General features: G+C 34.1%; 15 protein-coding genes and 1 long non-coding RNA gene across 28 annotated transcripts; 5 read left to right on the top strand and 11 right to left on the bottom strand.

Moving 5' to 3' along the window:
- The first annotated feature begins 2,805 nt into the window (after positions 1-2,805).
- Positions 2,806-5,532, top strand: LOC7471123 (protein trichome birefringence-like 4). Its single transcript, XM_002311366.4, has 5 exons — positions 2,806-3,399; positions 3,508-3,700; positions 4,251-4,444; positions 4,592-4,750; positions 4,906-5,532. Exons 1-5 carry the CDS (start codon positions 2,870-2,872, stop codon positions 5,240-5,242), a joined length of 1,413 nt encoding a protein of 470 aa, XP_002311402.3. The 5' UTR covers positions 2,806-2,869; the 3' UTR covers positions 5,243-5,532.
- A 791-nt stretch (positions 5,533-6,323) lies between these two features.
- On the bottom strand, positions 6,324-11,413 carry LOC7483896 (uncharacterized). Its single transcript, XM_002312308.4, has 6 exons — positions 11,191-11,413; positions 10,395-10,578; positions 10,229-10,287; positions 8,316-10,124; positions 7,427-7,577; positions 6,324-7,306 (listed from the first exon to the last, which is right to left on the bottom strand). Exons 2-6 carry the CDS (start codon positions 10,510-10,512, stop codon positions 6,639-6,641), a joined length of 2,805 nt encoding a protein of 934 aa, XP_002312344.4. The 5' UTR covers positions 10,513-10,578; positions 11,191-11,413; the 3' UTR covers positions 6,324-6,638.
- Positions 11,414-16,692: 5,279 nt separating this feature from the next.
- LOC7485918 (protein FAR1-RELATED SEQUENCE 11) lies at positions 16,693-20,550 on the top strand. Of its 5 annotated transcripts, none has more exons than XM_024607589.2 (4): positions 16,693-17,022; positions 17,676-18,646; positions 19,055-19,498; positions 19,574-20,550. In XM_024607589.2, exons 1-4 carry the CDS (start codon positions 16,980-16,982, stop codon positions 20,387-20,389), a joined length of 2,274 nt encoding a protein of 757 aa, XP_024463357.2. In that variant the 5' UTR covers positions 16,693-16,979; the 3' UTR covers positions 20,390-20,550. The 5 variants fall into 5 exon arrangements, with proteins under 5 accessions (XP_024463357.2, XP_024463356.2, XP_024463359.2 ...); XM_024607588.2 differs by having other exon boundaries at positions 17,643-18,646; XM_024607591.2 differs by having other exon boundaries at positions 16,694-17,022; positions 17,653-18,646.
- A 940-nt stretch (positions 20,551-21,490) lies between these two features.
- LOC18101482 (uncharacterized) lies at positions 21,491-22,469 on the bottom strand. The gene is made up of 2 exons (XR_002983448.2): positions 22,083-22,469; positions 21,491-21,909 (listed from the first exon to the last, which is right to left on the bottom strand). It is a non-coding gene; the product is annotated as an uncharacterized LOC18101482 (long non-coding RNA).
- Positions 22,470-23,073: 604 nt separating this feature from the next.
- LOC7483897 (uncharacterized) lies at positions 23,074-24,407 on the top strand. The gene is made up of 3 exons (XM_024607594.2): positions 23,074-23,439; positions 23,525-23,778; positions 23,874-24,407. Exons 1-3 carry the CDS (start codon positions 23,281-23,283, stop codon positions 24,262-24,264), a joined length of 804 nt encoding a protein of 267 aa, XP_024463362.1. The 5' UTR covers positions 23,074-23,280; the 3' UTR covers positions 24,265-24,407.
- Positions 24,408-27,108: 2,701 nt separating this feature from the next.
- On the top strand, positions 27,109-28,293 carry LOC127904864 (uncharacterized). The gene is made up of 3 exons (XM_052449882.1): positions 27,109-27,527; positions 27,640-27,734; positions 27,857-28,293. The coding sequence occupies exons 1-3, from the start codon at positions 27,194-27,196 to the stop codon at positions 28,139-28,141; spliced, it is 714 nt and encodes a 237-aa protein (XP_052305842.1). The 5' UTR covers positions 27,109-27,193; the 3' UTR covers positions 28,142-28,293.
- Positions 28,294-32,684: 4,391 nt separating this feature from the next.
- LOC18109460 (uncharacterized) lies at positions 32,685-33,173 on the bottom strand. Its single transcript, XM_006387679.3, has one exon. The coding sequence runs from the start codon at positions 33,088-33,090 to the stop codon at positions 32,836-32,838; it is 255 nt and encodes an 84-aa protein (XP_006387741.1). The 5' UTR covers positions 33,091-33,173; the 3' UTR covers positions 32,685-32,835.
- Positions 33,174-39,584: 6,411 nt separating this feature from the next.
- Positions 39,585-43,675, bottom strand: LOC112326161 (uncharacterized). Of its 4 annotated transcripts, none has more exons than XM_052449879.1 (5): positions 43,377-43,672; positions 41,414-43,186; positions 40,789-40,902; positions 40,535-40,684; positions 39,585-40,149 (listed from the first exon to the last, which is right to left on the bottom strand). In XM_052449879.1, the coding sequence occupies exons 2-5, from the start codon at positions 43,088-43,090 to the stop codon at positions 40,003-40,005; spliced, it is 2,088 nt and encodes a 695-aa protein (XP_052305839.1). In that variant the 5' UTR covers positions 43,091-43,186; positions 43,377-43,672; the 3' UTR covers positions 39,585-40,002. The 4 variants fall into 4 exon arrangements, with proteins under 4 accessions (XP_052305839.1, XP_052305840.1, XP_052305838.1 ...); XM_052449880.1 differs by having other exon boundaries at positions 41,414-43,098; XM_052449878.1 differs by having other exon boundaries at positions 41,414-43,103; positions 43,377-43,671.
- An 8,160-nt stretch (positions 43,676-51,835) lies between these two features.
- LOC127903887 (ACT domain-containing protein ACR4-like) lies at positions 51,836-55,599 on the bottom strand. 5 transcript variants are annotated; one of them, XM_052449884.1, is made up of 8 exons: positions 55,043-55,599; positions 54,470-54,542; positions 54,292-54,337; positions 54,081-54,195; positions 53,896-53,963; positions 53,195-53,785; positions 52,990-53,094; positions 51,836-52,473 (listed from the first exon to the last, which is right to left on the bottom strand). In XM_052449884.1, exons 2-8 carry the CDS (start codon positions 54,532-54,534, stop codon positions 52,132-52,134), a joined length of 1,332 nt encoding a protein of 443 aa, XP_052305844.1. In that variant the 5' UTR covers positions 54,535-54,542; positions 55,043-55,599; the 3' UTR covers positions 51,836-52,131. The 5 variants fall into 5 exon arrangements, with proteins under 5 accessions (XP_052305844.1, XP_052305845.1, XP_052305846.1 ...); XM_052449885.1 differs by having other exon boundaries at positions 55,213-55,599; XM_052449886.1 differs by having other exon boundaries at positions 55,395-55,599.
- Positions 55,600-60,268: 4,669 nt separating this feature from the next.
- On the bottom strand, positions 60,269-74,519 carry LOC7471121 (uncharacterized). The gene is made up of 33 exons (XM_024607552.2): positions 74,264-74,519; positions 74,131-74,192; positions 73,935-74,027; positions 73,688-73,859; positions 73,376-73,491; positions 72,380-72,466; positions 72,163-72,279; positions 72,010-72,073; positions 71,749-71,891; positions 70,064-70,111; positions 69,920-69,988; positions 69,323-69,398; positions 67,992-68,122; positions 66,806-66,865; positions 66,626-66,695; positions 66,461-66,525; positions 66,323-66,384; positions 66,116-66,239; positions 65,982-66,039; positions 65,779-65,891; positions 65,067-65,144; positions 64,907-64,969; positions 64,664-64,759; positions 64,459-64,568; positions 63,647-63,836; positions 63,227-63,341; positions 62,317-62,426; positions 62,158-62,235; positions 61,444-61,506; positions 61,218-61,349; positions 60,977-61,033; positions 60,759-60,839; positions 60,269-60,653 (listed from the first exon to the last, which is right to left on the bottom strand). The coding sequence occupies exons 1-33, from the start codon at positions 74,385-74,387 to the stop codon at positions 60,603-60,605; spliced, it is 3,078 nt and encodes a 1,025-aa protein (XP_024463320.2). The 5' UTR covers positions 74,388-74,519; the 3' UTR covers positions 60,269-60,602.
- Positions 74,520-75,591: 1,072 nt separating this feature from the next.
- On the bottom strand, positions 75,592-77,470 carry LOC7485921 (uncharacterized). The gene is made up of 2 exons (XM_002312312.4): positions 76,972-77,470; positions 75,592-76,713 (listed from the first exon to the last, which is right to left on the bottom strand). The coding sequence occupies exons 1-2, from the start codon at positions 77,292-77,294 to the stop codon at positions 75,858-75,860; spliced, it is 1,179 nt and encodes a 392-aa protein (XP_002312348.3). The 5' UTR covers positions 77,295-77,470; the 3' UTR covers positions 75,592-75,857.
- Positions 77,471-79,626: 2,156 nt separating this feature from the next.
- Positions 79,627-81,202, bottom strand: LOC127904861 (uncharacterized). The gene is made up of 2 exons (XM_052449875.1): positions 80,792-81,202; positions 79,627-80,625 (listed from the first exon to the last, which is right to left on the bottom strand). Exons 1-2 carry the CDS (start codon positions 81,145-81,147, stop codon positions 79,776-79,778), a joined length of 1,206 nt encoding a protein of 401 aa, XP_052305835.1. The 5' UTR covers positions 81,148-81,202; the 3' UTR covers positions 79,627-79,775.
- A 4,365-nt stretch (positions 81,203-85,567) lies between these two features.
- On the bottom strand, positions 85,568-87,551 carry LOC127904863 (uncharacterized). Its single transcript, XM_052449877.1, has 2 exons — positions 87,099-87,551; positions 85,568-86,888 (listed from the first exon to the last, which is right to left on the bottom strand). Exon 2 carries the CDS (start codon positions 86,849-86,851, stop codon positions 85,688-85,690), a length of 1,164 nt encoding a protein of 387 aa, XP_052305837.1. The 5' UTR covers positions 86,852-86,888; positions 87,099-87,551; the 3' UTR covers positions 85,568-85,687.
- A 7,048-nt stretch (positions 87,552-94,599) lies between these two features.
- Positions 94,600-97,295, top strand: LOC127904860 (uncharacterized). The gene is made up of 8 exons (XM_052449874.1): positions 94,600-95,103; positions 95,405-95,485; positions 95,587-95,646; positions 96,138-96,181; positions 96,370-96,412; positions 96,518-96,589; positions 96,673-96,774; positions 96,860-97,295. The coding sequence occupies exons 1-8, from the start codon at positions 94,705-94,707 to the stop codon at positions 96,977-96,979; spliced, it is 921 nt and encodes a 306-aa protein (XP_052305834.1). The 5' UTR covers positions 94,600-94,704; the 3' UTR covers positions 96,980-97,295.
- A 3,079-nt stretch (positions 97,296-100,374) lies between these two features.
- On the bottom strand, positions 100,375-107,282 carry LOC7485925 (choline/ethanolaminephosphotransferase 1). 2 transcript variants are annotated; one of them, XM_002312316.4, is made up of 20 exons: positions 107,094-107,282; positions 106,731-106,891; positions 106,589-106,598; positions 106,423-106,473; positions 106,262-106,339; positions 106,096-106,171; positions 105,978-106,000; positions 105,802-105,902; positions 105,490-105,584; positions 105,282-105,350; positions 104,210-104,279; positions 103,676-103,739; positions 103,553-103,593; positions 103,368-103,452; positions 102,325-102,387; positions 101,757-101,815; positions 101,596-101,648; positions 101,313-101,385; positions 100,678-100,719; positions 100,375-100,539 (listed from the first exon to the last, which is right to left on the bottom strand). In XM_002312316.4, exons 2-19 carry the CDS (start codon positions 106,865-106,867, stop codon positions 100,698-100,700), a joined length of 1,170 nt encoding a protein of 389 aa, XP_002312352.2. In that variant the 5' UTR covers positions 106,868-106,891; positions 107,094-107,282; the 3' UTR covers positions 100,375-100,539; positions 100,678-100,697. The 2 variants fall into 2 exon arrangements, with proteins under 2 accessions (XP_002312352.2, XP_024463591.1); XM_024607823.2 differs by lacking the exons at positions 106,589-106,598; positions 107,094-107,282 and having other exon boundaries at positions 106,731-106,878.
- An 8,467-nt stretch (positions 107,283-115,749) lies between these two features.
- Positions 115,750-119,621, bottom strand: LOC127904862 (protein STRICTOSIDINE SYNTHASE-LIKE 10-like). The gene is made up of 3 exons (XM_052449876.1): positions 119,287-119,621; positions 116,597-116,866; positions 115,750-116,473 (listed from the first exon to the last, which is right to left on the bottom strand). Exons 1-3 carry the CDS (start codon positions 119,556-119,558, stop codon positions 115,942-115,944), a joined length of 1,074 nt encoding a protein of 357 aa, XP_052305836.1. The 5' UTR covers positions 119,559-119,621; the 3' UTR covers positions 115,750-115,941.
- Between the last annotated feature and the right edge of the window lie 6,255 nt (positions 119,622-125,876).

The following is a 125,876-nucleotide window of genomic DNA, read 5'->3' as shown; positions in this document are numbered from 1 at the left end:
CCTCCACAAAGTCATAATCTGATATTGTGTCACCCCAAGGTAATTTGATGTGTCCGAGCACCTTCAATTTGAAGAAAACAATGCATTCAAGACTGCAAACCAGATTCTGCTCGGAGTTGGCTTCATGTTCGGCGGGCATGCTTTATTGCTTTGATATCTGTGACGGTGGCGTCTGCTATCTGTGATTGGAGATTTATTGCTTTCAGTTGAGATGGTCTAAGAGATCCAGGAGACAGGATCGTTGTTTTCGCTAGCTTTATGTAATAAAGAGATGTTGAAGTTAACGCCCACCTTTTGGCACTTTGAAAGAAAATAATAAGTTTATCTGTCCTGATATATATATAAATAAGTAAGAGAGTAATGATAAGTAGTTACAAATAGATTTTGCTACTTCACATTCAGCTCCGTGATAATACCCGCAGAATTGACTCTTCTGTATGCATTGACAATTGAGATAACCAATGCCTAGAAAGATAAAAATCTCCCATGTTGCTCCTCAAAATTTGAGATTCTAAATCATATTAGAAATACCCCGACCTTTATGATTTTAATTAATTAAGATAGTTTTTTTTTTAATTGTGGTAGTGGCTATTTTTTAATTTGTTTTTACTTAAAAATATATTAAAATAATATCTTTTTATTTTTTAAAATTTATTTTTGATATTAACAATAAAAAGAATAAACAAATATTAAAAATAATAACTTAAAGGGAAAAAAATAATTTTTTTTTGAAAGAGCATGTTTTACCACAAAAACAAACATTATCTTAATGTGTTTGGATTTTTAGTGGTGATGTTTTTCAATCATATTAGTTTTTTATTTAAAAATATATTAAAATAATTTTTTATGTATTTTTTTAATTTTTATTATTAAAATATTTAAAAATATTTTTTTAAACTAAAACATGAAAGTAGAAACAGAAGCAAAACATCATCTAAATTAGTGGTTAGATTTTTTTTTTTTCCCTGAAAATTGTTAGTTATTTTTCCTTATAAAGAAAAGTAAACCGTTGATTCTAAAATAAATTGTTCAAATTCACTTCCAATGACGGTATCATGTTACTCCGAACTTGAGAGGGTCAAATCCCTAGAAAATCATCATTATTCAACAATCCAATGACGGGTGATTTCCCACTTACGGTGGGTGATTCTTGGAGATTTTTTTCACGGAGCGAGCATGATTGCTGATGATAGCTATGATTTAGTGCTTTATTTTTTGGATTTAAAAGTATTTTTTAAAAAATAATTTTTTTATATTTTTATTTTATATATATATATATATATATATATATATATATATACCATTTTGATATGTTGATGTTAAAAATAATTTTTTTTAAATAAAAAATATATATTTTGATTTATTTTCGAGCAAAAAATATTTTGAAAAACAATCGCTAGTATACTTTCCAACACTACTATATTAATTAAAGTGTTTCAAACACTTTAACGTTAATTAATAACATATGTACTTTTTAGTGGAAAAAATTTCATGTTCAAGTAGTTTTTTTTAATAAAAACATGTTTTTTGGTTTATTAAATAAAAAATAATGAGAATTGAAAAACATATTCATACAAACTTTAATGATTTGTATAAAAGAGGATAAAAATGTACCTTAATATCATAAAATATATATTTTATTCTCTTTGAAAATCAATAACCAGATTTTTAAAAAAAATAAATTTACATATTAGATTAATATATAATTATTCATAAAGTAATTGTTGATATTACAATAATAAACTCTAATTTTATTAAAAACTATGGCAAAATTAGATAATTATTTAATTATTATTTTAATAATTTTATTTAAAGATAAGTTATTCTGATTTTTTTAATAAAATAAAGGAAAACAAAGTTAACAACTATTTAACAAAAATAACCTAAAATAGCGTGTGTTTGGTCAGAATAGGCTCATTCACATCTAAAAAACCCAAGCGCATGTATGCCTAGCTTTTTTAAAATGGATAAATGACACATGTTATTTACTTGAGTAAATAATATGTAATCTTCTAATTTATCTGTAATAGCTGAAAAGTCAAGACCTAAGTTTTTGCATCTTAGAAAACTTAAATTTAACTTGTTTGAAATTAAAAACACCTCAAATTAGCCTAAAAAGTTTTATAAAGCAATTTCCAACCTTAAATCATCAAAATATTATTTAATGAGCTCAAAAACCATAAATTAAATCCATTCAAAATACAAGTTAAGGGTACTAATTTATATTTTTTGACATATTTAAAGAATAAAACCACTATTATAAAACTCCTCTCATTAATATAAAACTTTTTGGTGGCTATAGTTTTTGGTGGCTATAGTGTAGCCAACTAAATGCCTTTTATCTTTTTTTTCTAGTGTGTTTTTTTTCTCCATTGAAATGTAAAAAATTAAAATTTAGATTTAAAACACAACAATTTAAAATAATAGCAGGAAAAATAAGAATTTTAGGGATCAAATTGAAGTTTTTTGTGCTCTTTGAATAATAATAAAAATGTATTTAGTTGTATAAAACCATAATAAATAAAATACTGTAGGGAAAAAATTAAAAAAAAAAAAGAGTAAGTTTAATAACTATCAATTACATCATAGAGCACAATCCACAATGCAGTTGTTTATAGTTGTATTTTAGTTTCTTTTTAAATTAATTTTATTTGAATGAGCTTTTCATATAATCATAAAAAGCATAAAATTGGATATAAAGAGCAACCCCAACGAGCCCCTTAGAAAAAGTACAAACTACCCTTCCCGCCAAATCTTTTTTCTGTTACACACAATCGGTAAAAATGCACAGAAACAACTAAAATCAACCATGATATAAACAAACCGGACGGGGACTCCCTCCCTTCAACTCTTTCTCGTTAACACTTCCATGGCACCTTTCAAGAACCTTTTCACCACTTCCATTAACATCTCAAGAACCCTATCTTTCCCTTTACCAAGATCAAGAACCCACCGTTTAGCCATTGCCCTTCTCCTTCTTTCGTTATTCTTCTTCTCCTCTACATCACTAACCAACCAATTGCCGTCTTTTTTAACTGCATCTTCTCTTGCTTCTAGCATTCTTTTTGCAGCAAACTATATTTCTCCATTCTCTTCAATCACATCTTCAAGAGCATGTTTAGTCTCTGACTCAACCGATAACTGCACACTCTCTTCTGTTACTGCAATGGAGAGAACTCGCATGAATCCAAGAAAAGAAGAAGAAATTGATGATGTTATTGCAGGCCTTAGTTCTTGCGATATATTTAATGGGAATTGGGTTCTTGATGATTCTGATCCTATTTACCAACCTGGGTCTTGCCCTTTTTTAGATGATGCCTTCAACTGTTTCAATAACGGAAGGCCTGACTTGGACTATCTTCGATATCGATGGAAACCTCATGGATGCCACATTCCAAGGTCTAAAGACAGATTCACTTGGTTTCTTTTAATTTTCACATGAGTTGTGCTTTTCTGTATGTGAGGATTCTTTCTCTGTTATTATTGTGGGTTTGTTGGATTGTGCAGGTTTGATGGGAGACAGATGTTGCGAATGTTGAGAGGGAAGAGAATGGTGTTTGTGGGGGACTCGTTGAATAGGAATATGTGGCAATCTTTGGTATGTGCATTGAGAGAATCAGTGGAGAATAAGAGCAGAATCTTTGAAATTGAGGGTCGGCGAGAGTTCAGGGCTAGAGGCTTCTACTCTTTCAACTTCGTAGTGAGTTAAAGAAAATCTAGTTTTGTTAATTCTATCAGTTAATTGCTGTTGGTTGTACTACTATCATTCATGTCCCTTCAGTCCTGTTAGGTTCTCCATGCATTGCTCACAATGGCTCCTGTAATTAATTCATCCATTTCTGATTGCCAGAGACCTCCTCTATGCACAATCTCTTTTGTTAGTGATTAAGGTAACACATCTGAATAATGGGGTTTATCATTAGCACACGGTAATCAGGTCATTACAGGATCTACTAGTAAGCAAATCTATCTCTAAGTGTTTATTATAACTGGAAATGTCAGCACACTTCATTGGAACCGTGTCCAAATCTGCATGTTCTGGTGGGTTAATTTAAGATGCAAAGCCTGCAATATTGCATCTGCAAAACCATGGGCTTATCCTCACCACTACTCTTTACTCTGGCTTACAATCATCAAACCACAAATCCCTCCTACTGTGTTTTTCGACTTCTATAAAATGCTGTAGAAAGTCGAAAGAAGTTTTGAAGTTGCAGAGTTAAACATCTGACTGTGCTCTTCCTATGATGCAGGATCATAATTGCTCAATAGACTTTGTAAAATCGCCATTCCTTGTTCAAGAATGGCGAAGCTCAGACAGGCGTGGAAATCGAAGAGAAAGACTCAGGCTTGACATGATCCAAACCCCTTCTTTCAATTACCATGATGCTGATATAATCATCTTCAACACCGGTCACTGGTGGACGCACCAGAAAACATACAGAGGGTAAGCTCTCCATTAATTTCAAGATTTCGCATGATTTATAAGCAAATTCCTAACCCTAAACCCTCTATATTCATCATAATAATCAACATTTTATTACCTTTACCATTGAAAATTAATATGCTAATATCTTGTCATTTTTTATTCCAGCAAAAATTACTTCCAAGAAGGCAGGAAAGTCTATAACAGGCTAGAAGTAAATGAAGCTTATAAGAAAGCTTTATGGACATGGGCAAAATGGGTTGATTCTAACATCAACAGAAGCCATACCAGGGTCTTCTTCGGTGGATACTCAGCTTCTCACTTCAGGTAAACAAGAAAATACAACTGCAAATTATTCCTGCTACCACCCTTGGTTTCACAAATCTTGTACATTAGTTGATCAAGTGATCTTACATGGTAACACTGCTAATTCTGATTTTTCCATATCAGGCTTATCGAATTTTCTTTTTGTGGCATGGCAGGAAAGGGAAATGGGATTCAGGTGGGCATTGTCATGAAGAGAGGCAGCCTGTAACAAACGACACTCTACTTAAACCATATCCATTGATGATGAAGATTCTCGAATCTGTTATATCAGAGATGAAGACGCCAGTTTTTTACCTCAACATTACCAGAATGACAGGGTACAGAAAAGATGGGCATCCTTCGGTTTACCGGAAACCTAATGTCCATCAAAGAATTCCTGGGATTATCCAAGATTGCAGCCATTGGTGTCTTCCCGGTGTTCCAGACTCCTGGAATGAGCTTTTCTACGCCACTTACCTTTTATCACATCATGCTTTGTCAAGCAACCACTAGACCGACACTTGTGGTAGTTCATGTTGTCCAACTGATAAATAGTGTAAAAATTCAAATGTCTTGCACAATCTTGTAGCAGTTAAACCGTGACCCTTGTAGATAGATAAGATGAAATGCGAAAGAAAGCTTGAAGTTGATTGTTTTTAAGCTTTACTTTCTCGAACTTGTTTAAAAAAAACATTATTCCTTTATTAGACAACAGGTGTGAACACCAACACAACAGTAAAGACTTTAGAGTGTGTTCACTGTCCGACTAGAATCCCACCAAATGGAAGGCATTGGTCTGGGATAATAATCGACTGTCCTTTCCATCCTGCTCTATAGGCATTGAAGATTTAAATCCTACCATTTATTGCATATCATTTTCAGTTATCAGAAGGAGCAACGCATTAAACGTTCTAAGGGTTTTTAACCTTCGCTCTCAAAGTATTTGATAAGAAAAATGATTGTGCATGATCTCTAAACAATCGAGTATTACATAGGTTCGAGAAGGAAACTTGTATATTTGCTTGTGCTTGATTTGAGGGAGCCTGAGAGTGCGTGGGTTAATAATCTATGAGTTTGCAAGGTACAAAACGCTGGTTACTAACATCACGGCCATGGCGAGGCAGTCCCCTGAGAATTTGGGTCATCTGTGTCATGAAGATTGGCATGGGGAATGTTTTATGACCTATTATGCTGGCTGCAAGTTGCAAAGGAAGGGCAGAGATGGCCACATGGTTTCACACTTTTTAATGTCATTTGGATGCTTTACTTTTCATTATAATTAATTTAATGATAATTAATGTGATTGGATTTTCATCTCTTACATGTATAAGTCCATAACAAATCTTTTGAAGCAAAGATGAAGAATTATTTGGTTTGCAATGAAGCCATGTTAGCTGGTTTGTTTTTTCTTATCCATAAATGCTTCAACATCTCTTGAGTTTTCTCAAGGATTAGCAAGTACCCGCTTTATACCTCCACAGAACGAGCGTTTCCTGAGATACGCATTTCATTGATAAAATACGAAACTAGATGCTTAATTAGAAGACTTTAGAAAGTTCATGCACTTGTTTTGTAGCAGAAAAACTTCATAGACTGATCAGTGGAATAAGAGAATTGGTTTTATAAAATGGAGCTCAAGTGATGGTCTCAGTTGAACCAGAGTTCACATTTTATGTATTATAGTCTGAACATTCATAAGCTGGCTCCTCCAATCCTCGATCTACAAGTTATGAACACTCTCATCGATTCACAAGCCAATAAATGAAGCAAATAATTAAGAATCTTATGAACATCCCAAGAAAAACACACTTGGGGATCTCCCTTGTACACTTCTAACGAAGCACAAGCACAGCCACCATACAATTTCCCCAATCTCTCTGCACTGAATATTATCTCCCTGCTATTGGCATCAAAACCGCAAGATATCAGCAACAACTTCATTAACCAATGAATTAAATATTTGGCTTTCAAACTCCACTCCAAGTGCATATGCATCTACTTCAAAGTCCAGCCACCTTCCATACTGACTGCTCATGTCCTTTTCTACAAGTTCATCCACCATACAATCCCCCATCCTGCTCCATTCAGAGATCTCCTTGTACATATCTTCAGCTAGCCATTCCTTTCTTCTCACCATTGTTGTCCCTTTCACCCATGCTTTGTATCCACCACCAACATATCGTCTGCATCTCAAATCCAAGCATTCGCTTGCACAATCAAATAATACTTTCCGCTCTAGCCTAGCATCAACATCATCACTTTCAAGCATAATTTTTTTCCTTTCCAGCTGATGGAAGAGATGAGGGTTTATGATCTCGGAAGCCCGACCTAATGCCAAGTCCTGAAACATCGATTCGATATTGCATAGTATCTTCTCCACATATTGTACTTCCCACTTTTTTGATCTCACAAGGCCTGTCACAGCTAACATGATTGAATGTTTTCTAGCCACCGTTCCAGTTGATGTTGAAGAAGCAGAATCTGATAACTCCATGTCAGCATCTACAAAATGAACCCTCTTTGTAGAGCTCAAACTAAGAACTTCCTGGGTTTGAATGGATGAACAATGCTTGTTCCCTGAAATTATATTGCAATCATTTTAGCCTTGTTGGCATCAACTGGTACCCTTATGAAATTCTGAACGACTAAAAAATAAAAGTACATGTAATTAAAGATTGAGAAATGCACTGCCCTTACCTTCTGTGCTGCAACTATCCATACTGTCCAAAGAGCTGCTACTTTCAGTTGAAAAAGAATGTTCAAGAACAGAGACTGGACTAGGACGTCTACAATCAAGCAGCTGTCTGGAATCATTTGATTTGCTGCTACAGTCCATCTCATCAACTCCCTGATATGCAAAAGTTGCATCAACTACCCGCACATGAAATAGTGCTAATGTTGGCAATATTAACCTTTGAAACTACGTTTACCAACCAGATTAATAACGAGAAGAGGGGGGCTCCACAAAATCTAAAATGCTAACTTCGCGGCATGAGTGACTCCTATGTTAACTTTTTATAAGAAGGTTACATGACCCCCTAATAATGCACTGTGAGTTACTGAAATACAGTTTTGGTCTTTTATAAGTTAAAAAACACGCAATAAATGCAGAATGATAAACCATAAGCATGAATTTGGAACTGAGCTCCTCTCCAGACTGAAAATGGAAAGCATAAGAAGCCAGCAAAAGAGAAATACATAGCATGAGAAAGGAAAACAGAAATATGTGAAATTCGAATCACATAAGCAGTACTATGAAATGAACACCAGGCTGGCCCTAGTAAAGATAGCTAGACATCCGACACCTTATCACGGTCTTACACGTTACATGCCACACAAGGAGGATTGAGGTAAACTAGCTGGCTCTTGGCACACACTACTTCAAGAAAGCAATATCTGTAGAATTTTCTCATTTTGAGATTCATAGCAGCGGCATTTAAAATACGCACCTAAAACCATTTTTATCATATACTGAAAACTAAACAAAATTTCTTGTGCCTAGCAAGATATCTTCATTAAACTTTTACACACACACATAACTGGTAATGTTGGACTTTCTTTTTATAGGAAATTCAGAAATGTGCACCTGAAAAGTTTGTTTCAATCTGAGAGCTGCAGGATCAGTGAAGAATAAGGCCGAGGGAGAATCATAGCAGCTATCTGATTTATCTATGCACGAGAAACTTTGATCCTTGTTATCATGTAACCTTGGTGCAGCGCCGCCTGAACTAAAAGTGGATATAGAACTAGAGGACTCGACACCTTTAGTCAATTCCCTTAACTTTTGTTCCAAAAGAGAACTCAAAGCATCCCCTCCAATCACATTATATCCCACTGAAGATAGCTTCATACTATCTGTGTCAAGCAACAATCTCTTGCTACAATTATCCATACAAGAACCACTATTTTTCTGTACAGCCTGAGTAGGTGTTTCTGAACCAGGCATAGACCGTGTCAAGGGGGCTGTGAATGTAAACGAGACAACATCCATGCCTTTCCTTTTGCTTTCTTCTGCCCAACTAAAGGGCCTGTCAATAACTGGAGTAGGTTCAACAGCCTTCCGATTTCTGTCAATCAGCTTGTTATCAACAACCTGGTTTTTCTCAACATGCAAATTTCCATCAATTGATCGCTTCTTCCTGGGATTATTCGCCATACTATAGTTAGAATTCCCCTTCTCGCCTTCTCTCAAATCCAAGTCCAGCTTCCTAGATCCATTTTTGGAGCCAAAAGGCTTACCAGAAGTTTTGTGCCTCACAGGAGGATTCCCAGACAGAACTCTTTTACCCTGCAGTTTGGAAACCAAGGGCTTTGAAGGCAATTTGTCTTTATCCATTATGCAATTTTGTTTCTGGTTATTCTGCCTAAGCACACCAGATGTATTCTGTACTGGAGATCTTTTTTGCAAACTCTTTTGGACATTAGGTTGGCACTTGAAGGACTGGCTTGATGAAACCTCTCTCAGTTCTTTCTGGCCTACACAGCCTTGACGGCTACTTGAATTCAAACCTTCTCTTCTCTGAACATTGACCTTTGCTTGGATTGCAAGTGAGATAGACTTTCCCTTAGTCTTTGAGCTAGAAGAACCTTCATCAGTCTCAGAAAAAGCCCTGCAAGATGTATCATCTGATCCATTCCAGCTTTTGTTCAAAGACTGCCCCTTTAGATGCTTGGCAGCATTTGACTCAACTGGTCTTCGAGAAGTTTCTGCAAGTCTCAAAGTTTTATGAGAAACTTCCACTTTCTCTTTTGGTTCTCGAGTTCTCAAGGCTGCTGAAGAGGACCCAGCCAGAGGCATTTTCTGAGCAACCTCCAGTTTTTCTTTAAGATCCCGAACTTTCAGTGGTACTGAAGAAGACCCAACAGCAGGCATTTTGGGTTTGGCTGCTGCTTGGGGACCCGGCTCAATAATTTTTGCAGCTGCTTCCATTATGTGAGCAGCAGTTTTGTTCGGAATGAAACCAGGACTCTTGATTGGAGATAAAAGTTTATGGTGGGTAATTGGAATCGATTTGGCCGACTTAGGAGGCAGGATTTCAGTTTGAAACTTTTCAATAGGCCTGCTCAGGACCTTATGAGACTTAGACTCCTCGAAGTTTCTAGGAGGGCGATCCTCCTTGTCAAGCAGATTTCCTGAGTATGCGATTTGATGATCCTGGTAGTAATCAAAATTTCTACTGCCACGAGAAGCATCTCGAAGAGATTGAGTGTCAAAAGAAGGTGTAGAATTGGGCTCTGATAAATTAGATGTTGGCATGGAGTCCAATCCCATGAGCCTGGCTACTACCCCAGGGGCCCTAGCTCCATATCCATCATCATCAGTTACCGATGAAGCACAGCTATAATCACTGCCCCCTCTAATACCCGACTCTGCTCCATTTTCATCATCATCCATCTGCAAATGTAATTACAACTATTAGATACATCATCATCTCAAAAAATCGAATAGCAAGATAAACAACAAAAGATTAACAAATGGCCTTTAAGTCCAAAGCCCACCAGATGAAGCCGAGTCATTGGCAAGCTCCCATCACTTCTCTTTCCTTGTTTTGAACGTTCTACAAAGAGTCAGATGAAGCCGAGTCATTGGCAAATCCATAACCAACCATAGAAGAGACTAATCTATACATGAAGATGTAGGATGTAAGGAAAGAGAAACTTATACCTGGTAAATCTGACTTGCTTGAAAACAACTTTTTCCTAGATTTTGCAGTCCAATCAAACAACTGAAAAAAACCACCCACGTATCCTCCACTTTTAGAACCTTCTTTCTCAATTCCCATTTTCTTAATACAAAAAGATCAATCCCTCTTCAGCATCTATAAGTGGAAAAAAATAGAAGGCTACACCTGCAATTTGATGAGATTGAAACATGGTTTAATCCCCAACTAAATTGCATTCCTTAATGCTTTCCACGAATAATTTACACTTTCATATGGACACTTCAAATCATAGGAAAAAGTAAAACTCATTAAACAAGTGAGAAATAAAATTAAGATTAAGGAAGCTCATTCATATAGCAATAAAATTACTAAATCTTAAAACTAAAATTCATATTTGGTTATAATTATCCATAACAGTCCATTTATATAAACCTATGTTTCTGAACTAAGACCCAGATATTTCAAGCAAATGGTACACTGTTCTAGCTTAGATTCAAATTTCAATGAGCTGCAATTTTCTCAGCAAAAACATATCATCGTATCAAAGATTAGGACTTTCAGCTAAATAAATAGAACCCACGAAACACTTTCACTGGTTATGTTCAACACATAGTCTATAATCTCCTAATTCAATCTAATTATAACAAAAGATGCTATAAAGATTAAGACTTTAGATTAACCAAACAAAACCCAGAGATTATTTTCACTTATTATCTTAAAAAATATTCCTGACCCAATCCAATTATATCTAAAAGGGTCTCCAGAGTTTGAAACTTGAAAAAAAAAAAAAAACTTTACATGAAAGCAACGAGGGAGTGATGATGTATATCAGCTAAAAGTCCTTGCACCCTTCTGTTCCCTTCTTCAAAAGCAAGTAAATCTCCTGAGAGTGTAGGGTTTCAGTGAGAGAGAGAAGTCACGAATGATTTTGCAGAGATTAATGGGAGACTGGGAGAGTGAAAGGTTGTGTCTTTCTCATCGGTGGTGTGTGTAGTTCAAATGCAATAAATGGACAGAGAACTTCAATAGCATTAGCTTATGTTATTTTTTTTATAAAAAAAAAAAACAATAATTATTATTATTATTATTGCTGTTGTTATTATTTGAATGGTTAAAAAAATAAAAAAGAAAGTTATAACGTCTCTTTTTTTCGGGGAGGGAGTGATTTCAAATTTCTAAACGGGCAACTCAGTTTGAGTGACTCATCATTTGAAGGCTATGATAAAGTTATAACCAGATGTACAGGATAAGTAAAGTATTCCAGTGATCAATAGAGAAGTGGCTCCTTAAAACACGTGCCATTCGGGGAATATTGGTGTAGAGAAAAAGTATGCACTGAGAGGGGACGCCAACAAGGTTTCGAAAAGTCAAGTACTGGAAGACGGATCTGCAATAGGGGGCTCCAGATCCATCAAGGGGGGGTGAATTATCGTATGTTGCTCGTATATTTACCTCGTGACATTTTTTTGAGGGATGTGTCGGTTCACATGTTGGTTTATTTTCTGTATTGCCATTTCGGATACAATGAAAGAGATAATTATTTTCCAATATTTGTTCATAACTAGAGTTTGTCCGTTTCTTGTTGAGGTGGAAAGATTTAATATTTGTTTTTTTCTTTTGAACATGAAATGAAGTTCGAAATCTCCTTCCTTGAACGTGAAAAAAAAAAGTAGAGATATCGGCCGAATATTTAAAATTCAAAACGAGAAATACTTAATCTTGCTATTATAAAATTTTCACAGGTGTTTAAACTGATTGAATTGATTTATAAAACCTGTAGTGGATGTTTTCAGATCAAATTATTATTTTATGAGGTTTATTTGTATTTATATTTAAGGTTAAAATCACGTTGTATTTTATGATTTAACATGAATACTTAATTATTAAATTTTTATATATTTTTAAAAAATTAATTAAAGATAAATAAGAAATTGTTCTCGATCAATCTATGAATAACAAAAATTTTCAAACCCAAAATAATTTTGTGGATTAGGCTATGAGACTGTTGGCTCATGAGTTTGAGTTTGAATTTAGTTAATAGAAAATGTTTTCTACTATTGAGTCGTTCTTATTTGAACGGTAATTTATTTTTAATCCCTAAAATATCTTAGTACATGAATATTAATTATATGACAAGAATAAATGTATTCATGAACATGTTTCATGAATTATGAGTAATTCATGGATTATGAACATTCATTCATTTTTTATTAATATTCACGAGTAATTAATAAATATTCATAAATTATGAATATTCATGAATAATGAATATTAATATCTGGTTTATAAGTCCTATAAACATGTGTCTTGAATTAGTGAATTGTTGCTGGTTTTTCTTAGACTTGTTTTCTACTCTTTCTCTATATCATAAAGCTTAGATTTGGTATTTGTAAAGAGATATTAAGTATAATTTATTTGAGTTTGTTTGTCTTTTTTATGAATGCAATTGAACAAGGTGATGTTGTTAGAATTTTAAAAAACTTATAAATTAAGTTTTTTTACACTAAGTCATGAGCAATAAAGTCTAAACGATAAATAATTAATAATCAAATACAACAATAAAATGTGATCAATTTTAAAGTGATTTAACAGGTAAGTACCCATATTATTTTTAATTTAAATATATATATTTTATTTTGTTAGTATGTATGTAAAGACTTTGATCTAAAATCAAATAAAAGTTTGAATGTATTCAGATTTATAGATTTTTATATTTTTCATATGTTTACGTGATTATAAACTAAAGATATATTTTTTAATTGTTGAGTTTTTGGACAACACAAACCACACACAAACGAAAGGAATGTTAAAATGAGCATGAAACTATGCGGGAGGATTAATAATATTAACAAGTTCAGGCTCGAGTATGAGAGCAAATAAAGAGTAAAGATAGCGGGATTGCAAGATTAACGTGCCTAATTACCCATCAACACTTTCAGTAGTTAATGGTAAGTTTTTTTTTTTTTTTTTTTAACTGAACAAATCGACAAGCACGTGTGCCCACTGTATTATGAAATTACTGTTATTTAGTTGGTGCTCGTAGCCATTACTCATCATGCCAAACGAAAAAAAGAGAGGGTATTTTGCGCTGTTTTTTTTTTTTTTTTTTATCAATTTATAGAGGTCTTGAGATTGTTGATTAAAATTCAATTTTTTAATTTAATTATATATATATATATTTTTTATTTTTTTAGAATTATTTTGATTTGCTGATTTTAAAAATAAAAAAAATATTTTAATATATTAAAAAAAACACTTTAAAAAACAAAATCTATCGTACCTCTAAACACTGTCCAAATTTACTCTTAGCATCTTAAGTAAAAAAAAGACAGACATACGAGTTTAAGAGGATGAATAAAAACTATTACGAGAATGTTTTGGAGTGTTGTAGCGGTTGTTTTTTAAAGTATTTTTCATTTGAAAATATTTTTTTTTTCCAAAGCAAAACTGATTGGAAAAACAAAGTGTCGGCCTTTTCTCTGTAATTTGAATCCATCTTGTCTCAACTGTGAACTAGATTTATTTTTACGTTTTTATCAATTTAAAAACCCAGCACCCAAAAAAATAAAATCTTTGGTGCTAACCACTACCCCCATGTCAACTGCGGTGCTTGTTTCAGAATCAGCTGCAACAAATGTGCTTCCCAGCCGTGGGCCAACAATCTATTCCTTAATCAGCGGGAACGAGTTAGCACAGCGTCGATGTAATTTCCTTGACGGTAGCTTGTGAAAAAGGAGCACATTCATCCGGATCCTTACATAACTAGGGAGCTTCATTGAAGACGTGGCTCTCTTCTATTGCATTTCCATGATATTTATGGCGCAAATGGTATTAATCTAAACTGTTGCATACTAAATAATTTTTTATTTAAAAATATATTAAAATAATATATATTTTTAAAATTTATTTCTAATATCAACAAATTAAAACAAAAAAATAATATATATATACACATCCAAAAACACTTTGAAACGCTGAGACAAACACCCCTGATTTGGGGCTGCACAGTAACTGTTTGGAATAAAGCAAAACAATGAAATTTTTTCCAGTCACGACGTTCAATAAACGAAAATATGTCTGGGACTGGTCCCATGTATTAGTGATTAAAACAAGCAAAAGCAGCTATTTATCAAGACCAAAGTCGTCTGATAATCTAAATTCGGCTGTTGATTTGAGAAATTGCATCTACACGGCTCATGTGCGTTGACTGAGGTTTGACCCTTCCTTGCTGCGATAGTCTACATTAAAAAATGACACAAGGGTTTATTATTATTGAATCATTCAGAACAATTCCGATATTAAACTAGATTTTAGATTTTACGCATGCACGATACTGCGGGGTAATTTTCAAAGCTTTTACGATAATTAAAATAAATGTTTGCGAAAATTTTAATCTTGAAAGAGTAAATGTATTTTCTTAAGTTGAAGTCCTCATTCCTTGTTTATATATATTTTTTATCTTGACCAGAAATATCTTTTATTCATACAGACATTTTCTTAATAAAAATCAATTTTATAAAAAATATAAATAGCTTAGATTAAGGAGTGGAAAAAAACATTTTTGAAAGCAAAACTACCCTTTTTTTATTGCTTTATTTTTTTAACAAAACATTTTTTACTAATTGAATATTTTTTTAAACAAAAACTTATCATAATTAAAAACAAGTCTCAAACAAAAATAAAATATAAAATTACATCTTCATAATTTTTTATGAGGTTGTATGAAAAAAAAAGAATAATTAATCTATAAGAACTATATAAAAATATAACAATAAAAACATTTAATTCTCGTTAAACATTTTTTTGTCTCCGAAGAGAAAAGCCCACAACATGATATTTTTTTTAAAAAAACCCAAGTATGTATTTTGTATTATGAAACAAAGTATTTTTTAAAAGAGTTTTTCATTTAAAAATATATTAAAATAATTTTTTTCAGTTTTTATTTTTATTTTTTATATTAATATATCAAAATCATTAGAAAATACTAAAAAACATCAATTTAATATTTTTAAATCAAATATATTTTTAAATAATTTCAAATACAGTTTTAATGCAAAAACAATATGTACCCAAGAAAAATGAACATTTTTTGAGACTATTAATTTACATCTTGTCGATAAAGTCAGACCATCCAATTTGGGTGACACATTAAATCAGTTGGCTTTCAAATTGTATGTAAATATTTTTATCCTTTGCAGCAGGGCTTTTTTGAGATTGGTTTTTAAAATATCTTTTTTATTGAAAATATATTAAAATAATATTTTATTATTATTTTTAAAATTTACCTTTAATATTAGCATGTAAAAACAAAAACAAATTTGAATTAAAAAAAATTTAAAGTTTTTTTAAAAATACAGCTGTATTGTAAAAACAAACACAGATTCCGTCACGTTAACGCGCATAATTACAGTTTCCCCACGCTTGGTCATGGGCTATTTCGCTTGGAAGGTTGCGATTTTAAAGTTTCCCAAGGTCTGTGTTGTTGTCACCAATCAGATACCAAGTTTCTTTGGACTATTATTTCCTACATCAAGACTATAATACCCATGACTCCGTGGACCACCCATGTTCGGACTATATTCATGGAAATTTCTTTTTTTTTTTTTTCTTTTTTCTTGAGATTATATAACTTCAGCTGTGTTTTACAAGTGGTCAATGGAGGTTAAAATTTATCCCTAAGAGAAATTATCAAGGACGGATAATAGTTACCATTAAATTAATCACTAAATTACTTTTTAACATTTTATTATTTAAATTTCCCTCCTTATACCAAACACAACTTAGAAGTAAGGAATCTAATTTATTTTGAAAAACAAATCAAAGAAAAAGGAAATATCTATACCCACGCAAGCAGGCATCCCCAATCCATAAGGGTAATATTGGTAAATACCTATTTCATTACTTCCATTTTTTCCAGGTACATACTTCCAAAATCTTAAGCCGTATAGATCAAGTTTCCAATTATCAATTGCGTATTCTTCTTTAAGCTGAGATCGTGTTTAGAATTATAATAAATATTTTTATTTTGAAATATATTAAAATAATTTTTTTAATATCAACATATCAAAATAATAAATGAAACAATTCGGTAAGTTGGTTGGCCATCGATCCATTGTTATCAATCCAAAAAAAAAAAATAATAATAATGGATATATACTTTTCATTAATTTTACAAAAGAGGGAGCGAAAAAGGCTAAACAGACCCATAATACTTTATTTGGGTGGCCATCGATCCATTGTTATCAATTCAAATACCGGCTCGCCCGTGGATCTAACGAATTCCAACATTTGAAGCCCAAACACTTCAATCATGGTCCAGTCTAACGTACGCCACCCACCTGGGTTATGAAAAGCGAAACCCACAGGTCAAAAACACAGTGCAAGCCTCTGATTGCTTGAGTTGATTTCTTGCGCAAATCTCAGCAAACGAGGGAGGGCCCTACCAATCCCTACCCTACATGACAAAATCAAAACCCAAACGTTTCGATCCAACGGCCAGAAATCATGATGTGGCGTTGGACAATACCATGTATCATCACGGCGCACAATAGCAATCTCCCCTGTGAATAGTTATCGTTCTCCATGGGATGCGCTCTGCTCCCCTTCCGTTTAATCACCCGCCACTTTCAGGTACCTTTGCCTTTCTTTTGAATTCCAGGTTCGTTATTGACCGTTAAAATACTACTAAATCCAAACCCCGGTATGTATACACATCTACTTTTATTTGATTTCTGTACATCACAGTATTGTTTTTTTTACTTGCTTTATTTAATTAATCAAGGCGGGTTGGCTGTGATTTTATTGAGGACTTTTGGAGAAACGTTTTTGCTGGGATCGAATATGAATTTTTGAATGTTATGAGATTCATCCATAATTCTGAGCTCTAAAAAAGGGCTTTGATCTATTTTAACTGTCGTTCTTTTCCACTTTTGTCTTCAAGGAATAGCAATGTCTCATAAAAACTATGTGCCCGCATTTGTATCAGTGCTTATGCATTAATTGTTTGTAGATAGGCTATGATGCGCTAATGAATGCACTTACTAGGAAATATTGCAGTGGAACCAACAAGGGTTCGTGAAAATATGAAATCTAAACAGCTTAATTTGACGAGTGATATAATGTGAACTGCCTGCCGTTGCGAATTCTGGGTTGTGTGAAATCTTAGTTAAAATGTAAAAAGAAAAAAAGATAATAAGTGCGAGTTGTTTCATATGTCTAATTAAGTGGCTGGATTTTAAGTTTACCAACAGTTGCTCGCAGGTCTGATTGTAAAAATTGGTTAGGAATGTCAGAGGGAACAAATATGGTGATGGGGTCTTCTGAGGATGGGACAGATATATCTCAAGATGACAAGGGCACCACGGAAGAAACACCTGAAGACGCGATATTGTTACGACAGACTTCAGTAAACCTTGTCCCTTTCATTGGCCAAAGGTTTGCATCCCAAGATGCTGCTTATGAATTTTATTGCAGTTTTGCAAAGCAATGTGGCTTTTCAATCAGGCGTCACCGTACTCGTGGAAAGGATGGAGTTGGTCGAGGAGTCACGAGAAGGGATTTCACCTGCCATCGTGGTGGCTATCCACAGATGAAACTATCTGAAGATGGAAAGATGCAAAGGAATCGCAAGTCAACACGTTGTGGCTGCCAAGCATTTATGCGTATTGTGAAGCGGGCAGATTTTGATGTCCCTGAATGGCGTGTTACGGGCTTTAGCAATATCCACAACCATGAAATGTTCAAATTGAATGAAGCGCACCTCCTTCCTGCCTCTTGTACCATGTCTCCAGATGACAAGAGTCGCATTTGCATTTTTGCAAAAGCTGGAATGTCGGTGCGACAGATGTTACGATTAATGGAGCTAGAGAAAGGTGTGAAGCTGGGATGCTTGCCATATACAGAAATAGATGTGAGAAACCTACTACTGTCTTTCAGAAATGTTAATCAAGACAATGATGCGATTGATCTTATTGCAATGTGCAAGAAACTGAAAGATGAAGATCACAACTTCAAATATGATTTCAAAATTGATTGCAACAACAGGCTAGAGCATATTGCATGGTCTTATGCTTCATCTGTTCGATTATACGAGGCATTCGGTGATGCAGTGGTTTTTGACACAACCCACCATTTGGATGCCTATGACATGTGGTTAGGCATTTGGGTTGGAGTAGATAATCATGGGATGACTTGTTTTTTCAGTTGTGTACTTCTGCGTGAAGAAAATATGGAATCTTTTTCTTGGGCATTGAAGGTATGTATCTGTTGATCTGAGGATGGCCATTTTTTTTTATAGCCCAGTTACTAGCTTGTCACATGAGAGCCAAGTGGATATCTCAGAATCATAAGCTTTTTCATCTTGGCTTACCTTCCAATGTAGAGCTTACTTTTGACTGAGATGCCAAATAAAGCTTTAAAGACAAGAGAAAGAATTCTCATGTGATTTTTTTTAGGAATGTCTGTTCCAACTCCCATTGCATTTTGATGCATTACCTATTAGATTTTGATGAGATCCTCTGTGGGCTATATTCATGATCAATTACAGATGACTCTGCCATCATGCTGTCCTTATAATCACGGTGTTCTTTCCGCCCTTTCTCTCATGAAGTTCTGATTGTTTCTTGGTTTTTAGCTGTACCTAATATTCCTGATGTTTATGTAGGCATTTGTGAACTTCATGAATGGAAAGGCTCCCCAAACCATAATAACTGACCAGAACATGTGGTTGAAAGAGGCTATTGCTATTGAAATGCCTGACACTAAACATGCCTTTTGCATATGGCACATCATTTCAAAGTTCTCAGATTGGTTTTCTATACTGCTTGGATCATGTTATGATGACTGGAAAGCTGAGTTTCTCCGACTCTACAATCTGGAATCCGTACAAGATTTTGAGGAAGGATGGAGTGAAATGGTTGAGAAATATGAGCTTCATGCAAATAAGCACATAACTAGTTTATATGCATTTCGTTCATTTTGGGCATTATCATTTTTGAGGAATTACTTCTTTGGAGGAACGATGGATGTATGTCAGTCTGGCTCAATTACTGCTTTCATTCAGCGATTTTTGAGTGCACAGTCTCGGCTAGATTATTTTGTAGATGAAGTGAGTACATTATCTTCTGTTTCCTTTCCTTTTATTAATTTCAATAGCCTAACTTGTCTATTATCGCCTTTGCAGCTGGCTGATATTGTTGATTTCAAGCCAGAGTTAACACAAAAGCTTCATAAAGTTTACCTGAAAACAGGTTCACCCATTGAATCACATGCAGCTTCTGTTCTTACTCCATATGCCTTTGGTAAATTCCAGGAAGAGCTCGTGTTAGCTCCACAGTATGCATCTTTTCCAGTAGATGAGTATTGTTTTCAAGTCAGACACCATACTCAGATTAGTGGTGGCTGCAAAGTCATTTGGGATTCTTGTCAAGGGAATATCAGCTGTAGCTGCAGTTGGTTTGAATATTCAGGCATCCTCTGCAGACATGTTCTTCGTGTTCTGTCAACCAATAACTGTTTCCAAATACCAGACAACTATCTACCCACTCGATGGCAGTGTGTTAGTTCATCTTCCACTTCAAGGATGCATTCTGAGAAAATCCAGTTACTGGAATCCATGGCTTCTACACTTATGGCAGAATCGGTTGAAACAGAGGAACGCCTTGATGTTGCTTGCGAGCAAATTTCCATGGTATTATCACATATTAGGGACCTTCCTACACAGACACACGGTGAAAGTGCATACAACTGCCCACCAGACTCCCTGATTTTACCAGAGGTAGAAGATTCTGGTGGAATAGGTAACTTTACTATTGAGAATCCTGATGATGCAATCACTCTAGCAAAGCTAAAAGATAGACAGCCCAGAGTTGGAGTTGATATTTCTAGAAAAAGAAGGCATCATTCTGGTCCTTGCTGTGGGCATTTTGGACATGATGCAACAGATTGTCCAATGACGAGAAGAGATCAAATGAATGGCACTACTCTAGGATACTTGTAGATTAGGATACTGGAGATGGTAGTTTTGGTAGAAACAATCAGATCACAGTTGTTGGTGTTCGTTTCTAAAAACAGTTCATCATTTATTCTTCCAAATTTTACATTGCAAAAATTGATTTCTCTCTCGTGAAAATATCTATGCATTGTTGAAGGGTTTTTACATTCGTTGAAGATGTAGCATGTCCACAGCCACATCTCATGATTAGTCAAGCCTGCGAAAGAATTCCATTTCTTTATCTTAAAATCATGGCATTCTTAAGCAAGTTGAGTATGTGCTAGAGTGAATTCCTACAAGACGGGTTATAAAATATTTGGATCTCCCCATTTCTAAAAGCCCCATCTATGAAAAAAGGCTTCTATTTTTATCCCTTCTGATTCGATTTTGAGGTATTTTCTGATCATTGTTTTATTCTCAAACTTCACAACCAAATGAAACTTTATTCGCTGGAAAATTAGGAAATCAAATGTCTCTGGGTTCAGAATACTTGAGCACAGGTATGGATCTACGAACTTGATTATTTGGACAGGAGAAGCTTTTATGTTTCATTTGTTGAGAATATTTTTAATAAGAAGTCATGTTCCTTCAAATCCATTGCCTAACTTGCATCCCCGTTTATTCGTCTAATTATTGCAGATGCCTTGCATGCTGCTTTCATTTTGTTTTTTGATGATTCACTTTCTTGGTTGATCGTTGCTATTATTTTCATCGACAGTGTTAACATCATAAATTTGACCTTGTTTCCCTATTCCCTTTGTTGCTTATGTTGGTAAAGTTGGTTACATCTGAACAGTTAAATATGCAAATACAGGTTTACTCGATGAGCCACAGGGGAACCAAAATCTTGCTTTCCCATATGCTTTACGTACTTGCATAATTTTACAACAATTGAACATCAAATTTTGCACCAATTGGTTTTTTTTATTTCACACTGCAAGCCATGCTGGTGATAATATACCCGTAGTAAAACTTTCTTTTGGTAAGAGCAAGTTAGATGCCTTTCCGAACTCCTTAAAGTTTCATGTATTTAGAGTGATTTGATCTTGTTCTTATTGTGATAATTACCTTTGTTATTTTTTTTTTACTGTACACCACAACACCTGCTTTACACATGTTTGAGATCTTATGATATTATACGTTGTGTTTTTCTTTTCTACACATCACCGTACAATCTAGTGCTTCTGCATCCCTACAGTAGATATTTCTACAATCTAAACAGTACAGTACATATATATACCTTAGTCGGACGAATCATCAGCCAAAGAAACCTTGCTTAGCCTGCTCGGCAACATGTTAGCACCATTGTTCTTGATTTTTCTTCCCTTGGTGCGATAATTCCTCGATCCAAAAAGTGCTCTCTGTGCAAGTACTTTCTCAAAATTAGAGTTGCTTGTGCTAGGCGTTTTGTTTGGAAGAATAGCTTGTTTGTTGCTGGTGGAAGCATTGAGATCACCACCAACATTGGCTTTCTCAGAAGACATCTCCTCCAGGATGCAGACTTGAAATGGAGGAGGACTGTGGGACTGATTAGGCAATCAAGATTGGTGAGTGTTTTCAAGTTTTATACATGAATTGATGATATATAAAAAAACAATCCATGGGAAGCTACTAAAGGAATATGTTGGAAATAAGTGGAGTGCGAGGGAGAAGCCATATTTGCGGGGTGCAGAAAGAATCTCCAATTAAAAATTCTTACCCATGGAATAAGTCTCCTTTATCTTCCGAGTTACGCAAATGAAGATGCACCAAGGCAATTATCCAGCCGTTGTTTCTTGGCTCTGAAAGTTCTCAGAGAGTACTGACGAGGTGCTCTTTTAACATGCACTTCATAGTTGATTGTTGAAAAGATATTTTGTTGAACAATCGTGAAGGGCCATTCAATTTCTGCCGTTTGTGAGCAAATGAAAACAACATAAAGGGGAACACCATGGGAAGTGCATACGTTGACAAGTTGAGTGTGATTAAGCACCATCTTTTTATGAAAGGAATTTGAATCAAAAGAAAACGTGCAGATTCCACTTCGAGTCAATTATACAATCCTTTTGACTCACCGGTTTCTGGTGATTTCAGAATCACTGGACTCTTCCCCGTTTTACTGGTCCAGGGGTCGGACCAAGGCTAGTACTCTAACCAAATTATAAGGCCGAAACAGCCATCCAAATTTCTCTACATACCGTCTTCTGTCATCTGTTCCTTCCACTTCTGTGGTTTTTTCCAGCCAGCAAGATACTTCTTCTACTTTGATGTTTACAATAAGAAACCTTTATTGGACCGAGATTGATCAACAGGCTTGCCTTTAAGTAAAGTCTTGAGCTCAAAGAATCTGATGGGATGCCTATCTTTATAGTAATGAACTGTACAATATGCCAGCATCATTTTGCATCTGATATGTTCCTTGAGGACTACTCCTTCCGTTCGAACTAAAAAACCTCATTTGTTAAGATTAGATTTTCTGATCATTGGATTGAAGTGAATGCTAACGCCGTTCGAAACTTTTCGACGCTGGAAATGTTTCACACCGGCTCTGGATGAGCTGCATAAATAAATCAACAGAACACCGAAATCCACCTTGAGCCAAAGGTCTAGAAAAGAAGAGCGGATAAATGCACGTTGGGCTAAAGAAGACTCAAAGGGGAGAATTAGCAAACGCCCTTATTTTTATCGAGCAGAATTTAATTAGCTTTGAAGCAAAATCTTTTAGAGCCAAATATTCTTGTGTGAATACTTAACACTAAAGGCCAGAACCTGAGAATCTTTGGCCTTTAAGCAACCTTTGCTCCAAGCTATTCTGCATTCTACTGTCCTCTTTATGAAATGAATTTTGAAAATGTAGTTCTTATTTTCTTCTTCATCCTCTTGAACCTGCATGAATTGCAATCATCTTGGAATCAACCATGCCAAAAACAAGAGCAGTCACACATGCCGATATTGCACCAAGTCCTGGAAGTACGGATTTGGGTAGCAACACAGCTGCCTTCCTCGTGGTTTTTACCATAGCTTGTGGCCTATTTTGCTTCATTCTTTGCCTTATAGCTGAAGCCACTCGTTCCCAGGTAACCCTTAATGAAGATATCTTTGCACTGCACATTCCTTGAGAGCGATATTTGACATTTAACCTCATGGGGCATGGTTTTGTAGGTGACATGGGTGAACTCTGATAGTAAAGAAATTGATGACGATTCTCAATGTATATATACTGGGAGTGGCAGGACACCATTTTTGTGTTCTGCTATTGCATTTGTAGTACTGGCAGTTGCCATGGTGGTGGAACATATGTACATGTTAATTGCAGTGAGCAAAGCACCGCCTCAGGCTCTAGTTGCTTGGGACGCTAATTCTGCTTGTGCCAAGAGCATCACAAGGCAGGCAGGATTTTTCTTTGTTACAACCTGGTATGATCAGCCAATTTTGCTTCAAGTTTTGCAATTATCAGTCATCTTAACTCTTGCTAATTATGTCAACCATTGATGAACACGATTTTTAACAGGATATGCTTTGCTGTTGGAGAAATCTTGTTGTTAATTGGGCTAGGTGTGGAATCAGGGCATCTGAAGAATTGGTCCAGACCAAGGCCGAACTGCCTCATCATTAAAGAAGGCTTGTTCTCTGTTGCAGGAATCTTTGCATTGTTAACAGTCTTCTTTGCTTCTGGATTATACTTGACAGCATTGCGTGCACAAAGAATGTCCCAAGAGCACGAAAACACTCGGCGAGAAATACTCGAGGCCTCTGCCCTCTACGCGTCTCCGCCAAGGTCACCTCAACATCACATGATCACCGCCATTGCCAGAGAAAATCCAGTCGCCAGAGAGAATCAGACTCAAGAACCATCGTTCACATATCCACCAGCTTTCACCAAGCAGTTACACTTGGTGTAAAGCAAGAAAAGGATATGTAAGTTGGTGCTCTTGTCTGCTTAGCAAAGCCATAGGCAGAATTTAGAGGATCTATGGTGGCAAGTAATCACGAGGAAATGTATACATGTGCATGCGGGAAATTATGATTGGTATGATTCTGTAAATATGCTCTCCTAAAATTTTACAGGATATTAACCTCATAAGTGTTACGTGTTGTTTTAAGGAAAAAATATGGAAAGAAAATTGCAGTCATATATCTATCAGAGACCATATCAAACAAAATTATAACGATAAAAAACATATAACACAAACAAATTGAGTTCTTATTAATTTAAATAAGTTATATGATAATAAATAAATAAATTATTTTTTCATGAATGCGGACAATATATCCAGGGCTCAATTCAAAAAAAGATATTAACTATTGATGTGCAAAAGAGAATATCCTTGTAGATTAGAGGGGGGGGGATTCAATCATTGAAAAGCAAAAAAGCAATAGAAATACATAATAATATTGTATATAATTCATAAACTAAATGAGATAAGATAACAAAAATTAAATAACGAGCAGCAGCACGAGACAGGAAGTAAAAAAAAGAAATAAATAAATCAGATCGATAAAAATGAAAGAGTAAAAAAAATTGATGTTTCTTTAATATTTTTATTAATTTTAATGTGTTGATATTAAAATAAAAATAAAAAAATTTAAATTTTTTTAATATATTTTTAAATGAAAGAAATTTCTTTTAAAAATCTTCTAAGAAAAAAGGATTGATGACAGTTTTCTTGGACAGCGACAATCAACCATCTTATTTGGGGATCTAAAGAATACTAGACGTTGACCTTTTGTACCAATGAACATTTATATTATAAATTATTTGGGCTAAGGGATACTGGCCCATGGTGCCCTCCTAAACCACGGGCCTTCTCCAGCGGGATTAAGAGCCCAAAAACTAGCTACTACAAGACAGAAATACGCCAGGCCAGGCCCACCTCATCAACTTATAGATCATATCCATGCTCAAGCTCAAACGATAAAGGACCCAATTGTTAGGCGAAAAAACCTACACCTGAGTCACCTTCTCCGAGTGTAAGCACGACCTTGGTCCCAAGATGAGAGATCACAGCCTTGATATCATATCTTAAGCACATTTAATTTAATAATTTGGTGTTTATAAAATTGTATATGCATATTATATTAACACACCACCCTTTTGGTCCAACTAATTTGTTCACCAATGATTATGCATATGATACGTGGCCGAGCCCCACTATTTTACGTGATTACCTATAATTGTAGCTTTAAGGAAAAACTCAATCTTATTATGCCGACTGAATCAGTCAATTGATTCAACTTATTTTAGTTGGTTCACCGGTTCTAGATCAGTTTTTTTATTTTTCAAAACTGAAATCTAGTTTGTTTTCAACGTTGTTCAGCATCTTGTAAAGAGCATTCCCAACTTTCTTTCCGAGCCTGAGTATATGCTTTCATTTGATTCAATAGAATGACAAGCACTCGAACAAGGTGTGTAAGGCATGATAGATCATAAATAATAACTGCACAGAATTGTAAGTAAATAAATTAGGACAAAGGGCAATGGATTCAGCAAGAGATCGAGGCAATAAAGCAAAAGACAGAGCGGAGTATTTGCACCGATAATTATTAGCTAAAATTCCTTATTTTAATGGTAGAAAACTTTGACAATTAACCATAGACACTGGAAGAAAACAAAAAAATGAAAACTATGCCACTCCAGATATTATCCTACAAGCAGACATGCAATATAATGAAAGGACTTCTTACCCCGTCTAATTAACTTAACAAAGTTAGTGAGGGTGGTTGAAGCTTGCTCGAGAGAAAAAATGCAAGACTTTTGTCAACTTTGATCAAAAGTAAGCCTATGCATGTCCCAGGGCTCCTCTTTAATTCATCTTCTAATATTCGATCTAAGGTAAACAATGTTTTACTTTCCAAAACTGCATCATGAGCTTGATTCATGAGTTCATAATGCATCGATGTTCTGTGAAATGATGGAGCTCTCTAGCAGTTAGCGTTTGAGGCAAGTTTGGTAAATTACATAAAACAGAACCTTGCATCAATATTGTCCACAGCTACCTAAATATATACCCGTCTTTTTATTGATCATTGCCTAAGGTCGGTGACGGACTCTTTAATATCCTTGGCATAATAATTTCCATGATCTCACCTGATGAGCAATGCTCATAATAATTACCTAAGAGGACGGTATCGTATGTATATAGTTCAAGAGCCAGTTTGCTTGCTATCAAGAAAAATTCGGGGTTTATTTTTTAGAGATCATCAGTTCGAGTTTTACAAATTTCAGGGTCATTAGAGACTTATATGGTCGTTAATTTCAGAACCTGTAAGATTAATCAAGGTACACGCAAGTTAGTCCAGACAACCATGTTAATAATAATTAAAAAAAACCATATTAATCGAGCAGCAACAACAGCAGTATCATGCACCCCCGTATATAATATAAAATTCTTTCACTTGATTTGATCAACACATGCCCATATGATCATGTAACGATACTGCCAAGACACTAGGCATGGAATTATGAAACATTAGAGTTGGAAAAAAGAGTGGAAAGCACATAACTAGCAAAAACATTTGATTGCTTGCATTAACAATAAACATGCCACATATATTGTGAAATATATTGCATAAATAGCAAGCTGGTCAAATTTGAGAGCAAAGGGTCTACAGCTTCATGACAAGCACGTTCCTGAATAGCCCCACGGGTGAAAAATAAAAGAAACGAAGGACCAACATGATTAAATAACAAAAGAAATGTATAAAAGAAAGGAAAAGTATAGCATAAATTATAGCCATTTGGTTCAGCAACGGGCAATTGGCCAAGATTGGCACAATCTTCTTCTTCTTATAATTAATAACTGGTGTCTTCTTAACACCCCATCTCAGGAGATGGGCAAGATAGACACAAGATTACCAGGTTTCTGTCTAAACAGGATCAAGCCTCGTGTTAGAGTCCGCTCACCACCTATACAAGCCAAGCCTAATCTGAATTCTACTAAAAATGATCAAAACAATGAGAATCCTGACAGTACTGTTGTTGGAGATCAGGAGAAGCCTGGGAATTCGGAGGGAAAACCCGTGGAGTTAATCGGTAGGAAAATCATGATAGTGGTCGATTCAAGTATTGAAGCTCAGGGAGCTTTACAATGGTCACTCTCTCACACTGTTCAAAGCCAGGATCTTCTTATTCTTCTTCATGTAACTAAAGAATCTTCTAAGCAAGGTTGGTCTGCATGGTGTTATTATTATTATTATTTTTAAATCTTCTTCGTCATGGGATTATTAGATGTATTTTTAGACAATTAAACTGAGAAGGGTTTAACATTTGACTGCAGCCACAGGGACAAAAACCCGCAAGGAGAGAGGAGCTCCAAGGGCCTGTGAACTTGTAAATTCTGTGAAAAATATGTGTCAGTTGAAGAGACCTGAGGTGGGTATGATTAATTCAATTTTGCTAGCTTTTTTTGTCTTGTTTATAAATGTACTGATTGATTCAATTTTGCTAGCTTTTTTTGTCTTGTTTATATATGTATAAAATGTGGCATACTGCAGATACAAATTGAGATTGCAGTGGTGGAAGGAAAAGAGAAAGGTCCATTGATAGTGGAAGAGGCCAAGAAACAAGAGGTGGCACTTCTAGTTTTGGGGCAGAAAAAGAGGTCCATGACATGGCGGCTGATCATGATGTGGGCAAGCAATAGAGTCACCGGTGGTGTGGTGGAATACTGTATCCAAAATGCTGATTGCATGGCAATTGCTGTGAGGAGGAAAAGCCAAAAACATGGAGGTTACTTGATTACCACAAAGCGTCACAAAGATTTCTGGCTTTTAGCTTAACCTAGCATTTGCCTAAACATGTATGCAGCATATCAATTTGATGTTTCCCCTTTCATATGTGGAGTTTTTGTTTTGTTACATCGTTTGTAAATCAATGATAAATTCTACTCTGCTGAGAAATTATGAAAAAGGGATGGAGATTGGGGTGTGAATTTGAAAAAGTAACGTGCGTCATTATTCAGGGCACCTGCTATGATGGCTAAGGGAGACACAATGGGGTCCCTCGATTCCTTTGGACCTCCTCCGTGTGCTACAGTAACCGGCTAAAGCACATGGTTCCTGAGCTTTTTCGATGATGGCGAGGATCTGTTAGTTAGGCCATGGACCATAGCTGGGGGCCTCGCCTTTATCCACCTTCAACTGCCATTGTTGTCACTTGAAGATAAAATACCAGTTACGCATATCCAAGTTCATACTATCGAATTCGTAAATGCAACTTCAATGGGAACCACTGATGATAAAATGGTTGACAATGTAGGATTACTTTTCGCTGCACTCCCTCGAAGGTCCCTGACTTTCTTAGAGGAGTCAACAAGTCAGAATGAATGGCGTAGGTTTAAGCTAGCAAGGGTTTGAATTCATTCAAACCCAGCAATTTTCAGGACGACAATTGACAGTTGTCAACTCTTATGGCCAAGTGGGTTAACCTAATAATTTGGTGTGTTCGAGTCCTAAATTGAGTTGAATTTATAATTGAATCGGACTATTCATGGACAAAACTCAACCGATTCCGCTGGGTCATTTATATTAAAAAAAAATACTGCAAATGAAGAGGAAAAAAAATCATATCTGTGAATCTATCTTCAGGCCCATATTTAACGACCTAATAACGACCTTGATGGAATCAATCATATGGCAACTTAGCTGATTCCAAAGCTATGCTCCATGGGCCAACACTCGATAATACAAGCTGGGTCAGGTGTTTGCTTTTTCTTCGGCAATGCACTGTGTACAGCTGGAGTCCCTCCACTTTTCTTTTCTTTTCTTTTCCGAGGGTGAGAGCCCGGACAGTGCTCCTCCATTCCAGAGAAGAAGAACTGATTTACCCAGTTTGTCACGTGGATTCGAGTGCAAACATCCACGATACATAAACTAAAGAAGGCCCATTATAGTGCCAGACCTCTATGGCAGATGATTTTTTTTTATGTCTTGTTTCTGATCAAACTATTTTTTAAAAAAATAAAAAAATGTCAATATTGCATGAATTTTATTGATAATGCTATTAAACCTAATAAATTGGACAATAGATAATAATGTGGTTTTGATTTAAAAAAATAATAAAAAAACTCTATAAAAACATACAAAAACCAATTAATCCTACACAAATCAAGATGAAACTTGTCATGAAAATTAATTAAAGATGAACCAAATGCTTAAAAAAATAGTATTGCTTTTCTATTTTTTAAAAAAATAAGATAATAATATATTTAATCATCGATGCTTTGCAACTTAATACACTGAACGTATGATTTGGTTCATGAAATCTAATGATTAATTTTTTGTGGCTGAACCCTGAAATTGCCATCATAAGTTAATTTAACTTGTTGCATTCAGATGTTTGCCAATTTCTAGAATTCATGTTATTGCTTAAGGTTTTTTTTACGCAACCAACCGTGTTAAGGATATCTTTTAAAAAATAATATAAATCATATCTTAAAATCTCACCTAACAGCTTAAGGTTTTAGGTTGTGATAGTTTTTTAACATGGTATCAGAGCCTTGATTACCAAGTGGTGATTACGAGTTCAAATCTCACCATCTTTATTTATTTGATAAAAATTAAATACAAAATAATGTAAACCTGTATAAATTTCAAGTTCAAAAGGTTTTCACTTGAGGGGTTTTATTAGAGAATAATATAAATATATTTTAAGACCTTACCTAAACTTAAATTTTTAGATTGAGATGTTTTTTTAAGAATATCTATAACACTATTCCTCATTATATGTCCATAAATCAACTGTATGCTAATTTGATGGTTCCCCATCAAATTAGTTGCTCCAAAATTTGAGGAGAAGTAAATAACATTTTTCTTTCACCTGTTATTGTCCTGTGCTGGTCTTAGTGTGGCATGGAGGTAAACATCTTTTGTAATTTTGTTCCTGCAGTTTTGTGAAGGGTAGAGATTATGTTCAGGACCGTGAACAGGCTGAAAGGAGAAAGTTAAAGAAACTCCTAAAAAGAGAAGCTAAAGGGCCAGCTCGTGAATTATTTCTTATTCAAGGTCAAAGAAAAAGAAGGGGCACTGCTGGAGGATGAAAGAGCAGAGAATTATGGAAAGAACAAGAACACGCTTTCAAATCTGGACAATTAGGAAAGGGGAGGAAGAGAAGAAGGTGAACCTGATTCTGGTGTTTGTTTTACTTGGATGTTTATTATTTTCGTTATAGTTGCATTCTCAGATATCCAGTGGAATTGATTGGCTGTGGCTCAGGAGTAGGGGTCCCTATATATAAAAGAAGCCAACCTGTTCCATGTAAAATTTTGGATGTGCAGTATTTGTAGTTTCTAACTAAGTTTTGAAAGAAAATTTGATTTGCATTTCTAATTTCTCAATATTCCACTCGAAAGTTGGAAAATTTGCAAACACTATTAGAGGACTAGAAAAATTGCATCCATCCATTGCGTGGCATCCATGTTTTCGCAAGTCAATTACATGAATGTGTTGCACAATATAGAGAGATACGTGACTATAGGTGCCCTACTCCGAAGCTTCCCAAGCCCCACACTTTAATTTTCTAACTTGATGCGTTGTTATATCTCGATCTGGTTTGAAGAATTAATTTATTAGTTCCTTTATATATATATATATATATATATATATATATATATATATATATATATATATATATATATATATATATTCAGATATAGTCAGGTTTTATATCATATCAATCATCAATCATGTTGAGAGTTGATTTTGTTAAATTCAATTGGATCTGCACCTTAATCAAAACCAACTTGATAAAATTTATTTTAATTTAAATAAAATAATGATATCTATTATCACCTAACTTGTAACTCAAACCATGTTCTATAACTATCGTCTGCCTATAACTTGATAAAAACCTGATAAAATTTAATTTGATTTAAATAAAAATAATAATAATTCAAGGCGTGTTTTATAACTATGATTTGATGAAGCCTTGCACATTGGAAGATGCATGGCATTTTCTCAAGTGCATATTAGTTGAAGGAAAGCTCTCCCAAATCCTCAAGTCTTAACTGTCCAATCAGGATTAAAATTTCTGAAATATTCAGGAATAACAATTCAACAAAACAAATTTTATATATGCCATCTTTTTAGACTTGCTTTGTTGATATTCTACTTGCGCGAGTTGCGAAAATCATGTCGTGGCGCTTTCTTTGTTTTAGCACTGTTAGTAGGACAGAGCCTGGAAAAAAGGCTACGCGCCAGAAGACCGATCCCTGCCACTGCGCCAACCAGAGCAGCTATTCGAGCTTCTTCGTTTCTTCCAGGCATGTCTGGACCATAAGCACCTGTTGCGGACCCTGTGGCTCTCTCTGTTTCACAAATCTATTTCGCCCTGGAGTTCCTGTTTCTGCTATTCTCAGCCCCTGACTGTGGCCAAATGAGAGTGGGGTTTATATAGTCAATTTGTGAACTCGAGAGTCTTATTGGAGATAACCTGAATTATGGTCGAGTTTTCATTGAAACAAGTGGGGGGAAATGAATGTAGAAAAGGAACCTGAATTATGGTCGAGTTTTCATTGAAACAAGTGGGGGGAAATGAATGTAGAAAAGGAAAATAGTTTCGTATTAGCCAACAAACTCCAATACTCTCTACATTCTTTTCTCCCTTCTCTTCAGTTTTTGCTACTGGGTTAATCTCTCATTTTCAGTCTTCTAATAATCTTAAGATTTGTTTTGAATAGAAGGGAATTCACTGTGTTTTCATCTTCAAGTTTTTCAACACGAGTGTATGATCTTTGATATCATCAGATTTTAGTTTGCTTCCAATAATGCAATATGGATGTTGCTGATTGGGATGTCCATTCGTTATTTGTCCCTCTATTTTTTAACTTAATATCAAGATTTTATATTTTCTGGTTACAAAACTCAAACAAAGCTTGTAGGAACAAAGATTAAAGATCGTTGTTATTGCTGGTGATGATTTTATTGTTTGATTAAGGAATATATGGCCATTTATCTCCCTATATAATTGATATTTCGTAGAGGAAAAAGAAACAACACTCAAAACCGTCGTCTAAATCAAACTATCGGTGGCCTTTCAAGGGATTAACGCAACGTGTCTTCGTAACAGAAGCGTCTGCCTAAAAAAACACTCTGCCGCTAGCATTCCTCATTTTACCTACCAAGTACAGTTTCAGTGCTTTTCGTTTCTTGCTTTTTGACCCCTTGATCGCTTTCATTATTTTCTAAATCAGCTATAAGAGAGAGGTCATCCCAGGCCATTAATTATCCCTTCCCGAGATTCTTCCTGAAAACACCCGAATTTAGAAATCATATGTAGAGTTTTCTCTTTTTTGGTACAACAATTAGACGCAGAGTTACAAGCAAGTGATAAAAGCATCGTTTGTGTTATATAATAAAGTCTGGGGCACTGGAAATTCCTGTTTACAGCATCATCGAAGTTTTATTGCTAATTATAAAACACACATAGAGATAGGTAAGAACATCGCAGCTTCCTATCCTCTAAACATTCCTGCTTTCTACTTGCGCAGGTCTTTGAAATAGCCTTTTGGGTCTCGTTCAAAGTCAGCCCTGGGCATGCGATGATCCCTTCCAGGAGCTTTCATTGTCTTCCCGGCATCAGGTTCTGGGCTTGAGAAGAGAGCACTGCCAATACCCCAGGCCAAAAGAGCTGCTCCTGCCACAGCACCAATAGCAGCGGCTATTCCAGTTCCATTGATGCCTTCATCTTCTGTTTCAGTCTTAGAACTTGCTGCACCTTTACCGCTATTCATTGCTCTGCAAAAGTTGATTCAGTCCCTATGTTTCTTTCCTTTCTATTTGCAGGTAGCTTGGCAATACAAGAGAGTGGAGTCCTGCTTATATAGTACTGAATGGTGGGAAACGGAGAGGCCTTTGTATTTGACAAGTATGGGAAGCCAGCGCATCACCTTTTGCTTTTGCAAACGTAATGGGTGAAATTTTTTTGCAACTTGGCACCAAAGATATAACAAAGAAATTTATTTTATGGTTTCATTTAATTAGTCAAATTTTTTTATGTTAGTGGGTATACTGAAAAAACCTTTAAGACTTGAAAATAATATCTTTAAGTATTTGTTGCTTTTATTATATTTAATGTGGAGTACAAAACCTTAAATTTATAAAGAAACTTCTTCTATAAGTTTCTTAAGAAATTTTATTTTGTTTATGATAAATATAAATAAAGAATTCATAAAAAAAATAAGAAGATTATTTTCTAATTGATTTCTGTCAATACAAACTGCTATTTATAAGTAACACTCTTTCATATCAATTTGTCTATAAAATTTAAAAACACATCTCTTTATAGTGTTTGTAGAATTTAAAAACAACTATTTATACTAATATATTTGTGAATTTTAAATTGCAACTCTTCCGATAAATTAACTAAATAACTTGGTAGATGTCATGCATAATTAATTAATTCTGAAAACTAATTAATTAACTTAAACTAATTAATTCAGAAAGAAAAGTCAGATGCCATCATATATTTTGACTTTCCCTCCAACGTTAAAATATATTGATTTGAAATCTCTCGTATTATAAGATATAACAAAAATTCATACTTATCCAATATGAGATAAAGTTCTCTTTATTTTTCTATATAATACACACAAGTTATTCTATAATAGAACTCGAAACCTCCTAATCATATTTCTTGTGTAGCTCAAGCTTCAAATTAAACTCTATAAGAGTTGTCTTTTTACTTAATAATATGTTGGAAAAAATATATGTTAAAAAGAGCATCATCTCGATGCTGGTATGTTTTTTTAACATCGTAACAACTTCATAAAAAAAAAATCAAAATAAATTATAAAATTCAATTTATAATAATTACGTTTTTTAAACTATTTTTTATTTAACAATATGATAGATCATTTTTTATTTAATAATATGACAGAGAAAATAAACGATCGTAAAATTGAATATCAATCTAATATCGGGATATTTTTCTAAAACCATGATAACTCCCGTATAAAGTAAAAGTAAAGTAAATAAACAACAAAGTTAAATTTTTAATAAATTAATTCAATATAGAAATATATAAATATATATAAAAAGCAAAAAGTTAAAGGTAAAAAAAAATGTTATTATTCCAAAGAACAATAACAATGTGGAGGGGGAATAATGATTTCCACTCCTCCGTTGGCTCTTGTTAATAACTATGGGAAACAAAGAGTCCTTCATATCTAAGTAAGTACTGTGGAAATCAGCTCGTCACCCCTTGCTTTTGCAAAAGTTGATGATATTGTCCCCGGAATTTCTTACTTTCTATGTCACTGTGTTTCTTTATCGTACTGCACTATGTTATTTTTAAAAGTAGTGGCCGGCGTTATCTTAAGCAACCTTCATGGCAGCATTAATTCTCATTTATCCTTGTTTGTTAAACGAGGAGAGGCTGGGATGTCCAGCCTATCCAAGCCTTTCAAATACATGAGAGAAAAACAAGAAATAAAGGCTTGGGATGTCCAGCCTATCCAAGCCTTTCAACCATGCAAATTCTCGTATGTTTTATTTTTTATTTTACCATATTCTTTTTGAGTTTTGTATTGTCGGGTGATCCTAACAGTAATTCTCTCCGTGATTGGCTATCCACTGGCCCGTGTTGGAAGAAGTGCACCCATTAAAGTTCCTGTTCAGGGAAGAAAACTTGCTAGTGTAGAAGCCTAAGGTGATGTTTGTTTCTCCAAAAGTAGTTTTCAGGAAATTATTTTTAAAATTTTCTGGTGTTTGTTTGCTATTAAAAAAGTTGGTCAACGGAAAACACTTTCCGATCAATAAAAAACACTTTCCAGTCAACAGAAACACTTTCCGGTCAACGAAAAACACTTTCCAGTCAAAGAAAAATTTGGTTTGGTTTCCAGGAAAGTGTTTTCCCTTTTGGCTGTGTTTGTTTTCCGAAAAATCACTTTCCAAACTTTCCTATGTTTGTTTGTCATTAAAAAAGTTGGTCAACGGAAAACACTTTCTAGTCATTGGAAAATTTGGCTTGGTTTTCATGAAAGTGTTTTCCTGGAAAATTTGGGCGGAAAACACTTTCTGGAAGTTGTGAAAAATTTAGAAATGTCATTATTTGCTGATTATATCAAATTTGATCCGCAAACTTTTGATTGCTATATATAATTTGTTTTGAATATTTATTTTTCAATTTCATCTCTTAAAATTTAATTTTTATATTAATTTTGATTCTTATTTTTATAATTGTTATTTGCTTTTTCCTTATCATTTTTTTATTGAAATTTTTTATCTATCAAATTTGCTCCTCATTCTTTTGATTGTTACTTATTTTATTTGAAATAATTTATGAAATATTTATTATTATTATTTTAGTTTCTTCATCTTTCATTTTTTAAAAAAAAAATTAGATTTGATCTCTATTATTTTGATTATTATTTATTTTATTTGACATAATCTATGAAATTATATATTTTTTCAATTTCATTCTCATTAAACTTTTTAATTTATAAGATTTGTTCCTCATTATTTTAATAAACTTGAGAAAAATAAAACATTAATAAGTTATTCTTCAGCTCATTTTCCATGACATAACCAAATACTGGAAAGTGTTTTCCAACTTATTTTCCATTATACTACCAAGCATCGGAAAATACTTTCCTGGAATTCACTTTCCCGGAATTCATTTTTCCGGAATTCACTTTTCTCGAAATTTACTTTTCAAAAAAAAAATACTTTCCAGCAAATAAACGGGGCCTAATAGCCCATTAATGCCGCTAGCATTCCTCGTTTTACTAAATATAGTTTCAGTGCTTTTTGTTTCTTGCTTTTGACCCCTTAATCGCCTTCTAATTGATTTCTATCTGTCCAAAATGATATTCATAAGTAAAATAATAGTTTCATATCAATTTATCTATAAAATTTAAAGGCACGTCTTTTTATAATGTTTGTAGAATTTAAAGACACAACTATTCATATCAATATGTCTGTAAAATTCAAATTGCAACTCTTCTGATAAATTAACTAAATAATTTGACAGAAAGTGTTATACATAATTAATTAATTCTAGAAACTAGTTACACAACTATTCATATCAATATGTCTGTAAAATTCAAATTGCAACTCTTTTAATAAATTAACTAAATAACTTGACAGAAGGTGTCATACATAATTAATTAATTCTGAAAACTAGGTAATTAATTAATTAAGAGCATCATCCCGATGCTAGGTGTGTTTTTTTAACATCATAATAATTTCATAGAAAATAAATCAAAATAAATTATGAAATTCAATTCGCAATAATTATGTTTTTTAAAATTATTTTTTATTTAACAACATAATAGATGATTTTTTATTTAATAATATAATAGAGAAAACATAAGACCCTAATATCGAGATATTTTTCTAAAACTATGGTAACTCAATGTAAAGTAATGTAAATAAATAATAAAGTAAGATTATTCTAAAGAAAAATATCTAAATAAATAAATAAACATAAGATTATATATATATATATAAAAGCAAAAGGTTAAAAAAATGTTATTATTCTAAAGAACAATAACATGTGAGGAGGGGAATAATGATTTACACTCCTCCGTTAGCTCTTGTTAATAACTGTGGGAAACAATTAAAGAGTCCTTCATATCTAAGTAAGCGTGGAAATCAGCTCATCACCTCTTGCTTTTGCAAAAGTAATTGATGGCGCCAAAAGCTGATACTGACCCCGTGTTAGGAAGAAGCGCCCATTAAAGTTCCTGTTCAGGGAAGAAAACTTGCTAGTGTAGAAGCCTAAGAGCCCAAAGGAATAAAACCACCTGGGAAATGTAAAAAGCAGCAAGTGGTTTATAGATTTTAATAAATGAATTATGCCCAGTCTTCTGTAATGAACTCTTCGGGTACTTAACTTTCCGAATTAATATTTTGGGTTGCTGTGCTTTGGCATAAAATGATCAAATAGTCTTGTCACGTTGGATATAATTGATAATCTCGAATGTTCATTGGTGTTTTCAAAATCCTTCGGAATTATGCCAATCTGTTGGTTGAAACACTATTCGAGGTTGAAATTACAGTGGTTATGGCATTCCGGCGATCTCCAGATTTTGCCGTTTCGGAGATGTTCATGTAGACGATACTATAAGGAGGAAAATTTTATGTGTTATGCAACAGAGAAGGTGACTTATTTAAGAAATTTAAGCAAAATATGATGATCTAATTGATTCAGTTTTCCATTATCAAAACTACTTAAATTCGTAGCAGACTTCTTATCTCCCTATTTAATTTTAGGTGACATAGATGCAAAATCAATAAAACATTGCTTTTCAGAAAAGAAAAAAAACTAAAATATTTCTCATTTTCATGTTTCATTCTCTCTCTTCATGTTATTCTTTCTCGTACACGAAACGAGTCTCAAAATTGTTTCGTTAATAATTTTTAAGGTTAAGTGATGATCCCTTCCTCCTACTTTCAAGTTAAAACATGCATATTCTTGTTTTTCCTCTCTCACGAATAAAATCCTGCAATGTTTCTTTACACGCACACTCTAGTAGTGTAACTTTATTTTGTCGAAAAATATGGCCCCTGCTAAGCGTTCGACAATGGAGACTGCCATGAACTTAAAGCACGTCTCCGGCTACAATTTGACAGCTCCTGAATTAAATTACTTCATTCATCAAAGCGAAAAAGAAGAAGAAGAAGAAGAAGAAGAAGAGATTCTGTATAACTGAAACTAGAAGGTCTTGCCTTGTTTTTTCAAGTTTCAATCATTACATAATGGTTGAGAGTGGGCAGATAAACAGCCTAGAATATATGAATGTCTTGCTTTATGCGTGATAAGCTTATGAAACTCGCGTCTTTGGATTGCCTAAATTTTGGGTCTCCTGGTTAATGAAATTATCTCTTGGTTTGTTCAGAAGAAAATGAAGCTCTGATTTTATTAAGGGCACAGTGGTTCACATTATTGGACTTTCATTGCCATCATCTGATTTTTTTTTTAATCGCGATTCGGCAAGAATAAATAGTAATCGTGGGCCACTGTAATTTTTAAAAAATTTAAATTTTTATAGTGTTTTTAGATTATTTTAATATGTTAATGCTAAATAACAAATGATAAAGAAGAGGCTATGCATACACAGCAGCCCATAATTAAAAATTAAGACATTTTTTCAACGGTGCCCGTCTCCTAAAAACTTTAGATTTGACAATGTCCGATACCTGAGTCCTTGTCCATAACCGACACCCGCCCCTGATTCCAAGCGACCGGCTATCTGTAAACTATAATAAAAAACCCCTCCTGCAACTACATATACCTTGCGCATCAGGGATGGTAGCGCATGACATATACTCTGTAGTCGACGGCGGAGGAGGATGCACATTGTTAAAAGAAATGTCCAGAATTCGTCTGCTGGTGCCAACATGTTAACTTCCACAACATTTCAGACATGGAAAATTGGGTAGCTGCAGCTGCTTTTTCTTTGATACCACTTCCTAAGCACTCTCTATTTTTCTCTAATCTAGTAAGGCGAGTTTCATGGAACTGATCGTGGAAGAATGACTTGCAATTTACTGTACTGATCATAGCGGACCATTATATGTTCATCATTGTAAATTGTTGGCCATAAATGCCAAGCGTAAAGATGACAGACTTCTTAACATCGTCTAGAATGCAAATTCAAGACTGTTTCCACTTCCATCCATGACAAAAACATTAACAACAATTAATAGCTCCGCTGCTAGCAACATTTCTCTTTTGAGAGAAGGTAACGGGTTAGACACCCATTTTCACTTATTGTTGCAGCCAGGAAATTTGAGCCGAACTATATATTTATGAAGCATACACCCAGTTTCACCGAATATACTCGGTGAAGATCATCCTTGCGTTTTGCTGCTTCGGACCTAATTAGGAAAAACTGTTAAAAGTAACAATGAGAAGCCTTGAAAAGAGTTAACAGAACCCTGAGTCAACTAGCTACTATAAATTATATGAAAGCTTAAATCTGGTACAATTATTCCAATGTTTCGGCATTCCTATCAAATTACCAATACATGGATTCTGAATGTGCGAATCCCGATTTTTTCAAGATAACAATACATAAATTTACTCTGATTATCATACTTGATGGAAACTTCCGACATTTTGTTTGTTTAATTTCAATGCACAGCATTACAAATCCCCTTCAGCTACAGTAAGTACAATATTTTCACACCAATTAACATAAACAAATATCTGGATTAACAAGCTGATCTTTTACTTTATAAAACACGAAGCAAAGACCTACCTCAATCCCGGTGGCATCACTTTCAAAAGTTCAAACGTTTGGGCCCGTTTGGAATCACATCAAATGTAACACCAGGGCAATCTTATTGACATATATGCACCAAGCTTTACATGTAAAATAGCTGCTGAAGCAGAGCAGCAGTTGCATTTTTTTAAAATCATTATCCGACATCTCACTCAGTCAGTATCAATGAATATTCAACTATGCTAACTGCAAGAGACAGTATTGCTACTACCGGGTATCAGACATGTAATTTCCTCAAAATATATGACAAAATGCTACAAACCCTATTCTTGACAGACCCGCAAGTGTAAACAACACCTTTAAGACAATAATTTCTCTAATCGGGTAATGTTATAACTGCTTCACAAATATGAATGTGCAGAATTCTTTAAATGGTATTTTGACCTTAAATGGTGTTTTGACCTTTTATTAGCACTAGTAACATGAAGTGGACAAAAATTTCTCCTTCATGCGGGAAATAAGCTTAAATTTTTCCTCAGCCTCAACTTGCCGACGAATGTCAGTTTTTGACGCGCGGTCAGGATGAAATTTTAGCAAGGCTCGCTTATAAGCTGCATGCACCTGAAATGACCACTAATCACTATTAAAAAAGATTATAACATAGACACGCACAGAATCAAACAATATATAGTGTATTTCTGGCAACTTCTCTAAAGCTGTCTGAAATGAATGACATCGAACACACATGGGTTACAGTATAAAAAATATAAAGCATAAAGATTATGATAGGTCAATTAGTTTAAGGTAATATACATATCTCAAAATGTAAAGCCATCAGTTCAGGTTTCTGAATTACAATCTTCAGTAAAAGCAAAATTGGTGGCTGCCAGGACCATCAGAAACATGGATCAATTCAACAAGTTACAGAGACTTCACTTGTATCATGTGCATTGATATGATTCCGAATTCAGGTGGTATAATCAGAGTGCAAGAGAATGTAACTTACCTGATTTGGCAAGGGTTGGAAACCACCTTCCACATGGATTCCCAAGCCACGAAGTAAGGATGCCATGTTAATGCAGGTAACCTCCAATCTATAAAGCTCCTTCCTTACTTCAACACGAAATCTCTCCTTGATGTTCAAATTCTCTTCATCCTATATTCACCATCAGATGACAGACACATGGATTTATAAAAGCTGGTTTCAAAATGAGTAATGCTGAAGAGTTAAATGCAAGTGATGAATATATGGAATCAAACCTTCTTTTGTGTCTCTCTCATTTCTTCCACACGCTGTTTTTGCCTTCTCTCCATGTCCAAAATACGCAAAGTTTCAGCTTTTCTTCTCTTCCGCAATCTCTGAGCCTCTTCTGCCTGAAAAGGAACATGCAAATTGCAAATCAGATGAAATATTCATTTACTTAAAAGCATTCTAAAGTCAATTGACATCAAATGTATATTTTTATACCAAAAATCAACTTGAACGTCTTCCAATGCAACACTAGAAGGGCTCCCGTATGGCATTGAAGGTGCACCAAAAACAAGGCTTATAGTGGCTAGAGATTTCAAAACCATGGGTTTTATGTGTGTACCACACACACACACACACACATATATATATTGTGCGCGCGTGGGGGGGGGGGGGGGGGGGCAGAAACCAGCTTCAAAAGAACCTGATTTTTTACCCAACAGCAATTCCACTTGCATAGGCAACGCACGATAAGTGCATTAAAATAACATATAAATGTAATGGAAGTTAGTTGATAATATTTGTGGTAAGTCCAGCCTCAATCTTGCACCCGTGTGTAATTAAATATTAGAATTATGTTTCGGTAGCACAACACAATGCTCGGCGGCAAATCAAGGAGCTAATATATGAATAAACCTGAATCTGTAGCTGCTGCTGTCTAGCAGCCCATTCTTCTTCCATTGCTTGTTTGTATTCTTCAGTCTCCTTGAGCTTTTCTCGGTCATTGATTATATCCTTTACAGCATAAGGAAAACGAGCACCAGGTAAAGCACATAACGGATCCCTTTCGTGATGAAGTTGACTGCTGGATGCAAAATCAGTACACACCTCCTTTCCTTCTGCAGAATTTGATGTTCCTGGCCTACCTAGTCTGTCGTGACATTGTGAAGACTTTTCCCTGGCAGCTCTTTCAACCATTTTCTGATGACCAGATTTCTCATCACTGACTTCTTGTGTAGTACATGAAGAAGCTATAACATTTTCAACCACTTTGTCCTCAGATGATCGAGCATAAGACACAAACTTCTCTCTGCATTGTGCCTCATTTGAAAGAATCTTGCAACTAGATGGCACCTGAGTAAATTCTTTATATTCCTCCTTTGAATCAACTTGACTGTTAATAACATCATGTTTCTCACCGAGAAAGTGACCATCAGGTAAAGAAGCATCTTCATTCAAAACACTAGCTTTCCCATCATCTGAGTGCAAGTTAGGTCCACTTTGGTCATTTGGAAAAGAATGCCCTGTCGCAGTGTTTTGTTCCATATCCTGAAAACATGCTCTTCTATGATGATACTGTTTATCATCCTTTTCTTGATTGGACCATGAAGAAGGCCCTGGAGGAAACCTAGTGCCAAGGCCATTTAAAGTTCGAAACTTGTTATAGGAAGTACTACTATCATCCATGGATCTCTCTCCTCCACAAAGATCATCGCTCTTCCAATGAAAATGAATATTCTCATTTGTTCTTGATTTCTGTGGCCTTGAAAAGCTTTCACCTTTCTGGTTATAATTTGCAAAAGGATTTTCCATCTTGGCACTGGAAGAACAACCACCCAGAACTCCATCTCTAGTGGAAGTGGAGGCACAAGTGTTCACTTTCTCAAAATTTACATTTTTTGAACTAGAGCAAACAGAAGGATCTGGATTTTGTTTAGTTCTGTTTTCTACTTCAGCATTTGGATGAACATCACCGTGGGAACTGCATGGACTAGCCTGGTCATCCAGACCTTTACAGGACTTGGATTTTCTCTTCAGGGAAGCCTTTTCCCACTGTTCTCGAACCTCTCCAAAAGATCCTTCCATGACTTCACAGTCAGAGGTGCTATCTTCAGACGAATCACTCTCGGAATCTGAATCTAAACCATAACGTTTTCTGGAGGGAGCTTTCTCAGGATAAGTTCTATTGCACTTTCTCAACTTGAACACAGGCCTATTCTCCTCAGCAACTCGACAACCATCAGCATCCCTATAAACAGATTTCCCTATACAATCAGAGGCAGGACTGCTGTGACTAGAAGTGCCATCACTATCCAAGTTACCATCACCTTGCGCATTAATTTCATGATCATCCACTGTATCATCATCATCATCAATGCTTATTATGCACGGAAAACTTCTTCCTTCTCTAACAACATTAGAACCTCTTAATTTCTGCTGTAAAGACTCCGGGACATCAATGATAATAACATTATCAAACTCATCATCACTATCGACATCAATCACAACTATATTATCAAGACTCCTTGTCGTTCTCTTTCCAGATCGAATTCTACGTCGAGAATAATCTCTCGATACTCCCTTCCCTTTCATTTCATCCACTGCTCTGCAACCAAAAAGGTATGCATCTTTAATTATAGCCAGAAAAACTTAGGTGGTCTTTCTAATTCATGTCCTAAATCAAAAACCCTAAAATCAAATAACCAACAAAATACAGCAGTATCAGACCCTAAATGAATCAAACTCACTGAGCAAACGGCCAAAAAAGAATAGAAAAAAACCCTAATCAGACATAATCCATATCACAATTCCATTAATAAACCCATAAGAAATTCAAAATTAATTAAAACTTCAATAACAATTCATATACCGAACTTACCATTCACGGGAAATCTTCCTCTATTTCCATAAAACCGAATCAACACGCCATGCTAAAGAGTTAATTTTTTTTTTACTTCTGGTGTAGTAGAGGTAAATGCGTGTTCCCAGTTTCGAAAGCTTTTGTGCGAAAAAGAGAATTTCAATTTTTTTCAAGTTCTTTTTTTGTTTTTCGCTAGATCTTCGATTCAACTTACCAAGCACGACTCTCGTAGCTTTGTTTTCGTGGGTAGGTCATAGTGCGTTTTAACGGGATCGAATATTTTAAAAAAATATTTTTTTTATTTCAGGTCAAACGTACGACGGGACATGGATTTCCACGGTAAACAGCGATAACAGAACACGGGGTTTTTATTTATCCACAACACAATCAGAAATTGTTAACGGCTCCTCCAAAGTCCCTGTATTTGCAATTACCGATACATATTAACCATAAATCGAAAATCACACCAAACTCTGACTAAAAAACATAGAATAGCAAATAAATTTATTATCTCTTTAAAAAATAAATATTCAAACTCAAATCTAAAGTCCCAAACTAAATCACAAATTAAGTTTACAATTGTGCTCTTCTGAAATATTTTTTTATTTTTAATAAGCTGTTGGTATTTAGTTTTTTTTTTAAAAAAAATTATTAGTATCTAGATACAGCTTAATAATTTGTTTGGAAATATAGTAATAATTATTTTTCAAAGTGTTTTTTATCTAGAATAATATTAAAATAATTTTTTTTTATTTTTAAAAATTATTTTTAATATTAACACATCAAAATAATCTAAAAACATAAAAAATTAAATTTAAACAAAAAAAATTAAAATATTATGGAACGAGGGCTCCGTTTGTTTGCAGGAAAGTTGTTTCCTTTTGGAAAGTGAATTCCAGGGAAAGTGAATTCCTAGAAAGTGAATTCCGGGAAAGTATTTTCCGATATTTGGTAGTGTTATGGAAAATAAACTGGAAAACACTTTCCAGTGTTTGGTTATGTTATGGAAAATGAACTGAAAAATAATTTATTAATGAATTAATTTTTAATTTAGAAGTTTGGGGACTTAATTGGACTTGGAATTATTTAATTAATGGAATCAGGGACCTAATTGATAAATGTCAGAAGTTCAGGGACCAAAGTGAAAAAAAGTCATTCCCAAGGACACAAATGGCGCCGTTTTGAAGAGCTGTTCATTATCCCTTCCATTTCGCGCCGAGAAAGCCTATTCAACAGGGAAAACGGCAGCAATTCGATCCGATCATGGACCACTTCTTTTGCCCACAATCCCGCTCGTGGATTGATTAACAGTCCTGTAAATGTAGGACTGTAACAGGGACTGGTTAGAGGGGCAAGCTCTCTGGCTCTATAAAAAGCAGAGCAGAACAGAGGCAAAGGGGGGAAGAACAGAGAAAAAACACAGCGACGGGAACTGGAGAAAAATCATAAGAAAACCAGAGACAGAAGCCAAGGGAGAACACAGAGAAAACCAGGGGACGACTGGAGAAGCAAACGAGACAGAAATAGAGAGCAGCATTGGCCAGCCAACGCACGAGTGTTAGCCTCGTCTCCGGTTGCACCACCTTCCCCCCTTCCCCTTAGCCTCGTCTCCGGTTGCACCACCTTCCCCCCTTCCCCTTAGCCTCGTCTCCGGTTGCACCACCTTCCCCCCTTCCCCTCCGAACAGACGAACACAAAGAAAAACAGAGAGCACGAACGAGCAGGGAGAGAACGAGCAGAGAGAGATCGTGATTTGTGAAAATAGGTGTATTGAAAAAAAAAAAAGTGTTTTCCTTTCTTTATCAGGAGGAAAACATTTTCCTTTGATAAAACGGTGTTTTTTTGTTGACTGGAATTAAGTTTCCATTGACTACTTTTCTGTAATGTTGTCAAACATGAGAAAGTAAGGAAAATGAATTCCAGATTTACACCTTTTCGGTCTCTAAATATCTTACAGAATTTCAGTGAAAATACCATGGTGGGTGGGTAACGAGGCTGAGCTAAAGTAAACCTTGAATATTGAGAAAACCTCAATATAGTCCCTAATCTATATAATTGTTCTCAATTACATACCAAACCATTAAATTATGTAGATCAGCTTCCAAATATTTCCCATATTAATTTTTCTATTGAGTTTGTTGTGTCAATATTTTTTTTGAGGTAATTGTACTATTAGTATATCAGATTTACACCTTTTCGGCAATCGAGCATGTGAACTTTAATTTTTCGTTTGAGAGCATTATTTTTAAAAAAACTTCAATCAAGTACCTCCATCCATCTTCTTGAACTTTCTTTTATTTGATGGCATGTTATTTGCCTTCAAATTGGTATTGATATTCCAACTTTCATTTTATGGCAATCAAGTACGTGAACTTTTTTTTTTCTGATATACCAAAGTTTCATATTATTTTAATCAAGTAATTTTTAAAAAAAAATTAACCAACTTTCTATTTATGTTGCAATCATATGATATTCCTTTATTTGCTTAAAATAATAAACATTTTAGTTGTATCAGTAATGTATTTGTTAGTTTTAATTAATTACAAAATATCTTTTGGTCTTTATATAGATGACTTATCATTGATGAAAAGAGCTTACATTTAAATAGGATTTGTTTTAATTTCTTATAAACATTTAATCTAATTTTAAATATTTTAATTTATTAAAAATAATATTATTTTAGAGAATGTTTTTATTAAAAAAAAATTACTAAATTACTTTATTAGAACAATAAAAAATATAGGTGTATCAAAATAAAAGGGATTAAAATTCATGTGCTTGATTGACATAAAATGAAAGTTAGAATATCAATAGTGATTTAATAAAAACAAATGGCGCGTCATTATTTAATGGCAAAATTGACGGAAGGTGGATGGAATTACCTGTTGAAATGTTTGGAAAAAGTTAACCAAGAAAAATAAAGCTCATGTACTTAATTGAGAAAAGTGTAAAGTTGGTGTATTAATAGTGTAATTATCTCATAATTTCGGTCTAATATGCACATTTTATGAAATAAAAAAGTTATTTTTTAATTTAATTAGAGTTGATAAAAAAAAATCAATGGACATTATTAATGTCAAAGAACCATCTCAATCTATACTAAATTGTGCTTAATTTTTATTAAATAAATAGGGACGGTGGGATTCGAACTCATGACTGCTTGGTCGTCAAGGCTCTGATATAATGTTAAAGAACCATTTCAACTTAATAGTTTAAACTGTTAGATAAGATCTTAAAATATGATTTATATTATTTTTTAAGAAAAAAAAAACCTGATTAATAATTGTCTCAAACATTTGGGATGAAATTAATAAATTTTATTGCTTTGTTTTAGGATCTAAATGAGAATGAGTAACTAACTAAAATTGAGGCTCATCTCGAATATTCCCGCACCTCAGCTTCCTAGAAAAACACGAATCAAATGGCAACAAGATGCTCCAGATCTTAGCTTGTCATTTGTCAATGTGAGAATTTCCGGGAAGCTAGGCAGTAAATATTGGCCAAGCAAAAGTACAAAACAAACTGAGTTGCTTAAAATAATGGGTGTGCCTGGGAAATACTATCTTAGCTTGTCATTTGTCAATGTGAGAATTTCTGGGAAGCGAGGTAGTAAATTGCTCGTGACCCATATTTGCATGTGTGATTTTTCACTTGCATGTTCATATCTTCTTAAGAAACAAATAGAGAGAAACCACTGGGAAGCATTTCTCCCACATCGAGCAGATATAAATGTGTTGAATCTTTGTGTTAATTATTTCTTTTTAACTTTGTTTAATCTCTTGGTCTTTACCTGGCTCTGTAGGAGGCCATAAGCCTTCCTTGTGTTGCTTTCTTAATGAATAAAACCCTTGATCCATAAAAAAAAGTAATCGAATATTATGACGTATTGCATGTGTTTTCCTCAACTCGTGTTCATGTACCTGGAAAAAAAAAACAACGAGGAGAGAAAGAAAGACAGGTGGTGCATGGTGGCCATGGTCTTGATATCCAAAAGAAAGCTAGATTGAACTTTAGAATGATTTTTGGACACTATTGGAGTGGCCTGTAGTTTCCACTGAAAGTATGGAAAACAAAATACTGCATTAATTGTACGTATAACCTGATTTGATGCCCTGCATAATTGCTTATTGAATATGACCTGCTGAAAATCCCATTGCTCGTTTTATTGTGACTAGCTAGCTATGCAGTTATGTTAGGAAAAGAGCAAAAGGAATACGTAACTCCCTAATTATCTGTCCTTCAAGAAGAGCATTGAGTATGTACACCAAATAATCTGTCCATTAAGGAAATTAATCACATGGACCAGAGATATGTGTGTGTGTAGAGAGAGAGGTGTTATAAGAATTCAATGAGGTTTTGCAGGTTTTCCTCGTTGAATGTATAGGCAAAACGAGTGGAGAAAGAAGAGAAATAGGGTTTATTTTACTGTGTTAGAAAATAGTATAAAATCATTCTTGTGATTTTACCTAATAATCATGATTTTAAAACTCACCAGTCACCACCTCCAATTTAACTAATAAAATTAAATATAAAGTAATGTTGAGTTTCTGCAGATTTTGTTATATGAAACTATGACAGAATGGATTAAATGAAGAAGTCGGTGTTGACGCTGAAGATGCAAGAAAAGCATTATTATGAGGCTTAATCTGCAGTGGACAAGGAGCTCTCCTTTGTAACCGGCTTAATGCCCCTCTGTATTCCATCTCTTCTTTGTGAACGCAGGTTTGGAATCCGGGAAAGTCATCACCAGAATCCCCCGTTTTCCGTCAGTGCCTCACTTCTTATCTCTTGATTACCCCTCTCCCCCTTGAAGTTTTATAATTCGGTGACATTCGATTGATTTAACCATTTTAAGCAATTGAGATGAAGAGGAAAACTAACTGTATACCAATTACCATGTGTCCTGCAATAGCTAGCTGATGATGGGGACTTATCAGCAAACCATGCATGTAAGAAACACATAATTGGCCTGTCAGAGATAGGCAAATTGGCAAATCTTGTTTGCATCATGCCCTCGAGTTACCATATAAAATCACTCTATAGTCTATCCACAATATAATATTTATTATGGTAAGCTCTTAGGAAGCCATTCATGTGAGATGACGAGGTTGCCTCTGTTGCTGTTGATGCAAGAATCTTTGCATTTTTCCTTATAATCTTTCATGTGGGGGAGAGATCCTAGCACCCATTTAAAAGCTCGAGATTGCCGGTGACAGCTAGAAGAAGCACATGGCATCATATAGTTTCCCTGCGCATTTTTTTTCCCTTGCATTTTACCATTAAGACAAGTAGCTAGCTAAAGGCTATATTTCCGAAGTGCGACAACTGAGTCATAGTCATCAGTCATAAATTAATCAACAGGATAACCACTCAGTCAGAGCTTATGGTCTTTTTTTAGTGGATTCATGGTCATGATTTTGCCATGATTGGCATGCCAATCTAGCTAGCCAAGCTGATCTTGTAGAACTAGCCTCAGTGTCACTTCGATCCTTCAATATCTTGCTTTTATAGTGGGCACTTTATAGCTCATCACATAGGTTTCAATGGCATTGGCTGTGGTTCCCATCATGATCATAGGCAGTAGGGAGGGCTCATTCCATGTTTGCATCCCTGATTCTGCCTGTGCTTGTGTTTTCGTACGAGTATCCCAAGTATTGGTATAAAAAATAGCATGTATAAAATTGAAAAAGTATGAGAGAGGTGCTTTCTTCTTGATCAAATCTCCGATATATATATATATATATATATATAGTAAAAGTCTTATAAATTTTTAATTTCGACATAAATAATTTATAATTTAAACCTGGACAGAGAGATGCACTTGGTCTCTATAAGAAACGAAAATTGTTCCACGTACGCAAAGGGAGACACCTATAACAACGTCTTTCGTTGTTTGAAATACGTGTCACCGCTTGCTAAGGACAGTGATGGTTGAATTTGTTTGTTTTATAATTGCGATGATATCTTTTCTAGCCATAATAATGCACTCAGTTTTCCAAATTGCAGTCTTTAATGTCAAGAGTAAGAGCCAATTAAGTAATACTTTTGCTGTTTTTATTTATTTTGTTTTGCTTTTTTCTTTGTGTTTTTTCTTTTAATATTTTTTTTTAATTTAGTTTGTTAATGTTATTTTTTTTATTTAGTTATCAGATTTTCATGACACGGATCCCGAGTTTAACGGGTTAGCCTATAATTTTTTTTTGTACTTTTTTCTTTTTAATTAATTTTTTTCATTTAATTTAGTTTGTTAATGTTAAATTTCTTTCTATTTAATTATCGGACTTTTATGACACGTATCCCGGGCTTGACGGGTTAACCTGGTTTGACGGTTTAACCCAGTTAACCCGTCAATTTTTTTTTCTATTTAGTTATTTAGTTATCAAACTTTCATGACGCGAATTCCAGGTTTGACGGGTTAACCCAGTTAATTCAGATTTTTTTTCTTTTTCTTCATTAGTTTTTTTTCTTCATATTGGTTTTTTTTCTTGTTTTTTTCTTTTTCATTAATTTATTTAATTATCACACCTTTATGACACGACCTTGCAGCCAGACCCACATCCAAGGCTATTAGATCTGGTGTTGCAGACAAACTCACTTAAACTTAGGTCATGCAAGTTTAATATTATTATTAATATTATAAATATTATTTTTAGATCAGGCGTTGTAGTCAAACTCAAGACTCTTAGATATAACTTTACAAAAATACCTAATATTTTTAAATCTTAATTTTTTTTATATAAAAAAAATTAATCCACGTTATCGCGCGGATGATGTATCTAGTTAACTACTAGAAAAAGTACAAAAAAATATCGAGGTGATGCTGGCGTGGCATCATCTAAACTCAGTAAGAGAAGCCACGTGGCCACACCCGGCAAGGCCTTGATGACCCCCCCCCCCTGGGCCCATAAAGACAACGCATTTTCCCACCTTCATCTCCTTTACACTCTATCTTTGCACATTTTCGGCATTCATGCACTCTTTCGGCCTAAATCGTGGACTGCAATGATATTAACGGACCACTTCAATAAGATAAAGCAACATTACATTGGCTAAACAAGAGAAAAGGGCAGTAAAAAAATTAAAAAAAGAAGCTCGAGGGTCGATTTTATGATTAAGATAGTATGTTCTCTTTTCAGCTCTTGGTGTCGAAGCTAGCTAGAAACTACCTTAATCATAGAATCTTTTTTAAAATTAAAAAAAAAACCCATCCACGCAACTGCAATGATGCATCCCCTGGATTCCTGAGTGGTCTATTTCTTGCTGCAATGGGGCCAGAGCAAATAATATAGAGATTCAATAAAGTGGTAGTAGGTATGGGGGAGGTGACGAATTCCAATTGGGGGGGGAAGAAGACTATTGGGGACTAAAATGCGAGGTCTCGCTCGAAGAGGCCTTGTTTGTCCTACAAGAAATTGAACGTGATGGTGCGGAGAGATCAAGTCTTGGAAGTGAACCATCAACCAGAGTCATCATGTAGTCGGTAGAACAACATTCAAAGCCAAAAAGGTGTTCAAAAAAAGAATTATTCAACGTGGGAACAGCAATATTGGTTCTTGATTGAAACTAGACCAGATAGGGCTTTCTGCTTTCACGAACCGAACTAATTATCTTTTCTAGTTGCTTGGTCTGAAACAGACAGCGACCTTAAAAGATTTCTAATCCAAAATCTTGGTGGGGATTGAAGTCATTATGACCACTACACTAGGAGCCACCTATCAGCCGTGTCTAATTACCACAATTTTGAATTCTAGGCTCCAAAATGGTGGACCACAACCCAGAGTTAGAGTCAAATATAGTTGCTTGTCTTGGATTACCTTGCAACTCTAAACGATTTCGGGGTGCACGGACCTCCTTCATCGTTCATCTAAATAGTAAATAGAAAAGGAGATGTTTTTTTTTTAATTATTTCTTTTCTTTATTTTTATTTCAATTTTATTATTTATTATTTATTTAATTTTAAATTTAAATTTATAAATTATCATAATTTTAAATAAAAATCTCAATATTTGGTTTATATTCAATTTTCTAAGAGTTTATTTTTATTATGATATAATAAGTAAAAAAAAATTAAACTAATAGAATTCACCACTTGAATCGTGAATTTAAGTATAAAACTTGATTTGATTCAATATAACACCATCTTAATTTTTAAATTTAAATCATACCTTTTATTAATTATCCAGGCTATTTTTAAACTTTCAAGTCAACTACATCCTATTTTTAAACTTTCAAGTAAACTACATCATAAAGATAATTCCCAGAAAAATATTGGACCGGGAAATGCAAGATTAACCTATTGAATCTAAATTTAATAATAATGTGAAATAATTTCTTGATATTTTTTTTTTTGAAGCCTCAGCATGGCATAGCGCGAACCTTTAAAGTATAGTGTAATACTATACAATCCAAAGTCTTAACAGAATATTGTTGTTAACAAAAGCCAATGGAAAACAGAAGCAAAGACAGAAACATAGACCAGACTAGAAATTATCTGCACGAGTTAGATTTCCTTGGGTAATTAAATGCTTTCCTAGCTCCAACATCAAATTGGATCTACAGTAACAGATGAAGCTCAATGAAAGGGGTAATAGGAGTATTTACAGGCATTCTCAACTACTCCCCTCGGCACTCTCCAGCCCCCTACCTTCTGCGACAAATGCCTTTGTTCCTGAACTCAAGTCACACAGTATGCTAAAAGGACTGGTTATCTATCTACAGTGAGTGTTTCCAGCAGACAGTTTTAATTTACATGGGGAGCGAACTAACAGTTTATTCAAGAATACGACTTAACCAATCCAAAGTTGACAAAAGATCTCGATTTGAAGAGACCTCCAAAGAGAAACCTTGTGGGTGATTCCTGAGAGACCGGTTTTAACTCTTCAGGACTGCCTTTCACCTTCAGTATGGTCTGGCCAGTTGCTTGCCGGATGGAATCTATGGTTTTAGCATCAACAGGATACCCTGATGCATCACTAACATAAAATGTATTAACAGCTTTGCCTGCTCTTGTTGTAACTTCTGCTCTGGTGACAGTAAGGCTATTTTCACGAAAGATACGAGTAACATCAGATAGCAGCCCAATTCTGTCCTTAGTGCATAACTCTAGCTTCAAGCCCTGAATTAGGAGGAAACAAATCAATCATTTAAAATAGGGAAATACACTCTTAAAATAACAGCTAAAAAAAAAGACATCCAATAAGCCTTCGTTATCATGTTATCAGCTGTTCTCAACAAGTTGCACATTATAGTACACAACAAACAAGAAACTTTCCAATTTCCATACAAGCAAGCGAATGAATTCCTAACAGAATCAAAGCATCAATATCTACCATACAAACAAATATAAACTAAATATAATCTGACAAAGCCTTGGAATACACAATAGCAAGAGCTTTTGACTGGTGAGGGTCAGCCCGTCATTGTTTAATATGCCAATTCAAAGTCATTATCCTAGGAATAAAATCATCTCGTACACTTCATCAAACTCTACATCGCCTCCGTAGCGATGCAAGTAAAGACCGAATAGCTCGACACCCTCTTAGTTGGATGCATGATTTTGGTGAAACAAGGAAAATTATACAAGTAAAGCTTAACAACAGTCTCAGATTTGAATGTACCATGGTGCACTTACCTCAGATACTCTTCTTTCAATAGCTGCTTCAAGACATTGTATAATTCTTTGTCTCTCTGCCTCTGATTTTACAGGGGAACCATCAACATGCTTGATATAATATTCCTACAAATTCCATAAATCCACGGGCCAACACAATCAAGCGCAAAGATCAGTCATCCCTAAATACATTTGTGGAGGAAATTAAAATGCAAATGATTTATACCTGATGAGCTTCTGGACCCTCGGCATCTATATTAGCATGAAAAACTACATACTCCATGTCTGTCAATGTGCAAACCGTATCGAAGAGAAGCTTTGGTCTATCTTTACTTCTTATAGTTATCACTGAGTAGTCCTTCTCATACCAATTCACCACACTCACATTAGGTCTTTGCTTCTCATCCAATACATCATTGTTAGCTCGTTCATAATCCCTATCAGCAAACATCATTTGGTGAAGCCTTCTCTCAGTATGGGTGACCCCATGAGACACGACAGTCCTAGCTCCCCTATATTTGTTACTGCCCTTCAGTACATTACAAAGAAGTTCCTTGACCCTCGATAGCTTCTCTGGGTCAGTAATTGCTGACCCGGTTTCATCATCAGTTACTTGCATCACGGCTGCTGCCCGCATATTGTGTGTCCAGACCTCTGCATTCAATACATTGCATTTTAAATGGGCGAGGACAGCACTCACTTCAGATAGCAGCCCTGGTCTGTCACTTCCTGTTAACTCAATTGCAGTGTGATCTATAGATTGTTTAACCCCAAAAGATCCCATGGAAGATGTAAAGCAAGATTCTGTCCCTAACGACTTGAGATAAAACCAAATAATCAGATCTGTTTGCACCTCAACCAACCAAAAATAAAGAAGCAGAACAAAAAGTTAAAAAAAATAATATCAATCAAAAAATAACAACTCACCTTTGTAATATAATCTAGAATTGCTTCATCGGTAACCTTGTTTCCATCTTGATCCGTAACATTAAAAACTGGTGGAAAAAAGAAGAAGAAGAAGAAAGAGAACCTCAAAATAATCAACCTCTTATGCTCCAAAAAGAAAAGCTAAATTGGAAACCGAAAAAAAAGGGAAAAAAAAAAAGTATTACCATCCATGAACCATCCACCATCAGAGGATACGTAAGCTTTGGTTATGATAAGGTTTAGATCAGTGAGGACTTGAACAACTTCAAGAAGTTTTCCATGTTTGTTAGCACTGTCAACCTGTATCACAAAATGAACGATTGGTACCCAGTAGAACACCAAGAATAATGGGAGACTCGAGCACGCGCATACCCCAAAAAAGGACAAAAACCTTACCCTTATAACAGTAGCATTCTTGCAAGCTTCATTATCAATCACAACCCTAACACACACAAAAAAATAAGGGAAAAAAGAAGTGAACAAAACGGATATAAATCTGATTCGCTTCATAATTTTAGGTCACTTCCAATGGGAAAATTCAGAAAAGAAGATAAAGAATCTGAATGATACGCACCTCGGTGGATTCAATCTCCTAAAGAGCTTCTCATATTCATCATCCAGATCATTTGAAAAGCTCATGTTGACCTCTGTAGAAATAAAAATTTTGAACGGAAAATAAAAAAGAAAAGCTATGAGAACAAAACCAGCCCATAAAACCAAAAAGTTGGTTTCTTGAGAAATAACCATCATCAACGCAAAACACATACTCCTAATAGCCCAAAACAGTACGGATAACTGATAAAAGGCACTCCTAAATTATAACGGAATCCTTAACAATCACTTTTTTCTTAAAACAAATTTTGGAATAAAGAAAGAAATCTAAAGCAGAGAGGATATGTAAATATGTGTAAAATAAAGCACAAATACCAGGGAAGAAATAATTTACTGGCATAAATGTTGTAATTAAGATCACACAGAAACAACATGACTAAGAAACACACATACCCAGCATCAAAAACCCTTGGAAACAGAATACCCCGCATCAAAAAGCTTGGAAACAGAATTAAAAGACAGAAACAATCACCTAATTAACAAAAGCCCATCACCCTAAAATAAAAAACAAAAAAGAGAAAAAATCGACGCCTACCCACTATAGTTCTTGATGCCTCAGTGACGTACTAGTACTGAACCAAAGTAGTTGTCTTGGTTCTCTCAAGATTCAAGAAAGAAAGATAACTCTCTTGCATATACGCATAGGCATGTGTGTGTGTCTATATATATGTATAGAGATAGAGAGAGAGAGAGAGAGAGACAAACCAGAAGAAAGAGTAAGTATCCCCAGAGAGATCTCAGGACTCTAACAAGAAGGAAACCTTAATTTAATATTAATAAATTTGAACACTCCCTATGTGTATTTATTTTTGTTTCTAAAATCAGACACCCCAGTACTCCAAAAACCTGCAATTTCTATGAAAAAAATACAATAGAACGAAATATACCAACGAAAAAAAAACCTGTGCGTGTGTTCCTCTTTCTCTCTCTCTAGTTTATTGGGTTACTCTCTCTAGGATGGTGATGAGTTCGCTGTTTCAATTGCTGGCTCTCGTAAATCAGTACTTAAGGAGAGTTCCCAAGTTTGAGTCTTTGAGAGGGGAAGAGTATTAAATGCACCCAAGCATATTTTAGCGTTGGTTGCTCATTGCTCGAGTGCGCGAGTGAAGGGCTAAACCCTTAAAAATGAAAGGGGGATTAATTTAACCACGTGTTTTTTAGAATGGCGGTGAGGCAATAAATCTCCAAGCTTCGTGGAGTGGACCATTTTATGGATCTGGGTGGGTGTAGTCCATGGGTTAATGGGTAGGTGCAAGTCTTGGTTTTATTTTAGGCAATTCTCGAATTAAATATTAAAAAAAAATAAGGAATCCGGATTTTTTTTTATATTTTTAAAAATTAGAAAACTTAGTTATTTTTTCTTTTCTTTTCAAAAATATAAAAGATGGATTGTGAAAATATTTTAAATGATAAGGGATGTTTTCTAGCCAATTTATGTATTAAAAAAAACCAAGTTTTCTTTCTAGTCGATTTTAAAAGACACATCCCATGTTAGGATGTTATATCTAGAATAAATTCTCATGAATATTAACAATAAAAAATCGATTCAAATTATAAATTCTTAAATTTAAATATTAAATTTGTATTTTTTATGTGAAAATCGCCACGAAAACAGCTCATGATAATATAGTTTACGTGTAATCTGGCTTCGAATGATACATGTTGAATAAAAAAATCGAGGAGAGAAAGAAAACTGACCATTCACCAACCAGGTGAGGAAGGTGTTGGCGCGCCTTCCCCTTATCTTAACCAATTTTCAATCCGAGAGGCATCCTTGGCATGAAAGGGGAGAAGGAGGACAGAAAAAGGGCTGTTGCGCACACAAATTGACCGAGTGAATTAAATATTTGCTCGAGAGCTGGTAAGTACTCCTACACCCGTGGAACGAGCCTCGACAACTAATCAATACACGAAAAATTGAAAAAAAAAAAGGATCAAATTCTGTTGTTGGGTTGGGACTCGTTGTCCCCTAGCCCTAGTAGGCAGTCTTTGATGGCGATGTTGATCGAATAAATTGCCTGTCCCCTTCCTCGAAAAACATGAGAAAAGAAATTGGATTACATCAAGTTTACCCGGCGCAGGAACTGACCTCAGCCATCTTTGAACGTTTGTCCATAGATGGGACGAAGAGGAATATTGAAGACAATTTCGTAAGTTTATTCAAGAAATAAATAAAAAGTACAATAATTAGATACGAAAATGGAAGGAAGGCTTATGCCATGCCTTTTCGTATTGTCAACTTTCCGGGACATGACGACACAAATATGAACACGTTCTGAAGTCTTTTTTTATATATATAATAATGGTTTTTTTTATAGAAATATATTAATACATATTTTTAAAATTAATATAAAATTATATTAATACATTAAAATTAAAATGATTTAATAAATTAAAAAAACTAAAAATATTTTTAAAATACAAAAAACCTTCAATGAAAGACGGTCCTCACTTTTGCTTGATTATCAAACAGTCATCATGCGAAGAAACGAGTCCAAGGTTGCATTGAGTATATATTAGGCAACCCTTGCCTAGCTCACGGACCCAAGTATCATGTGGACATTTCTTACTCCGAAAAATAACGATTTTATTCGGTACCTTCAAATTTAGTGGGTCCAGTTCACTATTTATAAAAGGCCAAGGTTGAAATAAAATAATCCTCGTTAGAAAACCATGATAAGAATTCTTACTAATAATAATAATAATAAGAAGAAAAAGGGTTTTAGCAAGGGCCTCCAGCACCTATAAACAGAAGCTTCCTGACACGTACCTTTATTTTTCTTGCTCATTTCTCTCTTGTTATAACCCTGAAACTTTTTTATATTAATTTTACATTAAACTCGGCTAAAAATATTTTAAAATATTTTAATTTAATATTTTTTAAAATAAAAAATAATTTGAATTTAACAAAAATAAGTAGATAAAAACCTCGTAAATAAACACTCCAGCTTAAAAATTCAATATCTCCCCTCTAGCTAACCTGAAACTAGAAGAACTTTCTCCAGACAAACCTAACTAACAAATCTTGCCATAATTACCATCTACTTAATTGTTAGAATTGATCTTGAAGTTTGAAAATATAAAAATAGATTTTTTTAAAAAAATACTTCTTTTAGATGCATGCAAGTAAGGTATTAATTATGTGATTATTTTTAAGTTTTTAGAAATATTATTAAATATACGTATTAAGAGTATTGTAATTTAAATCTAAATCCGCCGAGTTTAAATCTTCTTACTTCCGACAGTACCGATTCTTGAAATTCAGTTACCTCATCTGCCAGCAGACTGCAGACAGTGCATGTAAGAGAAACCGAGAGAAAAGGTAAAAAATAATTCAATCATCAATGAATTTTGTTTAATAATCACAAGTTCATGAGTGATGACTAGCAGGAGTTTGAATAGTGTGATTTTTATTTGGCTTTAAAGAAAAAGGGAAAGTCGTGGGACACGTGTTACTTTTTATACACCGTCATGTGACCTCACTTGCGATCAAAATTAATCGAGAGGTGAGGAGGTCTGTTTTTTATAGCAGGAATAGTTCGAGGTGCTCGAGCCAAAGGTGAGGAATTAAGTTTTAGATTGACACGAAATTCAAGGTATCTTTAGATCAGTTTGTCAGATATTAATTTTAATTTTCCCCTTCTTGATTATATCATCTAGACTTCTATGAGTTTTTATAAGGATTTGAACTTGAAAAATATATGATTAAAAATAGTGGTTACTGGTTTATTTCGTGAGCTGTAACTTTTAAAAAAATTGGAACGTTAAATAAATTTGAATTTTTTTCGGTGTTGTTATTAAAGTAGATTTTAATTTTAAATTTTGTACCTTGATTTTTTTATTTAATTCAGGTTTAAAATTAAATTACATAACCTTTTTAATGTTTTAAAAAAATAATGATATAAAAGTTGAATTATACATTGTTTGAAATCTTAATATATAAAATTACAAAATCAAGTTATACATTAGTATTTATATTGGTATCTATTATTGTTGCGTTCAATCACAACAGAAAGAAGACATAAATATAACTTCAATAACGATGGTAACATAAAAACAAAGACTGTGATAATATAATCAAATCATTAAATAATTGATTATAAATAAATAAATAAAATATCAAGATCATATTGCTCCCGCAATGCAGGAGAATACAACTACTTTCATCTTATTAATTTCACCTTTTAAATGTTTTTGAAAACAAAGCGAAGAAAGGAGAAATCAGATTCATAAATATCTTCCGAAAATTAGACAAAAATATCTTCAACGTTTTTTTGTTTTTTAATGAATAGAAATATCTTGACACTTTATTGAGGGATACAAGCTCAGCGTGTAATCACGTCTTCTCTCTATTCTCTTGCGGGGGCAAAAAAAAGTAGTATTAAATTTAAAAGTAACTCATACCTCCGCGATAAATGGATGAGGCGCACCTAACTGTAGTGCATATTAATCAATAATAATAATAATGTTTCAGAAGAACATCGTCCTATTAATATCTTGAAAAACATTTATATTCACTTCATACATCACGTGTCTCTAACCCACCCACCCCCCATGCGAGCACCTGGCGTCATCGGGAATCATGTCCTCCTCGAGTCTGTAAGGTCAAAAGGTTGCTGAACACGGTACATTGCAAGTCCGCCCATCTAATGCCTAACCATTTGGTCACCTTGCACCTCTCCACACCTCCCCCCTTGCAGCAGCAGCAAAAAAAAAAAAAAAAAAAAAAAAACTAAATGATTCATTGTAGCTAGGTTCATTGTACTGGATTTGAATAATGTGAGGATTATTTTTGACACTTTTAAATAAAATCAATCAAATTGCTATTGAAAGCAATAGAGTTTTTTTTTATAAGCAAATATTTATTATTATCATATTAATTAGGCATAATCAGTCTTTTATCGTTTTGGTAACAAGATTAACTTATTTTCAAGAGTAAAATTTTAAAAAACTTGCGTTCATATGTTTTTTTATATTTTTATTTTTTAAAAACACAATTTAATAACTAAATTATTATTAAAATAAATTTTTCTTTAATTTACGTGTTTTTGTCTTTTCATTCAAGTATTTTTGTTCTCCCTACTATCCATCGAAATGGGCTTTGATTTTATTTATTTTTTGCCTTTCTATCCTTTCCGCTTCCAAAATTACAATTGTTTTATGTCTCTTAAGTTGGTGAAGAACTATTATAAATTAATAAAATATATATGTATGGCATATATGAATCAGAAAAGATATTCAACCTACAAATTTAATGATAACAAACGAATTTAAAGATAAGAGGTTAATCCTATGACGTTAGATTTACTACTAGTAATTTAACTGAAAAATAATTTCTTAGATCTGCTCAATCACTTATTCTTGATAGCAATTAAACTGCTTTGTTTTAAACTGAAAATTCCAAGCAATTTTTTTTTTAAAAAAAAACAAATAAAAAAAAAAACCCAATCGGTCTGCATCTACATTTGGCACCTATTGTAACACTATGTTTGAAAATGTAATTGTGATTATTTTTTAAAATATTTTTTTATTTGAAAATACATTAAAATAATAATTTTTTTATTTTTTAAAAATTATAATGTTCTAAAAATATTAAAAATATATTAATTTAAAGAAAAAAATAAAAATTCTAACTTTTTTTAAAAATATTTTTTAAACACAAAAACAAAATCTATAAGTAAATAATGCCTGAACGTACCATGCAAACAGGAGAGCGTTGGGCAGAGAGACAAATAAGCATGCAAGTGCTGACCAGCAGGGATAAGTTTCTGAAACAAGAATCAAACTTTTCAAGAAAAGAAAAGTATATACATTAAAAATAAAGTGAACAAATTAGCTTTACAAAGCAACTGGTGGAAGTTATCTCAGTCAATGAATACTTGAATAGAATCAACCCGAACGCCCCCAACCCAACAAAGAGGGGAAAAAAACAAAAAGCAAAGGAAAAAAAACCTAGCACCCAATAATCAACCCTGGTGTGGTGGAAGCATGGCCTCATTAGCAGCTGTGCTCTCCCCCACAATAAAGGGCCCAGGTTCAAACTCAACTCTTTCAAACATAAGAAAACCCCATCCATGGAACCCCAAACACGCAGCTCAGCATCGTAGCAATGTCTGTATAGCATCACGTTGAGCCTGTGCCAAACTCTGCAATTTCAAACCAAAACAACTGGATTTTCAATTCCTTCCATGAATGCTAAAGTAAATTGTCGAGAATATGACTCAAATGCATGAACCGGAATGTAAGTCAACCTGGCAAAGATGATCAAATAGCTGTCTGTTGCTATGAACGAACTTTGCAAAGAAGTCCGCAAGATAATTTACCAAGTTAATCTGCTAGGAATATTTCAAGAAATTAAAGCTGTATGTGACACTTCAAATATTCAAAGAACTCGAAGAAAAAATATTGAAAATTCACACCGCCCCCCCCCCCCCCCCCAAAAAAAAAGAAGGATAATGCTGAAAATTACCCCATTGAGCTGATCGGAAACACTCAATAGATCATCATCATCCCAATCCTCTTCATTCTTGAATATCACAAAAAATTGGTCAGTATTGGAGAAGTAAAAGAGAGAAGCAAATATAAAATAACATGATGTGAGGAAAATACAATGAAAGAATAGGAAATTTCTCATCAGAGAGAAGAAAATATAAAATAACAAGATATGAGGAAAATACAACAAAAGAACAGGAAAAATTTCATCAATTCACCTCATTATATGCTTTCGCCATTGCTTCAAGTTGGCCATATGTAGTTCTGCCGAATGATGGAGCAGCAGCAGAGGACAGCAAACTATCATTAGACTCTGCCACCCCTCCTTGAATTTCTTCCCAGTCGCTCTCCTGCCACAACAGTTAGCTCAAACCTTAAAAGAGTCATATTCCTTGCAGCTACGAGGACAATGACATTAAGGAAACCTGAAAATGACGCCCCTACCTCATCATCAGCCATTGCCTGTTCTTGGAATTCAATCACGGTGTCTGCCAGCAAAGCCAATATCTGCAGCAAACAGGACAAGGAAAGCGCCCAAATAGTTGATCACATATACCAATCAAACTTTGAACAGAAAAGTAAAATTGTGCGCTCTTGGTTTAAATTTATTACCTAAGAAAATAAAAATACCACAAAATGCAACAAACTAATAGCTATAGTCAAGACCATGTTTTTTTTCCCTTTTAAACTATGTAATATATCCTTTACATATTGGTTATAGAGTTTTATTTTTTTTAGATTTGAAAATAATATTTTTCTTTTGCATACGGGACATTATGGAAAGGAAGAAGAATTACATTATTCATATTTTTTTAAGGGTTAACCTGCTAGACGATGGTAAAGCTAAAAGAGGATATCTGCAAAACTGGTCCTTTTGGAAAGAAGAAAAATCAGTGTGAAGGGAGGAGCTTGCTTTCTCAAAATCTTGTATAGAACATTGCTACGAGTTAAATTGCAAAAACATTGCAAAGAACAGTAAATGTTTTTGTGGAAGCAACACCAATTGTGATTTATAAATGAATAGGAGTGTTAAGATATATGGTGAATGTGAGATAAAGAAAGCAATTGACTTCTGTTCACAAATAATTTTGAAATTCTTGCCAACGGATAACTTTCTATCCAAAAGATTCAATGTCATCAATTTAGATTCATAGGTACCTTTACAGGAAGAGGCACTAAAGTCCACTGATCAGGGGCCAATTTAGCTTTTGACCGAGTGGTAATTCCTGCAGCAGACTATTGATAAAAAGAGTAAGTTCTTAAAACAAGCATGCATCCCTAAACATGTGCATTCAGAGCTTAATGGTATGGATGAACCTTTAGATGTCCTAGCACATTAACTTTATTCAATTCAGCGTGCCTAGTGGATAGCAACAAGGCCAAAGCACTGGCTGTGACCTTAATTTGATAAGCCCCTTGAATCTCGCCTACATTCAATCAAAAAGTTGGGAGTTCAAAATCAATGTAAGTTTATTTTGACTACCATTGATTGCTTGGAAAACAATGACAGAAACATTACAAATTAGTTGCAGACATTATGCTTCATCAAAAACAAAGACACAAGACATGTTTTATAATTAGTTCATCCAGATATAAATAAGTTGAATGCAAGATAATTGAACCCTCAGACATTGTAAATCAAGCGCATTAAAATATTCAAAAGAGGACCTCAAAAAACAAAAAGCCCACTAACCTGAACAACTAGCACATACTGGAAAAATATATGCAAAGGTAATGGCTACCATGCAGGTAGTGAAAAGTTTCACTATCCTTCCATTTATGATTTTATTCAAGCCTTCAGGTATTAAGTTCCTTCCAATCCTCTAAATATGAAACTTGGGAAAGGATGGAATTCAGACAAACAACTTAGATGGACTCATGAATACTACTTTGAGATTCAAACGATTAGGATCAGTACTCTTTTTGCTTAATCCATATTATTTAAATGAAATGCGGTAATTAAACTCAAAATAATCCTGCTTAAATATTATGATTCCATCAATTTATCAAATCAAATTCAACATTAAAATCTAGCCAAGGCGAGTACTGCACAGGCAATATTTCAAACAGAAATTGATTAATTAAAAGTTATCACTAGAAAACAATGACAGAGAGGACAGAATAAAAAAAATTGAATGTAGATTAGAAATGTGTGGCCAGGAGAATAGCATTATCACCTTAACATATCTGTAAAATAGGAGCACAAGTAATTGGGAAGCATACTTACCTTGCTTCTGAGTCCATTCTGACATCACATAAACAAAGGAGTTTTCATAGCCTTCAGCTGGTATACCAATCAGCATATCAATAAATTGCTCAACATGAGGAACACTCATGTGGACCTGTGTTTTAAACAAGCATAACGTTCTAAAGTCAATCCATGAAAACCAAATGAAGTGCCTGTGAAATCTTGGCCATAGCAGCTAATAAGAAAGCAGCGGGTGTCAATAAAAGAGAAAAGAACAATTCACAAACTTTCAAGCAAGGCAAATGATTGAAGCCCAATTAGTAGTAAAATGATTGTCAGCTTAGCAAGAATGATTATTTGACAATATCTTTTATCATTGGCCTACTTGGCAACAGAAAGTTGACACTTAAGAGTTTGAGTTGACACAAATCGAAGTAATGAATATTGAAGGCCACGTACCAATCTAGCAAAAATAAGCAATAATGAACTTTTCAACCCCACTATTTGAGCTGACTGCATTCGTCTAACAAGAGCAGTAACTAGATCTCGGATATGCATTGCCATTTGCAATGGTAGATGTAAAATAAGCTGCAAAATGTAACTCCCAACAAAAAGAGATCCAGAGCTTTCCATACCAGGGTCGAGAAGCCTGCAGACCCAAGAATTTAATTAGCATTAAGAAACAAAATTGTACAGAAAGTTCACGATCTGCGAGAATCATTTTTGTCATAAAGTTCTACATGGGGTACCATCAAGAAACCATGAAGTCACTGAGAAGAAAAATTACATGTACATTTTACAAAATTAGATGTCAGTATTCCATTTATGGACCAGAAAAAAATTTAAATGTGCTAAGCAACCAGGTATCTCAGTTTAGGAAATCTGTTGTCCTATGCCAATCTGCATTCATGATCGGCCTTATTATATATATAAAAAATTATGCTTAATATGTTAAATCTAATTTTAAGATATTTTTTCGATTTCATCTAACTCATGGCAGAAAAGAACTTGTCTTGCATGAGCTTATCTCAAACTCCAATTTTTTTTTATATGTTGGAAAGAACAGTTACACAACTTAGAAATAGAACACAGAAGCAACAAGATCCCCAATAAGTATCATTCCATCTTTTCCCTTCAGAACACACGAATCAAGGCATTGAGTACTTAGAATCTAACAAACTTGAACACCTGATAAAAGTTAATGCAATTCCTCAAGGTTTCAGAAGAATAATAAACATAATAAATAAAAATGTACAAAAAATATAACCAACCTTGAAGCTGCATCAAGCAAACTTCTCATTGTGAATCCAGAATCAGCAGCCCAAGAAAGTATTTCTTCTCTCCCCCCGGATATAAATGAAGCCAGACATTGTGTGGCATTCTAGTCAATGATGCAGCAAAACTGAAGTCATTTCTACACTATCCATATACAATACAAGTATGAAAATTAAATACATGTCTCAGGAAAAAATAAACCTGCATTTCACTGTGATCATCACTTTGAAGGACTATTCGAATAACAGCATCAAAGCAAGTATCATATATGGCTTTTATGATATCACTTGGAGCATTCTGCATAATGCTACCACAAAATGAAATTAGCAGAGCATGCCTCATGATGAAAAGAGGGTTCAAAGATCAAAGAGAATGTTCAACGTAATAAGTGTGGTGTGATAGATTTATAGATGCATAATATTATCCTCATCAGGATTGACTTGCCTTTAATAGCATAGTCACCAAATCAAGTGATCCGGCCACCAATCCATCAGGCTGCTGGTAAGGCTATAATGACCATGGAAAGACATGAAAAACAAGTGCTTTAAATCACTATTGAAGAATTGCAACACAATTTAGTTTAACATAGCTTTTACAACCATACTTTATTTAATATTGGTCCGATATGCGGCAAAATTCGAGAAACCAATGGATGAATACCACCAGGAGCATTTTTCAAGGCCTGGACAAATTATTTGAAAGTATACAATTAGTTAAGCATTGCTAAACAAATAAGTGAACTCGATACCATCAATCATCAAAGCCAAGGTAAAAGCCCCAAAAGATATCACCCCAAGCAAGATCAATTCAGAAAGTCAGAGGGGCACCACCACCTCTGGTACATTAAAACCTCCCAAGGACTTTAAAACTGTAAACTTTAAAGATGTTTAGAATTCAGTTGATAAACTAGCTCACAGATCAAAAACAGAATGGGCCTACCCTCTCCCTTTTAATGTCCTTGGGACTTAAAATGGGCACTGGCATGGATAAAAATAGATACTAATAATTTCAATTTTTTCTCACCCGTGATCATATTTATATCTGTGCTTGCCTTTGGATATTAATTCATCAGGCTAACTCAGAATATCAAAAGGCATATAAATAATAAATCACACATTCACCAATTATGTTCAACAGTCAATCACATCCATGAAATGTGAATAATTGACAAATAAAATAGAAACAAAACAGGAAGAAAATATTGCACATAAACAATAAGCACATGTGAAGAAAGTGAATCAAGATACCCTGACAGCTGTAACACTTCTCCCTAATAAACTAAAAAATTAGGAGAAGAAGAAATTTAATATCAATACCTCCAGAACCTCAATGGCATCAATACTGAGAAAAGGATCAGAAACATACAATGCCCATGTATTAAGAACTACAGGTGAGACAACAGACTCGAATGATACTGCTGCTTCACGAACTGCAATTTCACGACTACAGAAGCTGAGATTGCAGATAGGCAAGAAACTGGAAAGGCTTCAGAATAATTTACAATTATGTCCATACCCACCTGCCTTAATAGATGCTTGCAGTGTTTCAAGCACCAGGTGTAATGTTTCATCAGATGCCTATGAAGCAGAATCAAACAGAACTAATAAATGTACATTCAGCAATAGTATTGAAGAAATCTTCTTGCAGCATTACCTGATGAAGAAGATCAGTGAGAGATGAAAACAAGCCCATCAGTTGAGGCTGAATATTTTCTTTGTTAGCTTCAGGCAGGAGTTGAGAAAGTGCCTGACAAGCACCCATCTTCACAGGTGGAGGCCTGCTAGGATAAACATTTGTCAAAAGATATTTATCACTCTTAAAAAGAAAGGTAAGTTTTTTTAAGTAATCATGGATGCTTACACATTCATGCCAACTCCCTTGATAGCAGCATGGAGGAAATGCTCGAGAACTCCATGGCTGATCTGTATGATACTAAAAATTAATATTTTTTTAAAGGCAATGTAAACTTAGTAACACAAGGAAATATTGTATAATTACCACAGAGGAGAACTTAGCAACTGATGTAAAAATACGTGCATAAAGAAAGGGATATTCATGCACCCCTGCAAAACAAAATAATTGCACAAAAATTGTGCCTATAAATGAACAATCCGAACAAGTATTGGCACAAAATAAAACAGAAGAAAGAAAACAGATTTATACCTGTTCCAACATCTATAGTGACAATCTGCTCTACAAGGTTTCCTAAATTCACACTGATCATCCCTGATGCCTATAAAATAAAGTGAACACTATGAAAAAATCATATGCTCCACATAAAACAAAAGTGGTTTCCAACCATGCTTATCAGAACACAACAATAAGTGATGTCAAAAGAAATACCTCTGCATCAAGCAATTGGTCTGAGAGATCAGCCAAAGCAAAGAGGATAGACTCCCTTATCTACCAGATTTTACCATGTCAAGATGGATCAACAGAAAAGGTAAGATGACTGAAAAGAAAATACAGTTGAAATGATGGATAAAGTATTAGATTAAACTACAGAACACAGTCTTTCACACAGATCATAAGCAGGCATGTGAAACTACATAGCAGCAAATATTTTGGAGCAAATCAGTTGACCAGATCAAACATTTGGATCCTGAGGAAGTCTCATGTGTGCACTTAAAGTGAAGAAAAAAGAGCATGAAATTTCACTTCCCAAATACCAAGAGTAAAATAAAATAAAAGAGACTGCACAGACTCATTCCAGAAACTTCACTGGAGATATGGATGGCAAAAGACAACAATTTGACAATACTGCCATCACAGGTGCAGTAAAATAGCTCACGCCCTTATGCAGTAAATTTAAGGTTTATTAAATGAGTCGGAGCTGTACAGAGAGAATCAAAGAAATCATTTTCTCCACAGGGAAAGTAATACAATACCACAAGAAACGCAAGTCAATAAACAATCTTGAAAGATTAAAACTAAATTGAAGCACAAAATACTTCGCGAGGTCGTTTAGAACTATATATATATATAAAAAAAAAAAAAACAGATCATGAGAGCCAATTCTCTGGAAGGACAATTTATTTGATAATCAATATTCAATGTTATTTGAATAAGAAAACCTTCAAAATCCAAATTTAAACACTAAATAATAAACAATATTCTCAAATAATGCTAAAATCACACAACATTAAAATTCCTAACTATCAAATATTAGATCTGATTACTATCTTTTTTTCATTCCCTGACACAAAGGTTATGTAACACAACCACAGAACAGTCACATTGATGGTTCTGTGAAGTCTGGCCAACAGTTAGTTCTCCAACTGTTGCACTTACCTGGATTTTTTAATAGCAAAGTTCTTTATAAAGCTACAAGCACAGCAGCTTCAATGACTGTTGTGATGAATTTGCAGAAGACTTAGAAATTTCATTCTAAATGCAAAGGAAAAATATTAAAAGGGAGAGATTCAGTGGAAGTAGAAGTGTTACAGCCCCAACTACAGGTCATTGGCCATAAATTGCAAATTGAACTATTCATGGAATAAATACAAAGAAAGGCAAAACCTTTACTTACTCGCCACCAAGCTGCTGAACCAGCAGCCTTTTCTCGTTCAGACTCATTGAATCTCTCTCTCATGGCATCTATAATGGCATAAATTCCTTCACTGCCAAAAGAATTCACCACCTCCTCTAGCAAAAGTACACCTGCCGATAGCAATTTTAAGATGGTGAAGAGCATCAACAAAAACCTAATGATTTTTCATTCGTTAAGTGGCAGGGGTAGTTACTGGGACTCAAACTTAAGACCTGTCCCATCCCATACTTTATAGAAGCAAGTACCGCTGGGTTAAATACCCATTGGCAAAGCTCCATATTGGACTAAAATCCTACATCTGTAGAAAAGTAGATGAAAGCAGGAATAACTAAACTCCAGTAAAACCATTTGACATCGGTACTCATAACCCTTGCACACAATGCCGAAAAGGACAGCAAGTAAAAAATTGTACCATTCACATAGTCAATCAACATGTAGAAATTAAAATATTTTCAACTATGAATCTTTCAGAATGGCAAATTACAGCAGGAAAAAAAATATTAGCAGAGATCATTTTGATAGGGACGGTAACATTGAAATAAAGCAAAACATATAAGCAGAAGCAGAAGAGATGCCACAATTGCATGTTATGGCACTCAGTGAAACACTCAAAACTAGAAGAAAGTGACAAATATATGTACTTCTATAAATTTCAAAACCATGTATAGAACATATGCATTGCTATAAATTTCAAAACATTTATAGATAACAGAACTTCTGTCAAAAGATAAGTTTATCCAAACACCCATTCAAATCCCAATTGACCCCCTGTTTGTATCTTCCTCCGTTTTGCCACTCCATGCTTATGAGAGGTTGGGGATGGATCTCCTAAGTTCATCCAAAAAATACTTTTCAACAAAACCCAAAGCCAAACCAAACTCTTTCCACATGTTTGTTTGGTGTGGCTCAATGCAATGCTGAAGACAGAACATGTCAATCAAAACCCAAGAAAAATTAAGACCAGATTGCCTCAACACTCTTAAGAGTCATTTTGCACCTTGCATATATTCCATCAATGTGTTTTCTCAACCAGTTGTTGCATTAACTGAGATCATGCTTTATCTGCGAGTGTAAATTTGGTTATAATTCTAAGAATCTTCATTACTATTTCTAAAGCTTCTTTAAATTGTCCAAAATTCCTTCTTTTAGAGCTGCTTTAAATTTGTCTGGAATTCCTTGATTACTGTTGTTTCATTATTCCCCAAAATGAGCAATTAGACCAACATATTCAAATTCGTTACTAGTTTGCACTTTTGCAACATAATTATCAGAAATACTAGTAGCAGCCAATTTGGTTAAAAACTACTTACCAGAAACACGACAGCTATAAGTAGCATCATCCTCATCAGCAACAAATTGGTTTGCATCCCTTGACCAAGTATGAACCTATATAATCCATATGTAGAACTGATGAGCAACAGGAAAAAAAAACCTGAACAGGAAGGCATTTTTGATAGCACTAAAGGGTTTAGGAGCCATGGTAAGTGGAAAGCCAGTGGTATCCCAGGTCATGGTTCAACTCTTGCCCTCAGATGGCCGCTACTCACCCTTCTTGTGGTACCATTTGAAAGGCCTGTGGGTAAAGTAAAGGGCTGGCCTACTTGGTGCAAAATTCGTGAGGAGGGATCCGGCACAGCTATCCTTAGGTAGTGGCAGGCTAGTTGTGGTGGCCCAAGGCCACACAAATGCCTCACTTCCTTGTAAATATATATATATATATATATATATATATATATATATATATATAAAAGTGTTTTGATTAAGAGTCTTTCCCTTGACAGGGAATAGACAAATCATGCTCTACCTAAATATCTGCATATATCTAAACAAATGCATTTATCCACAATCACCATTAAGTAACACAACAAAACAAGGACATATAACGGGAATATGTTGTAGAAAATTACTTGTTGTTCTGTCATTTGCAGGAAAGCTATAGTGTAATATGCCAACTCCTTGATGTTATTCTTAACTACCTGCATGAACCAGGTTTCATAAACATAATGTAGAAAAAAGACGGCACAAACAAAATCAAAGACTTTGAACAGCACCTTCATTAATTTTGCACTGCCCACAATGGTCAACAAAAACTCAAAAAGCTGCATATACAAAAGCACGTGTAAGGAACCATCTGTATGAAAAGCTAAAACAGAACATGCATGCATGGTTCTGAGCATTTCAAAACAAAAGGTTCTTGATAACAAATTCCATTTGTTTCTATTGATAAATGATCAGTGGCCAAAGTCAGACATAAAACCTTCAAACAAAACATACTCAAAGTATTATACATGCAAAAACACATGCATCGTTTACTCAAAACCTACTCAAAAACGGTATCTTTACCATCATTCCATGGCTACTTAAAAACGCTTGCCTTCGTGAAAAGAAAAGGAAAACAAGACAATACATGTCAGGCCAGTATTGTAAATTTTGTGACTTCTTGATTGGGAACCCTAAAATATTCATACAATTTCCAGCATGATTGTCCATTATTCCATGACACAGTTATTTTCAGTTACTGCTATTGTTGTCATCAGATTAAAACAAGCAGTCATGCACAACTCTTTTCAGACAACATGCATGAATAGCATGAACTTGAAGGCTGATTCATCATAATTTACTATCTATTTAGCCAGATAACACAATTTTTTTCTGATTTATTAGCATAATAAATGGGAGAATTTACCCCCTTTTTCTGTTTTTTGGCCAAACTTATACTAGCCTTTCCCAAGTGAATATCAACCCCAATAGATAATGTTTCCAAGTTTCCAACCGAAACACAACCACCAAAAAACATATGATTAGATAAAAAAAAAATTCTATTGGATTTAGGATGAATTGGAGTTTGAAGTTAAAACCCAGCAGCCTTTTTGATGGGGTATTTGAGCTATCGGTACAGCTGCCTGACTAAAACTGACATACATCATATATATTTTTATTGTTATATAAATTTATGTAATTTTGTTTTAGAAAGTATAATAAAAGACATGAATATATAATGTAATAGTAGATATTGGTGTGATGATTTTTCCTTCTGTTGTTCATTAACATGTATAGTTACAAACAATTTACTTTTTATTGTCATTTTTTGTGGACATCTAGTTTTATAGTTAATGTATGATGAACATTTTAATTAGTTTACTAGGCATTTATGTCAATAGAAAGGCTGAAGTCAAGCATACAGCTGTAAATGCTTAAATAGGAATATAAACGCTTAAATAGGAAATTTACCTTACTATATTTAGCTTCCTAGATTTCCTCTTTGTAATTACTATGTACAGCACAACAGCACTACTTTTCCTATATATAATGAAAGCCTAGTCGAAAGGTAAAGGCAATTCAAACAAATCTGTTAATTTAGCAGGGAGGGTTAGAGTTTGGGATGGAACAGGCTTAGGATGCGGGTTTTCTATATAGACCTTGGTTCAGGTTAGGTATTTTCACAGGTACCGATACTGTTGCCATCCCTACTCAAGGAGGCTACTTGGTGTGTAAAGAAGAAAATGGCAGTAAATAATATTATACTTTAACCTTTAACTGACAATTCATGCAAAATCATTGACATGAATCACATTGCATGTGATCAATCAATCTATCCCACAGCCAGTAACCTTAGGGCAATTTGAAACTTCATCATGCAAAATTTCATTGATATTTAACTTAAAGAGCATCTACATATATGTGTATATGCATGTGTACATATTATATAGTAATCTAGAAATGTTAATATGATTACCTGGATGACAAATGCATCAAGACTTTTCTCAGCACCATCAGAGTCATATCTATCTCCATAGGGATCTTCTGTACATTCAATTGATGACCGCACGTACACACTTAGAGATGTTACAAATGTTTGCCACAAGGGTCCAACTATCACTGCAATAACACAACATGGTTGTTGGATGGGAAAATGCAAAATAACAAATTAGCAAATGGCAGAACTTCAAAATAAATGAAAAGAAAGCTGCTATGAACATAATAAATGAACATATACCCATGAATTCACTTTCAGTAAGGCTAGGGAAATTCTGAACAAACTGATTCAAGCACTTTAAAACCTAGTGAGCACAGAATTAATATCAGCCACTAACTCATTTCGACAAACAAGGATAATAGACAAAGATTTAGATCAAAAGACTGAATTAACCTCCATTCTCAAGCTCCAATTATCAGGATCTTCAGGTTGCATAGGCGGTTCTAAGATAACAGAGAACTGATCCATCCATGGTTTAAGCATTGGTGTTATCAAGGCACTGATTTCTGTCTGAACATAAATGTATTAATCTTTCAATAAAAGATAGAGCAGGTTAAAAAAGAAAACAATCTGAAGCAAGTGGAAACTAGATCAGAAGTAAAAAACATACCTTATATACACCACTCATGATCCCGAGCACAGACACGCAAGAATAAACTATTGTAAGGGCTTTCGTACGCAAGTAGTTGTCATAATTCTGCTTAAACAGGTTCTGACATAGTAAGTCCACGGGATGAACAGGAGTATGGTTTTGCCATCAAGAAAGCAACTTTAACAGATTGATACTGACTACTTTCCATACACAAAATTAGGGTCTACTCATATACCAAACTGTGATGCAGAATCCTGAAAATATCTATGAGAAATACAAGGAAGAAAAGAGATACATGGGTAATTTCAAATCATTTAAGAATGAATAATATCTCTCAAGAAAACCACAGTATGCCACCCATCACCCACTTATTCACCATAGAAACCAGAAGTCATCAAGATTTCATCACAACATTTTCATTGTTGCTTTCAGGCCACAGAATTACACAAGTAATTTGAAGTCATACATGCAGAAAGAGTAACATCTCTCATGCAGCCATGGTATACCACTTGCTGCTTACTAATTTACCCTAGGAATCAGAATTCACCAAGATTTTAAAAAAAAAAATCAATTTTCCTTTCAGGCCACAAAATAATAAAGAACCCGGAACACATAAGCACACACCAAAGAGTGCACCAAGCCACATAAGTCTAGCTAGTTTGACTCCAACACATCCCATGAAGGTGCAATAGTAATGCATCACTGAACACAGGGAACTTTTGTATGTTACTGTTTTTGGGCAACATAACACATGTACATGTATTTCATGTAGGCATCAAAGGAATCTCATGCCACTTTGGTCACCGTGATACTGTTTAAATTGCAATTCTCATGGTCCTGCTCTATTCTTTGGTCACTGGCATATATACTTAGCATGCACTGGCATGCCCACCTTTTCTTCGAACAAGTTCACATTTCCATTCATAAAAAATTCCCATTGGATAGCCAGCAAAAAAACTAAAACCAATCAAATAATGCTTTTGGAAAAAGCAACAAAATATGAGAACTCCTAACCTGAGGTGACGATACAATTGTAAGCAAGCATGGGAACAAAACTGGTACTAGTGTTGGCACCACTGTATCATCCAAATCCCCAGAGAGAAGAGCCAGACACCTTAGAGCTCCATGCACTGCAAATTCCAACATCAAATGTCACCTTCATTCTCAAGTCAAATTGCAAAGAACTGGTCACTTGTTAAGATCTTCGAGGTCAGGATTCAATTTGAAAAAGAGAGCTTCAGGGTTTTGTTTTTCATAAATGTCTGCTTGGAATGTGTATGGTAATCGCAAATTAAAAAACTTCACACAACCATCCCAGAGACTTACCCCCGCTCACATTAGTTCGATCGTTAATCAACTTCAAAAGAAACGGCAATAAATCAGGCCAATTCTCAGGCCAGTCATAAACAGCAATCGAAGCAATAGCCATGCTAATTGCAGTACAAATTTTCCGATGAGAATCATCCAACGACGGTAAAAGTAGTCTCCGTATAACTTCCTAATAACAGAACAATAAACTAGTAATTAGGCCTCAATTTATGAATTTCAAGATCTAAAAAAAGGCCATAACTACCTTCTCTTCAGTTGCAACAGCAGGCGGCTCGAAGGACTCCTCGCTTTCGTGCCAATGTGTCTTGATAAATTGCTTCAATAGTACGGCAGCTAGGTAATTATCTTGTTAATTCTCACCCAAAAAAATCAAATATAGGAACAAGAAGATTTTAAAAAAAAAATTATGAGAAAAAAAAAGGTTTCAAAAGAGAGGATATCTGACGCAATCCAAAAGGAAGTTCCTTGTTCGCAGCAACTTTTGATAATGCCACTCCAAAACCTGAAGAAATAATGTTCGATTAGACTGGACTGATATCGGAGATTTAGAGGGGAGAAGAGGAGGGGAGTGACCTGGTTGAAGAGAGGCTTGGCGAAGAGAAACTTCGGCCAAGGAACGGATTTCCTGGTTAGGATCGAGAGTGGCATTCAGGCAATTGAGTAGCCATTCTTGATCTTGATCGATTAGGTTTGCCATTTTGTTTTATTATTCAGCAAAAAAAGAAAACCTAATTCACCTGTTGAGAAATGAAGAGCAGAGTTTTCTTTTTCCCGCTCTCAAAAGGAGATTTTTGCGGTGAGGGTGAGTGAAGAGAGAGAGAGAGTATTTTGTTTCCGGTTTGTATATATAGTAGTGGAGGTTTTTTAGGGTTTCAGCTAGGTGGGCCTAAGAGAGTACAGTGAGTTGGGCTCTAGCTCCGCCGCCAATTTGCTTGCTTCTTGTTTCAAACCAAATCCAAATGATTCTCGAGGGGGGAGGAAAAAACAAAATAAAAATGGTTTTTTTTTTTTATATATATAAGCTGAGATATGTTATTGTTATTGTGAACATTTTTATGGCAGTTAATTTAATGGACACTGTTCATAAAATTAGGGCAGGGTACCTACCCTATGAATTTATGATAGATATAAGTAAAAATTGATAGAAAATGGCTTTAAGTAAGGGCAGAGTAAGAATATTTATGATCATCCGTACCCAATTGTTATCTTCATCTTCCATTACTGATTAGCCCTGAAATCCGTGTCATTGTGCAATTTTTTTCAATTTACTAGCTCAACCTATAATTTCAAAATAGTTTATTCACTGCAATCGCTTGAATTAAAAAAAAAAGAATAAACGGAAAAATAACATCTAGACAAATATAAATATCTCAGAATTATTATTAAATTTAATATAATAATTTAAACTTGAAAAATCTTTATTTATATTATTTACTTAACTTAGTTTTAAATTAAATTAAATAAGAATTGTCAACTCTATTCACCTAATAAATTCCTAAAAAAATCAAATAAAAAAACAAGTAATGGTTATCTTATTTAACTCACAAAACTTACAATCCGAATTACTGAATTAAATTAATTTTTTTATTTTATTATATTATATAATAAAAAGTATGAAAATCAATTTATAAACTAACTAATTAAATTAATTAAAAAAACCCACATTAAATGCTCTTAGAAACCAGTAAAACTACAAAAAAAAACACCACCAAATGCGCGGGGAAGAAACAACCAAAGGGTGTGTTTTTTAGTGTGCAATGATGCAGTGTGTAATGTTTTTCAAAGACATTTTTTATATTTTTTAAATTTATAACCTTAACACGTCATTACTTTAAAATATTAAATAAATATTTTTAAAATAAAAAATAATTTAAAAAAACTACTTCAACCACATTATCATAGACACTGGGATAGGCTAGCACTACACATCTTTCAACTGAAACGGTACCACGTGTGACATATGAATACAGCAAAAGAGAGGAAAAACATAAAACATTCTCATTCTTCCCAGTACATTAAATCCCTCGACCAACACATAGCATCCAGATTTCCTCTTTCTACCAATCCCACAAATCGTTAAAAAAGAAAATTCATCTGCTCCTAGTTTTTTATTTATTTATATATAATTCTAATTGATTAAAAAAGTAAAAAAGAGGCATATATAATTTTATAATTCCCATCTGCTTCTAATGCGATGAGGATGCCTGAAATCATAGGTCAGCAATAAGCTTCCATCCATTCTCTTCAAGGCAAACCTCTCAACCAAAACATAGCAACCAAATTTCCTCCACTTCCCCTTGCCATCAAAAACCTCTTTTCTCTTCACCCTCACCTCCCTTTCATCCCCACTAGCACCCCCTACTCCTTGCACCCCCTTCATTCTCTCCACAATTTCCATTCTCAGTCCCACACTTGTTTCTGATCCTGTCACTCTGTTAAGACTCCTGAACCACATCACCCCATCAACAACGTCCTTTTGGTCCGCCACAGCTTCTGTCCCGCCAACTGTAACAACTTCACATTCAACAGCAACATCCACAGTTACAGTATTGCCTTCATTGTACATATTTTCACAAGCAAAAATTTGCTCCCATTGTTGCTCAAGTGTCATCTCATAATAGGTTGAATATTTCATTTGATCTTTAAGTACTGTCCCTTCCTTGATAAACATGAAAGGGCAATACCACTTCCCCGCTACTACAGGCGTGGAACATCTTTGTGATAGTGGGAAGTTGAAGTCCGGGAGGCGGGCGCGGAGAGCTGTGTTAAGGCCTGGTGCTTCATTTAGCTGGAACTCCTTTGAAGTTGAGGTATACACTCGCCAGCCTTTTCTCCTCAGGAAATTTGGAGGAAACCCATCTGCCCTTACGGATTTAGCAGCAAAACCTCCCCGTTTACGGTGTTGAATCTCAAATTGCTGATAAATGTTTCTAGGGTCCAAAGGTTGCGGTTTTAAATCAGATATGCAGGAGCAGAAACAGCATGTTTTCATGTCCTCTTCCTTGGAGTTTATGTAAGCTTCCCTGAAAGCCAATATGAGTGCTGATTTATTAAGAATTGGCTAATTAAAACGAGTGAGAACAAAAAAAAAAAGAGGAAATGCTTGCACCCATTTTCTTAATCCGGAAACGCAGCGGTGATTCATATGTTAAGGTCCTAGCTGACGCAATCTTTCCATGTTGTTTGAGATCTTGACTTGATTTCAAAGATATAGAGGATATGAAAAAAAAAGCAAAAGAAAAACAAAACAAGGTGAAGTTGGAGATAGAGCACACACATACCCTTTATGCTTCCCTTTTCTTTCAACCACGTAGTATTGATTGGAAGATAATGGCTGATTAAGAACAGGAATGAAAAGAACACGGTTCGTATCAACGTTTTGATGCTCCCCAGCTTGCTGCGTATACCGAACCGTCAAGTTCTTGTTTTGAGGGAAAGGCAGGCCCCAGCTTACTCGATCACTCTTGAAAAATCCACAACAGAAGGTAGGCACAGCTTCTTCATCCTGGATTACCAATACACCAGAATTTGGACCCTCGGGAGGCGGTGATGCAAGAGCTGAAGGATCTCTTAGATACATCGAAAGAGGCCTTGTCACATACATTTCCTCTCAAACTTTTCTTTGGCTCCAATAGTACTTACTGTCTTTGTTCCTTGGGTTTTGAAGTGGATAAAAAGTTTTGAGCTCAAAATGCACGTACATAAAAAATGATCTCAAAATGGCTTGCTTATCTAACTAGGATTGGTTACATGAGGCCCTGATCTTCTCTGGTGCCTAAAGTCAACTAGTTGATTGCTGAACATTGGTGGAGTTCAAATATCTAATTAGGAGGAAGCTTCATCACACGTGCATACCTACATACATCCTCGTGTGTGCGTAAATGAACTCAAAATGGCTTGCTTGTCTAACGAGGATTAGTTACATGGGGCCCTGATCTTCTCTGGTGCCTAAAGTCAACTAGTTGATTGCTGAACATTGGTGGAGTTCAATATGCATTCCCAAATGCCAGGTAAGTTCCATAAGCATTTCAAGTTTTAAATACAGAATGTCTAGTTACTAGGAAGCTTCGGAACATGTCTAGCAAATTTTTAATTCTCTTTTGAGTGAAGTTAGCCAGATTGAATCTCTTATTAAAGTTGTCATGTAGCGAAATACTCACATATTTCATAAATATTTTCAAATATATGATTATATCAATTACTCGCAGTCAAATATTCATAAATAGCAATTACTCGTAATGGCAAAGTAAATTGTGACCCTGAAATACCTAAATATAATTAAAAACAACGTCCAATTAAAAAAATTATCAATAAATCTGAAATACATGTTGGTACATAATAGAAAAACTGTCCTTTGCCATCAGGCATCACATTGTATTTTTTTCTGAACTTGAGGGGTCAGATCGTAATTTTACAATATCTAGGGACTGAATTGAAAATATCATAAATATTGACAAAGCTAAAATCCTTCATCTTCATCTTTAATTTCAAAATATGTTTCAGGGTTAAATTATAATTTTTTAAACTATAAAACTAAAATGTAATTTTAATATATCAAACCAAACCGAAGTTTTATAATCTTCAACCTTGAAACTGCTTTTTCTAGAATTTCTAGCAAAGATTGTTCCAAATTTCTTACCCTTTCTTGCACATAACACATCAATTAAACAAATAAATCTCAAATTATTATCTTTAATAAAATCATTCAAAATCAATTAATTTTAACATTAATCCGTATTAATCATCAATTAATCAATTAAACATAAAAATATAAGTTTAATCTTTAGAAACATTAATAAGTTAAAAAAAAAAACACAATGAGCAACAAAAACAAAAATCATGTATATCAAATTACAATCTCACCTCAAAAACGTAATTTCTCCATTACTCATGATCCTTCTCTTCTTTCCCTTCTTCCTCTCTTTCTTTCGGTTTCATCTCTTCTCCGTTTCTGGTTTCTTTTTTCTTTTTTTATCTCTCTCTGTATATCAATCTACGTGAAACGACTGAAGTGTCCCCAACCATTAATAACCACAGGCCCACAGCCATGCACATAAAGGCAATACCGTCTGTTTATCCAAACTTACAGAAGTATACATGATTATTAAGAAACTCGCCCCTGGTTAACTTACATAAATGATCAAGCTTTTCAATCACGAAGATTCGTGAGATTTTCATTAACATTTGAACACATGATGGAGCTCATCAATTTCTTGATATCAAGTAGCTCAAAAAATCAATTCGGGGTGTTGAAACAAAATGGCAATCTTCCATGCAAGTCAGAAAAAGTATTAACGGGTTAACAAAAAAACTGATGCTTATAGCTACATGAAGCAACCAAAACTTTTAAGAAGCATAAAAGACTGTTCAATCATTCTCAGATTGGCCTCGTATTCCGACATCTATCATGTATGTATCGAGAGAGAGAGAAGAGTTAGTATTGTCAATTAAACCTATTATGAGGTTTGATGCAAGCTTTGTGTCTGTCAAGAGCTTACATTCAGCAGAACTAGACATGCTATTTGTGAAAGATTGAACCTGCAGAGTTAGCTGTTTGATAGTTTCCTTTCACTGTTTGATTTTTTTTTTTTGTAAGGGCTTTTAGCCTTCAATTTTTGGATGTTGCAGATAATTTTGTTTTCACATCAGCTCAATCACTGAAAATTGTTTCATTCCTTGAAACCATAATTCTCAGTTCTCTCTAAAGGATCTACTCCATTTCCTCTTCCTTCCCTTTTCCTGCCGAAATCATGTTTTTGTTATTAGGCATGGGATGATTTGTTCTACACTTCTCTTCAAAATGATACGGGGATTAGTTGAAATTGTTTGGTATTTACCATTGAATCTACTTCTTTGTCCCTTGTTCTGGCAATATGATATGGAAGATAGATCAACAAGTGACCCCAAAAAAGAAAATCCGGGTCAAATGACAAGAATGAATCAAATAAAAGAGATGGTAACTGGAATTAAACAAGTACGATTCCTCTTTCACTCACCTACACATCTTTTTCGCTGAAATAGTACAAACTGTAACATGTCAAATTGCAAATACTGAAAAGAAATAAAAGAATAAACAGTACTAATATCATTCCCATTTGCTCCTAATTTGATGAGTGTGCTTGAAGTCATAAGTTAGCACCAAGCTTCCGTCCATTCTCCTCAATACAAACCTCTCAACCAACACATAACATCCAAGTTTCTTCCAGCCACCAATCCCTCCGAACTCCTCCACTCTCTTCACCGTAGCATAACTCTCATTACCACCGAGCCATCCAGCTCTTTCTTGCTCCCACTTCATTCTTTCCACAATTTCTAAACTCAAGCCAACACTTGCTTCTCCTCCACCATTGCTAGAACTCCTAAACCACATGATCCCATCAACCAAATTCCTTTCGTCAGGCTCGACTTCTCTACCAGCAACAGCAATCACTTCTCTTTGAACAACAGCATCCACAATTACAGAGTTGCCTTCACTAACACTATTTTCACATGCAAAAATTTGTTCCCATCTCTGCTCCAGTGTCATCTCATAATACCTAGAAGCAATCAACTGATCCTTCAGTTTTCCTTCTTTGATAAACATGAAAGGACAGTACCACTTTCCTACAACAACCGACGCACAGCTTCTTTGTGATAATGGGAAATGGAAATCTGGAAGGCGGTCACGGAGATTTCTATCAAGGCCGGGCGCTTCATTCAACACAAAATCACTTGCAGTTGAGGTTACCACTCTCCAACCTTTTCTCCTTAAGAATCCTGGAGGGAAGCCATCTGGAGCTACCGATTTAGCTACATAACCACCCCAGCCTCTCTTGCGAATCTCAAATTGCTGGCGTGCGTCCTTCGGATTGAAAGGCCCTGGTTCCAAATCGGGGATACAGCAGCCGAAACAGCACGCTGCAACGTCCTCCTCCGTCGCGTTTGTGTGTGCTTCCCTGGATTAAGGCCAAATTTAATGTACAGATTCAAATAGCAAAATCATGGCTGTAATGTCCAAAAGCCCAACACAGAGGATTTGATTTTCTAAAACTGCATCTTCACTTAATAAATATTTAAAAAAAAATAACAGATAGAAACTGCAGTTTGTGACTATAAACGTACCCTTTATGCCTCCCCCGACGCTCAATTACATAGTATTGGTTGGAAGACAGTGGCTGATTAAGAGCAGGAATGAAGATAACACGGTTAGTATGAGTAACTGTGTGTGTGTTGTGTGCATGAGTATCTCCGTGTATGTTTGCAGCACCTCCACTTGTGGTATAGCGAACTTTTAGATTCTTGTTCTGAGGGAAAGGCAGGTCTTCAACTTGATCGCTCTTGAACAAGCCAAAACAACAGGTGGATTCAGCTTCTTCATCTTGAATTATCAATATACCAGAATTTGGACCTTCAGGAGGAGGTAACGAAAGAGCTGAAGGATTTCTTTTGTACATAGAAAGAGGCCTAGTCACATACATTTTTGTAATGGTTTGGAGTATTTCTTAGAGCATTATTTATCCCATTGTCTCAATCTTCTCGCGTATATATAGAGAGATATGGAAAATATTGATCTGAAAAGTCAATAGCGTAGACAAGTAATAAGAATCCTACAAGAGGAAAAGTAGATCAAGGTTCTGTAATGCTGATACTTGGTCAAACCGGTTGATTTGTCCTATTTAGTTTAAAAAATGTGCAGAATTTGTCACCAATAGTGCAGCTTTGGATTTTGGAATATTGATTGTTCCAGCCAAAAATACTAGGTTCGGACTGTATTTTGTTTATGAAGATATATCTTGCTATCGTTTTCATTTGCATCTAATCTGATGACCGTGCCTGAAATAATGTGTCAGCTCCAAACATCCATCCCCTCTCTTATATGCGAACTTTTCTCCGACACATAGCAAGAAAATTTCTTCTTCTTTTCAATTTCTCCAAACTCTTCTACCCTCTTCGCCTTCATTTGCCTCTCACTCCCATCAACCCACCCTAACCTCTCCTGCTCCCACTTGATTTTCTCAGCAACGATTAAACTCAATCCCAATCCATTGCTAGAACTCTTGAACCACATTATCCCGTCAACCAAATTCTTCTCTAGAATTTGTTCACAATGTCTTGCCCACCAACAGCAACCAGTTCAAGCTCTACAACAACATTCACAGCCACATCCCTGCCTTCACAAGCAAAAAATTGTTTCCAATGTTGCTCAAGTGTCATCTTGTGAAAAAGGCGACCAATTCAACTTATCTTTAAGTGTTCCTTCTTTGGAAAACATGAAAGGACAGTAACGCTTTTCAACTACCACAGATTTATAGCTTTTTTTTACAATGGAAAATTCAAGTCTGGAAGGCGGGCACGGAGAGCTGTGTCAAAGCATGGTGATTCATTTAACTTGAAATCAGTTTTAGTTGCTCTATAGACACCCTAACATTTTCTCCTTAACTAAGCACTCGAGAGGGATTCCATCTGTAGCTACAGATTGGGTGAAAAAGTCACCTGAGCCTTGACGTTGAATCTCAATTAATTGCTGGTATAGATTCCGAGAGTACAAAGGTTTCGGGTCTGCTTCATTAGTAAACTTGAAGCAACGACATGTTTCGACGTGCGTCCTCCTTGGAGCTCGTGTAAGCTTTCCCTGAATGCCAATTTATGCTTGGACGTGATTAGCATCAGCGCATGTCTGTAATGTACAGATGAGTACTTAAACAAGCAAGCTAACTCCCTGTTTTTTTTTTCTTTCAAAAACTGAAACATTAATCGGTATATATAAGCCAGGACTGCACATTTTGTGGTCCTAGAGTACTCATGAAATCCATGTAAGTTCCATGCTAATCCTAGAATCTTGGCATTATCAAGAATAATTTTGGACTATTAACCAATGGTTTAATCCATAACCCCTTATATAATGTGCAACAAAAAATAATGAAAGAGAAAGAAAATTAAGAAAAAGACTAAAAATAATTAAATTGCAGTTACAGGATAATTGCACAAACCCAAGGTGCTTCCTCCCATATCGCTGGATGACATGGTATTTATTGGAAGAAAGTGGGTGGTTAAAAAGGGTAATGAAGAGGACATGGTTTTTAGATTTTTTTATTATTATTATTAATGTTAGTGTCTGAGCTAGTTTGTGTATACCTTGACTAATGTCACGGGTCTTAAAATTAACAACCATGTAAACTTTCAATAATATTAAAATTTATTAGACTCGAACTAGTAATATTTAGAAAGCAAACCTAAATCTTAATGATTTAAATTATATCTTTTACATGTATTTTAAATATTATTGGGTGTTCTGAATGTCTTGTCACGTAATGCATTTCTTAGTCAGTTCCCTTGAAATAGAAAAAAAAACCTTATAATAAGGAAAACTACATGGCAAGTCTATGTGCTGGATAATCATTGTAGGCAATATGCAGAAAGTCAGAAGTTTTATATATATATATATATATATATATATATATATATATATATATATATATATATATATATATATATATATATCATGAGCCAGCGTGCGAATCGAAATTAGATTTTCACCCTTATAAAATGGGATTCACACCCTATGATCTATGGCCATGAGTATTATTAAACAGATAAAGTCAAACTAGAAATCACATGGAAAGCATACCTGGCTTCCGTCCACTTTATCTACTTGGACACCAACATGGTTCAGAAACTCAAGAGTTGCTTTAGAAGATATCTCCAGCAGCCGCATGAGTATTTTATGCAACAAATAATGGGGATTTTCTCATGTTTAATTATGTTAATCTAAACCGTAAAATTCAAAATAGATGAAATCGATTTAGAACAGGTTAAATATATAATCAATTTTTTATTCTCTCGTCAAATAAATCTAATTCATTAAATTCAAAATAAATTGTAAGATTTGGAACATTATTAATCATATTATCCTCTAAATACAAGAGGATTTAATTCCATGAAGTACCTCAATGATGATTTCAAGAGTACCATTTAATTTTCCTTGTCAATCATGTCCCTTGAGATTATTTTTCAGGTGATATCATAAAAACTCTGTCCGTCTCGATGTCACGTGAGCATTTGAATTGGATGCAATTTCCTTGAAAAGTAAAGAGAACAAAGAGAAAAGGACACGGCGGATTACGCTGGCTTCTTTTCTCCGTGGAGGAGATCAGGACTCAGGAGACGGAGGCTTGAACATAAGCGGTCGCCACTCGCCAGGTGGCAATGCACCTGATTATTCTTAGACCTTGTCCTGGAGAGACAGTGGCATGGTGGTCCAGAGGAAATAATATTTCTCCTCGGAAGTCATTCTCTTTTCCTTTTTTTTTCCTTATCGATTTCAAACAAGTTTTTTGTTTTTTTATAGTAGAGAGCTGGGAACATCTTTTTAATATTTTATCAGTTTTTTAAAAAATTGAAGAGTTGGAAAACACGTGTTTTCAAGCAAATAATTTTTATTTTCAAATAGCAAGTGAGTTTTTTTATTTTCATGAAATAAAATTCAGAAAAAAAGAAAACAATTGCACGGGTAGATAAAAAAATAATCCTACATGCATTTGGAAATTGACAGGATATATACACATGACACTATGAGAGCTAAGTACTTATTGGTTGGACAAGTTCGTTATGGATTTGGTTCATTAAACAAGTTGATATATAATTGGTAAACTTGATTCGTCCCCGTAAATTTACTTCACAACTTCAATCCTGGAAAATGAGTTGTATTTCAAATTAAATCCCTCTCGTATTCAATTAAAATACCTTGGTCAGCTTAGCCTAGCTCAATTCAAATATTCAATTGGGTCAGATGTGAAATATAAAAAACAAATAAAGAAAAATTAAAATCACGTTATTTAACTCTCCATCTTTATTTTTTAAAAATAAGTGGGTTTACCAGGTACGACTTTTAGCGAGTTAGACTTGGAATTAGTCTGTCAATTGTAACGCTAAAACAATAAAATATGTTATAACAAGGTAAAATAATTTTTTTTTATTTTTTATATTAATACATTAAAACAATTAAAAAATATTAAAAAAATAAATTTATAATAAAAAAATTCAAATTTTAACAAAAATCATAATGAAACTCAATATCAAACCCTCTCTAGATATATGTTTGTTATTGCATTTCAAAAATGTTTTTTAAAATAATTATTTTATTTTTATTTAAATTAGTTTTTTTAGTTTTTTTAATTATTTTAATATGTTAATATCAATTATAAATTTTAAAAAATAAAGAAAAATTATTTTAACATATTTTTATAAATTTTTTTTAAAAAAACCACTATTATTACAATATTAAATATTCTCCGTATAGATTTTCGTCCAATGGACTGGTTTCGTATAAAAATCTCGGAGGCCGAAAGCCGTGAACGAAAAGCCTAAACCAAAACAAAGACCAGATTCAAACGGTAAATGACCTGAAAGCAAAGAATAAAAAGACAGTGTTCCAAATTAGCACTGCACAGTCGATGAGTTCGGTCCTTGGTCGTACTATTTTATAATTGGCGGTACGTAGCAGGTCAAGTAATTTTTTTAAGTTAACAAAAATATCTAAATGCTATTAACATATTTCATAGTAAAAAAATTAAATGATGTGCAGTTAATTTCATGTGAGCCGATTAATATGAAAATAATTTAGATATTTATTAAAAATATAATTTGATTAAAAAAATTAATATAATATATTTTTAAAAAATATAGTGAAATAAAAATATATCTTATCAACTTCATCAACCCGTGTTAATCTATTAAATTAGTTATCTAGATTATAATCTTCATATAAAATAAATTGAAATAATACAATAAGATTTATTTTTTTAATAAAATATAATAAAATTAAAAAAAAAATTAATTAAAATACTTTTTATTTTATAGTATAAACTCTAAAGCCATCAAACTCGTTTCTGCTAGCTATTTGTTTTTAACTCGATCAACATAATTACAGAATCCATCATACACATGGAAATACAAAAGCAAAAATCAAGATTTGGTCTAATTAGTAATTAATTAACCTAGGGGTCTGACCACAGAGTCTTAATCTTTCTTGTTTGAACTTGGATGCTGCCTGAAAATCCATCTCCAACTCTTGAAACTTTTTCTGCTCCTTTTGATTCCTCTGTCACTGACTGTGATCCTGCAGGAACTCCCATTACTGCAAGGCCCATCTCCCATTAGACTCCCAAACCCTCCATATTGATCCTGTGCCACAACGTCACCGCCTCTCATGCTCCCAAAAGCAGAGTTTGAGTCCGACGAAGAGACCATTTTTACGGCAGATAAATCTGCTTTAGACTCTGGTGGGAAATCAAACTTCAAGTCAATGAAGCCTGAATCATCCACGGTAGTAAAATTGCCCTCTTTGAGGGAAAACACACGTCTAGTATTAGCTCCGTCGTGACCAGAATCAAGCCTTTCAGACTCTAAAGCAGTACTAGTAGTATCTCTCTTTTCACCATCAAAGCCACTTTTTCTTGGCTCTGCTTCACTGAATCCACTTTTTCTATCAGGATCAAAAAGTAGACCACCATTGACACCCGAATTCCTGGCAGCTGAAATAGAACTCCTGGCAGCTGAAATGGAACTCCTGGCACCTGAAAAGGTACCATCTTCTGAACCAAAAAAACCACCACCTCTGAAACTGCAAAGAGACCTGCACCTAGACACACCCATGTAATCAACAACCCACAAATCACTTTTCTCTTCGAGACCCCCGGCACTGCTTCTATCACAACCCTTTCCTCTTTTCTTACTGAACAGCCTCCCAATCCCCCAAAACCCATTTTTCCGCTTGATCTCAACGCAGCTACTACTGTTCCTCTTGACCAGGAAATTAAGTTCATCTCCTTTCTGATCTCCGCTAGAACTTTTAGGATTAGCAGTACTACTATTAGAATGTAAAACTTGATCATTTTTCTGATTTTCATTTTCTATCAAAAATGAAATGCGACCAACACTGCCTACCTCGACAGTGCATGAATTACGATTGGAAGAGATCTCCGAGCAAGAGCAAGAAGAGAGTCTTTGTTCTCCACAATCTGAACACACTAGATTGACCAAACGGTCTTTAAGACAATAAGCACATATACCAACTGAAGACGATGATGGGTGTTTCTTGCATGGAAGATCTGATGAAGTACAGTAATCTTGATCAAACAAGTCATTGTTGTGCATCTCCACTGCTTTGCCTCTTTCTTTCATGGCTTTTGATGAAGTGCTACTCTTTAAATGGAAATAACTGCAAGAGCTCAAAAGATTTGTCTTCTTAGCTTGTCAAGAACAAGCGAGTGTGTTCAAAAAAGGAACTTAAAAGAGGTATAGCTAGAGAGGGAGGGAGGGAGACAGGGGAGATTGAAAAGGAGGTGAGTTGTGGTTTTTCAAGGAGCCAAGGTACAATGACATTAGAATGCAATAGAAATAGATACATAGACTGATATGGAGGCGTTACCTTTACGTTTTCTTTCCACAGACTGTACCCAAGCAGGGAGGAAAAGAAAACGAGTGATGAAAGAAACCACTAGGTTCCTGCAGGCTGCAGGCATAATTGTGTAGGGAAGTGAATGCAACAACAGATTGAGTAAAGCAGTGAGCTAACAGTCTAACACTCTTTTCACTTCGATTCTTCTGCACAGATGCACTTTGGCACTGCTACAGATACAACAAACCCCTTCATACAATTTTGCTGTTTCTTTCTGATAAAAAAAAAAAAGGAAAGTAGATTACATGTACCTGTAATCGTTAAACTCCAAAATATATACACATTATACATCTATCTACATTGTATGTTTTGGTTTCTAGATATCCTAAGCATATTTGGCAGAAAACATTCCGTCTTTCACATGAGATAATTTTATGAGAAAACTAACTAGAACGTTAATAAAAGTGTTCTCTTGAGACTTGTCATGGTTTCAATTCTTATTATATTGGGAATTGGAATTGTTTATATCCTATAATAATGAGTAATTAATTCATTCTTATTTATTTTTATTGTGGCTAAATTATAATTCCATCCTTTTAACACTGACAACCACTGATTTATAATCGTTTTGTTAAAAGATAAGGAAAAGGAAGACGAAGTAGATATTCATACAGGAATATAAATCCGTCATCCAGTCATGGCGCTTTATCAAGATTTTGCCACTCTTGAGTATTGTATTTATACGCAGAATGACATGAATTCCTTTCTCAAATACCAATTGTTTCATCTCTCTTTTTATTCCATTAGCGGGTTTATGGAAGGCACCCATCAAAATTTTCATGAAGAAGATTAAAAAAAAAAAAAAAGTTGAGGCAAGGTTAAGGTAGCCCATGTCGTTTTCTATGGCCACTCCCTTCTACACTATTTTTACAAAGACACCTCCAAGATTATGTCGTTTTCTCACGGGACTTGGGCACGTGTCCAGCCGACAAGACTATGAGCTGTTGAATCCTTGGGCTACGATGTTGAATTGATGTATGATCATACTACTTTGAGGCATGCTGGATGCAATCAAGGCCTCAGAGTCTCAAAAAAAAAAAAAAAAGGAGAGAGAGAGAGAGTAACCGGGATTATGATGCTTTTCAAGTGTCGCACAACACATATGGGGCACCTTTTTGCGGATGCTCTTGTTTTTAGTGTCTGTTTTGAAAAATATTTTTGAAAATATTTTTTATTGATTTCACATTCTGTTATTGAAGATATATGTAAAGTACTCGTGTTTCAGTAACTATTGTTGTGGAAAACTAGCAATTTTTTACTTGAAAGCTAGCGTTGTATCTCGAATTTAGTAACGAGGTCACGGTGACTTCAAGTGATTGTAGAAAAAATCCCATCTTGGTGTGCGAAATGCCCTCTCGTCTATCCCAGACACAGCAGTTTAAGCACAGTAGCCTACAATTCAATCACAGTTTAGTTCAATCGCAATCATTTCACAGTCCCGATGGAGGAGGTGGTAACCGCATTCCTCGACGCTATAACCTTAGATTAGATGCATTATTCGGTAACTTAATAGCGTAATATTGCATTATTCGGTTTGGATAAGGCTGTGAATTACAAGTCGAGTCAAGCAAACCATCGATGCCTTCGAATTCGGCTCGTCTAGTTTTAGAAACATTCAAACATAATTTGTCTTGATGACATGTTTAAAACATGAGATTTAATTCTTAAAATTTGTCAGGGTCAGGCTCATCTTGAATTCAGCTCGTTTAATTTGCTTAATGAACTTATAAACAAATTAGACTTGGACTTAAAAATGCTTATAAAAATCTCATGCATTAATTGCAATATCATAAAAAAATATACTATAAACAGAGTATTTCATGGATTTTTAAATAAAATATATTTATATTTTTTTAACTTTAGTTATCTAATTAAATTATATTTCATAAAAGAAATAATTCTCTTATTAATTACATGTTGAATTATTTTATTTTATCAAAAATATACGAGTAAAAATAACTTTAATCACATTCTCAAACCCTCTTTTAAAAACAAACTCTTATAAGCTTATTATCTTTTAACAAACGAGTTTGAAATGAGTCCTTAACCATGGAAGTTGCAGGAGACTCTTGAACAACATGATTCATTTACAACCCTAACTATATATTATAATACATACATGTAGAAGGAATATCGAGTCAAACTTGTGTAACCATCGATCGGGTTAAGAAATAAAAAAAATATATTGTATTTGGTTAATAACTATACCCAGGATGGTTGAATTTTATGTAAGAGGTATGCCTGTCTGAACTACGAGTTGAACTGCAGGTTAAAGAACTTAAGATTGGGCATGATTTCTTACAGCTGTGTTGAACAGACAAAACTAATCATAATACATAATAAATATTTTGAACAAATAATTGCTGTGGTGGTTGTGACTCTTCATAAAAGTGCTGAGAACACCTGCAATGATATCATTTTTTTTCTTATTCCTTCTAAAAAGGAACTTTTCTTTGATGGTTCCGGGAGAAACTCGATCGAGAAGTTAATGTTATCCTTTTTTTTATGTTTTATTTTGTTTTAAAAATGTATTTGCTTTCAACCCTGTGATAAACTACAGTTATAATATGCTGCAGTTTATAAAATAAATAAATAAATCTGAGAACTTGTACTAACAGATTGTTTGGGGGAAGGGGAGCAAGCTAAAATGCAGAAATTTAAAATTCAATCACTGAAATGTAAATATGGTAAACCTCGGGATACTTTTTTTATTATTATTTATTTGCTTATTTTTCGTGCCACGATGCTTTTTTGCCCACGATGAAAAGCAAAGTAACATCATACAAGCATGCACCGTGGAATTTTTGTTCTCCTTCGACGAGGCTCGCTATAATCTGAACGAGTTGAATTAGCTGACCTATTCACAGTTTTGGTGGCAAATTATTTGAGATCGTTGTATGACCTGTCGGTTATTATTTCAGTGGGACCCAGTAATAATAATTTAAGATTGTTTTTATTTGCAGTATTCGTTGTCCTGCATATATAGAAGGGAGGAGATCATACAAGGTACAAGTCGTTCAATCATGAGTCATGACATACTGTGTAAATTAAGAAATTTACACATGTTAATAATGTTTTAACTATAAGTTTAATTTTTAAACCAGACGATTCTTGTAGTGATAACTTGAAAATGCGAGGCAGATACAAAATGTGTTCTTTTTTGTATATTTAGTTAATACTCAACAAACAAACATGTTTAAAATAAACCTAAAATCATGATGATACATCATTTATTTGTATTCAAATAAAATGAATCAGAAACACTCCAAACAAGCCTAAAATTTAATTCCAACGGGCAATTAATTCAAATGGGCTCATGCACGTGTTCTATGCACAACACTTGCTGGAAATTTTTTATAAGATTTCACCTGGGTCTTCCAATACTTTATATTAATCAAATATATATTATTTTGAATATAATAAAACTTGAAATATAAAAAATATAAAATTACATTTTCGCGCCTTATATCCACAAAAGACAAGATTTATTAATTATAAATAAATTATGAATTCTTCGAGCCATAGGTGGACATTCTCTTAATTTTTAACATTTTCAACATGTATATTTTTTGTGTTCATCTTTCTAAAATATCAGTGTATTTTTTTTTCTTGTAAGGTTATTGACTTTATCATCAAAAAGTCTCAACATACATCAAAAATCTTATTTTACAGGTACCAACTACCAGTCACATGGTTTATCAAATACTACATGTTATTATCATAGTTACCAGTCACTTAACTTACCAGGTACCATATGTTAGGATTACACTACTGTTTACTTGACTTAAAAAGCACCACATGCTATTACCATATGTACTGGTCAACTTGATTTATTAGACACCAACTATTACTAATTACTGATTTTTTAGGTTTATCATATAAAATAATTAAACATTTTAATTCGAAATAGTAGATAAATTTGTTTAAAATAAAAAAATAGCTAATTATTCAATATATCAACCCCTATTTATATGCATCTTGAATTTTAGTATGGTAGAATTACGTATAAAAATTTGTCAGTTTAGATTCTAATCTCTTTCCACGAGAAAAAAGAATGGGTTTCGAAATTCAAATTTCTTTATTATCGATAAAAGACCAACACTAACAACCCAGAAAAGATCCTAAGATTAAACGGGCAAAACATTTAATAGTGGCACGGTGCACGAGAAAACACACGGAGGGAGAGACAGGTATCCAAACTTGCACTTTTTTTTTAAAGACTTTCCGTCTTATCTGCGCTGTATTTTTGAATAACCAACGCCACGTATCTTTTGCAATTTATATATCCTTTTTGGTGCAATTTCTACTGTAATTTATAGAAATAATAATAAAAATATACAAAATAACCCCAAACAAAGATATAAATAGGGGCTATTCCAGGTTACGGGGAAAAAGAATTTAGTGAAATAATAAAGTAGTAGTTTTTTTTATTAAATACCATAATTTATATTTATTGTGATTTCCAAATATAATATAAAAAAAGTCGTGATTAGAAAATGTGATATTAATTTAATATTGTAACTGTATTTTTTTTTTGTTTGGAGAGAAGAAAGGAGGCTGGGGTTTAATTTTATTACACTTGGTGATTCTGAATCATTACAATATAAGCTATTGAGCTTCAAATCCACAACATCTATGGAATGTTATTTTTCTGAGCTGTGACAGATTAAAACTATACTATTTCTTCAATTTTATCTAGGATGTCCTGTATGTCCAAGAACCATCTCAACTCAAAAGTTTAAACTGTTAGGTGAGGTCTCAGGATATGATTTATATTATTCTCTAACACACCCTCTCAAGTGAAAACCCTTTGGACTTGAAACTTGCACATGCCCACTTTACCTTGTGCTTAATTTTTATCAAATAAATGAGGATGATGAGATTCGAACTCGTGACCGCTTGGTCATTAAGGCTCTGATACCATGTCAAAGAACCATCTCAACCCAAAAGCTTAAACTGTTAGGTGAGGTCCCAAAATATGATTTATATTATTCTTTAACACTATATTTTCTTTGTATTTTTATTTTAATGTGGTGTTTTTTATAAAAAATCCCAACCAGGTACAGAAGAAAGCGTGTTTTCTCCATGCCATTATGTTAAGGACGCACGTCCCCCACGCATGCCCGATCCCAGTGCTCCATTGTTTTTGTTTATTATTTCTGGTCATTGTTTTACCAATGATACTGTTGTGTTTCCAATTCATGATTATGAGCAGCCCAGCCCAGGTATCATAAATAAGGTCTTCCTGATATTAACCCCCTAAACAAGCAACGTTTCTTTTTGTCTTTTGAATGGGGTTCAGTTCATGATTCAGCACCGTATTTTAATTCTTCACTACACGCCTTGCTGTCTACCTACCACAATGACTCTGTTTGTTCCGGACGGACCCATCAAGCTATGCCTTTTTTGCTTCTATTAGCGTTTTTGGTAATTGTTTTGCGTTTCTTTTTAAAATATTTTTTAATTAAAAATACATAAAAATAATATATTGTTTATTATTTAAAATTATTTTAATATTAATACGTGATTTGAAACTACAAATAAATAATTTAAAGTATAGTGTAAAATTTTAAATTTCCATGAAACACCACTCATTAGTGTACTGAACGGATCAAATTGAATGAGATTCCACTAAATTAATATGTGTGTATTATTTTTTTTAAGTCAACTTTAACTTGGACAAATTATTTCATTTTGATAGGATGAAAATAATTAGACAGTTCTGGAATGTATGTTGATTATAATATATAAACTAGTAGTATTTGTTTTTTTTTAAAAAATTGCTTTCTATTGTCATCAATCTTTTCATGCCGTCTAGTTATTTTGTTTCTTCTAACGTCTCTGAAAACCAAAATTAAAAATAAATTGAAAGGATTTTTTATATATAAAAATATTTTATTAGCACATCAAAATTATTATTTATATATAAATATATATAAATATTTTTTTTTATAAACAAGACAATAATAAAATATAAAAAACTATTCCAAAATTAAAAAGATATTTTTATTTTTATTTTTAAAAACTGCAATACAAAGCGGGGCCACCCGGAATCGCAGCACTAACTGATTAATACTTTATTTAAAAACCAGGAGAGTCGACGAGGACTTCGCAAAATAAAATGCAAGTTTTAGTTAATTTAAGTATTAAAAAAAGTGAAGAGCATAATCCAATATTAATGTACCTCGAGGTAAGCAAAAAAACTAAAATAATAATTAAATTGAAAAAATTATAGAAAAAATAATTGAAAAAATTGAACCGTGAAAAAAACCGATTAAACTGGTTAAAATTTTAAAAAAACCAACCGGTTCAGTTTGGTTTTGGTTTTATAAGCCCGAAACCGAAAAAACCGAACATAACCCATACCGAAAAAAACCAAGCCAAACCGAAAAAAAACCGATCCAAACCGAAAAACCGAGCAAAACTGGTTTTTATCTTAGAAAACTGAAACTGGTCGGTTTGAACCGGTTTTGTTTCATAAAAAACAAAACCGAGCCAAAACCGGGCCACACCAATTTTTTTTCTAAAAAACCGAATCGAACCGATACTGGTCGATTTGAACCAGTTTCTTTAAAAAAAAATATTTCATTTTAATTATTTTTTTTGATAAAAATTAAACTGAATAGAAAATGTTCTCCCAGGAAAGGAAAAAAAAACTCATAGAAAATCATAACATGTCTTTGGATTGACATGATCCATAAATAAATCGCGTGATTGAATGGCTGACTTCTAATTTGTCGTTGTTATTTTTCTTCAAAGGTGCGGTCATATATTTGAATGACCATATAAAATTTAATTTTAGTGACCATAGTTGATGGGCTTCTGAAACAATGGTCAAGCCCATCCAGATCATCCAAAAATAAGTATTTGTTGGTGTGACCTGTCTTGTAGAGTGAGAGGTAAGGATAGTGGGCCAAGGTCTTACCAATCACCCACTCCACCATGACAAGTTAACAACCTATAAGATAAAATGATGTGGGCTAAATAGCCCAATAGATAATGACATTGTAGCCCATGCCAAATTCCCTCTTCCCGGGATTTACAATTTAATTGAATATTAATTGACATATATATATATATATATATATATATATATATATATATATGTGTGTGTGTGTGTGTGTGTGTTATCTTATTTATATTATTATCCTATCTACTAGGATTTAAATGAGTAAAGGCTTTTGAATAATTATCTTATTTCATGGATAATATATATAATATAGACATGGTTAAATTTAATTTGAAATCCAACTTAAATATAATTTGATATATATTATACAATATACTTAGAATATTTATATATTTTTGAATTCAATATAATATTTAATATTGATATACAAAACACACACACCCCCCCCCCCACCCCCACACAATTTTACTTTTTATTAGATATTAAACAATAATTGAATAATAAATATCTATATATACAAAACTTATTTAAGTATGAATATTTAAATTCTTTTACAGAATATATAAGTATAGAGAAACTGAGCCGTGGATTCCATTGCCATCCCTGCCCCCGCCCATCAATTTATCAGCACAAGCTCTGTCTGGTCCCTGTGTCTCCTGGAGTCCCATGAAGATCATGAATATCCTCCAAATCCACAACCTGAAACCCCAATTTCCTTGTACTTTCCGAACTGTCCCCCATCACTCCCTCTCTGGCTCCCTCAACTTCTCCCTCAGAAAATCCACTCGTCTCTCTTCTTCTTCATTTCTTTTATTGCTCGTTACTCCCATAAGACCCACCTTCAAAATCTTCACAGTTTCAAGAATTGAAGCTCCATTTTTTGAAAACAATGAAGAAGACGAAGAAGAAGACGAGGAGAGGAACTCAGCAACCAACTTAACAGAATTCGAGGACTTGGCCCCAGACGGTGTGGTTTACCAGAACACACTGAGATTGGTGGAGTGTTCAATGTTTGCTGCTGTCACTGGTCTCGTTTATTTCTTGAGCAATTCTCTCTCAATTGAGGTTTGATTCTGATTCATTTAATCAATTTCTATGTGGGTCTTTGTTTGCTTCCATTTGTTGTTTTTTACTATTATTTTTGGTCAACTGGGTTGCTTGAGTTTATTGCCGGTTTGTAGAATAGCTCCTCGAGTTAAAATCTTTAGCGCAAAAAAATTCTGGGCTGTGATAACTGTTAGTTTTTTAGTCACAATTTTGCAAAGAAACAGCAAAAAGAGAAAGAAAATTTTATCAAGGATGATTCTCTAGCAAAGCAATCCGTATTACTTGTCATTGCTTTTTAATGGGATTTGGTGTTTTGCAGAATTACTTTGGATGCTTCTTCTCTTTGCCGATAGTAATCTCTTCGTTGAGATGGGGTGTTGCGGGCGGAAGAAAAACTATGGTTTGTAACCATCCATGAGTAACTTTGCTTAGTTCTAAATATTGTCGATTTGGTCTATAATAGCACTCCCTTTGTGTTGAAATGATCTTGCATTCTGGCAGGTGGCAACAGCTATGCTCTTATTTGTTTTGTCTGGTCCAGTAAAAGCCTTAACCTATCTGGTGAGCACTCTCTGCATTTTTTGATTAGCAACATCCTGTTCTTCGATTAGTGTTGAAGATGAGCTTAAAGGATTTTGGGAATTTCTCGGTTGTTTTTTATGATGATCATTTGGATGCATTAATTGAATGACATCGTCGAACTTGTTTCTGGCAAAAATTAGCTACTGACAACTTTAATTACTCTGTACATGGGAGTTGAAAAAAAGAGAGAGAGTAAAACTTGATCTTAATGATGGAGTTCTTAACCCTTTACTTAGTTGTGGTGGGATTGTTTCTCGCAAGTTTAAGAAATGGTGAAAATAGAGGACGTGTTGCTTTTGCCAGGATGGTGAATAAATTTGTAGAAGTGTGCTTGAACTTATATTTAGTGAGAATTTCGAGCATCATATGCCAAATCTTTGTGAATGCTTACTTTCTTGCCTAAAATTTAAACGTGCTTTTCTTGAGCAGAATAGCTGATGATTTACTCGCTTGATGCATCTCTCTTTCAGCTAACACATGGTTTAGTTGGTTTCACAATGGGTTCTTTATGGAGGTGTGTAATCACAATCCTAATGACTTCTGTGTTTTTTCCTTCTTCTTTCTGATATTTGTTTGACTTCCTTTTTATGCTTGTGATTGTAAATGCCTGATATAACCAAGTAAAAATGCCTACTTGTTCGAATTTAAATGGATCAGCATGTGCTAACTTGTTGGATTATTATTCTTTTTGCATATTTTCAGGATGGGAGCGAATTGGGGTCTTTCGATTTTCTTGTGCACAATTGTAGTGTCTCCTCCCTTTGTTTTGACTTTACAACCCTTGTTTGAAGCAATGGTATTTTCTTGTTATTTACAAAATTTCTGCTGACATACATTCTTTGGAATGCAGGCTCGGGCGACAGGTGCTGTGGGGTATGTCTTAACATCCTCGTTCTTAATAAGAGAAAACATACTTGCTTTGGTAATTAATCACATTTTACCCTGTAATTTTTCCTTAACTCACCATTAGGAGTTCACTTACAAGGTTTTTTCATTTGCTTGTAGATCACCATAAATATCCATGCTTCTCTCACATTCATATTTGCCGCCGCTGGTATTAATACCGTTCCATCAATGAATTTCATATATTCTCTCTTTGGAATTCTGGTAATTTATGCTACACCTTCCTCATCTGTCCTGTTGAATGTTTTTGATGTACAACGCACTTAGTGTTATCCAATTTGTTTAACAGGTCGTGCTAAATAGTGGATTCTTTGTATTCTTATTACACCTTCTATATTCTGTGTTCCTCACTCGACTTGGGATGAAGGATTCACTAAGATTGCCAAGATGGCTGGAGAAGGCCCTGTAGGTAACAATTCTTTAACCATGACCGTTTTCCAGTGGCAAACCTGCTCTTCCCCTCATTAATGTACACTATGGTTGGGGCTTAGTTATGGTCCAATAATCATTCAAATGCCTTTCTGTTCAAAGCCTAAATGAATTGAATAGCTAAACCTTTATCATGCATTGAAAATCATTTGTTGTGATAGTGAAATAGTTAAGATGCGCTTAGAATAGACAACTTGTCTCAAGTTGTCCCGACTTGTGTGAAGATTAAATGATGCATTACTTCACTTGCCCCTGTTATAATTTATAATACCCGGGAGATTCTTTGTTTTTTCCTCCTTTCTTTGTACCTAGTTTCTAGGCGTCTTGGTGTGTTGAGGGTGACACGGTCTTTCGAGTCCGAACCCCTTCTTACCTGTTTTTCATGCACCTGTTAATCTCATTATTAATACAATCGCCAGTGCGTTCATAGAAAACGGGCTTCCATTACAATCTGATATATCCCCATCAATTCATATGTCGTAGAGAGCTACAGCATAAAAAAGAAAGGCAATGGATCTGATCACATTTTTATTGAAATAAAAAATTCCACTATCCGAAAGAAATGCTGTAGTGAGGCAAATAAATAAGATATATTGCATCTGAACTCACTAGTGGAAATTTTAAATCTAGTGCAATAGCCTCTATTTTTTTTAAACTAAATTCCTTGAAAGATGCCAAGGCTCTCAGAATAACCAGAAATAAATCTGTCATTACAAGGACCTGCGGGCTTGAATCTTGGCAATTCATTAACCTCAACTCCCCTGAAAGTTTTCTTTTTCATATCGTAATAAAGGTCCCAAGAAGTTTCACTCAGTTCCAACAATGGTACCAACAGAATTTCACCAGTATGAATAGAACGAACAGGAAATGGCCTTTGTAATCGTATCCAATTGTCATCAAAGGTAAGTAATCTCTTCGATCATATCTGATTTTGGCAGTCCTTCAATATCCATAGTTTCATTTCATTATGTATGAGAAGATCTTTATAATCTATCAGAGCCAAGTAACTATTTACTTGAATCAATTTTTTGAACGTTATTGCATTCTAACCCGACAAATATCGAAAAATGTGAACGGAGCCATCCTCGGTGGAAATTCCATCGGGAACCTGGATGGACCGAAAGTTTTCATCCTCCAGATCGAACGTGAATGACCAATGCAGTGCTCCGCTAACACATGTAGATTTTCCATAAAAATCACACGGGCGTTGGTCGAAGTGATGTCAACAGGCAAAGAAGCATCCATCCTTCTCCAAGAGTTGGTTCCTGGAGTGAAAATCTCACGGTAATCCCCCAACACCTGTTGACCAGCATGAATTTGACAAAACTTAAAGACCTCGTATTCCTTTCTGAGAGGCTCCTATCCACGAAAGCAAGAAACCATAACGACATCAAATACACAAGAAACCATAAGACCTCGTTCCTACTTACCTGCAAATGCACTCGAATTGCAGGACCGACTTGCCTGGAAGTCTTGATAGGAAATCGAAAAGGATGATTTCACCAGGGATATGTCATTATTAGCTTAATGCTGTTCATGTTTCCACCCTCTGCTACTCTCCTCCCATTTTTTTTTTTTTCCTGTTAGAGTTGAAGTGGCTTTCACATAGTAACCTAGCTACTACTATAACCTAATTTCTTTACTAATCCAAAGACAATTCTGGTTGATCTATGTTTCTTGAAACCCAAATTCTCATGTAACTGTACACCACGCAACCAAAAAGGAAAAAAAAAAGCGAAATTATCACTTCACAAGTCTAATCTGTGCAGTTCTTTAAGACCAGAGATATCACACTTTCAGAATAGCTCACAACAAATTAATTAATTTTATGGAAATGGGATGTCAATTCTCGCATACGATGAACTTCGACAGTCAAGAATGTTTTGGTTTGTACATAACAGCCTGCTGCAATGTCATATAATCAACCCGTCCTGCTCCGCTAGATGGTATTAACAAAATTTCACCTTCACGAGTTCGTACCAATAGGATTTTCGGTCACATCATTTGCAGCTGTTATATTATATATCAGCTTCCCTAAATTATTTCCAACACACACAACGTTTCCTATTTACACTTGATCTGAAATCCCATGTAAAGTTATAATTCCAGGACTAGGGAAAGGTTAAGATTTCTTTACCATCATGATGATAATTCAGGGAACAAAAAGGAAGCTGATATGATATTGGAAATTAGAATATAAAGGGATTGACGATAACATGTTAGTGTTAAAAATGTTTTTGGAAATAATTCAGGTAAAGTGACAAATAAAAAGGGAAGTGAAATGGTTGAAAGCTATTTTGAATCCATGTGTTATTTTGTACCAGTTAACCCTCTTCATTTTTATTTTTGTTAATGTCAGCCCTTCACTTTCAAAATCATCTTTGTTTTGTCCTATCTTCAAGGTTACATGAAACCATATCATGACATGTCAAAATAAAGATGAGTTCGGATACATTTTATGGTTAACCCTTGTTTGTTTTTGCCACCAAAAAAACCCATTTAAAAAAACAATAATTTATTATTATTTTTAAATTATTTTATTTTGATATATTAAAGAGCCAAACTCTGTTAATATAATGTAACCTGATGACTTTGATGATATTGGAGATTATGATAGGGATTGTTTTTTAAAATATTTTTTATTTAAAAATATATTTAAATAATATTTTTTTTTATTTTTAAAAATTTATTTTTAATATTAGCATATCAAAATAACCTAAAATTATTAAAAAATAATATTTTAAAGCAAAATAAAAATTTTAAAAATTTTAAACACTTTTTCGACCCAAAAACAAACACAACTTAGATTTCCTTGATTACCAAACAAAATGATTTTGAAAATTGAGGGTGGGCATAAGTATAAATAAGAGGGGGGGAATAGGACCTATAGAAGCTCTTCTATTGCCGAGGAGAAATGTTACTACGGAGAGATGATGATTAATGTGGATAAAAATGAAAAAGCAAAGAAAGAAATTAAGTCATCCTAGCCATTAGATCGAAAGAAAATCCACGGTCGTAAGTTTTACTCATTAGATTCAACAAACAGTTTAATAGAAACATATCATGTGGCATCAAGTGAGAATATAATCAAGACAGTAGCATATCACACTACTATGGTTGGTTGGTTATCAATTTTCTGTGACTAGAGACCATCATTTTAATCCTTTTTAAAAGACCCACCTCTGAAATGAAACCAGAACTCCGACATCACTGACATGAGGAAACCTATGAAATGCCCTGGATGAAACAGCCAGGGCTCAACCGTGCAGGTAGCGTTACCAGGCACAGGATTCAACAGCTAAATGACTCTCCCTGAACTGAACTCAACTCATCCAGAAATAGACATAATAGCACCCACCCCCATTGAACACAGCATAGAAAACTCTGGCATCCACTATAAATTTCAATATATAACGATGCTTAAAAAGTGTGAATTCCTCAGTTCACCTACTCTATTATCACACTAGTTGAATAGTCTGTAACAGAGGGGGGTAAAAGTAACATGACAGATAGTTTGCCCCGTTGCTCCAGAATTGCCAGCTGAAAAAATTCATAATGAAGCATATGAAATCACAAAAACCTCGGATACAAGATGGAACTGTAATCAAACCATATAGCATACTCCAAAAATTTGAATACAGTTAACAACAATTAGAACATAGGTTCGGAAGGACATACCAAAATCAGAACTATCGTTTTCATGCCTTCTTCCTAGTTATCCTGTAAATTAAGAACAGAAGCAATTAAAAACCAAGATGTTGTATGCAGCTATATCATAGCTAATAAGCACATTTGAGAAACAACTTGGTTGTAAAAGTAACCAAATATCCCAACTGCGAAAAGCATACACTTCTATTAAAGAGCACCATGAATGCCACAAGCAGATGAAAATCAGATTGATCCACGTGTACTCAAGCACACTCAGCAGACTTCAGAGAATCAAATACCAAGATCAGCCATAATAATAACTAAACCTTGAACCAGACAGGTTTTGACCAAATGCATCTTGTTCAATAATTGCAAAAAACTAACCAGATGTCCGTAGCCCGATTGTGCAAAACATCTTTGCTAGAACATTTTTTAACCCCACTTAGTTCACATAATTTAATTTGGCTTGGTTTTTTAATAGTAGTCATTGGTGTTGCTCAGATTTGAATTCAAAAAATAAAATCATTTTTGGTTCAGTTAGGTCTAATGAGCTTTCAATCCCAGTTGGATTATGCTGAAACCTTTACAACTTTTTTATCTGAATTTTCCTCACAAACTGGACCCAACCGAACCATGAACACTCCTAGGTACAAGCAGATTCTCACCTGAAGCAGCATATTCCCAGAGCTGTTGTAATTTCATGGATGACAGATGTGGCTAAGTGTAAATAGAGTCCCACTGAGTTCAGAAAAAGAATTGTAAGGTATAAAACAAAACTGTAGCAGCACATGGTAAGAGCAATATGAATTATTGCACCAACTCAAAACTTAAAAATGCAAAATCAGAAAACAAAACATTGATTAACTTGTGCAGAACGGTTTCTAGTGTAAAACAAGCAATTAAAGACATATCACCACTATAAACAAAACCAACGTAACAGGCGCTTACTTGTGAATACACAGTAACCAAGAAGAACCCAGAACTCATCAACTAAAGCAACTCTGCAATAAAAGGTTTTCGTAAAGTTAACACGACAGTCAAAAATAGATCAAATAGATGCCTATTGTTTAACATCAGAGACTAAAACAACATGACCAGTGACCACTTACCCATCATTCAGTCTGGCTGCGAGTGCATTTGCGATGGCAAATGGTAGATATAACAGAGACTGCAGGAAAAAATACTTGTAACTTACTTGTGCAGCACTCGTTTGTTAATTAAGTTTACATATAAAATAAATTTCCCAGGAATGATGTTGAGAACTGAAAAACAGCAGAAATGGAAACTTCGGTGGGAAAGGAAATTCAACAATAACCAGTTTGATACTAGAGGTAAGAACACCCAATAGTCCTCCCACAAGTATTCCTTCAGAACATTGATATGAATACTTCATGGAGAACAAGTCTGCATTATTTTATTGCTCAGAACATATTAACTCTAATAAACGAGCAATTGTTGTGTCTCATAAGTGCCAGTGAAACAGCTCAAGATAGGGCAGAACATTTGTTGGATATTTCAGTGAATTATCCAAAAAGTTAATATACATTAGACTTGAGAGATCTAAATATTCCTGCAATGCTGGTGATATACACCAGAATCTCAAAATTTTCTATTAAAGCATAAGGACAAACTTTAAGACCACAGATGTTTAATAGTTGAGAACTGAACAAACCATACCATACACATGTTGGTTTTCAATCCCTTCGGTTCATCACACAAGTGAGACAAAATCATCCTTCCCTGTCAAATGAAATTTCCTCTCAGAAATGGTACAATACAAGTCAAACGTTTGCACTTTGCAGCACTTGTATAATTTAGAAAATATTTAAAAACAGGAGCATGCACAAATGAATACCATTAGATCCCAGTTCCCCAACACCCACTGTAAACACATCATCAAGAACATACAAAACTTTTGTTTGCATTTGGTTTTGTGATCCAATTCCAGACAAAAGTAGTAAGGAGCTGTCATGAGAACATATGCTAACTGTTGACATGAATGGATCTAATTTTATGTTGAGATACAACACCGAATAACATGTGAATGTGCATTCCTTTTGGGATCTGCACACTGATTTCATTTTCCATTCCTTTTTTTTTAGTTTTTTTTATTCTGCTTCAAATGCCTAACTCATCTGTAACAGAAACATATGCAATCATATAGCTAGAATTTAAAAGTTGACTGTTTGAAGCACCGCCATGTGCGAAACTTTAATCTGCATTCCTAGAAAATTTCAGACTTTATTAGATCCCTAATAATATGTGCTAAATCCACTTCAAAAGAGCATATAAAAGCTATGATGGGGAGGCACAACTGCATGGTTGTGATGAACCTAATTTGCACTGTATTCAAAAACCATGTGTGACTGCATTTTGCAACAGTGCCCACGTAATTTGAGTGTGTTAAGACACAGTTCCAAATTCGCAAATCCATAATGGTCATATGGTTAAAAAAAACCCTATAAAGTGTAATAGATCCCTGACAATATCATAGTCAATCTATTTGGAACCAGCTCCACCATTTTAATACAAATTCTCGCAACTGGCAAACTTTCAGGCAGAACACCAGACTGCACAGGTTTCTACTCCACTGTCCACCTCAATCAACCATCCCTTAGCATGACTAAACTAGTGGATTTCAATTTGAAAAGGAAACAGAACAGCAATTTAGAGAACTGAATGGAGACAGATAATTGTCAAAAGGTAGTCACGTGACTTACCACAAGAAACCCAAATGCAAGTCCAGTTCCCAATATGACCAAATGAGGATAGTTTGACATTAGATCAGATGGAGACAGATAATCCCTGCAGAAGAAGCAAGGTCCATATGAAGGCCAAGATCCTCATCTTAAACCCAATGTGTGTCAAGAACCACATTGAAAAAATATAACATGTCGAGGCATACCACAATAGGACTCCGCCAACGAGCACAACAAAAGGGTAAAGCTGATAGCAATAAGGAATAATAAGACATTCACAAAGCTTTCACATAATTAAGAAAGGAAAGTGAAAATGGTGACAGAATTACCATTGCTAAAGCCAGCAACATGCTGCCTTTTCTTGCTTGAACAACCTTGTAGACATTAGACACACTGTAGAAAAAAGGTCACATTGCACAAATATATAACATTATGTAATGTAGATCCAAGATAACCTTCACCAAACAGCTACATCATGGCCTACATGTGAACTCTAAAGACACCAACAGTACAATCTATAACAGGCAATTCATGCTAACCAATGGCACAAATGACCCCATAAAGGAAAATTCAAACACATCTGCAACAGCTGAAACCCCTAGACCTCCACCACCCCTTCCAGCAAAAAATATAATGATGATGTCATTTTCTCAGCATGTGCAAGTTATAACTTCGGTTACTCTTTCTTCATAATTGAACAGGTAACCATAAAAAGTTTAAATAAATGCAATTGAACAAGAAAGGAAAAGATCATAACTAGGAACATTAGATGTAAATTATGTGTTACACACGCAAGAGAACTATTTTTTCAGCCATTTTAGATATATATATATATATATATATATATATATATAATTGCTTACTTGAATCCCACTGTAGGTATAACAGCAAAAGCTGTCATTAAAAACTGCACAACTCTGTAAGTAGGGATTTCTGCAGTCAAAAAATTAAAAATTAAAAAATAAAGAGCAAAAGAAAACTTCAGTTACACATGAAAAAGAAAACTATGAAATAAAGTACAAAGGGGCAAGGAGAAAACAAAATACAGATGCAAAAGGAAAGCATGAAGGAAATGACAAAGTTGTGTGTCAGCCGTTGTTCTAGGGCCTAGCCAAGTCCTTTCATTTAACATGTATGGTATCATTGCCTATTTTAACTAGTGTTTCTGCCACCAGGATTGAGATGATGACAAACCAAATAGAATCTACATTCTAGCACTGTTATATAACTTGGACTAGCTAAGTAGGTCGACCTGGAGCCTGGACCGGTCCAAGTTCATCAAAAAATAGGTGCGACCTGTTCGACTTGGTAAAACCCGTTGATTGTTTAAAAAAAAATCAGAACAACATCGTTTTTTATTCAAAAAAAAAAATAGTTAACCCATGTCGACTTGCCCTACCTGTGACTTGAGCCTTGCCTCAAGGCGACCTCTGAGTCAGGTTTTCTTAAAAAAAAAAAACCATAGTGAAATCCCACCAATTAAAAAGCAAAATCTGGAAACTCAAACATCACTTAAGAAAACACGTCTTACGGGGAAAAAAACACAAATGAGAAAGAAGACGACAGCAAATTACTCCATGAAAATAGTGAATGCTAATACATCAGAAAGAATCAAAGAACACAAATAAAAAAACAAGTGATGGACACGAAAATGTATAAGAGACTAAACATATATTGAGCAAGTCCTTGATCTGAATTGCATTATCAATCAAGAAAAATGTCAAACAATCACGATTAAGGTTTGCGCGCATAATCTGACATTATGCACAAAATTTTCTGCTAAAAATACCCAACAAATCTCATTTCAGTAGATGACATGTGAGGTGAAATAAAATCCTGGGAAAGTCATTAAATATCTCTAGCAAGGGAAAAGGTAGAAAAAAACCGGAATGATGCATTCATTGCCAAGCATTTTGCAAAATTGTAGACTCTTACCACTTACAAATGGCAACCAACTCAAGAATGGGAAAGACATCGCAAACTGTTGAGCCCACCACCCGGCACCTTAAAAGGAAAGAACTTGAATTGGAAGAAAAAGAGACAATAGAGAGAAACAAAATGGACGCAGAAAAAATTATCATGATATGCTATATTAAAAAACTGTGCAAAATAATCAAGGGTATTGCAGGTTTGAAGAGCTTACCGACTACAGCTGTAAGAAAATGAGCCATGCATATTAGCATCAGACCCTCTGTAGGTCCATTAATTGCTGGAAGAATAAGAGTATTGGTGAAAAAGCTGGACACAAGGAAGCAAAAATCCAAATTGTCAATAACATACAAAATTTACAAGAGTGAGAACATGAGGAAAATAATCAAACAAAGGACCCCAGTCAAGAAAAGAAGATGTCAGAAGGTCCGAGCAAAATAAAGAGAAATCTAAATAGAACTTATGAAGTCATATTACATCATTCAAATCCATAGAAAACAAATAACAGCAAATTTGTATCACTTACTTTTCCCATGTTGCACAATAAAATGGAACTGCTGAAATAAGCCAAAACCAGAAAGTATCTCTTCCACACATGGCAGTGCTACCAAAAGCCATGCTTTCGAACTGAAAAACAACAAGAAACAGATATTGAAACTGAATCTGTTGAGGTAAAAAGACTAGAGATGGAAAAATACACACCGCACAAGCAAGCGCATCACATCCTGCAATAAGTTGGGGAAAAAAAGCACATTAAGAAACAGTCACCAATATAAAATAGTTGGGGAACAAAGACAGTTTATGTAACAACATAAATCACCATGGTCAAAAAGCTCCCCCAGTGGACTGGACGAGTTTGTCCGCCGAGCTTGTTTTCCATCAACAGCATCAAAAGTCTGGGAAATTAAAACCAAGTCAGGAAAAGCCATGTCACGCACATTAAGAAAAGCATATTAACTACAATGCCTGAGAGAACTAGAATCAACCTGATATAAAAATAGAAGCAATCCGTGCGCAAAATGAACCCATCTCGGCGGAGGCGTATCCAAGCGAGGTGAATAAATCTAAAACACAAACACAAACCCCAAACTAGGAAAGAAAGAAAAAACATCTCCATAACTGACATTTTTACGAAATCCCAACTTACATAACCGAGAAATGCCGAAGTCACTAAGAACATAAATCCCATAAGCGTAATCTTTAAAAACAAAAAAAAAAACAAAAAACATGAACAAATCAGGAAAAGAAACAAAATAAGCACAGCCCAATAATTTAGCATCACTAATCAAAGAGTAAAGTCCACTTTATCATACCATATTCGGCCTGCAGCAGATCCATAAGTAAATTAAATCCATTTTCACACCCAAAAAGAAAAGGTGAATATAGTGAATATTCTAATTTTAAATAAAGTACAAGAAGAATACATATCTATGTCGCATAAATGAAGGAACTTACGGCATCCAAAGAGGGAAGAGGTTAACAAAGCGAGCCCAAAACGGTTGCAAAACATATTTAGCAACACAAGAGTGATCTACTCCACTGTATTTGTATTTGTGCAGTGCTGCTATTCCATGTGACCCTATATATCCCATTTGTTTTCTTCTTTTTTTGCCTAGCTGCTCAAAAAGAAAACATAATCAATCAATCGGATCGAAACGAGAGAGTTTACATGCCAACCTGGATAAATTGACTGCTGAGAAGGAGAAATGGATCTGATATTTAAATTGAAATTGAAATGATTTTTTTTTGTTATAATTGACAGACACAATAACAGAAATTGTTTAACGTGAAAATAAGATAAAATTAAAGATTTGGTACCGTTGGTAGTGGGGAGATGGTGAGATTTTATTTCCTGGAGCGGTGAATTTTGGGAAAGAGACTGCAGATTTTAGAAGGCAATGGATTTATCTCCCGCCCTAAAAAAAGTAGCGAGGGAGAGGGAGAGCAGAGACTGTATATGTATATGTTAAGCTACTTCGCCCGTGTAGGGGAGATGATTCATCGTTTTTTTTTTTTTCCTGTCATTGTTTTTTAACGAGGATTTTTAGTTTTTTTTAAGTGTTTTTATATAAAATATAATATATTAAAATATTGTTTTTTAAAAAATATTTTTGATATAAATATATTAAAACAATTTTAAAAAATTTAAAAAATTTTTCTCATCAATCGTAATTCTAATTACAATTAATATCATATTATTTTATATAAAAAGTAAAATCACCTATTTAAAAAGATATAGTGGCCGTTTGGGAATGTGGCTGCGAGTGAAGTTCACCCGCAGCCACACATGACAGCATTTGGTTAAGGAAAATAAAATGCATCTTGCTGGTAGAACCCACTAAAATTAGAGATTGGACCGCAGGTTTTGAGAAGCAGCATTTTGCTGCTTCTCGTGGTGGGAAAGGAACTTCAATAGTGGAGCATGTTTAGTGAACAGTGGAGCCATGCTCCACTGCGCACTGTTCACTAAGTGAACAGTTTTTTTTTTTTTAACCAGCACTCAAAGTTTTTTTTTTTTGAAAAACTAGTACAGTTAATTAATTGCACTCGCATTGTTCACGTGAACAATATTTTTTTTGTTTTTTTAAAAAATTAGTTTAAGGTGAATTAAATTTACTCGTACTGTAATCTCAATTTTATTCATGATAATATTTTACCTAATTTTATTGCACGCAGGATAAATCATGGTAACTGTAGTTATTGCCGAATGAATTTTGTACGTAATGAAATTGTTGATTTTTTTAAAAAAAATTATGTTTTACTCGAAAAACTAGTATTTAATATTATTTAATAACACTACATAAATTAGAAGGATATCGCATGATGACGTAGCATTTGTGAAATTTGATCGCAATTCCAATTATGTTCTTGCCGAGTCCGGTCCAGTTAAAAAAAATTCAGTTTTTATTTTTATTTTTATTGTGTTCTATTCAAAAAATTAGAAGGAGATCGCTTGATGACGTAACAAAAAAATCAGTTTTTGTTGTTGCACACTTAAGAAACCATGAAAAATATAGTCATTGTTGGATAGATTTCGTATGTGATGACATTACACATAGCTTAATGGAATAATAAAAAATATTTGATATCAATATTATTTATTTCATGATGTAATAACAGTAGTTAAATTTATAATATTTAAATTAAAAATCATTAATATTAATATATATTTTTAATTATTTTATAACCTCAATTTGAAAAGTATTTTTTTAACCAAACACATTAAACTACTTTTTCTTCAACCTCAATTTCAACTACAGTTTTAACCAAACACCTATTTTTTTAAACCAACCCCAACTAAAAGTACTTTTTATAAAACAATTTTTTTTAATTCACAACCACAATAGCTATCGCAATACCAAACACGATAGTTTCGACCTCCCAGAGAAAACTGGTTGAGTTCTTCTGCACTCCATTGATATTTGATTCTAAAGAAAGAACCTTCCAAGTCCCAATAAATGTCGGTAACTTTGGAAGAAAATTAATTGATCACGATTCTGGTGGGCCACTCCTCTAAAGTTCGAAGCGCTACTTCGACCGTTTGTTTACTTCGTTCTCTAGTAGCCTTTTTCGAGTTATCAAAAACAGTTATAAAAAATAAAATATAAACTCAAATTGTAAAATTATAAATAATTTTTTTAATTATATGTTAATAAATTTAATTAAAAAATTAAATTATATTAAAATTTGATAAAAAAAACATTAACAATATTATAATTAATAATTGAGAGAGATAAACAATATAAGGCCCTGTTTGTTTGTTGGAAAGTAGTTTCCTTTTAGAAAGTGAATTCCGGGGAAAGTGAATTCCGGGAAAGTATTTTTCGATGTTTGGTAGTGTAATGAAAAATAAGTTGGAAAACAGTTTCCAGTGTTTGGTTATGTCATGGAAAATGAGCTGGAAAATAACTTATTAATGTTTTATTTTTCTCAAGTTTATTAAAATAATGAGAAACAAATCTTACAAATTAAAAAGTTGAATGAGAATGAAATTGAAAAAAAATATAATTTCATAAATTATCTCAAATAAAATAAATAATAATCAAAATAATAGAGATCAAATCTAAAAAATTAAAAAATATGAAAGGTGAATAAATTAAAATAATAATAATTAACATTTCATAAATTATTTCAAATAAAATAAGTAATAAAAAAAATAGGGACCAAATTTGATAGATAAAAAATTTCAATAAAAAAATGATAAGAAAAAAGCAAATAGCAATTATAAAAACAAGGACCAAAATTAATATAAAAATTAAATTTTAAGAGATGGAATTGAAAAATAAATATTCAAAACAAATTATATATAGCAATCAAAATTTTGAGGATCAAATTTGATATGATCAGCAAATAATAACATTTCTAAATTTTTCACAACTTCCGGAAAGTGTTTTCCGCCCAAATTTTCCAGGAAAACACTTTCCTGAAAACCAAGCCAAATTTTCCTTTGACTGGAAAGTGTTTTCCGTTGACCAACTTTTCTAACGGCAAACAAACACAGGAAAGTTTCAAAAATGGTTTCCCGGAAACCACTTTCTGGAAAACAAACACAGTCAAAAGGGAAAATATTTTCCTGGAAACCAAACCAAATTTTTCTTTGACTGGAAAATGTTTTCCGTTGACCGGAAAGTGTTTTCCGTTGACCAACTTTCATAATGGTAAACAAACACAGGAAAGTTTGGAAAGTGATTTCCCGGAAAGTGAATTCCAGAAAACAAACATGGCCTAAATCAATTTTTAAAAATAAAAAGTTTCAAAACAAAATTTTTTAATACAGGGGGTCACTAAATGGTAAGAAATACACATAAATCTGGTGACAACTTAGTTGTTTCCAACACAATAAGTTCTAGTGGACCCCTTTTGGGTTGCAAGCTACTAAGCCTAAACTAGTAATTAATTATCATAAATTCAATAATGAAACAAACCCCTAAATAATGTCTAATACGCTAGAAAAAATTCAAATTAAAAATAATTATTATAAGATAAATAAATAAAATAATAAAAATCTTAATGTTAAAATTCCTTCATGTAGCCCAAATCTCTAATTTTTGCATGTTTTTGGCAGATTTGAATTATCATTTTAAACATGTCGTTCTCTCTCGTTTATATATAGTTGACAAGTTTCATATGTCTAGTTTCCAACTCAACTTGAATTGAAGCAGAATTCAACTAGTAGTTTCAGATACGTCCAAAACAGTATACAAATATATAATTTGACAAATTTGACAAAATTTATCTAGAAATATTATTTTCTCGAAATAATATATTAAAATATTGTTTTTTAAAAAAATTTGATATAAATATATTAAAAATATTAAAAAAAAATTCATCAATCGTAATTCTAATTAAAATTAATATCATATTATTTTATATAAAAATTAATATCATATTATTTTTTATAAAAAGTAATATCGCCTATTTAAAAAGATATAGTTTCGACCTCCCATAGAAAACTGGTTGGGTTCTTCTGCACTCTATTGATTCCAAAGAAAGAACCTTCCAAGTCCCAATAAATGTCGGTAACTTTGGAAGAAAATTAATTGATCACGATTCTGGTGGGCCACTCCTTTTCTAAAGTTTGAAGCGCTACTTCGACCGTTTGTTTACTTCGTCCTCTAGTAGCCTTTTTCGAGTTATCAAAAACAGTTATAAAAAATAAAATATAAACTCAAAATGTAAAATTATAAATATATTTTTTAATTATATATTAACAATTTCAATTAAAAAATTAAATTATATTAAAATTTGATAAAATACATTAACAATATTATAATCAATAAATAATATAAATAAAATGAAAAAAATAAATAATATGAATCAATAAATTAATGACTTTAAAAAATAAAAAGTCTCATGATAAAAAATTTCAATACAAGAGAGTCACTAAATAGTAGAAAATATACATAATTTTGGTGACAACTTGGTTGTTCCTACCACAATAAGTCCTAGTGGGCTCCTTTTGGGCTGTAAGCTACTACACTTAACCTAGTAATTAATTATCATGAATTCAATAATGAAACAAACCCCTAAACAATGTCTAATGTGCTAGAAAAAATTCAAATTAAAAATAATTATTTGAAAATAAATAAATAAATAAAATAAAAATAAAAATCTTAATGTTAAAATTTCTCCCTATAACCTGAATCTCTAATTTTTGCATGTTTTTAGCAGATTTGAGTCCTGATTTCAAACATGTTGTTCTCTCTCATCTGTATGAATTACTGGGCCTATAGTATATAGTTGGTAAGTTTCAAATGTCTAGTTTCCAACCCAACTTGAATTGGAACAGAATTTAACTAGTAGCTCCAGATATGTCCAAAAAGTACACAAAGGTCTAATTTGACATATTTGACCCTCTGAAATATCATGTTCCCAAATTCCATTTGATCTAAAATTGTACCACAATATATTCTCATGTGTCTAGTATTTTCCTATAAAATTTTAGCTTTATCCAGTATACTGTTTAAAAGATATACTCAATCTCGCAAAATTGGTTAGCAAACATTTTAAGGTCAAATTTAGACTTGATTTAGTTTATATTATAAATTTAGTAAACTTGCAAAATCGGACCGAGTTTACTGATTTTATACAAATTAAATCTGATTTTATTAATTTTTGAATTTTAATCTAATTTTATATATTAAATATATTAATTTTATAATTTAACTCATCATTTTAACAACAATGTTAAGGAAATTTTATCTCGTTTATCAACTTGTACAAGAAAAGAGAGAAGAGCCCAAATCTTCGGCTTTCGACGTGACATTTTCAATAACTTCGGGCCCAATGTATTGCGCGATTGCATCCTCCGAAGCTTCTCCACTTGACTGCAAGCACTTGGGATATTTCATGATAGTAATTAAATATTTAAATGTTTTGAGATTTAACTTGTTCATTATTAAAAATTTTAAATTAAATTTTTAAATATTTTTAAATGGTTTTAATATGCAAATTTTAAAAATATTTTTTTAAAAAATATTTTTTAATATATTTTCAAATATTTTTTTTTTTAAAAAAATTACTACCGTAATATTATATACCCTTAGACAGTGACTGTGGTTTTGTTTTTCTTCTTTCTTGTGAATTAAGATAAGATCTTGACCAAATCTTTGAATTTCTGTCCACCCTTTTGCCCATGAGACTTTTTATTTATTTATTTCACCAATTGTTTGACCGAATTCAGTTCCGGGACATCTTGGTAATAATAGTAATAACAAATATCCAGTAAACCCAGAAGAGGTCTTTGCTGAAATTGCCTATATTCTTCTGGTTGGATTGTTGATCTTGAAAAGTGAAAAATATGCTACGATATTGCTCTGGGGGGCATTAAAAGTTGACTCATCTTGGAAGTTTCTGTTTTTCTACCAATTTCTAATTCTAGTATTTGCAGATATCGGTGGCGAGTTGCAGGTTTGTATCTGGTTTTCATTATCAAGGTCATTTGATCGGGTGCGTTGCGGCTGGAAAATTCACCCGCCTCCGTCTGCAATTTTTATAAGCCTGGTTCCCTTCGCGTCCCGAATATCGTCCAAAACCCGCTACCCACGTCAGACTAAATCTAATTTACAAGCAAGAACAGGGTTGGATACCATTCGAGACTTCAAACATTGTTTGCAAAGTGTTTCTCAAATTATCTTTTGTCAGGGTTTTGGATATTTTTATATAAAAATATTAAAAATCACAAAAAATATATTAATTTGATATAAAAAATATTTTCAACTACACGTTTAATCTATGTTTATATTCTTCATGGTAAATTAAAATTATATGAAAGACACAAAAAAATTATCATCATCATCATCTATCAGCACTGGCCTTTATGGGCCTGCTAGCCTATATCTTTTAGACTGAATTGACAACCCACATTACCAACAGGCCTTTGATGCTCTGCTGCCAGGCAAACTGCTGGCCTTCGTTTTGGATAGTGGACGCTGACCTCACGGATCTTTTTTTTTTAAAAGGTGCCTTTTAAAATAATTTTTATTTAAAAATATATTAAAATAGTTTTTATTCATTTTTTACTCAAACACATAAAAATTATTAGAAAATATTTTAAAAATATTAATTTAATTTTTTTAAAACAAAAATCAAATCATTTCATAAAAGCATCACGGAGTCACTTATTAATAAAAATATGAAGCGAGTTTTCATTAGTCTACTTAGCACCAGTAAAAATAAAAATTGTAATGAGTTAACCATTTAGTAGGTGATCAAGTAGTAATAGTTTGGGGCTAAGAGGTTTGTTCCCACTGTGGTTTCAAGTTCGAACCATGTGGTTGTTAATATAATAATCACTGGAGACTTAAATGTTTGTTAAAAAAAAAACATTATAATGAGTCCATTGAGACAATATTCTCTCTCTCTCACTGCCCTAATTTTAGGGTTTGCAATATATATATATACATTTTATTTTTACAGTTGTTTATTGATTCACTTAGGTTTGAGAATTTTATTTAATTAAGGATTTATTAGATAGTTAGGTTTAGTTTCTTGTTTAAAAACTCATGTGCGCTATTTATGCAAGACATTTTGATATTCGTAATTTATCAAATAAAAAATCTTTTTACAGTTTAGCTGTAAAATTTAGGGTTTGTAAAAACCTAATTCATTTTCATTATATTTTGCAGGTAAGATTGTAAATTGTCTACGTTGACTATCTGTATCGATAAACTGTTCATTTTGTTGCTAGTTTCCATGATAATTTGAAATCAAGCTCATGAAATCACGAAAGCAATTAAGGAATGGAGCCTATAAATATCAGGGTGAGTTTACTTTTGTTTTTAGATGTTTTTTTAAAATGTTTTTTTTAATAATAAATTATTATTTTTTTAGTATTTTTAATAGTTTTAATATATTGTTATTAGAAAAAATAAATAAATATATATTTTAATATATTTTTAAATAAAAAAATATTATACATCATAACATCAAATATATTATTAGCCTAATGGTGTAGGCCTAGGTATGATAACTCGTGTTTTCTTTCTTTCTCCTTTTGTGTTGCATAAAAAGTTATATAAATATTAGACTACACAATCGAATAGTTTTTCATTTTTATATTATTTAGACAACTAAAATAACTAGGTTTTTTCATGATTCTTTGCTATTTATATAAAAATAAAACATTTTAATATATATATTTTTAATTGTTTTAGAGCAAATTTGAGTCGTAACTCAGTTAATTAGTGTAAGTGTCATGTTAGAGTTCACAAGTTTTAGCGTTGGAAGACACACATATTTTATAAAATGTGACACACAACATTCATCTATTTTTTTAATAAAATTAAATAAAAGTCAAGCATGAGAGTCTGGCCTATTACAATGAGTTTGGTGTCCTAACTCATTACTAAAGTTTTTTTTCTTATTTTTTCCTTCTTTCTCTGTATTTCTACTCCAATTTTTTTTTATTAAATTCATTCCCTTTTTATTTTTGACATGGTTTTTAAATATTATTATAAGCTTATTATTTGAATTATTAATATTTTTTTCAATTATTATGTACATGATATGAAAATAATAATACAGATAATAAATTATTCATAAAAATTTGATTAAAATTGATTTTTTATTATTAAAATGCTTAAATAGATTTTGAATATAATTTTATAATGTTTATAATATTTTTTAGCTTTCAATCACACAAAATTTGAAGATGTTATTTTGATATTTTCTACTGACTTATCTTAACAATTATAAAATATATATTTTTAAATAAAAAAAAATGATTTCAGTTAAAATTATTATATTAGTTAAAATAAATAAAAAATACATTAATAAAAAAATTATCTTTATAAAAGAAATTCAAAACAACTGTATTATAAGTTTGATAACAACGGTAAAAAATTTCCTAAGACCTTAAAGTCTTTTACATTTTTAAAAAAATTAGATTCTCGTAGCGTAGCGCCGGTATACAAAGAAAACTGCCACGACTCAAACCTTTTTCATTAGAGAAAGTCATCGGAGCACTTGATAGTTGATAATCTCTACTAACAACAAACTAACCGAAATGAATAGGAGATGTTCTGCACCTGGGGGGCACATAGCTTTTCCATAAAGTAGCTGGGACAGCATCCTCGTATTGTTTGGCGGTTTTTCTTCGAGCCCACCACTTCATGCATTGTTTCCCAATTGTTATTTATGTATTCGGTTTTGATATCCAGCTTGGGGGTTAGACTTCGTTGAATTGGTAGGTAAATAGATTAAATTGTATTTATGTAAAATTCAAAAAGATGAAGAGATCATGATCATAATTTACAGCAGAGACAGGGACCTGCAATTTCATATTCTGTGCTTCAATGCACCCATAAATTCAAGTACATGAGACAGGTGCACTCAATTCTTACAGTAATTAAGGAATGCGACATCCCATGTCCTGTGACACCACTGACTGCATAAATTCAGAAAATTGTCGGTTTTGTAGTAGATCTCGTTTGGCAGTAGTAATTTAATGCTGGTACAGGAAGAAGAAGAGAAATTAACGAAGGAAAAGATAAGGAGCAGCTCCTTGATTATCTTGATATTTTCCACAGCACACAACTGTTTATTATAAATGCCATACAGGAATTGACTTCGTATTTGAGATTTTCTTACAACAATGCTGCAAATAGATAGCTGCTACGAGGAAATTTTTGGCAGCACAAAGTATATTTTTTTTGTAACACTCAAGTTATTTTTTGTTCTTGATGTAACCAACATAAGGCTTCATGGAAGATCCTAGCCACAAAAGGCCACTATATTCTTCAACTTCGCTCACAGAATCGAGAGCATTGCCACCATTTCCATCCAATACATTAACCACTTTACCACCTGAAGTCAGTCTAACTGCTACAGGATCATCCACAAACCAGTCAATAGAAGTTTCTTGTTGTAGTTTTGTAGAATCCAATCTTCGAATCTTTCCTCTTCCAGTATTTAGCGCAACCCAAAATTCTCCATTAGCTGTCCTCTTAATGTTATCAGGGAATCTTCCCAGTTGAATAAAAGTTTCCTGTCCATGTATTTCAGAACCCACAAGGTAAAACTTTAAGATTCGCATTGTAAATGATTCGGCAACTAGAATAAACGAATTGTCCTTGCTTATAGCCACTCCATTTGGAAATGCTAAGCCTTTGAGCAGCACTGTCACTTTTTTGCTATTTGGATCATATTTCATTAACCTTCCAGTTTTATCAGCGCTTATGATTGCCAGTAAATACTCCCTGCATGATCAAAGAACTAAAATAGTAATTTCTGGGTAGGGTACCATACCAAAAACAGTTAAGTTGCTGAAAAAATTAGCTAGCTATAGAAGAAAGAATAGAAAAGGCTGGAAACAGTAGTACCTTCTTTGGAAATAAATGCTACTGTCAGTGAAATAAACCACTCCTGTTCTGGAATCAACATCCAAAGCATTCATGAATCTGAAGGGAACTCCTTCAGCTGAAGCAGCAAGTTGTGTAGCCACTCCACCTTCCGGTCCTACTACTAAGAGTCCATAGTACGCGTCTGCAATGTAGAGATCACAAGTTGCAGAGTTGAATTTGAGGCCTAGTGGTCTTCCACACACCGGTTCCAGTTTGGTGTTTGTTGAGCCATCACACATGTGTCTATCTCTATTGGAATCAAGTTAAAAACCGACAATCAGTTATCACCATTAGCTGCAACTTGCAGGAGTGCTGCAACTTGCAGGAGTACTGCAAGGTCTGTATAAGTTTTGACTATCAATCAATTACTACCAAGACATGAATTGAATGTTGCATAATTGCGACTCTTGAACACTTTAATAGTCACATAAAGGTTCTGTCTGATCTTGCTACTCTTACAAGTAAAGGAGACAAGTTCTGACGCTGCTACACTTATAAGCAAAAATAAGTTTTCTATCCAATTTTTAGAAGTAGAAATACATGATCATTTTTTTTTTGAAAAATACAAACAAGTTATCTAAAAAAATAGAGTAAAAATTAATCACTAGAAAAGCTCCTTTTTTTCTTGCTTTCCTTACGACCAGCCTAAAATTAAATATATAATGCTTTACTTACTTACAGGAACATTTATAGCCCCCCCTACAAAAATCGCCAATTTAGTCAACAATTAAGTAAGATACTGAATAGCTTATCCACAGTTAAGTGTATTTAGAGCTCCAATGAAATTATTTTTTTACCGTTTAATTTTTAAAAGTATGATTTTTATACGCGGCAAATTTATCATTCTTGATTTGTTCGAGGGCAGTACTATCCATTTTTTTTTCAATTATTTATTTATTTATTTTTTTCTTCAATTTAATCATTGAGCATTTCTTTTCATTGAATTTTTATGTCAAGTTTGGTGCCAATTCTTTTAGTTGTTATTTTTTAATTATTTTCTTAATTGATTTATTTTTTCAATTTTATCCCTAAACATTTAATTTCATTTAAATTTTCCCGTAATATTTAATTTCAGTTGGTTTTTATGTAGAATTTAGTCCTACTTATTTTAATTGATATTTGTTTTGTTTTGCATTGTTTTTTTATTGACTTGTTTTTCTTAATTTCATCCCTTAATATTTATTTAGTTAAGAATTTTGCTTCTTTGTTTTTTTTAGGTTTGCCTTTAATGGGGTCATCATGGTCTCATGACCCAATTAATAGATCTGAAAGATTAGTTCGAGTTGACTTTGATATTTTTTTAAAAATATTTTTTTTCCGATATTGTTTTTGCTTTGCTATTTATGGGGTAATTTTAATTTCATGTATTAGGTCATGTGTTTGATTTGTTCATCCGGATTGGCTGTCAGATTCACTCGAGTTTTTTTTTTATCTTTTTTTATATGTTTTCATCATATCAGTAGGTTTCCATTCCTTATATTTTTATGATATGTTCAATCTTTCATAATATTTTTTATAGTGTAGGTTTATTCAATCATTTTTGTTTGTATTTACCGTTTAAGTCATGGGTTCTTTAGGTTGGATTTATCTTTTATTTATTTAAATAAAATAATTTAGTAAATATAATCCAGTAAATATCTCATCTTTACAATTTCTTTAGTGGTTATTGTTAATAACTTCTTTTATTTCCATAAATGGTTATCAAAAAATTTAGTTAGATGATTGCATAGACTTTTCAAATGATACTTTTATTTTTTCATATAAAAAAACACATTGGAGTAGTGTGCATACCTAATATTTTTTTATATAAAAAAATTATAACTCACATGCTAAATTCATGATTTTAATGTTTTTTTAGTTTTTTCTTTTTTTTTTCTTTACACTTATTTTTTTTGGATTCTTTACCCTTTGCCTATTTATACCATTATTTTTGTTCATTTGTTTTTCAATGATTTTTCTTTACACCTTTTGTTTTTTGAAATTTATTCTACGCAGACTAAGAAAATGATGTTTCACTAAAGCAATTGCAATATTGTTCTATTTTTTGGTTATGTTAAAAATTAATTTGAAATCTTATATATTTTTATTAATACATATGATCTTTATTTTATTTTATTATATGTAAGCGTTGATTTTGAGATTCATGGTTATGTTTTTTACTTGATTTAAAAAAACACATTAATAACATCTATACATTAATTCTTTTATGTTGGAAAAAAAATTATTCGACTAACAGCTAGACGAGTTGAATAGACGTGTTAATATTTTTTTTTGCATTAATTTATTGACACAAATAGTTCTCATAAGTGTTTGATTTATAATTAATTTTTTTTAAAAAAATAAAATTAAAAAAATTACATATTTATTTTTTATTTTTTACTAAAAAAATTATCTGACTCATAATGAAACACGCGTCAGAGGCTAAGTTGAGCCCTAGTTTTGGTAATGAATTTGAGTATATATCTGCTAGCTCTGTTTCTCATTTTGATGCATGTCTTCGAGGATTTATTATGTGATGAAATCACTCAGACTATCAGATGATTTCCTACATATGAAGTACTTAAGTAGTATATATAAAAAGGAAGATGGAGAACAAAATGAACTGCAGATGCATATATATATATATATATATATATATATATATATATGTTAAGGGCTTGAGGTCTTGCCTTTGAGGTGAAGAGACAGAAAATTCTATCCAACCAAGCTTGGCTCCTTGCCATTTCAGGATCCTGCCATCCGAGACACTAACATATGGTCCTTTGCCATTGCAATCAAAGGCAATGCTTTCTGGTCCAACGACTGCAGGGAGAGCGAGTTGGAAGTAGTTTTCAAGGCCGTCCTGGTAAAGCATTTTATCAGTGCATGAGATGCAATCAAGTGAAACGAAGAAGAAAAGGAAGCAAGGAAACAAAATTTTGGAAGAAAAGAGAGTATTCATGGTGGATAAGAACAAGATCTTTATCCGTGGCTAAAACAGAGATATTGCACAATCAATTATAGTCAGTACGGGTATCTATTTATAACGTGACCAGCACATGCATGGTCTCTCGTAGAACTGAAAATATAATATAAGTAAAACCGAGGGAGTTTTTTTTTTTTTTTTTTAATGTGGGTGTCTGTGTTAATTTGCGTGCACCTTGACTAATCTCACGGGTTCTGAAGTTAACGATCATGTAAACCTCCAGTGACCTTAAAGTTTGTGAGACTCGAACTAATAACCTCTAAGGAGCAAACTCAAGACATAACCAGTTGAGTTTTACCATTTAAAGTTAATTTATTTATATGTAATGGTGTGGTAGAGTTATTCACGATTAGGTTCGGTCTAATTTAAATCTAAAAATTTAATTAAATTAAAATTTTAAATTTTGACCTTGACTAAATTTAAAATCAATTCAATCCGAATCAGGTTATCTACCACAATGATAAAAATTAATTTAAATATTTGTTGCACATTACATAATTTTATTTAAATGAAAGATACAATTGATCGATTATTTACAGAATATGGCAGAGAATGATTGGAGTTTCTAACGATGACTATATTAGTGTGGTGCAAGAAAGCTTTTATGTGAATATGAGAAAAACAACAAATGAGTTTTGTTATGGAAGCCATTGCAAATCAATTATTGTGAACTGATTATAATAATCATTAAAAAAAATTGTATCTTAAAAAATCGTAAACTTTATTATTAATACATTATAACAGTAAAAATATTATATTGTTATGTTTATTATTGTATCTTATTCAAATTAACTAGATGGAGAATTTCTCTCAAAATAATGATAAAAAAATATCTGTGTATGTCAAAATGTAAAGAATATTGTAGAAAACATGTTTAGTTTGAACACTATTTTTATTTTGCTATTTTTCTCTAATAAAAAACAATTAATATGAACATATTTTTCAGTTTTTTAGGTTAGAAAAATATTCTGAAACGTTAAAAAACGAGAACGTGTTTTGTAGTTTTCTACTGGAGATCGGAGAAAAATTATGAAAAAATGAAAACTAAAATGAAGAAGAATAAATGTTTTGTGTTGGTGAACAGCTCCCTAGTATCCTTTCTCTTTTCCTGGATATATCAAGTGTCAGTGTCTCACAATCTCTCTTCTCTCTCTTCACGAAGCCTAACCAACATCCACGAATCAAGAACCACAGATGATGCCCGCACTAGTAACTCAATACCACAATAACATTTTATTTTATTTTTATCAATTTGATTACCTACCACTGTGTCTCACAAAATCACTATAGTTTTCTCAGATGGTGTTGCCTGTTTCTCAAAAAATAAAAAAATGTTCAAGTTACTCGAACTGTGTAAATGTCACCTTGGTGGTGGTAATAGTAAAATCCATTAGAACCTCTGAGACTTACAAGGTAGAGAGAATTAGCAGGTGCTTCGAACTTGAGAGTGTGATGACAATTATTTTTTTATTTGAAAATGTATTAAAATAATATTTTTAAGTTTTTTAAAATTATTTTTACTATCGGTACATTAAAATAATTTAAAAATATTAAAAATAATTAATTTGAAATAAAAAAATTATTTATTTTTAAATATTTTTAAAATATAAAAATAAACGGGACAAACTCAGACTCAGAATTGGCTTTTATGAGGTTGGTCATTACTTGATTTAGGTACCCATTTTTAACGCAGCCATTTTGATTATGGATTGCTCCCCGCACATGTTCGAATCCTGCAGTCTGTGTTTGCCCCTTTTTTTAGTTTTATCATTGTATTCTATTTCAAAATTCCATTGATTTAATGATTTTTATAGGCTAATTATAGCAATCAATAAAACTTCGACTAAAAAAAAAAAACTATTGATTGCTGAATCCCCGCTTGACTAGCATGTAGTTTTTCTTGTTTCGGGTTATGCCTCGTATTTAATTTTTTTTTTTTAAAAAAAAGCCAGAGAGAGTCAACAAAAGATCTCACGTTAAGCCTTGAAGAGTACTGCAAGAAATGATTAATTCCAATAAATTAGTAGATTGGACCGATACCAGAAAATGGTTTCCTCGCAGTTGTTGAAGTTCAATTAAGGAGAGAGCAAGTTGGTTGTCCGGTGGACGGCTTGTTTTTTTATTTATTTTTTTCCAGCTAGCTCGATCTGACTTTGACAATAGTTAATGGCAAGATTGGACGTAAAATCTTGAAGATACATGCAAGTCTCGACGTTCTTCCTTGTATTTTTTGATCAGGAGCACTACTCTTGACGTTATTTAATATTTTTGCTCGAAAGATAATAATACTGTAAGCTTCACTTGAAATAGATTTAAATTCTAGATACTTTAATTTATATTATATTATTATTATTATTATTATTATTATTATTATGTATTGAGAAAAGGAATCATTATATGGTCCAGAACTCCCAGTAAATCACATAAAAATTAGCTCCATTTTGCTTGTCCTTTCCTCTCCCTGCTCCAACACAAGCCATGTTCAATGAGGAAATTCAATAATATTGGTAGCTGGCTAGCTAGACCTTGATGAAGGTAGTGTTGTGCATACTGGACCGAAAGCAAACACAAATAAAACACAAACAAGCAGATTTACGTGGTTCCCCAAAACCGGGTACGTCCACGAGGCAACAGATTGTATATTATTGGAGGAATGATACAAACAACTCAACTCAACCCAGTACAATCCCACAAAACCCAGTGTTTCACTCTTACACTCGGTGTTTTTCCTCAAATCTACACTCTTTCACTCTCACAATTGCACTTACACTCACTGCATACTTCCTCTACACTTTTCTCTCAAAAATAAACCTCTTTTATAGGCAATTCTTGGTCAACATGGAGGGGCCAATAGCCTTAAAGCATGGCATGAATTGTGGCACAATTCATGCTTCCACTTGCTTAGTGGTGGGGTATTGCCACAAATGGCCAATATCCTAACAATCACCCCCTTTGCCATTTGTGGGCAATTGTCCTCTTGCTTCTTCAGCACAAGCTTGCATTCTGCAGCTCTTCCAAGCTTACCATTCTGAGAGCGTCTTCAACACAACATTCCCCTTCGAGCGTATCAACCATGCTCGGTCCGGAATGATTTTTCAAGCCTTACACCAAGGCTTACAACACCCCCTCAAACAAATATTTCCAAGTGCGACAGTCATTATCTGAGTATCTTAATGTGATCACGAGCTCACCACTCTTCCAAGAGTCTACTCATCCAGGAGTTGCGCCTGCCCTCTGTTCCACCCTAGGAACCACGCCTTACTTCTCCGTGAGTCTCTCGCTCTTAGTCTCAAGAGTCCAGGTAGCTCTCCACCTTCACCTATGGGGGGCAGCCCATTAAAGGTTGATCCATAAATGTCTTGATACTGAGTATTACAATGCCTTCACTGAGCTCACCACCTTGACAAGAGTCAACTTGTTCCGGGAACCTGCGCATGCCCTTCTGCTTCTTCATAGCAGCCGCGTCTTAATGCTCCACAAGTCACACACTTATTGTCCAAGGCAAATGTCTTCTAGCTCATTGATCTTTAGCATGGGTGGCAATATTACTTCTCCGTGAGTCTCTCGCTCTTAGTCTCAAGAGTCCAGGTAGCTCTCCACCTTCACCTATGGGGGCAGCCCATTAAAGGGTGATCCATAAATGTCTTGATACTGAGTATTACAATGCCTTCACTGAGCTCACCACCTTGACAAGAGTCAACTTGTTCCGGGAACCCTGCGCATGCCCTTCTGCTCTTCATAGCAGCCGCGTCTTAATGCTCCACAAGTCACACACTTATTGTTCCAAGGCAAATGTCTTCTAGCTCATTGATCTTTAGCATGGGGGCAATATCCATGAAAGTCAATCCTGCATTTGTCTCCATACTCATCATAGCCACTTCATTGGCTATACACCTGTCCATTCATATCTAAGCCATTACATTGGCTCTGGGGCTGTTCTGAACTGGCCTCATATCGTGGCCCACACACCTTCTCCTTAGGTGTCTCCCGCTCGTCGCCATGCGACGGTCTGATCCGGGCTCCTATCATGGCCCTCACACACCTTCCATCTAAGGTTGTCTTCGCCCGTTGTCATGGGGCGGTCGCATCCTCCTTCAGCTGAGATGCTTCAAAGTGGCTCCAAAAGTCTCTACCACCATGTGCACTATGGGAGAGATTACTGCCACTGACTACATAGAAAGAGAAAGTTGTGGTATACTCCTCGCAATCCTCCACCTCGATTTCTATGTTTGGAGCTTTTGTGCTTTCTGCTTGACAGCTCCACCTACACCAACTCTCTTGATGTCTTCGCCTTTCATTATAGGCGGTCGCCTTTATCACAGGCGTTTGCACCCCCTCAATTAGGTGCTTCTGCAACAGCTCTCTTTCCATCCTTGCATGCATTGGAAAGGTCTTCGCCTGTTATCTTCATCAAGAGCATAAGAGACTTCCTGTTGTACAAACTTTAACAGTCTCTGCTCTGAGCTTCATCTGGGAACTCTTCTTCTCCTTGCACTTATTGTCTCATTACAGTACCTCGTTGGATCCTAGGGTACCTCTGCACAATCTCCGTGTGCCCTCGTGCAATTTCTGTTCTTCAGATTTCTCCCTATTCCTTGCTTATGTTTGACAGCAGCTCATCCTGTCACAACACCTGTCCAAGTCAAAAATAGGGTGTCAATCTTTACCCTTGCTGTATTTCTCTTCCATTATCAGGGTCTTCATCAATTCTCCCTTCGAGAAATCACAGTCACCGAATCTAACTTCTTTTGAGAAATCACCACTTCATCAGATCCTTGATCATACGGAACCCAACTGTTCCCTTGTGCCGTCATCCTGCTAGTCTTCAACCGTTTCATTACAAACTGTTATATATACGAAAATAGTACCGTATGGATAATCCTTCCACTAAGCAAGTTCCCAGGAAAGATTGGAGGGGTCACACTGGTCCCGCTTAAAACCCAACCTCCTAGACAGAACTTCTTAGGCCATATCTATCCATCGTACTGTCTTTCCGTATATACAACCATTTGCTAGCTTTTTCGCGGCTTTCCTTTACAAGTAATCTGGAATATATGGTTTAATACATGATTTCTCAACATCTGGCGAGACTACCAGTTCTTAGATTCGTCAAGATTGGTCTTGTCAATTTCACTTACACCTCTAATTGTCCACATAACGGGTGTCCAGAGTGTCCCAATTTTACTTCCCTCAAGGCAATTCAAATCTCCCACTTAGCAGTTCAACACAAAAATTGGGTAAACATGTGCACCTTCTTCTTCTTCATCTCCATCGACACCATGATGACCTTCAGATGCCTCCTAATCGGGCAATCTCTTTTGTTAATTCACCACCGCCATTTTTGGTCTCAAATCTCAACGATCGGACCGTACATTGCATCCGAAACGATCAAATTAGCTGGAAACAAGTCTAAAATCGTCCAAATCGCATTTCAGACGGCTAAGATTTGATCAAAACAATTCTGGCCTGATGAGCGGCCCAGATTCAATCTCAGATCCGGTTGCACGTAGACTCTGCTGCACAGAATCTTATCCCTCGGCTCGCGGCTCGGCTCGGCTTCAAAACGGCTCGGCTCAACTCGGCTTGGCTCGGCTCGCAGCTGGTGACGTGGCAGGTGGGTCCCACTTTGCTGACGTGTCTGATGACTGGACAATGACTGTACGATGTCATGCTGACTGGACGCTGGGTGTCTGACTGGGCGCTGACATACATGCTGACTGTGTATACTGGCGTCATGATTATCATGATGACGTCATCCTTATCCGGGTCTGTCATGTGGGTCGGGTCGTCTGGTAATTCGGGTCGGGTCAGCTCATCTGGGTGAAGAAGACGCGTGTGACGCGTGGCGCGCGTCTGTGCGCGTGGGCAGTATCCTCGCCGGAGCGTGACGGGTGCGGAGTTTTCCGACGTCCGATTTCGACGCGGTTTTCAACAGTGGCTTCGTCTCTTCCTCCTCTACGCAGTGGTATGGTCAAAACACAATTTTGACAACTTCATTTTTGAGCAAAATCAAACACCCTTTAAACCATGTGCTCTATATCAATTTGTTGTGCATACTGGACGAAAGCAAACACAAATAAAACACAAACAAGCAGATTTACGTGGTTCCCCAAAACCGGGTACGTCCACGGAGCAACAGTTGTATATTATTGGAGGAATGATACAAACACTCAACTCAACCAGTACAATCCCACAAAACCCAGTGTTTCACTCTTACACTCGGTGTTTTTTCTCAAATCTGCACTCTTTCACTCTCACAATTGCACTTACACTCACTGCATACTTCCTCTACAC

Source organism: Populus trichocarpa, unplaced genomic scaffold (assembly GCF_000002775.5).
Source record: "Populus trichocarpa isolate Nisqually-1 unplaced genomic scaffold, P.trichocarpa_v4.1 scaffold_509, whole genome shotgun sequence".
NCBI lineage: Eukaryota > Viridiplantae > Streptophyta > Magnoliopsida > Malpighiales > Salicaceae > Populus > Populus trichocarpa.
The sequence above is the reverse complement of the archived record's forward strand: the minus strand, read 5'-3'. Positions and strand labels throughout refer to the sequence as shown.

Coding starts and splice junctions, on each gene's coding strand:
- LOC7471123 (XM_002311366.4), top strand. CDS start 2,870: ATGGCACCTTTCAAGAACCTTTTCACCACTTCCATTAACATCTCAAGA. Junction 4,445..4,591: donor CACCAGAAAACATACAGAGG/GTAAGCTCTCCA, acceptor TTTTTATTCCAG/CAAAAATTACTTCCAAGAAG. Junction 4,751..4,905: donor TACTCAGCTTCTCACTTCAG/GTAAACAAGAAA, acceptor GTGGCATGGCAG/GAAAGGGAAATGGGATTCAG.
- LOC7483896 (XM_002312308.4), bottom strand. CDS start 10,512: ATGGGAATTGAGAAAGAAGGTTCTAAAAGTGGAGGATACGTGGGTGGT. Junction 10,125..10,228: donor CAATGACTCGGCTTCATCTG/GTGGGCTTTGGA, acceptor TTACATTTGCAG/ATGGATGATGATGAAAATGG. Junction 7,307..7,426: donor GGATAGTTGCAGCACAGAAG/GTAAGGGCAGTG, acceptor ATATAATTTCAG/GGAACAAGCATTGTTCATCC.
- LOC7485918 (XM_024607588.2), top strand. CDS start 16,980: ATGCGCTCTGCTCCCCTTCCGTTTAATCACCCGCCACTTTCAG. Junction 17,023..17,642: donor TAATCACCCGCCACTTTCAG/GTACCTTTGCCT, acceptor GTTTACCAACAG/TTGCTCGCAGGTCTGATTGT. Junction 18,647..19,054: donor CTTTTTCTTGGGCATTGAAG/GTATGTATCTGT, acceptor ATGTTTATGTAG/GCATTTGTGAACTTCATGAA.
- LOC7483897 (XM_024607594.2), top strand. CDS start 23,281: ATGCCAAAAACAAGAGCAGTCACACATGCCGATATTGCACCAAGTCCT. Junction 23,440..23,524: donor CTGAAGCCACTCGTTCCCAG/GTAACCCTTAAT, acceptor ATGGTTTTGTAG/GTGACATGGGTGAACTCTGA. Junction 23,779..23,873: donor TTTTTCTTTGTTACAACCTG/GTATGATCAGCC, acceptor GATTTTTAACAG/GATATGCTTTGCTGTTGGAG.
- LOC127904864 (XM_052449882.1), top strand. CDS start 27,194: ATGGGCAAGATAGACACAAGATTACCAGGTTTCTGTCTAAACAGGATC. Junction 27,528..27,639: donor TAAAGAATCTTCTAAGCAAG/GTTGGTCTGCAT, acceptor ATTTGACTGCAG/CCACAGGGACAAAAACCCGC. Junction 27,735..27,856: donor GTCAGTTGAAGAGACCTGAG/GTGGGTATGATT, acceptor GGCATACTGCAG/ATACAAATTGAGATTGCAGT.
- LOC18109460 (XM_006387679.3), bottom strand. CDS start 33,090: ATGAATAGCGGTAAAGGTGCAGCAAGTTCTAAGACTGAAACAGAAGAT.
- LOC112326161 (XM_052449879.1), bottom strand. CDS start 43,090: ATGAAAGGGAAGGGAGTATCGAGAGATTATTCTCGACGTAGAATTCGA. Junction 40,685..40,788: donor TGAGAGAGACACAAAAGAAG/GTTTGATTCCAT, acceptor TGGTGAATATAG/GATGAAGAGAATTTGAACAT. Junction 40,150..40,534: donor TCCAACCCTTGCCAAATCAG/GTAAGTTACATT, acceptor TGGTCATTTCAG/GTGCATGCAGCTTATAAGCG.
- LOC127903887 (XM_052449883.1), bottom strand. Junction 53,964..54,080: donor TGGTGGATGGTTCATGGATG/GTAATACTTTTT, acceptor TTTTTCCACCAG/TTTTTAATGTTACGGATCAA. Junction 53,786..53,895: donor TTCTAGATTATATTACAAAG/GTGAGTTGTTAT, acceptor TTTTATCTCAAG/TCGTTAGGGACAGAATCTTG.
- LOC7471121 (XM_024607552.2), bottom strand. CDS start 74,387: ATGGCAAACCTAATCGATCAAGATCAAGAATGGCTACTCAATTGCCTG. Junction 61,350..61,443: donor AGGCAATGGCTGATGATGAG/GTAGGGGCGTCA, acceptor CTGTTGTGGCAG/GAGAGCGACTGGGAAGAAAT. Junction 61,034..61,217: donor TGGCGAAAGCATATAATGAG/GTGAATTGATGA, acceptor GTGATATTCAAG/AATGAAGAGGATTGGGATGA.
- LOC7485921 (XM_002312312.4), bottom strand. CDS start 77,294: ATGTATGTGACAAGGCCTCTTTCGATGTATCTAAGAGATCCTTCAGCT. Junction 76,714..76,971: donor AGAAAAGGGAAGCATAAAGG/GTATGTGTGTGC, acceptor ATTGGCTTTCAG/GGAAGCTTACATAAACTCCA.
- LOC127904861 (XM_052449875.1), bottom strand. CDS start 81,147: ATGTATGTGACTAGGCCTCTTTCTATGTACAAAAGAAATCCTTCAGCT. Junction 80,626..80,791: donor CGTCGGGGGAGGCATAAAGG/GTACGTTTATAG, acceptor GCCTTAATCCAG/GGAAGCACACACAAACGCGA.
- LOC127904863 (XM_052449877.1), bottom strand. CDS start 86,851: ATGAAAGAAAGAGGCAAAGCAGTGGAGATGCACAACAATGACTTGTTT.
- LOC127904860 (XM_052449874.1), top strand. CDS start 94,705: ATGAAGATCATGAATATCCTCCAAATCCACAACCTGAAACCCCAATTT. Junction 96,182..96,369: donor ACAATGGGTTCTTTATGGAG/GTGTGTAATCAC, acceptor GCATATTTTCAG/GATGGGAGCGAATTGGGGTC. Junction 96,590..96,672: donor GAGAAAACATACTTGCTTTG/GTAATTAATCAC, acceptor ATTTGCTTGTAG/ATCACCATAAATATCCATGC.
- LOC7485925 (XM_002312316.4), bottom strand. CDS start 106,867: ATGGGATATATAGGGTCACATGGAATAGCAGCACTGCACAAATACAAA. Junction 101,649..101,756: donor GCAGCCAGACTGAATGATGG/GTAAGTGGTCAC, acceptor CTTTTATTGCAG/AGTTGCTTTAGTTGATGAGT. Junction 100,720..101,312: donor CTGGGAATATGCTGCTTCAG/GTGAGAATCTGC, acceptor CTTAATTTACAG/GATAACTAGGAAGAAGGCAT.
- LOC127904862 (XM_052449876.1), bottom strand. CDS start 119,558: ATGAATACTCTCTTTTCTTCCAAAATTTTGTTTCCTTGCTTCCTTTTC. Junction 116,867..119,286: donor TCTGTCTCTTCACCTCAAAG/GCAAGACCTCAA, acceptor TGATTCCAATAG/AGATAGACACATGTGTGATG. Junction 116,474..116,596: donor AGCATTTATTTCCAAAGAAG/GTACTACTGTTT, acceptor TTGATCATGCAG/GGAGTATTTACTGGCAATCA.